This window comes from Schistocerca gregaria, chromosome 1 (genome assembly GCF_023897955.1).
Source record: "Schistocerca gregaria isolate iqSchGreg1 chromosome 1, iqSchGreg1.2, whole genome shotgun sequence".
NCBI classification, from domain to species: Eukaryota; Metazoa; Arthropoda; class Insecta; order Orthoptera; family Acrididae; genus Schistocerca; species Schistocerca gregaria.
In genome coordinates, this window is record NC_064920.1 from 342,348,123 (window position 1) to 342,492,301 (window position 144,179).

At 42.7% G+C, this 144,179-nt stretch overlaps 1 protein-coding gene across 1 annotated transcript; it reads right to left on the reverse strand.

Moving 5' to 3' along the window:
- Positions 1-9,828: 9,828 nt before the first annotated feature.
- On the reverse strand, positions 9,829-98,552 carry LOC126344538 (apolipoprotein D-like). Its single transcript, XM_050002027.1, has 6 exons — positions 98,477-98,552; positions 61,406-61,531; positions 42,100-42,230; positions 30,956-31,044; positions 30,431-30,526; positions 9,829-10,115 (listed from the first exon to the last, which is right to left on the reverse strand). Exons 2-6 carry the CDS (start codon positions 61,523-61,525, stop codon positions 9,985-9,987), a joined length of 567 nt encoding a protein of 188 aa, XP_049857984.1. The 5' UTR covers positions 61,526-61,531; positions 98,477-98,552; the 3' UTR covers positions 9,829-9,984.
- Between the last annotated feature and the right edge of the window lie 45,627 nt (positions 98,553-144,179).

Below are 144,179 nucleotides of genomic sequence, written 5' to 3' on the forward strand. Positions count from 1 at the left end.
GCCGTCGGAGCTCACATGAATGTTGGTATCATAAAGCATAGAGTTATTAAGATCTCAAACAAAAATCCTGGTGTTGCGGATATGATGTGAACCCTGTCCGTCGTAAGAGCTAAGTAAATGTTTCAAGTACGAGGGGCGTTCAGTAACTAGTGCAACACATTTTTTCCCGAAAGCAAATTGATTTTCTCCTCCATTCAATGCGACGGCCTTACGACACCTTATTGGGAGGGCTTTCATTGGTCGACGTCGGAGTCAACGTCTTGCTACATCAGTGACTTCCAAATCATCCACGAACGGCTTCCTGTGGAGTGCATCTTTCACTGAGCCATAGAGATGGAAGATAGAAGATACGAGATCCGGGTCCAATGAAGCTGCTCTCAGGTGTGCGGACTTGTGTAAGGCCTTGCGTTTTCATGCAGAAGAAAACGTTCGTTTACAGTTTTGTGGCGGCGAACAAGCTAAAGTCGTTTCTTCAGTTTCCTGATGGTATCACAATACACTTCAGAGTTGATCGTTGCACCATGACGGAGGACATCATACAGAATAACTCCTTCAGAGTCCCAGAAGATTGTAGTCATGGCTTTACCAGCTAATGGTGCGGTTTTAATGTTTTCTTCGGAGGAAAAATGGTGTGGCGCCACTCCATGGATTAACGTTTTATTTCCCGTTCGACGTAATGAACCCATGTTTTATCGCCTGTGACGATGTTTGATAAAAAAAAATTGTCACAATGAGCCTCGTAACGGGCAAGCAGGCCCGCACAGCTGATCCTTCGTTACTCTTGAGGAAGCAAGCGAGCACACACCTTTGAGTACCCCAACTGGAGTAAGAGTACGTCAGTACTACAAACAGAGAGGTCCTATTGAGTAGTGAGATGTTTGTTAGTGGTCCTTCGATCACCTTCAATGAGAGTGCACGCGCATTCCAACATTGCAGAAGATACAGCTGTGTGCGGACGGCAGGTTTGCGCGACCTTGTTGCGATGATGACAGACGCATCGTCCAACGACTCCCCATGCTTTTGTTCACTGCCAGCTCTCCTTAGAGATTTTGCAAGGGCTTATGAAAATCTGCGATGCTCTGGCTCTCCGCCAAAGGAAACTCAATAACAGCTCTCTTTGGAATACACCTCCGTTGCAGAAGCCATTTTGAAGGCTAGTTGCGCGGAGTAGCCGCATGGTTTGCGGCGTCGTGTCACGGATTGCACGGCCGTTCCCGTCGGAGGTTTGAATCCCCCCACGGGAATGGATGTGTGTGTTTTTCTTAGCATAAATTAGTTTAAGTTAGTTTAAGTAATTTATAAGTCTAGGGACCGATGAACTCAACAGTTCGGTTCCTTAGAAATTCAAACACATTTGAACACTTGAAGGCTACCTATAGTTCAGTCGGCTCTAAGCACTATGGGACTTAACATCTGAGGTCATCAGTCCCCTAGACTTAAAACTACTTAAACCTAGCTAACCTAAGGACATCACACACATCCATGCCCGAGGCAGGATTCGAACTTTGCGACCGTAGAAGCAGTGCCCTTCCAGAACGAAGCGCCTAGAACCACTCGGCCACAGAGGCCGGCGCTACCTATAGCGCCGCCACCTATCGGACTTCATGAAACTATGGGAACAGAAGCGGAAGTATTCCACTATGTTCCACAACAAATTCCGCATTTTTTTTCAACCGAATCTTTCCGAGTTAAAGTTGTGCTGCATTACTTTTCGAAGCCCATCTTATTTAGTGAGTCAGTACGTAGAGGTACAGATGTTACCAACACTGTGACACGAAAGCACCCATCTCTGTGAATCGTGAATGTGCATAAAGTCTGGGTGAAATTGGTGCTCTCCATGGAAGCTTCTTAACAGCTTCGTCTGGTAAGCCGTATCTTTTGAGTAGGTACACAGATATCCTCTCCACTCTCTTCATAGGATCAGTGGTGATTTTCCAATATGAACTGTGTTCTGGCAGGCAAAACGTCTTCTTAATGTAATCCTGGTGAGACAGGATAACAGATACGTTGCGTTTATCGTCTGGTAACACGACGATATCTAGATCTTCTCGACGTTCCCGTATCGTTGCTCTGTTCCTGGTACAGATAATCGGTTTCATAGGTGCTCTTCTTGTGAAAGCATGACAAGTTTCGGACGTGCTTCTTCAGTTGCTTCAACTGGAAATCGTTCAACTGCCTGTTCCACTAAGCGGGTGATGTCCGTAATTTGTGCGGTGTTGATGAAAAATTGGGTCCTTTCTTAAGAACTGAAACCGCCTCCTCATCCATCTGCTTGGCAGTGAATTTGTTGAAAGTCTTGCAGGGAACATTAGAAGGTTGTCTCTCTGATATATGCTCGAATTTTAATGTCTGCGATCCGGTAGCTTTCCCTGGTGAGGAGTTCGATGTCGTCCACAGACATCATCAGTTCTTTCCCACGTCCTGGAATTTAACTGCTTGGCCTGCTATAAATGTAATTTGAATGGTATTTTGTTAGTATAGTCCAAGCACCATACTGTATTATCACCTCCAGGTAGAGTTGCGGTCTACTAAAACTATGGCTCGGTAGTTTCTGTACGCTACATGAATGACGTAGTGAATGGTAACATTACCGGTAGTATTGGTAGGGAGAGAAATATAAGTGATTATGTAAGAGGGAAACTGGGAGCGACGACTTCGCTTTTGTTTTTTGTTCATTTCTTTGTTTGTTTTGCACTTGCACATAATGAGAACCCCTCATCATTCAGTGTTAGTCCACTGCGTATTTCATAGCCTCACAGAACACAAATTGCATTTTATAAGTAATAAAAATTATTTGATCGCGTGACTTCTGCTCGATTATGTAGCGACAGCAATTATTTCTGATACAAATACAGTTTACATGCACAAACATGGAAATATGTGAAATTATTGTTTTTATTTGGTACTCAGTAGAATGTTCGTCATCTTGATCAAAGACAAGAATTTCCTGATATTACTGATAAATGCGAAAGTTGTTTATATACCAGAAACATGTTTTATATAATTATATGGATATGGTGTCTTTTTCTTCCGGACATGTCCGAAAGAACAGACACCATATCCATTTAAGTATATACTTCCGGCAATAGCGGCCATGAACTTCTTCTTCTGTGCAGATGCACACATATTCCCCGAACTCTTCCGGAACATGGTAAGAATGTCTTCCACGAGTAATGAGTGCGTTGGCGTGGGACACTACGAATGTAGTGTGTAGATATGCAAGGTGAGAATGTGGGTCTCGCGGGAGGCCTGCCAGAGATAAGTCCCTGCAGTCACACTATCCACTGTGCCCTCGGTGACTCAGATGGATGCCGCCGCGGTAGCTTAGCGTGTTCGGTCAGAGAGCCATAAAAAACTGAATTAAGGGATCAACAACGAACTTCAATGAATGTCATTTGACGTCCGCTACGACCAAACACAACGAACAATAAGGAACAACAAAAAAAAATATGGATACAGCGTCTGCCATGTAAGCAGGAGATCCCAGGTTCGAGTCCCGGTCGGGGCACGCATTTTTACCTGTCCCCATTGATATATATCGACACCCTTAAGCAGTTAAGGTATTAATATAATTCTAATTTATTTTATATAAGTTCATTGTAGTATTGAAGCGATGTGTGATAGATTTCTGTTTTACAGGTTCTTTTTAATTTACCTTTTTGTTAAGGATTAGCGTTTTCTGAAGCTATGCGATAAACCTGTATTGTTTTCTTTGTTTTTACTACAACAGCCATCCGTTTCACGTTACAAATCAAAAATTTTACAAAACCTGAATTAAACATTGGTGATTTTAACTTTGCTATAAATGCTGTTTACTTTTAAGCAACAGACAGGAGGTTAAGTGTGTAGGACAATAAAGTTCCGTAGGATACCTGGGCCTTCATATATCCTCCTCACTCAGTTTTTAGACGGTTCATCGCTTCCAGTTTTTACGGTAATCTAGCAACATACTGAACGCATACGGAAAGAAAGCGATCGTTATGAGGTACCGCCCGATCGTTATGCAAACACACCTAACGTCTGGTTAACGTGAGTAAGACCTGAACTGACCGAAGCTAAACTACCATAATCCACACTTACTTACGATAGTCTACAGTAGCCCTATGGTATACTTTTACAGCTCTTCCTGTTGCCTTTCTTCCCTTCCTTCTGGCACGGCAGCCGCGAGCTGCTGCAAAAGGGGGCCTGTCGGTCCACTCTCCCGCTGGCTCGGAACGCTGACAAACGCATCCAATTGTGGCGACAGCCTCGACGATCCTCGTTCCGTGAAGGAACTACATCCATTGCTGTTATAATTATTCTGATTACGTAGCAGCCGTCACCTTATCTTGCTTCTACTGGCGCCAAAAATCTTCATCCCTGGATTTAATTCAATAGTGGATTTGCTTACACTAAGAGTCAGCTGGCAGACTGTGCACCAAGAGGCAAGCGACTTCGCGACTTACATCAAAGAAGAACTCAGAAACTCAAAAGATTGTAACGGTGGTAAAAAAAGTAACTCAAATTAAAAACTATAAAACGTTACTTGTTCTGAATAATAAAAGAAAACAGAGACAATAAAGTCTTAGAATGCCTGTTACACATCCAGGAAATTCTGAATGTACTATATTCTAACGTTGCACTGTATTATCTACACTACTAGCCATTAAAATTGCTACACCACGAAGATGACGTGCTACAGACGCGAAATTTAACCGACAAGAAGATGCTGTGATATGCAAATGATTAGCTTTTCAGACCATTCACACAAGGTTGGCGCCGGTGGCGACACCTACAACGTGCTGACTTGACGAAAGGTTCCAACCGGTTTCTCATACACAAACAGCAGTTGACCGGCACTGCCTGGTGAAACGTTGTTTTGATGCCTCGTGTAAGGAGGAGAAATGCGTACTATCACGTTTCCGACTTTGATAAAGGTCGGATTGTAGCCTATCGCGATTGCGGTTTATCGTATCGCGACATTGCTGCTCGCGTTGGCCGAGATCCAATGACTGTTAGCAGAATATTTAATCGGTGGGTTCAGGAGGGCAATACGGATCGCCGTGCTGGATCCCAACGACCTCGTATCACTAGCAGTCGAGATGACAGGCATTTTATCCGCATGGCTGTAATGGATCGTGCAGCCACGTCTCGATCCCTGAGTCAATAGATGGGGACGTTCGCAAGACAACAACCATCTGCACAAACAGTTCGACGACGTTTGCAGCAGCATGGACTATCAGCTCGGAGACCGTGGCTGCGGTTACCTTTGATGCTGCTTCACAGACAGAAGCGCCTGCGATGGTGTACTCAACGACGGACCTGGGTGAGCGAATGGCAAGACGTCATGTTTCGGCTGAATCCATGTTCTGTTTACAGCATCATGACCGTCGCATCCGTGTTTGGCGACATCGCGGTGAACGCACATTGGATGCGTGTATTCGTCATCGCCATACTGGCGTATCACCCGGCGTGATGGTATGGGGTGCCACTGGTTACACGTCTCGATCACCTCTTGTTCGCTTTGAACGCACTTCGAACAGTGGACGTTACATTTCAGATGTGTTACGACCCGTGGCTATACCCTTCGTTCGATCCCTGCGAAACCCTACTTTTCAGCAGGATAATGCACGACCGCATGTTGCAGGTCCTGCAGGGGCCTTTCTGGATACAGAAAATGTTCGACTGTTGCCCTGGGCAGCACAGCCTCCAGATCTCTCACCAACTGAAAACGTCTGGGCAATGGTCGCAGAGCAACTGGCTCGTCACAATACGCCAGTCACTACTCTTGATGAACTGTGGTATCGTGTTGAAGCTGCATGGGCAGCTGTACCTGTACACGCCATCCAAGCTCTGTTTGACTCAATGCCCAGGCTTATGAAGGCCGGTATTACGGCCAGAGGTAGTTGTTCTGGGTACTGATTTCTCTGGATCTATGCACCCAAATTGCGTGAAAATGTAATCACATGTCAGTTCTAGTGTAATATATTTGTCCAATGAATACCCGTTTATCATCTGCATTTCTTCTTGGTATAGCAATTTTAATGGCCAGTAGTGTATGACTTACTTTATTATTTTATGCAACTATGCCGTTAATCAATTTTAACTAAAATAAATTGTAGCACAGTTTCCAGTGATGGTACCTTTACATCCCCAATAATACCAGAAACTTATACACAATGAGTCCAACTAGAAATAGTAGTCAGGATCTTTGTTAAGAAATATTAAAAAGCTGATTTCCTTTATCCCACCAGTTGACTACAGCTGCCAATATGTTGTGCATATAAGGGAATACATTAGTAAGTATTTTCCTAACAGTTCTACGCATAACCATGGAACAAGACCAAGTTTGGACTTACATTTACCAATGAAAAACGCATTGCCTATCAGGGAACATTTTAAAATGATTTAGAGGATTCAGAGTAGTGACCGATAACGAAAGAGGGCAATTGTGACAACCTAATACATTACGATACACAGTCAGAATGTAATGAAAACAAGTGCCAAGTTCTTTTGTACATGATGGTAATGTCTTATCATTCTCCTGAGCTCTACATCTCATGATGAGAGGACGCTATTCAGGTTTCAGTCGCACTGTAGGGAGGACATCGAAGACTTGCACGAGGGGTACTTACATGTTTACGGACAGAGTCAGTTTTCCAGTGAGACTGGAAGGAGCTCAAGGGCCGTAGCTGCATGCTTGTGGTGCAGGAGTTATTAGTGAGTGTTTAGAGTATGTGCAGTGATAGATTTTGGTTTTTATTATGACTTATCTGGTTCGTACTGCATATGATCAAAAGAACATAGTACAAGGGATTAGCTGAACTAGTTGGTAAGACACTGACCTTACATTCGGGAGGATGGAATTTGCCCTGTTTGGCCATTCTGACTTAGGTCTTCCATGGTCTTCCTAAATTATTTCGCGCGAATCCTGGGATCGTTCCTTCAGTAAGGCCACAGCTGATCGCTATCCTCGTAACAACATTATTACATGTTTCTCTCTCTCTCTCTCTCTCTCTCTCTCTCTCTCTCTCTCTCTGTGTGTGTGTGTGTGTGTGTGTGTGTGTGTGTGTGTGTGTGTGTGTGTATGTATGTATGTATGTATTCTGAGCTGTATGTCTTCATTGTATTATGATGACACATTCTACATCATTGGGAGATGAGCTATGGATCAATGAGTAAGTAAATAAATAAACGTTGCCTGAGGGTCGCCTACTTGTCAGACTTCAAAATTAACCAGTAGCAGTTTAAAAGTGTCTTATGCAGAAGTAAAAATAAAAACAAGAAATACAAGTAGAGTGCATAACGTATGACACATAATTCAGCAGCTGGCTTTTGTGGAATCAGTACTTTCTTCCTAAGTGAAGATGAGACAGAGGAAATTATGCCACTTCATAGAATTAATTGGAAATATGCTACATACATTCATATGTTCATTTGCTTGTTTCTAGAAAAAATGATTATGAGAAGAACAAAAGTTGCTAAACTTAGCTGTTTGATATGCTCTATGTCAAATTTCTTCCAGCTGAAACTTTCATCGGTATCTACACCCAAAGTTTAGACCATTCTATCCCATTCACTGCCTCTCCTTCATAATAATTCATCACGTTCTTCTGTCTGTTATACAGAACAGATGAATTTATGACAGATGACGTTGCAGTAAATCACTAATTAATTATTTTGAATAAATTGTTAACTACATCGTCTGTTGCTCCTCTTTCTTACTATATTAATTATAACACTTGTTGCAGATAAGTACGTTAAGTAGTAAGTCGTTCATTTATGCAACGAATACGAGAGGATCAAAATTGAAACCTTTGGTTTGCCATTTCTAATATCTTCCTAGGAACTTCACTTTCGTCTCCTTCTTCCATGCTTTGATTTTTTTTAGCGTTACGTTTTGCTTTATGTTACATATGATACAAAGCAGTTTTTTGATGCATAATTGATTCCATGAAACTTGAGAATTTCTAAAAAAGTAAAATCGTGTTCTGCATATCTAAGGCTTTGATACCAGTTGGTGACTTTTATTTTTGTTATTTAAGGCACTGAAGATTTGATGAGCAAATGTGTAAATGATTTTCTCAGTTGAGGAAACCTTCTGGAACTCAAACTGTAATTTGCTGAGTAAATGTTTCCTATTGAAGCGTGCTCTGCTCTTGAGTACATTACTTTATCGCATTTTTTAGAAAGATTTCTAAGGGAGCCGGGAAAAATTTTTCCCATTTTTTTCAGTCACCTTTCCTACAAAGAAGTTTAACAACACCATATTCTAATGTCTGGGAAAATGCTCTAAGCTGGTGATGCGTTGTATTTGGCGTTAACGATACGACTTATTACGTGAGAAAAGCTTCTCAGACTTCCGCTAGAGGACCTTTACGCATACGGCACCCAAATAAGATTTTGTTTCATTCAATTTTAGTGGAGGACATAAATTACTTCAAGTTGCCTGAAGATTTGTAGAAACATATTTTCAGTGTGTTCCTTTACTTCTTCTAAAGACACTACTGTTACCACTACATTTAGAAAGTGATTGTTAAAAATTCTTCCAACTTGTGACCCATCAGGTGTAACATAGTCAATCATTTTAACTGCTATACTGTTTTGTGTGCTTGCTCTCTGACCTGTCTCTTGTATCACAATATCTTTCAGTTACTACTTTATATCACAATGTACTGTACATTCTTCTGGATCTTTTAATAAACTTACTTAATGTATTAATGTTTGCAGAAGTGAGAGAGGATCTTTACCCATCCTAGAAATTGTATAAATCTCCCTTCATGCAACAACATATTTTAATTCACTGGTTCACTTTCTGCAAAGAAATTTCTGGATATTTTTAGCATAGCTATTTCAAATATTGACAGAAATTTATCATAACATACTATAAATTTAATATTAGTACCTCTTTCCATACATACCTTATAATATCTCGTCCATTTTCATATCCTATGTTAGTATATATTCCTCATCCACTTTCATCTCATTTACCTTATTCTTAAAAACCTGAATCCTAGAACAATTAATAGGTTCCACAGTTTTCTTGCACATATCTTAGAACTGTATGATGTTCCATCATTTTCATAAGTTTTCCGTCATTGTTAGGTAGTGCACTAACAATAGGGGAATTTTTTTTCTCAATCGGAGCAACATTGTGAGTCCTGGAGTCTTGCGACAGTTGATTTGGAAGATGCACTACAGGAATCAGATTTCAACTCTCAAATGTTGGTTCTGGTTTGTTTTTTTCTCCCAGTGCCTCTTAACAAACACAGCTGGAATCTCCGCAAAGTGTTAATTATTTTGTGTTACATGACTGATAGCTGAATCGGCTTTTCATAAATAACTGAATGTTCCTAGGATGGACCTACATACCGTTAAAGAATTATAAGTATTCAGCAGCAGCAAATCATATGGACTTGCTTCTAGGTTCAGATCTACACAAAAACTATTTTTTTCTAATATTTAGGAATCTTACATTTTTCCTATTTCCACGTTTGTTTTTAAGTGAAAAAGATGTTTATCTACAACCACTACTTTTTAACTTCTCTACCCCTGTGTTTATATGGTGTTCAGAAGGATAAAGAACGCCTTCCTCTACAGCATTCTGCTGATCTTTTATACAAATAAGATGTTCCTCTCATTTATTTTTTAGTTCCTCGATTCTTCTGAAGGATCAAAGTGTATGTTTTCTTCTCTTTTTAATTGTCGGATAGTTTTGGTCTTGTTCTGATTTACCATCTGTCTGTAAGCTGTTAAAACTGTCGATAGCCCTTTTAGTGTACTGGAGTGTGTAACAATGCTGAAAGTTATTTCGGAGCGAGTGCTTGGATAAATCTACAACAATTCACGTTACAAAATACTGGAACTTAGACGTTTATTTGTGTGGATTCGTAACCATACATACATTTTCTAACATTCTTGATCCTCCGTTAAACGTATTACCCCATCGTCATAATATAAACTCCGTCTCACATGATGTGGGTGTGAAGAAGGATGTCGCCAGCATTAATTGGAGCATACCTGCAGAGTTCGCATGTACGGCTGTAATGGAATGCCGTTCTTGTCCAGTACTGCTCTCATCTTCCGTATGATATCTTTTCCTGGATTCTTGGCTCGTGTCAGCAACCAAGAAAATCCTGAAACAGTGCAGTTGTAGGTCAGCAACTCTTCAGAATACCAGTTCACTCTTCTGTAATAGCATAGGAAAAACCGAAACGATAGCTCTTATGCTGAAGTATGCGTATTATCATTTCTAAGATATTAAAGTCTGCTGTTTGAAAACCACCGGGTATTTATTAAGGAGTGTCTGTCTCAACAATTTGTTAAATCGTTCTGTTTCCATGTGATCTTTGCGACGAATTACACACACTCGTCGACAGGCATCCTAATTTTCTTCCCTGTCACTTTTTGCAACAATTTTAATTTTTTCTACTGCCTCCACAAGACACAGTGCAGTTTTGTAATCGTGAATAGAAATGATTATAGGAGCCTTATTTAGGCAGAGTACGGTCGACGCTAATTTCATCAATTGTCACAAATAATTCCAGCAACGCAGACCAGACCAGAAAGCATATCATGATACTCAATAAGGAACTAAACTGGCCATCGATTGGTCAGGGGAATACAGACATATCTATGAGAACTCGATGGGTAAGGCGAGAAATATGTGCCTCGTATGTCCTCCAGAGACAGCATGTGCTCGTGACGTTGCAGAAGAGGCAAAATACTGGGCTGGCTGATGATATGGTCGTACCTCCAGCGTCCAATGTGTACAATCGTTGTAAGTTCCCCACAACACGATACTCGAAGTTTTTCCTGTAATTTGCTCCCTGAGGAACTCCGACAGTTGCTGTTCCTGCCAACGCTATAGTAGCAAATGACCATCACTGACACTAAGGCAGAATTTGCTCACGTCCCTAAACACGTTACTATCTCTCACTCCGTCCAAACAAGCCTCGAAAGGCCCAACAGTACCGACCGATCGCCGTGTCATCATCCGCTGAAGGCGTCACTTTATGTGGATATTGAGGGGTATGTGGTCAACACACCGCTCTCCCGGCCGTTGTCAGTTGTCGTGACAGGAGCAGCTAGTTTTCAGCACTAGAGTAGATCCCCAATTGGCCCCACGAGAGCTGTATGCACCACGCTTGCCAACACCGCTCGGCGGGAATGAACGGTCATCCATCCAAATGTTAGCCAAGCCCGACAACGCTTAACTTCGGCGATCTGACGGCAACCTGTGTTACCACTTCGGGAAGGCCGTTGCCTCTCTAAATGTAGTCTTGTACATTGCATCCCACTAATTCCGACTTCCAGTGCATGATCCGAGGCAGGTTGTACGAATATAAATTGTAAAAGAAAGCCTACCTAGTTTCCAGTAGACGGCTCCAGATTGTCCTATTTGACACTATGGGTGCAACAGTAAACCTAATGCGCTCTGCTGTTGTCTGATGCATTGATTCACGAGTGAACGTGAATGTATTTGTCGACTGTATTCAGAACGATGAACTTTTAAACGTTCCTTAGATCGCTAGCACAAACAGTGATACACACTTCATGACTCGTGTCCCAAGTGCTGCATAATTTTAGAAAAGGAGCACGACAGAATCAAAACACTACTTTTCAAAAATTTACTCAAGTACAAGAATTCGGATTGTAGACGCTGTTGCTGCATGTTTGCAGCGCTTCATATCCAAGTTATTTGCCCAAAACAGCGAAGTGTCTCTTTCAGACCATTAGATATGATTACGAACTGTTGCTGAAGGCCGGCCGGGGTGGCCGAGCGGTTCTAGGCGCTACAGTGTGGAACCGCGCAACCGCTACGGTCGCAGGTTCGAATCCTGCCTCGGGCATGTATGTGTGTGAAGTCCTTAGTTTAATTAGGTTTAAGTAGTTCTAAGTTCTAGGGGATTGATGACCTCAGTAGTTAAGTGCCATACTGCTTAGAGCCATTCGAACCATTTGTTGTTGCAGGAAACAGCATGCAAGGCGTTAGTACGAATTAGTGTCAAATAATGCTCCAATATTTGGGATCTGTATCAAGTGACATGACTGAAGACACCAAAGAAGTGCAGAGAGATATGCGGCTGTCATGGCGTTAAGTTGATGTAGCCCGCTGCCGAGATATGCGACTACAGCTGCCAGTCTTATAGTGGGAGAAACCAATGAGTGAAGCCGGAATTGCGAACTAATACTAGTGAACAAACGTAGAAAAGCAAGGTTCTTTCTGTGAGTCCCACTAACTACAATTCTATGATAGGAGCTACCCATCTGACTTTCTCAGCGTGAGATGATGAAGGTGGCTGTTACCTTAACAGGGTAAATGTCAAGAATTTATCACACAAGGAGTTTCCTACTTGCGCACCATAACCTTCTCGCCTAGAGGCACACTTCAACCATTTCCAGAGCACGTTGCTGAGAGGAAGAGGGGAAACTGTGAAAGCATCACACTTAAATGGTAATGCAGTGTCACAGCGTATGACTTGATTTCTCAGCAACACAGTTCACACACATAACAATTTTCAGTGTTATTTATTTTTGGCGTGCTGAAGATGTAACATTATTAAAATTGGGTTCAAACTATCCGCATATGGACAGAAGCAGACGATTTCACTGATTTTCTCACTCAGGTTGTCACGTAACAGTGACTTTGTTAGCCTTCCACATACGTATGTTGATTAAAATATTCTATCACAGTTGCAACCTCATTACGGAGACGTGGAAACTCCTCCTGAGAAAAATAACCTAGAACTCCTGGATTATTTTGACATAAAATAATTTGTCTGTGAATCGGTAATTACACTGCAGATTGTCAGTTCTATCTGCACATGTACAAAGGCGCTTGCACCTCAAACGGGCTCGAAAACTGATGTGAGATTGGCAGTCTCCTCAAAACGTTTAGAAAACTATTCTTTATAATTCTTCCAAGGCCAATACAATTTCTTCAGACACCACGTTTTCTGTAACGCAAGTGAATTTACGGAAATGGGTTGTTTTCTTTTGCCAGCATTTGCCCTTTTACAGGGCATCCCCATCAAAGCAAAAATAAGATTCTTCTCACCTTGCAACGTCTTCCTGTGCACAGTGTGCAGTAAAGTGCATCTAAAATGAAAAGTCTGCAATCCGTTCTCGATGTTCTAGTTTTCGTTCCTGTTCTCGTTCTTCCTCCATAAATTCAACAATGGCGTCTTTTAAATCGAAAAATCGTTCCAGGCATGTCCCTTGACTCAACTGAGTACATTTTACTGGAATATATAAAGTCTTTATAATCTTCCTTGAATTTCAGCGGACACTGTTGCAACTAACAGTGAAATAATGCGTGAGAATCCAGATAATTTACTGCTCGTCTGGTCTGTTTCATCCCTGCAAATTTTGTATAACGTGTTTCGTGATGTACAAGGCAACGAATCACGTTTGTCGACCGTTGATCCTTTTTGCTGTTTCGTCGTAAACTAAAAGTTTAAATTCTTTTTGTATGATGTTATATCGCTCCCTAGCAAATTTAGGGTACCTATCGACTATGCAAATGTATGTCGCATAATAGGCATTGCACATTCTTATCGTTCTGTCACTCCCATTCGTTTTTAAAGTTTTGTGACGATAGATCGCTATACAGGCTCTTTTTGTGCAAACAGCCACTGGATCTTTGACCTTCCTTTATACCACGAACAAATACAAACAGCGAACGATAAACAGCCCCGAGAGCACGATTCTGTCGATCTGAAGGAAGACGTACCGACCGAAAAAACGCTGCACCGCAGTACTAAACGAGATGTTGCGCTATACGGGATACTTCCGAGAAATACGCAGCAAGGCTGAGACACGCCGCGAGTCAGCCCACAAGCGATACGCACATCGTGCTCAAGTGCAGTTTGGCGATCTGTGGCCAACTCTACCTTGACGCTTTCAAGATGGGCCCAAGTCGAAGTCGAGCATTGGTCCATAGCCATAGACGTCGTATCTCCTAAACTATGTGTCGAACAATGACGTAATCCAGCACATTCAGTCAGTACTATATGCTAATACTATCCGCTAAATGTGCTGTGGATAGCCTCAAATGGAGGTTCCAAGTGAAACAGTTGTACTTGCCCTGGTGTAAGCACATAACTGTTAGCTTCTACCTGTACCGGGGAAATAAAAGTGGCTCATACGAGTGAATACAATTCAGTGTGAATATATGCGTGAAACCACAAGCCTTGACGCGCCCACCATGTTTACACCCGCTACTTGATGTGCACCAGTTCAGAGCATAGTGTGGGCTGTGTCATCGTGAATGGATCGTTACAAAAGGGCTGACAATCCTCACAGTGCAGCAGCGGCTGTACGTTGTCGAAAGTTACGTGACAACGAAGTCAGTTGTTTTCTGAGAAGTTTAAAGGTGTCAGAGTGCCAGCAAAGAGTACCATGCATCGCTTATTCCGAAATTGGCGTCAGCCAAGATCTGTTTTGAACAAGTCAATAAACATTCCGAAACGTGCCTGCACATCAGAAAATGTGGCTGCAGTTCACCTTAAAATGCTTCAGAGTCCTACCAAAGCAACCCGACACTTGTCGCAAGAGAATGGCATATCACGACGATCATGCGAAGGAATACTTCACCTAGACCTGCACATGCAGTACTACCGAATGCCTGTTGTTCATGGATTTTAAACCAGCTGATGCTCCTTTGCGCGCCCAGTTTTGTGAGCGGCTGTTCACTGAGCTAACAATTAATAGCTTTATGTCTGATAAAGCCTGGTTTCAGCTGAGTAGTTTGTCAACTCACAGAATCGTAGGTTCTGGGCAGCGGAGAATCCGTATGACTTCCACGGAACCCCACTGCTTGATCGGAAGCTTGGGATTTGGGGTGCATTGTTCGCGCGCCGTATTATTGGCGTCATCATCTTTCATCAGACTCTGACTTAGGTGCGTAACATTGCCAAGATGTTGAAACCGTTTGAGGCAGCATGAACGGAGGTGGAAAAGATCCACAGCTGCTTCCAAAAGGATGGATTGGTTGGTTGATTTTGAGAGAGGGGACAAAACAGCGAGGTCATCGGTCCCACCGGATAAGGGAAATAAATATTAAAAATGAGGAAATTTCTCCAGCTCTATTTAAGGTGTCGATATTATTTTGGCAACTAGTTTCAACGTCGTGACAACGTCATCTTCAGACCTATGCACTAGTTGACCTCAACTGTGTGCGGCTGATACTAGAAGTCAGTGGTGAGATATGGACGTCCATTGACGACTTGTTGATGTCAACTGCGTACGGCTGGTACTAGAAGTCAGTGGTGAGATATGGACGTCCATTGACGACTTGTTGACGTTAACTGCGTACGGCTGGTACTAGAAGTCAGTGGTGATATATGGACGTCCATTGACGACTTGTTGATGTCAACTGTGTGCGGCTGGTACTAGAAGTCAGTGGTGACATATGGACGTCCATTGACGACTTGTTGACGTCAACTGCGTACGGCTGGTACTAGAAGTCAGTGATGAGATATGGACGTTCAATGACGACTTGTTGACGTCAACTCCGTGCGGCTGATACTAGAAGTCAGTGGTGAGATATGGACGTCCATTGACGACTTGTTGACGTCAACTGCGTGCGGCTGATACTAGAAGTCAGTGGTGAGATATGGACGTCCATTGACGACTTGTTGACGTCAACTGATTGCGGCTGGTACTAGAAGTCAGTGGTGAGATATGGACGTCCATTGACGACTTGTTGACGTCAACTGCGTGCGGCTGATACTAGAAGTCAGTGGTGAGATATGGGCGTCCATATCTCACCACTCACTTCTAGTATCAGCCGCACGCAGTTGACGTCAACAAGTGTAGGGCCCCGAAGATGACGTTGTTCCAGCGTTGAAACTAGTTGCTAAAAATAATTTTTAAAAATCGTCACCTTAAATATAGCTGGAGGAATTTCTTCATTTTTTAATATAAATTTATACCTGCTGACGTTCCACTGTCCTCCATTTCAACTATGGATGTACCCTTAGGGAAAGGTTGGGAAGGAAGTCGTCCTTGCAGTTTCAAACGAACCATCCCGGTATTTGCCTGAAGCGATTTAGGGTAATCACGGAAAAGCTAAACCAGGATGACCGGACGCGGGTTTGAATCGTCGTCCTCCCGGATGCGAGTCCATTGTGCTAACCGCTGCCCCACCTCACTCGGTCCAACAGGATGGAACAACTACCCTTACAGTCGATTAAACTTTGGAGCATATTTATACAATATTCACGCCTGACTGAGTTGTTAGCAGGGATCGATATGGTCGCGGCCCTAGTTGACCATCCAGGTCATCTGATCTGTCAGGGTGCGATTATTTTGTGTGCGGGTCCGCCACGTTTAAGGTGTATAGCAACAACCCTCATACTATTCAAGAATTGCAGCAGAACATCTCGGATGAGACTGTAGCAATTCTAGCAGTCTAGCTTCGAACCGCCTTCAGCAACTGGCAACTGTACCAAGAAATGAATAGTGGTGACTTTCATCGTCTACTGTAGTTAGGTTTAGTACTACATTTCCTTTCCTCCGTTTATTTGTACCCTGGAACTCTATTCTCCGGGCCACTTTTATTTGGGCCCTGTACGAACTCAGAAGTTAATACTCTTTTATGTCAAAAATGGCATGCCTCAGACAGTTCTTCTGCGTTGCTCTATGGTATCCATCATGCAGGAATGGCTGCCTGTTCGCACCTCAGCGGAAGGTGGCGAAGAGAGATCCTAGCCTACTAAACCCCACGGTTTTTGAACAGCTAGCTTTCTCGGCGTTAGTCGCAGGTGCTCCGGACCTGTGGCAATCGATTTCTGACAAGTGATATCATTAATACCTCTCGTAGAACTTGAAGTCTGTGTGAAATTCTTCTGCATCACCCACAAACTTCTTCCACAGTTCCGTGGAAATTGAAGTCTGTGTGAAATCCTTCTGCATCACCCACAGACTTCTTCTACAGTTTCTTACACCCAAAGACAATATTGCATTTTAGCGTTTATTCCTTGAGATTTCCCATTTTCCAAGGATTTCATCAATTAGCGGAGTCTTTTACTAGAGTCCAATGAAAGATACATAACCACACCTTAATTTTTAGCGTTAACATTTCAGGAGATAGATGTTGATCGCTCAAAACACCTAAAGGTGATGGACAGACCTTCTGGTCACGGTCACAAAAGCTTATGTACGTGTAATGGAAATGTTCAGACATCCTACGTGATACTAATTTTACTCTATTAACGTGCATACTTAGGTGTGCTATGTTCTGTAGCTCTAGTGCCAAAAATAACTGTTATCTGACGCTGTGTTACTCCCTCGTAGTACGTTTATTCCTTAATAAAATTTGTTGCATATAGTGCAACCGTTCCTTTCACTTGAGAGCACCTTTCAGACCCTCAGAACTAGGGACTCACATACTCAATAGCAGGGACGAGAACAGATCAAATACAATCTTAAAAGACACTTCCTCTGATCCAAAAAATGTCCATTATTTGGGAATACATATTTTCAATAACTCATCTTTAATGATAAAATGTTTAGCTAAAATACAGTCGCCAAAACCGAATGTCTCTAGCTAGAGAATGCTTCTTAATGCGCTGCAAACTGGAGCAGCTAGAGATCTTGGAAAGGAAAATTCTAAGAAAAATATGGATGCATTTCGGAATGATCACGGATGGAAACCACAATATAACAGAGAAGTTTACCACGAGGTGGAAAGAATTTTGGAAACCATTCAGAGGAGGAGAAGACTGACGTTTCTTGGACGCCTACACAGAATGAACGTAAATAGATTAACGAGATTTTCAACAATCTATGTCAGAGAAGCATTACAATATGGGTTAAGAAAGTTAAGAAAAATTTAGAAAAAACAAAACGTCACAGTCTCACACCTTATAAGTGCGTTTAGGAGAAGAGTTTGGAAGTGCTTTAAGCTGGAGGAAGACCGATGAGAAGCGTACGAACGAGGACAGAGGAACAATGTAAACAGTCCAGCGAACGCATAATGGAGTACTGGAGAAGGGCAGTAATCTCCAGACAATGAGACAAATTTGTAGCGTGACCATAATTGGTCAATCCGCTTCCAAAAACGCAAATAAAGTCTCTCCGAACAGGCGAAGACCGTCGCACCATTCCGACCGGGCACCGTGTCATTCTCTGCCATATGGCGCCATTCAGACGTACAGGGTGTTTCAAAAATGACCGGTATATTTGAAACGGCAATAAAAACTAAACGAGCAGCGATAGAAATACACCGTTTGTTGCAATATGCTTGGGACAACAGTACATTTTCAGGCGGACAGACTTTCGAAATTACAGTAGTTACAATTTTCAACAACAGATGGCGCTGCAAGTGATGTGAAAGATATAGAAGACAATGCAGTCTGTGGGTGCGCCATTCTGTACATCGTCTTTCTGCTGTAAGCATGTGCTGTTCACAACGTGCAAGTGTGCTGTGGACAAAATGGTTTATTCCTTAGAACAGAGGATTTTTCTGGTGTTGGAATTCCACCGCCTAGAACACAGTGTTGTTGCAACAAGACGAAGTTTTCAACGGAGGTTTAATGTAAGCAAAGGACCGAAAAGCGATACAATAAAGGATCTGCTTGAAAAATTTCAACGGACTGGGAACGTGACGGATGAACGTGCTGGAAAGGTAGGGCGACCGCGTACGGCAACCACAGAGGGCGACGCGCAGCTAGTGCAGCAGGTGATCCAACAGCGGCCTCGGGTTCGCCGTGTTGCAGCTGCGGTCCAAATGACGCCAACGTCCACGTATCGTCTCATGCGCCAGAGTTTACACCTCTATCCATACAAAATTCAAACGCGGCAACCCCTCAGCGCCGTTACCATTACTGCACGAGAGACATTCGCTAACGATATAGTGCACAGGATTGATGACGGCGATATGCATGTGGGCAGCATTTGGTTTACTGACGAAGCTTATTTTTACCTGGACGGCTTCGTCAATAAACAGAACTGGCGCATATGGGGAACCGAAAAGCCCCATGTTGCAGTCCCAACGCCCCTGCATCCTCAAAAAGTACTGGTCTGGGCCGCCATTTCTTCCAAAGGAATCATTGGCCCATTTTTCAGATCCGAAACGATTACTGCATCACGCTATCTGGACATTCTTCGTGAATTTGTGGCGGTACAAACTGCCTTAGACGACACTGCGAACACCTCGTGGTTTATGCAAGACGGTGCCCGGCCACGTCAAACGGCCGACGTCTTTAATTTCCTGAATGAATATTTCGATGATCGTGTGATTGCTTTGGGCTATCCGAAACATGCAGGAGGCGGCGTGGATTGGCCTCCCTATTCGCCAGACATCAACCCCTGTGACTTCTTACTGTGGGGACACTTGAAAGGCCAGGTGTACCGCCAGAATCCAGAAACAATTGAACAGCTGAAGCAGTACATCTCATCTGCATGTGAAGCCATTCCGCCAGACACGTTGTCAAAGGTTTCGGGTAATTTCATTCAGAGACTACGCCATATTATTGCTACGCATGGTGGATATGTGGAAAATATCGTACTATAGAGTTTCCCAGATCGCAGCGCCATCTGTTGTTGACAATTGTAACAACTGTAATTTCTAAAGTTTGTCTGCCTGAAAATGTACTGTTGTCCCAAGCATATTGCAACAAACGGTGTATTTCTATCGCTGCTCGTTTGGTTTGTATTGCCGTTTCAAACGTACCGGTCATTTTTGAAACACCCTGTATTTGGAGCGCATGAGACCAGCTCACCGCTCACCTCAGCCGTTGTCAGTTCCTCATTTGGCACCAGGACGCCCAGTCGACCCCTTTCTCGTCCTCCCAACAAGGAAAAATACCTGGATGTACCAGGAAATGAACACACCTCATCCGCGTGGCAGTCAGATGCACTAACCACTCGATTACACAGGCGAACCGTACGCTTATAACACCAAAACCAAAAACAAAAGTCAATTTACGACGAATCTGTAGCAACCATTGGTGGCCAACTGCCCATAGACTACCTTCTTATGGTTCAAATGGCTCTGAGCACTATGGGACTTAACATCTGTGGTCATCAGTCCTCTAGAACTTAGAACTACTTAAACCTAACTAACCTAAAGACATCACACACATCCATGCCCGAGGCAAGATTCGAACCTGCGACCCTAGCAGTCGCGCGGTTCCGGACTGAGCGCCTAGAACCGCTAGACCACCGCGGCCGGCCCCTACCTTCTTATTAGATGGAGTAGGCATAAGGGAAAGGTCGGTTAGGATCGGACCGGTCTGTATCGGACAAGTCCCGCTTCAAAACTGTTTGCCTGTGACACCATCTCTCGCGCGACAGCAGTACTAATAATTATTTCTTGTTGCTCAGTGACCGAGAGCACGTCTCTCAATTCGTCGTTACCTTGTGAAAGTTTGGGCGCATGAGACCTGTGCCTTTATAGAGCCGAACACCCTACGCTAAACATGTGATACATGTTTCGCTAAAGGTTAAACAAATACTGTGATGTAGGGCTATTCGGATGGAAAGCTCTCGGGTTTCCATCCGGGTAGCAGCGTTAAGATACTAAGTCGTTTCGGCAACTACATGAAATCAAAGCTGCTGTCACCCTCCCCCACCCCCCACTCTGGGTGGGAGGGAATCGAAAATCAATAAAGGAACAAAAAAAGACAACTATTGTACTTGTTGTCTTCTTGTTGAAACATCACAACATCTTGACGCTACCACCAGGCTGGAAATCTGAGTGCTTTTCATCAGCAGTATACGCCAGAAAAATCTACATTCACACATAGGTCTATTCCGTTCAAAACTTTGACTTAATGACTTCATTATAAACGGTTGCTTATTCAAGTCAGCTTTCTTCCGGCGTGGAAATTTAGCGCTAAGGTGCACTTACTTCACTTTAATGTTCATAATAATTTTGGGTAATTAAAATTTTTTATAAAAAAATGACTTATTTATGCACAACAGTTTCATGTCCGATGCACACCCAAAAATTTAAACGGTCGAATGCAAAAGATTGAAAAGAAATGTTTGTAAAATCAACGAACGTATATTCTTATAATGTTGAGTTTCGTACTCCTATTAAATGACGTCTTGTAGTATTTGTTCAAAAAACTTACCCAAATGCAGGCCTGGTGACGCTCTCGAAAACTATCGATATTTCGACAGGTGCACAGGCCGTCGTTTCCAAGGCACAAAGGCGACGAGAGAGGGCTGTGCAAAGGAATGGAATTTGCGTATGGTTAGGGCCTCCGTCAGGTAGACTGGTCACCTAGTGCAAGTCTCTTTAGCTGACACCACTTCGGCGACTTGCCTGCCGACAAGGATCAAGGATGAAATGCTGATCACGACAACACAACATGCATCCCTCTAGCAGAGCAAAATATCTGACCCTGCTGGAAATCCGACCCAGGCCCCTCACATGGCATTCTGCTGCGTTTACCAATCAGTTACAGAGGCGGACCGTTACGGGAACGTAGCAGCGTGACGTGTATGGACCACAAGCGTCACACACGCTACAACAGTCGGGGAAATCTGCTATTGCAGAACACTGCCTTCTTATCCGTCATGTCGTGGAATAAAACAGCACTGCTATTGGGGTAGAGTTATTAACGAAACAGTTGTGATTAAACTAGGAAGTTCCTTATGATTAGAGATAGAGGTTTCGCTTCAATTTTGCTTGGGAAACTCTTCTCTCGCAGTCAAAACAACACTTTGATAGACTAAATAATATTCGGTCATCTATGGACGGTTATTATTTGTTGCCACTATCTTCAGACTCTTATATATCTTCAAATGTGCGTTGGTGATAATTGATTTTTGTATTTATGTTTCACTAGCACCTGGGTCTTGTAATAATCTTCGATTGATTTGTTGCCACTAGCTTCAGACCGTTATATATCTTCGATTGTGCGGTGGTGATAGTTGATTTTTGTGGTATGTGTCACTAGCATCTGACTGTTGTATAATCTTAGATTGTGCGGTGGCGATAGTTAATTATTGTGTATGTGTTGTCTTCCTGCATGTGCTGTGTTATGGCACAGCCTATTCATCATAATCATCATCATTATTTAAGACTGATTATGCCTTTCAGCGTTCAGTCTGGAGCAAAGCCCCATTATAAAATTCCTCTATGATCCCCTATTCAGTGCTAACATTGGTGCTTCTTCTGATGTTAAACGTATTACTTCAAAATCATTCTTTACCGAATCCAGGTACCTTCTCCTTGGTCTGCCCCGACTCCTCCTACCCTCTACTGCTGAACCCATGAGTCTCTTGGGTAACCATGCTTCTCCCATGCGTGTAACATGACCCCACCATCTAAGCCTGTTCGCCCTGACTGCTACATCTATAGAGTTCATTCCCAGTTTTTCTTTGATTTCCTCATTGTGGACACCCTCCTGCCATTGTTCCCGTCTACTAGTACCTGCAATCATCCTAGCTACTTTCATATCCGTAACCTCAACCTTGTTGATAAAGTAACCTGAATCCACCCAGCTTTCGCTCCCATACAACAAAGTTGGTCGAAAGATTGAATGGTGCACAGATAACTTAGTCTTGGTACTGACTTCCTTCTTACAGAAGAGAGTAGATCGTAGCTGAGCGCTCACTGCATTAGCTTTGCTACACCTCGCTTCCAGTTCTTTCACTATGCTGCCTTCCTGTGAGAATATGCATCCTAAGTACTTGAAACCGTCCACCTGTTCTAACTTTGTTCCTCCTATTTGGCACTCAACCCGTTTATATGTCTTTCCAACTGACATTACTTTCATTTTCATACTATAGTCCTTACATTTCTGATCTAGCTCTGAAATATTACTTTGCAAACTTTATATCGAATCTGCCATCACAACTAAGTCATCCGCATATGCAAGACTGCTTATTTTGTGTTCACATATCTTAATCTCACCCCGCCAGTCTATTGTTTTCAACATATGATCCATGTATAATATGAACAACAGTGGAGACAGGTTGCAGCCTTGTCTTACCCCTGAAACTACTCTGAACCATGAACTCAATTTACCGTCAACTCTAGCTGCTGCCTGACTATCCATGTAAAGACCTTTGATTGCTTGCAAAAGTTTGCCTCCTATTCCATAATCTCGTAGAACAGACAATAACTTCCTCCTAGGAACCCGGTCATATGCCTTTTCTAGATCTATAAAGCATAGATACAATTCCCTGTTCCACTCATAACACTTCTCCATTATTTGCCGTAAGCTAAAGATCTCGTCCTGACAACCTCTAAGAGGCCTAAACCCACTCTGATTTTCATCCAATTGGTCCTCATCTAATACCCGCACTTTCCTTCCAACAATACCTGAGAAGATTTTACCCACAACGCTGATTAAAGAAATACATCTATAGTTGATACAATCTTTTCTGTTTCCATGTTTAAAGCTTGGTGTGATCACTGCTTTTGTCCAGTCTGATGGAACCTGTCCCGACTCCCAGGCCATTTCCTCAAATGTGATGCTACTTCCATCATCATTCTTATCCCATTCCACCTCGAAATCTGAAACATTACAGATCGTATTTTCACCTACATTGAGCAATTCTTCAAAATATTCCCTCCATCTGCCCAAGGCATCTAAAGGATTCACCAGCAGTTTTCCAAAATACTTGTCATTTCCTTCTTACCTCCCTTTCGAAGACTGCTAATTACGCTCCAGAATGGTTTTCCAGCAGCTTGACCCTTAGTCTCCAACCTATTTCCAAAGTTTTCCCAAGATTTCTTCTTGGATACTGCAATTATCTGTTTGGCTTTGTTTCTTTCTTCAACATAACTTTCTCTGTCTACCTGACTTCTAGTATATAGCCATTTTTGATACGCCTTCTTTTTCCTTTTACAGGCTGCTTGACTGTGCCATTCCACTAAGCTGTTTGCTTCATCCTACTTTTACACGCTACTGTTCCAAGACATTCTTTAGCCACTTCTAGTACTGTGTCCCTGTACCTTGTCCATTCCTTTTCCAATGACTGTAATTGACTACATTCAACTGACTGGTACCTTTCTGAGATCGCTGTTATGTACTTGTGCCTGATTTCCTTATCCTGAAGTTTCTCCACTCTTATTCTCCTACATATGGACCTGACCTCCTGCACTTTCGGCCTCACAATCCCAATTTCATTGCAGATTAAATAATGATCAGTGTCATCAAAGAATCCCCTGAATACACGTGTGTCCCTCACAGACTTCCTGAATTCCTGATCTGTTATTATATAGTCAGTGACCTATCTGGTTCCCCTGCCTTCCCAAATATACCGGTGAACGTTCTTATATTTAAAAAAGGAGTTTGTAATTACTAAGCCCATACCGGCACAGAAATACAAGAGTTGTTTCCCGTTCCTGTTGGCCTCCATATCCTCTCCAAATTTACCCATAACCTTTTCATACCCTTCTGTTCGATTTACAATCCTGGCGTTAAAATCCCCCATGAGCAGAACACTGTCCTTGTCCTTTACTCTAACAACTACATCACTGAGTGCCTGATAAAAACTATCCATCTTATCTTGATCTGTCCCTTCACAATGCTCAGCCTACTAAGGGATTAAATTTACCTGCATAGCACTGTCTGCATTTGCGCTTTGAAAATGATGTTGTTGTCGATGGCATGTTGTACACTGAACTTCCTTCCTTCTATCCTTTCCGTATAAGCATTGCATATTAGGTTTAATTTGATGATAATTGACTAAAATAGAGAACTAGTTATTGTATATGCCTCAGTGTTATATAGTGTGTAATGGGTATAAGAGTGGATTTTTCTACCAGTGACTAAGGCCTGTGTGTTGAACGACATTAACTAAGTATTTACATCATTTGTAGACTAATAATTATAGCTATTGCAAGTCATATATTTTTAGTTAGGGTAGTACCTCCATGCTGCCTGGAACAAACAATCCATTAATGTCTATTTCCCCTGTTTAGCATCTCAGGTACTGAAATGTGGGTGCGCGGATGCATAACAGAAAGTCTATACTGACAGGCACAGTCCACTATGCGGCTCAGATGCGACCACAAAGAATGTTACAAACATGCACAAACATCAGGTCGCAAAAATTTGTGACATGTTTGTGGGAAGATTGTTTGAAGCAGAGGAAAAAACCTACACACTGATGTGTGTACATATTAAGGTACCACATATAAAAATATTTGCACTTTACTCATTACTCCCTGTACACGTACATTGACGGAAAAAATCGCAACACTGTGGAGTTCTGCAACATAAAAAGAAGTTTCTACATCTGAAAGATGATGTCTATTGAAATTTTGCTCCTCGCCTAAGAGTTGCTCAAGTACCACTGCTATGAGGATGCAAATCAGTTTTGCATTAAATACACGCTGTAACGGCCGTGAGCGCTAGTTACCTTTGAAATTGGACGTGGTGAGTTGATCTTAGCCAAGAATGTCTTTAAGGCAACAAAGACGACATCATCGAAACCTCACTGAGTTTGGACTAGGTCGTCTAATAGGGCTATGAGAAGCAGGATATTCCTTCTTAGATACTGCAGAACGATTTGGCAGGAATGTAGCCACTGTACATGGCTGCCGACAGTGATGGTCACGAGGATTTACAGTCGCAAGAAGACTGGGCTAGAGAGGGCCACGTTGTGTTACTACTGCGGAAGAGCACCATGTTTCGCGTGTGGCTCTGGCTCATCACACTACATTGCAGTAGCAAGTTAAGCAGCAATTGGCACCCCGGAGAAACAACGAACTGTTACAAATCGGTCACTTCAGAGACAGCTCTCAGCCAAAGGCCCTGTATCGTGCATTCCACAGGACCCAAACCACCGCCAGTTGCAACTACAGCGGTGTCAAGGGAGAGCTCATTGGAGGGCAGGAGTCTAGGATGCGATTTCGTATAACTTCAGGAGAATTCTCGTGGTTATTTCACACATCTTGACTGCAAATTTGCGCGTCAGTCTGGGGTTCAATCTGTTGTGTTGCCATTCATGAACAGCATTCCATGGTGTGTTTGCGAACAGGATAAAGCTCGCACTCTGTTGTGTACATAGTTCCGCGTAGTCAGCAAGTACACAACTTTCCCACTAGAGCGCGTCCTGTCCCATTAAGCACAACAGCGCAGGCGCAGCGCTCGTCCGTCTCTGCACTACGAGATGGCGATGCCATAGAGACAGACCAAATTCTGCTTCCGCCGATACGCGTATTAATATGTAACGCAGCCAATGAGATTGGTCCTAACATAAAACCATTTCTCCTCGCGGATCACACTCACACAGTGATACATGAACGTGCGGGGTATGATAACGAGTGTACAGAACTCCTATTAGTCAGTCTGCATTTGTCTGCACCAGTCTATAGTCAAGTTTCAGTCTGCGCCTAATCAGATTACCATATTCCTGTACATACCTATGAAGATAATTGTATAGACACTTTTGTCAAGTATCAGAGATATACACTCCTGGAAATTGAAATAAGAACACCGTGAATTCATTGTCCCAGGAAGGGGAAACTTTATTGACACATTCCTGGGGTCAGATACATCACATGATCACACTGACAGAACCACAGGCACATAGACACAGGCAACAGAGCATGCACAATGTCGGCACTAGTACAGTGTATATCCACCTTTCGCAGCAATGCAGGCTGCTATTCTCCCATGGAGACGATCGTAGAGATGCTGGATGTAGTCCTGTGGAACAGCTTACCATGCCATTTCCACCTGGCGCCTCAGTTGGACCAGCGTTCGTGCTGGACGTGCAGACCGCGTGAGACGACGCTTCATCCAGTCGCAAACATGCTCGATGGGGGCAGATCCGGAGATCTTGCTGGCCAGGGTAGTTGACACACCTTCTAGAGCACATTGGGTGGCACGGGATACATGCGGACGTGCATTGTCCTGTTGGAACAGCAAGTTCCCTTGCCGGTCTAGGAATGGTAGAACGATGGGTTCGATGACGGTTTGGATGTACCATGCACTATTCAGTGTCCCCTCGACGATCACCAGAGGTGTACGGCCAGTGTAGGAGACCACTCCCCACACCATGATGCCGGGTGTTGGCCCTGTGTGCCTCGGTCGTATGCAGTCCTGATTATGGCGCTCACCTGCACGGTGCCAAACACGCATACTAACATCATTGGCACCAAGGTAGAAGCGACTCTCATCGCTGAAGACGACACGTCTCCATTCGTCCCTCCATTCACGCCTGTCGCGACACCACTGGAGGCGGGCTGCATGATGTTGGGGCGTGAGCGGAAGACGGCCTAACGGTGTGCGGGACCGTAGCCCAGCTTCATGGAGACGGTTGCGAATGGTCCTAGCCGATACCCCAGGAGCAACAGTGTCCCTAATTTGCTGGGAAGTGGCGGTGCGGTCCCCTACGGCACTGCGTAGGATCCTACGGTCTTGGCGTGCATCCGTGCGTCGCTGCGGTCCGGTCCCAGGTCGACGGGCACGTGAACCTTCCGCCGACCACTGGCGACAACATCGATGTACTGTGGAGACCTCACGCCCCACGTGTTGAGCAATTCGGCGGTACGTCCACCCGGCCTCCCGCATGCCAACTATACGCCCTCGCTCAAAGTCCGTCAAGTGCACATACGGTTCACGTCCACGCTGTCACGGCATGCTACCAGTGTTAAAAGACTGCGATGGAGCTCCGTATGCCACGGCAAACTGGCTGACACTGACGGCGGCGGTGCACAAATGCTGCGCAGCTAGCGCCATTCGACGGCCAACACCGCGGTTCCTGGTGTGTCCGCTGTGCCGGGCGTGTGATCATTGCTTGTACAGCCCTCTCACAGTGTCCGGAGCAAGTATGGTGGGTCTGACACACCGGTGTCAATGTGTTCTTTTTTCCATTTCCAGGAGTGTATGTGCGATGAAGATTAACGTACCAAATCCAAAGGAACTTCAGATTGTCAATTGTAAATAGCATCCAGAACCAAGTTAAGTAATTTTTTATGCTTTAATTATTTTAATAAATGTGTGTGGAAATTAATCAAGTTCTGTTTAAAGTTGGTCACCGTCAATCTGCTACTCTAAGCGTGCAAGTGACATTTCTATCGTCTGACTTGACGGCAGAAGATAAACACGCCACGGTAACACCACGAGACATATTGTTGACACTCCCCTACTTCGTTAGAGCGACAAGTCAAATAATCTGATGGTGTGTGTACCGAAGGTCTTACAGTACCCACACCACACACTCATATCGCTGTTGTAACCCAATGTGTCGACAAGCAGGCTTCGCCAGCTCAGTGATGAGATCTAACTTCAGTGGAGTACATATGGGAAATCACCGGACGACAACTCTAACGTTATCCACAAACAAGCACTAAGACTCCCGGCATTGACCAATCAAGTGCAACATTCACGGAACCCCACCCACAGAGTGACTCCTGTACAACACAATGCATGCACGTCTGCATTCTTTCATTTAACATTCTGGTCTGCATTCTTTCATTTAACATTCTGGTGACTACAGCAGTTGTTAATGTACCAGCATTGTACATTTGCAATGGCTAATTTCTCTCTTACAGAAGTCTGTGAACTTGCAATGTTACTCACTTAAATATGTTACACATACAAATATACCAAAACTTCATTCTTCTTCATTTACTATTTTTGGTTTTGTGATCTTTTCTTGCCATTGTACTTATACTACTCCATTAAGCACTACACAAAAACTGAAAAACAAATGTAAATTTACTACTTGTTTCAAATCTTTGAGAACCAACTCACATCTGATTTATACAATCAACACTAAAACATAGTATATTAATTCTTGTGTAAAATATTTATTCTCTATTACACTACTGGCCATTAAAAATGCTAGACCACGAAGATGACGTGCTACAAACGCGAAATTTAACCGACAGCCAGAAGATGCTGTGATATGCAAATGATTAGCTTTTCAGAGCATTCACACAAGGGTGGCGCCAGTGGCGACACCCACAAAGTGCTGGTATGAGGAAAGTTTCCAACCGATTTCTCATACACACACAGCAGTTGACCGGCGCTGCCTGGTGAAACGTTGTTGTGATGCCTCGTGTAAGCAAGAGAAATGCGTACCATCACGTTTCCGACTTTGATAAAGGTCGGATTGTAGCCTATCGCGATTGCGGTTTATCGTATCCCGACATTGGTGCTCGCGTTGGTCGAGATCCAGTGACTGTTAGCATGATATGGAAACGGTGGGTTCGGGAGGGTAATACGGAAAGCCGTGCCGGATCCCAACGGCCTCGTATCACTAGCAGTCGAGATGACAGGCATCTTATGCGCATGGCTGTAACGGATAGTGCAGCCACGTCTCGATCCCTGAGTCAACAAATGGGGACGTTTACAAGACAACAACCACCTGTACGAACAGTTGGACGACGTTTGCAGCAGCATGGACTATCAGGTCGGAGACCATGGCTGCGTTTACACTTGACGCTGCGTCACCGACAGGTGCGCCTGCGATGGTGTACTCAACGAGACAAACCTGGGTGCACGAATGGCAAAACGTCATTTTTTCGGATGAATCCAGCATCATGATGGTCGCATCCGTGTTTGGCGACATCATGGTGAACGCACATTGGAAGCGTATATTCGTCATCGCCATACTGGCGTATCTCCCAGCGTGATGGTATGGGGTGCCATTGGTTACACGTCTCGGTCACTTCTTGTTCGCATTGATGACACTTTCAACAGTGGACGCTACATTTCAGATGTGTTACGACCCGTGGCTCTACCTTCATTCGATCCCTGCGAAACTCTACGTTTCAGCAGGATAATGCACGACTGCATGTTGCAGGTCCTGTACGGGTCTTTCTGGATACAGAAAATGTTCGACTGCTGCTCTGGCCAGCACATTCTCCAAATCTGTCACCAACTGAAAACGTGTGGTCAATGGTGGCCGAGCAACTGGCTCGTCACAATACGCCAGTCACTACTCTTGATTAACTGTGGTATCGTGTTGAAGCTGCATGGGCAGCTGTACCTGTACACGCCATCCAAGCTCTGTTTGACTCAATGCCCAGGCGTATCAAGGCCGTTATTACGGCCAGAGATGGTTGTTCTGGGTACTGATTTCTCAGGATCTATGCACCCAAATTCCTTGAAAATGTAGTCACATGTCAGATCTAGTGTAATATATTTGTCCAATGAATACACGTTTATCATCTCCATTTCTTCTTGGAGTGGCAATTTTGATGGCCAGTAGTGTAATTACCGCACAATTAAGGAAACTATTCAGCGATGCTAGCAGGGGCGTAAGATACAAGGTAAGGTACACCCAGATATAAGGGAAAAGTTGAAACCTGGTGGTAGTCAAGGGAAGGCAGGATTCGGTTACGATTGTGGACGGGGCCGTTATGAGTTAGTACTGGCTGTCTTTTACAATTACACACAATTTATTTTAAACCCGTAATTCCAGTATGTTTTTAGCATGCTACCCATCCATTTCAGATCATCTTTGAACTTATTCAACAGAATAAACAATATATCTAATCTACTCTTTAAATTGTACTTACTTGCATTGACGACATCGCCGAACGATCCGCATGACCACACAACAGAATAATTATCGTAATCAGTGCCAAGGATCCAGTAAGGTGCCTCAAAAGAACCTGTAACAAGATGTAAATACCAAAAATTTAGCTCAATAGCAAACACCGGTCAAAATATGGCACTATAACCTATCTGCATGAAACATAAGTTTTACAACTGTTTCATAGCCGTCACTGCACGCCAGTACAGCTAATATATAAGCGAAATTATAATTTCTTGACAGTAATGGTTTGCACGTAGCCATATTACCATGCCATCCTCAGATATAACATGACCTGACGATGGTCTATTTCTGGCTGGAACTGGTTGTTTAATGACGTGGTGACGTGGCTGCATGCAAATCATGATTTTTCCCATAATTTCTAGATGTAGTATATTATTGCTTCCTCAATAACGATTATCTACAACAATGGGTTGTGTGACACTGTTTTCCCGTTTGTAGTGGTTTTCATACAATTGAACATAATTTGTGTTGCTCCTCAACTTACCAACGCTGGAGAAATTGACGACAAGTCGAGCGTCAGACGTGTTGTTCGCTAGCTTCGCCTGCCCTTTTATAGACTGCGTTCGGCCCGTCCTTCACAAACAAAACACATTCTGAAGTTAAGTTCTTCCCACAGCGTCAATACAACGCCATTTAGCGTTCCACAGTTTAAGGGTTGTGTGCACCCTTCAACAAGAGTGCTATGTGCCCCCTTAACTTTTTTTATGTTATACAGAGAAGATTCTGGAATGTGCAGTACAATGTAACATAAAATTTATGAAGTATTATAGTGCTAACAAGAATTGTATTACAACCTCTTGGATTAATTTTCATCCTTGTGAAGATAATCTATACGTGTTATAAAAATGTATGTATGTATGTATGTTTGTGTGTGTGTGTGTGTGTGTGTGTGTGTGTGTGTGTGTGTGTGTTTGCGTTTTCCACACCTCCTCCTAACCCTCCGGGAATTTCACCCAAACTAGGTACACATTTACGTTACCGTCAGGCGACAAGCACTGTGGGGTAAGACACACCTACCTACCGAAGGGGTGCGGGTGGGGTTGGAAAAAAGACGTAGCCCGTGACACGTGACTTCCCAGAAGTTAGCCACCCATTATTTGAAAATAATAGTACTTCGAGAGTTGCAACAAACTTACGCATAATTTCGAACTTTACGAATTTGTTTTTCCACTCTGACAACTCCTACGAAATGATGAAACGAGACAAGTTTATCGATTTCTACTTTTCCGCTGTCCATGTCCTATAAGCAACCAATGAGCGGGACGTTATAATTTATTGATTATTTGCTACTAACTGTAATCGTGACACATTTTACTAACAGTATCCACATATTGCACTGCATCTAAGTGCAAAGTTAGGAGTTTATCGTTGTGGAACACACAGATCAGTAGATACAACGTTGTAAACAATGAGACGCGTGAATACTGCCACATGGTGCATGATATTCCGTCTTATTACTCCACTGCTAATAGCTACATATGTAACACATTCTGCTGCAGTGTCTACATATGACGCTGTTGTTGTTGTTGTTGTTGTTGTCTTCAGACCTGAGACTGGTTTGATGCAGCCCTCCATGCTACCCTATCCTCTGCGAGCTTCTTCATCTCCCAGTACTTACTGCAACCTACATCCTTCTGAATCTGCTTAGCGTAGTCATCTCTTGGTCTCCCTCTACGATTTTTACCCACCACGCTGCCCTCCAATGCCAAATTTGTGATCCCTTGATGCCTCAAAACATGTCCTACTAACAGGTCCCTTCTTTTTGTCAAGTTGTGCTACATACTCCTCTTCCCCCCCCCCCCCCCTCCCATTCTATTCAATACTTCATCATTAGTTATGTGATCTACCCATCTAATCTTCAGTATTCTTCTGTAGCACCATATTTAGAAAGCTTTGATTCTCTTCTTGTCCAAACTATTTATCGTCCATGTTTCACTTCCATACATGGCTACACTCTATTCAAATACTTTCAGAAACGACTTCCTGACACTTAAATCTATACTCGATGTTAACAAATTTCTCTACTTCAGAAACGCTTTCCTTGCCATTGCCTGCCTACATTTTATATCTTCTCTACTTCGACCATCATCAGTTATTTTGCTCCCCAAATAGCAAAACTCCTTTATTACTTTAAGTGTCTCATTGCCTAATCTAATTCCCTCTGCATCACCCGACTTAATTCGACTAGATTCCATTATCCTCGTTTTGCTTTTGTTGATGTTCATCTTATATCCTCCTTTCGAGACACTGTCCATTCCGTTCAACTGCTCTTCCAAGTCCTTTGCTGTCTCTGAAAGAATTACAATGTCATCGGCGAACCTCAAAGTTTTTATTTCTTCTCCATGGATATTAATAACTACTAAGAATTTTTCTTTTGTTTCCCTCACTGCTTGCTCAATATACAGATTGAATAACATTGGGGAGAGGCTACAACCCTGTCTCACTCCCTTCCCAACCACTGCTTCCCTATCATGTTCCTCGAATCTTATAACTGCCATCTGGTTTCTATACAAATTGTAACTAGCCTTTCGCTCCCTGTATTTACCCCTGCCACCTTTAGAATTTGAAAGAGAGTATTCCAATCAACATTGTGAAAACCTTTCTCTAAGTCTACAAATGCTAGGAACGTAGGTTTGCCTTTCCTTAATCTTTCTTCTAAGATAAGTCGTAACGTCAGTATTGCCTCACGTATTACGATATTTCTACGGAATCCAAACTGATCTTCCCCGAGGTCGGCTTCTACTAGTTTTTCAATTCGTCTGTAAAGAATTCTGGTTAGTATTTTGCAGCCGTGACTTATTAAACTGATAGTTCGATAATTTTCACATCTGTCAACACCTGCTGTATTTGGGATTGGAATTATTATATTCTTCTTGAAGTCTGAGGGTATTTCGCATGTCTTATCATCTTGCTCAGCAGATGGTAGAGTTTTGCCAGGACTGGCTCTCCCAAGGCCATCAGTAGTTCTAATGGAATGTTTTCTACTCCCGGGGCCTTGTTTCGACTCAGGTCTTTCAGTACTCTGTCAAACTCTTCACGCAGTATCGTATCTCCCATGTCATCTTCATCTAAATCTTCTTCCATTTACATAATATTGTCCTCAAGTACATCGCCCTTGTATAGACCCTCTATATACTCCTTCCACCTTTCTGCTTTCCCTTCTTTGCTTAGAACTGGGTTTCCATCTGAGCTCTTGATATTCATACAAGTGGTTCTCTTTTCTGGAAAGGTCTCTTTAATTTTCCTGTAGGCAGCACCTATCTGACGCTGAATAACCTATAAAATTACATTACTATACGAGCCATTGGTCAAAATGTATGACGTCATAAACATTAAGCACAACGCCAGACTCTGAGTGGTGCCAGGGTGGACGCACAGCTATAAATAAATACGAGCAACGCTTGGTTGCTCCGATAGTATTCAATAAAGCAGGATGACTTTTCCAGAGGAAAGACCTGTATTTCAGCCTTAAACTCCACCACATCATCCACAAGGTATTTAATGTATTCAGGAAAATTGTTGAAAACGTGCCTACCGAATTTCCTTGTGGGTCAATGTTAAATCATTGACACTTATGTAGAGGCTGTTTTTAGTTGTGTTACAGTAAACAAGATTTCGCGCTATTTCTTAAAACAAGAAGTATAGACAACGAAAAAGGACAATAATGAAGGCTCTTATTGTGAAACAGTTGTCAAAATATTATCATTCTGGAAGAGGTAGGAGGCTGTAAACCTTCACTTATCTGAGAATTGTATAGAGTGTAACGCGAATGGCAGTTACCAACTGTAATGAGTGACTGAGGACTGCATGCGGAAGAGATCACAAGCATTAATATTTTAATTAATTGTTTAACAGGTAATTCATGTAAACTGAGAGACTGGTTTAAAAAGTATTGTGTTATCAATAGAGAAGCAGCGACAGCATAATGGGTCACTCAGAACAGTTATTCACAAAACTGTTTTCAGTATATAGGACAATGATTTATGTAGGTGTCACTTTTGCATTTGTTTGCAACGAAGGCTATTTCAAAATTATATTTGAAGCCTTATTCGGTCATTTATTGAGATAGTGTGAACATCATCTCAGAATATCACGTACCAGTTCTTACCTTGGTATCTAGGCTACATGTCTGCGAGATTTTTGTCAATTGTGTTTTAGCCGTTGCGTGTTCAAGTAAACGTCATCATATTCCAAATTCAATAATTTCCTACCATAAACCTTCTGCTCTTTGCACTCTGCGTAAGGTCCAAAATTTGACTATCTCACAATCTTTTCTGAAGTATGTTGTGGGGTGTAATAGAATAACAGTTCGAAAAGCCGAAATACTTATTCCTATGAGACACTCGTACGGTTCTTCTCTTCAATTATTTTGAGCGAAATATTCTCCTGTACTTAAAAGGAGGCACTTCAGACACTTTCTGCATACGTAATTTCTTCACCTTAACATTATGAGAGAACGTGATGATAGAGCAGAGGTTAACGCACTTCTCCATAAGGCAGCTTCGACTCGGCCAAAATAGCTTTTCTTAGATGCCTGCAAGAGCAAGTGTATGAATGTTGGGTGGATTCACATTTCGCCTTGGGTGTCAATTTCTTTATTTACTGCCCAGTGATTAAAGAAGGCGGGGAACTGTTTAGATAATGTTGCTTTACAAACTGTTTCGATTTCTAGACAAGCACGTGTGTCACTATCAGTCAAGAGATATGGGAAGAATTTAGGAGACCGTGTAAATGTGGGAAGGCGTCGTTTCGTTATGATAACGAAACAGCCAAGTACAAATCGCAATATGACAGGAACGCACGTTGTCCCATTTCTTCCAGCTGTCAGATCACGAGAGCAAGCTTCACAGATCTCACTGTAAGGAGTCACCTGTTAGACCTCCTCAGAGTGAAAACAAACACAGTATGTCGTATGAATATTGATATACCGCCTATCTGCCTACCTTCGTCACTAAGGTTCATATTGTGGGAATATTCACTATTGATTTGACTTCTAGTGGAGAAGAAACAAGTATAATTGCTATTACGAGACGATGTGGGAGTACCAGCTGCAACGCAGATCATCTGATCCAGTGGTAGGCAGCCTGGTCACTGCCTCCCACTAGTGGCCGTTCCGACTTTAACGGTTGGCGGTAAGCGGTAGGGGACTTAAAAACATTTTCAGTAGGTCTTCATAAAAAAGTGACATAAGTATTTGGTAAATGACATATAAGTTTTCTACGTGGGCAACGGCAGCTTAATCTATGCATTGTTGAAAAAAAAATTTAAAAGTAGTTGCGATAAAAATCAAGCCAAATTTAACCTGAAGATGCGATTCATTATCGCGAAACCAGTTGTATCTTGATCCCACAATAAACGAGGATTAGCAGCTTCAAGCAGACTATATTTTTTTGAAATTTCAGTACAAAACTATTGTAAAAATTTTTAACTGTGCCTATTATATGCTCTAACTTGCTGGAAGTCTGATTTCTAGTTTTTATAAAATGAAGTTAATCTCCTACCTCATAAATCACCATTGCTATGGAGCTGGTGGGCTGTAAGAAAAATTTACTGCAGACAGAGATAGAAAGGTAGGCAATAAGTAAAAAGGTTTGATTAGCCCTGTTCTAATCCCTAGGTACAACAAATAGTTTTTAGGTAGTTCTTGTTCAGAGGAAGCACTCGCTTTAATACGTATCGTGGATAAACCTACTCATTTTTTTCATTTTCAAATTTGTGGAAAAGCGCAAAGCAAAGTAGGCAGTGCTACATCTGTAAGTAGGCTGTTTAGGTTTTTAAGTTGGTAACGTCACGTAGCGCGTACTGTGTGCTACTTACTGAAATGCTTATGAATTGATGGGAAATATTCTTACATCTGCACACCTGATTATGACAAGTGTCTTCCTACGAGAGTTGAGAGAATTTCTACTGGCTTATGAAATGCCACATGGCTATTGAATGATGTTTTTATGCTTTGCTTCGTACATAGTTGCTTATTTCATTTGATATCTGGTTTCCAGCTGTGTTGTAGCATTGGTTTTATAAAATGCATTTGTTAATGTGAACACTTTCTGTCAATAGATCTGTTAAATAATAATTTTATGATCCACATTCCTCAAAAAAGGTGCGCTTGGAAAGGAAAGAACAATAAGAAGGGACTAATAACAATAACTGCATACGTAATTTTCTTTTCAAGTACTTGGTAATTTTTTTTTGTAGAATAAGTTGTTGTGGTGCACCACTTCAGTTACATAGACATTAAGATGCGAATAGACATATCGCGTATCTGCATTGTTGTCTTTAGTGTACTATTTTTTCTACTTGTTGGTTTGTAATGTTTCGATACAAATTATTGCATTTGCTGCTGCTGTTTGCCAGGCATAGTTCTGTTGAAATTACATTGCATTAAGCCAGTTTTAGTACTGATTTATTTTTCTTGTTGCTGCACATTGGCTCATATTAATTGCAATGTTGCATTTGTTTTGCTAATTTAGATATACTGCTGGTTGCTTTCCCAATTTGCATTTTTTTGTCATTGCTGTTTGTGTCAATTGTTGTGTGCTGCTGCATTGCCTTGCCCCTTAGTTTATGCATCTGAGCTCAGTATATTTAAGTTAGCTTAAGACGGGGTAGGCTATATAAGAGAATGAGTTGCGATGGATAGGAAGAAATGCATTGAGAAGTTATACGAAAAGAGTTTGTAAAAAAGAGGTACTGTACAATGAAGAATAATTATTTTGAAAGAGGATATGAATAGAATACAAAAAGCAGGTATAGATAGGACTTTTTTGGAATAATGATGAACGAAGGGAGATCTCCAAGAAGTAAAGAAAATTTTGCTTGCAAAATACTGCAGTAAAACAAACCGTGTCCTTTCCTTTTGTGTTATTCCGCTATGTGTTTGTGTACCCTTGAGTATTTGTGTTCTTTCTGTCTTTATATGTTTGTCTGATAAGAGTTATGTTGTAGAATTCTTCTGATAATATATTATTTACTTTGTAAAGATGTTTAGAAATTATTTATTCTGTTTTGTTTTAATGCTCGTGTGAATTTCTCTACTTCAGAAACGCTTTCCTTGCCATTGCCTGCCTACATTTTATATCTTCTCTACTTCGACCATCATCAGTTATTTTGCTCCCCAAATAGCAAAACTCCTTTATTACTTTAAGTGTCTCATTGCCTAATCTAATTCCCTCTGATCTTTTATGTATTTACTTCTGTAATAATTCCTGTAACACTGGTGTAGATGTTATTTCGATTCTTTTGTCAAGCCCGTATTACTACAAATGTTATCTGTACTGTTATGCTGTTTAATGATCTATTCTGTACCTTCGTAATTGTATTCTCATGTTATAAAATTGTAATTGACACCAGTTCATCAAATTAAGTAACTTGCAAGCATTCATTTAGGTGCACACATTTCTATTGGTCATAGTATATGCACAATATGTTAAAAAAGGGACAGTTAGTGCTCGCATGTGTGTTAATAATTCTGCAAGTGACTGATCAACAACACTGCTGGTTCTAAGGACAATTCCAAAAACTTTGTGAGTGCACGAGTGGTGGTTTATGGACTTGCTATATTGTCCGCAAGACTCTTCGATGGTGATTGTGCGCCTCCATAGTCGCAACAGATGGCTGCTGGCCGTCTCTACAAGGACTGCAGTGAGTCTGCATCTATGATGGTCCATCAATACCATGTTCTCTACCATGACTATAGTGGGTCTGCTCTGTGATGACCTACCTACCAATATTCTTCAAAACTTCGACTGACTCTGCTGTGGGTTTGCTCTGTTGTGGCCCATTACCAGTCTGCATGCCAAGAGACAGCACCGTCTTTCCGCTGGAAGGACAACACTGCTTCTTCAAGACTGCATGGAAATCCACTACTTCCGTGTGCGTTTTCTTTTACTGCTCAGACTTTGAGAAAAAAAAGAAAACTGTAATTACTATTGTGATGAATGATTAGGGCTGACTTTATGGGAACAATTTTTGCTTTTGACCAACATTGCATCAATAAATATGTGCATTTGATATCTTTGTTATTGTAATTATGAAAAATTTTATCAAATCATTAATGGTCACTGCCCAAAACAATTTGCAAAATTTTTGTGGGGAGCATGGGGGCTATGTAAGTAGGTTGTTTAGGTTTTTATGTTGATAACGTCACATAGTGCTCTGTATGAAAATCACTGACTGTGCTGTGTGCAGTCTGCGGCTGGTTTGCATTGTTGGAATATTTGCTATTGTAGTGTTGGGCAGTTGGATGTGAACAGCGCGTAGCGTTGTGCAGTTGGAGGTGAGCCGCCAGCAGTGGTGGATGTGGGGAGAGAGATGACAGAATTTTGAGAGCGGACGATCTGGCCGTGTCTCCATCAGAAAGAGTAAATTTGTAATACTGTATATCAAGAACTGATATATATGTATGATGACTTTTGAATATTATTATCGTAAATACATTGTTCTCTATCAAAATCTTTCATTTGCTAACTACGCCTATCAGTAGTTAGTGCCTTCAGTAGTTAGAATCTTTTATTCAGCTGGCAGTATTGGCGCACACTGTTTTGCAGCAGTTCGAGTAACGAAGATTTTTGTGAGGCAAGTGATTCATGAAAGGTATAGGTTATTGTTGGTCAGGGCCATTCTTTTGTAGGGATTATTGAAAGTCAGATTGTGTTGCGCTAAACATATCGCGTGTCAGTTTAGTGTTGATCAGAATAAGTAAAGAGAGGAATGTCTGAGTACGTTCAGTTTTGCTCAGCTGTTTGAAAATCAAATAACGTAAGGGGTTAACCAGTACAGTAATTGATAAATTTTTCTAAGAGGAGGTTTCACATTCTGCAACTACGTCTACCTGCACTACAGACAAGACTGTCGGGTTGCCTTATCGTAGGTCCTCCTCCAGACTCTACAACATAGGCTGGATTGTAGCCCAATTTAGCCCTCTGCCAGTCTCGTGTCTGTCTGAACACTGAGCAAGTGTCTGTTCACCAAGCCTGTGCTTAACGGGCCGTCTGGCCACAACAGATCAGATCCAACCGCAGCGCCATGAACTCAACGAGCAGCCAGCAGTCGCTACTGAAGCCACAAAATCCACAGAAGATTATGTATGATTATGTATTTGTGTTTTCTTCTGGCTTTCTTCTAATTGGACCCTGCAGACATTTAACCGTGGAATACTTCGATTTTCTGTCTTGAATTAAATGTCATTTATTTGTACTGCCTGGGAATCATTAACCGCATGTCTAGGCTCATTCCAGTCATCACAAGCCCTATTAAATTACCATAATAATATAACCCAGATTGACACAAACCCAGATGCTGAAGACATGTAAATGAAGAAGAAGTTTTTAGACTTGTAACGAGTTGTTCAAAATTAGAACGTTCTTATTTATTTGTAATTGCTGCTACCAGTCACTTTAATTTTTTTATGTTTAACCTAACTTTGTTATTGTTTATGATGTATAACTTATTAACTTTATACAGAGACGTGACGAAAGTCATGGGGTGCCTCGTAATATCATGACATGGACTCAACACGTCGTTGGGAATCCCCTGCAGAATTATTGAGCCATGCTTCCTCTACAGCTGTCCACAATTGCGAATGTGTGGTGGGTGCAGGATTTTGTGTACGAACTCTCCTCTCGATTCATGTCGGGCGATCTAGATTGCCCAATCATTCGCTCCTGTTATCCTGAGTGCTCTTCAAATCAATCACGAACAATTGCGGCCCACTGACATGACACTTTGTCATTCATAAAAATCGAACTCCATCGTTGGCTGCAGATGATCTTCAAGTAGCCAGACATAACCACTTCCAGTCTGTTGGACCAGAGGATCCAGTCCGTTCTATGTAAACACAGCCCACACCATTATGGAGCCACCACTAGCTTGCACAGTATCCCCTTGACGACTTGGGTCCATAGGTCCGTGGGGTCTGCGACACACTCAAACCCCACCATCAGCTCTTACCAAATGAAATCGAGACTTATCTGACCAGGACAGGGTTTTCCCAATTGTCTAGGATCCAATCAATATGGTCATGAGCCAGTAGAGATGCCGTGCCGTTAATAATGGTACTGGCATCAATCATCTGCTGCCACGCTCATTAACGCCAAATTTCGGAGCACTGTCCTCACGGATACGTTCGTCGTACGTTTCACATTGATTTCTGCGGTTATTCCACGCCGAGTTGCTTGTCTGTTAGCACTGACAACTCTGCACAAACGCCGCTGCTGTCGGTCGTTAAGTAAAGGCCGCCGACCACTGCGTTGTTCGTGGTGAAGTTAATGTCTGAAAATTGGTATTTTCGGTACATTCTTGATACAGTGTATCTCAGAATATCGAATTCCCTAACGATTTCCGAAATGGATTGTCCCATGCGTCTAGCTCCAACTACGATCCCGCATTCAAAGCTGTTAATTCCCGTCGTGCGGCCATAATCACGGAAGGAAACCTTTTCACATGAATCACCTAAAAACAAATAGCAGCTCCAGGGCACTGCCCTCTAACACCTTGCGTGCGCAATATAACCGCCATCTCTATATTTGTATATTGCTATCCCACGAATTGTATCCTCTCAGGGCATTGTATTTAAAACAGTCAATGAACAGCTAACCAGAAAACTACTGGTTCCGAAGTTAAAAACCACCGTTAACTTGCATTAGTGACATCCATATGCCTTGAACATTCACACGTGATGGCAGATAACATTTTCCTGAGTCTAGCATTTCCAGTACTAACAGCTCCCCGTTACTGAGTTGACGTTAGATTCACCTGTAATTGTCCAGGGAAAGTACCGGCGCGGAATTCGAAGCTCGTACTGGGAGAGGCGGTGCAATATTATATGCACAGGATTCGTATTCCACAAGTCCCCTTCTGGTCAACAAGATTTCTATTTTATATGGTTTTCGAAACCCATTACAGCAAAAGCTACGATAGTTCCTTTACAAATAGAGATAGAAATTATTATTGCAAATCGTGTCCCATCTTGCTTGTGTTCCGTTAATAAGGTCGTCGAGGGAACGTCAAACCAAAATTCTTTTCTCCTTTCTACCTCGCTGTTCCCAAATACGAATCCAGTCGCGGCCCATCCAAGTCGGTACGGCGCGAAATGGTACTGCGCTTGTATGACGTCGTGCAGTTGAGCACGCCAACTTGCTTTCACATAATTGATAACAGTGATAACCACGACCTATGGGACTTTGTCAAATGCCAGACCTGTGGTCACAAACTACTGGCTCGTAGTTGGTGGGAGCAAGTCGTGGTATTATTAATGTCATTAGAGATCGAAGGATGAGTGAAGACAGATGTGTTTCAACTAATCGTCTTGCCAAGCAGTTTACGAAAATTAAACAAAACGCAAATGAAGAGCACCAAATTGGGCACGAACCCACAGACAGAACGAGACACAGCGTGAAGGTGGTTCATTGAACCTTCTGCTTGTCAATTTATTGTGAATGGCAGAGTAATCACGTATATGTAGCTGAATAACCCTGTTTTTCCAGATTAGATGTCTGCACTTCGAATACAAACGAAAATAGTTGTATTAGTTGTGGCTATATTTTGTTTGGTTAAGTGTCAAACAGAAAACAAAAAGTGAAATCTTCATAATTTTTTGTGAAGCTGGCGATGCGCTCACTCACTCACACGAGGTTAGTCATGGTGTTGTTCACCCCGACGACGCCGTTGCCCTCGTCCGTGTATTCGGCAGTGACGCAGTTGCCGCCCAGCTCGAACACTGCGAAGTAGCGCTCCTGCTCGTACCACTTGCCCAGGTACTGTGAACAGAAGAGTATCAATCACCGCCTGCTTCTATATACACTCATGCTCATGAATTGAGGATAATTGCAGAATGTGGCGCCACACGACGTGGCACTACACAAAACTGGCGCTAATAGCATAGGCACATGGGGAACACACACGACCCAGATCTGTAAGTCCACGGTATTGCTGGTAAATTGAGAAAACCGTCCCGAAACACATTTGATACAAAACTCCACTGTTTCCTGCACATGTACCACGACATCAATCACAATACATACGTACAGAGGCCGCACAACGGGTTGGCACACTCTGGATCAGGTGGTCAAGCAGCTGCTGGGGTATAGCCTCCCACTCTTGCACCAGCTCCTGTCGGAGCTCATGAAGTGTCCTAGGGGTTTGAAGACGTACAGCGATTCGTCGACCGAGAGCATCCCAGACGTGCTCGATGGCGTTTAGGTCTGGAGAAAAGGCAGGCCACTCCATTCACCTGATATCTTCTGTTTCAAGGTACTCCTCCACGATGGCAGCTCGGTGGGGCCTTGGGTTATTATCCATCAGGAGGAAGGTGGGACCCACTGTACCCCTGAAAAGGCGGACATACTGGTGCAAAATGACGTCCCGATACACCTGACCTGTTCCAGTTCCTCTGCCAAAGACATGCAGGGATGTACGTGCACCAGTCATAATCCCACCCCACACCATCAAACCACGACCTCTATACAGATCCCTTTCGAGGGCATTAAGGGGTTGGTATCTGATTCCTGGTTCACGCCAGATGAAAACCCGTCGAGAATCACTGTTCAGACTATACCTGGACTCGTCCGTGAACATAACCTGGGACCACTGTTCCAATGACCATGTACTGCGTTCTTGACACCAGACTTTACTGGCTCTTCTGTGACCACGGGTCAGTGAAATGCACCTTGCAGGTCTCCGGGTGAATAAACCATGCACAGTCATCTGTAGACTGTGCGTGTGGGGACAACTGTTCTAGTGGCTGCGGTAAGATTCCGAGCAAGGCTACCTGCAGTACTCCGTGGCCGTCTGCGGGCACTGATGGTAAGATATCGGTCTTCTTATGGTGTTGTACACTGTGGAAGTCCCGTACTGTAGCGCCTGGAGACGTTTCCTATCTGCTGGAATCGCAATAATCTTGACATCACACTTTGTGGTACATAGAGGGCCCGTGCTATGACCTGCTGTGTTTGGCCAGCCTCCAGTCATCCTAGTATTCTACCCCTCATAACGTCATCAAAATGTGTTCTTTAAGGCATTTTCAACACACAGATACCATTAGCACGTCTGAAGTGCAGATACGTATTCGCTGCACCGTACTCTGACATGCACCATCACACCTCTGCGTATGTGGACTGCTGCCAGCGACACAGTGCGACGACCGCACGTCAAATGCATCTCATGGTAACACCCCGAGGTGACCACAACCGCCCACCAGAGCGTTGTTTCACCCTGTATCAGCATTATCCTTAATTTATGAGCATGAGTGTACTATATTGCCAGCCAGCGCAGGACAGTGACTGACTAAAATGTGTATGTATCATCAACTAACAACGCTGCGGTACTACATTGCACTTCCTGTATATCAAATGGGTGAGCGAAAATTGTATTACGGTGAAGATGTCGCAAAGTATTTAAGTCTAAGGCCGATATCGAGTTGGCTCGTCTCAAACAGCCCATCATTACAAAATATGGAACGCCCCTTCAATTCGCTGCTGACACGGTTATCCTTGGCTCTTCGCAGAGTCACTGGCCATGTTTGAAACATACCTCTTCACCTGCCATTCATCACTGCTTTCGCCACTGCAAACATATGCTTGTCGTTTTCACCGTCAGCTGAGTTACAACAGCAGTTATCGACTGTCATCTATTTCGCGGCTCCCTCATAACCTGCATCGCTGTCTACGTCATCGTCGCCATCACCATACGCCTTCAGACGTTACCGTTCCCCCTTGTTTGCAGCCACAAGCGCGGGAGTAGTCCTCAGAAAACTTCATCGCCTTATCTCCCCGTCTGCCACAGCTTATAACCATGACCGCCATCACATCAAGATTAATCTGTACCCGCCAGTACTCGACTCCCACGATTACATGATACCTCGCCACAGAGGACCCGAGACTTCTCACAATACAATACCTTACTCTGTGACAAGACTCATCAAAATCGATCAACGCAGACAGAAAGATCAGCAGCACACTCCTGACGCGTGCTTGTGTAACTGTTTTGTGCATCAGATTTGACACAAAGGAATGGAGGTAGATGCTGAAAATCAGTGTATTTGTGTAGTATGTGCAGTCAATGGTGATGGCCTAAGTGAAGAACCATTTCAGGGAAGCGTGAATGCGTACGTGTATACTCTCGACACAATACATCTCTTCGTGCTGTTTCCCGTCGTTTTTGCTATTCGCGTCTATTCGACGGCTGTCTCACTATAACTACGCTGATCGATTTCTACGGAACTTCTCACAATTTAAGAGCGCAGTTGAAGATGGAAATAAATAAACCGTTGAGCCAAAATTTATGGCTGTCCGCTTCACAGCGTCTAACATGAAAGTGAATTCACAGTCAAACTCCTCAAACCACGATTGGGCGAGTCTGGCCTTGTGACATGGACATTTTTCTAGCTGGAAGATGTCGTCGCCATCACCTAAGACAGAAGCACGAAGAGATGCTTGTAGCTGGCAATAATATACTCTCCAAGAGCCAAAGTCGCATCAATATCGTCAGGACCATCTCAGCTGCACCAGGGCCATCTCATCAGATTGAATGCTCACTTTCAACTAGAAACAGTGGAGATTGAACATATGTCAACAATTTGTTTTGCATTTTGAGCGTCAGGGTGATAGGTTCCTTAACAACATTGTGGCAGGTGGTAAAAATGGTTCAACATTTTTACCGCCTACACCAGAGAGTAGGAATGGAGTTCTGCTACAAAGGACCACATGTGACAAGAGTCCTAGACCATGCGATTAAAAGGCAAAGCTATGCTCACAGTGTTCTAGGATGTTCAAGGTGCGGTACAGTTGGAAATCATCCCTGAAGGCATCACCCTAAACTCTGCAAGATAATGCGAAAACTTCGGGAAACTGAAAGCATGAATTCGAAGAGTTCATCCACACATGGAGCACCCTCTCCTTCTGCATGGCAAAGCCAGACCGCTCACGAGCGCTGCAACATCTGCAACAACCCGACTCCTTCGGTTTACTGTCAGCGATCATCCTTCATATAGTCCCTAATTGTCACCAACAGATGTGCCCGATTGTGAGCAAGTCCGAAAATCGTGCTAGCCAGGAAAGTTGCTGCACATCTTGCAGAGTATGTTAAGTTTCACAGGCAATGTGTGGGCGAACATTATCCTGTTGGAACAGTACACCACCTTCCTGATGCAACAACGGCAAAAGAACTGGTCTAACAACAATATGCATGTACGGACGCTGATTAGCGTCCCACCCAGAAGCACCAAAGGTGAACGAGTAGATTGTCACTCCCCAGACCATGAGCCTCGGGTGGGGCCAATGTGTCTTGGACGAATGCACTATATGATAAAATTCTCACTGGGTCTACGCCGTGCACTCAAGCTACCTTCACTTGCTTGCAGGAAGAATCTGCTTTCGACACCGAAGACCACGGCGCGCCACCCCATCTTCCAGGTGATCCACCATTCAAGCCATGTACGTGGATGCTGTGGCGTGAGTGGAAGACAAGCTAGAGGTGTGCTTACCCATAGTCCCAGGGCTAATAACCAATGTGCTAAAGTTCGTGTTGATAGCTGTACTATCTGCCACTGCTCCCCTTATAATACGATGATCATGACGGGCATGTGTGCTGCGTGGACATCCTGAAACACGTCTATGGGTGTGATAGTGTTCACGTGACCACTGATACCAGGATCGTTGCACGGATGACGCAGCACGTCCAACTTCCGTGACAAGTCTCCGAAAGGTCCATCCCGCCAAGCGGAAGTCAGCAGTTTGGCCCCATTCAAACTCTCTCGGTTGGCTATCACGAGTTCATCTCCGTTTCATGGCAGATTCACACGTTTGCACCAGACTGAGCCTTCTGGCTGTGGGCATTCAGTCAAGGTTTAAACACAGCTGGCTATCTGGTAGCTATGCCACTACGGTATCTGTTGGTGGACGACGCTCAAACTGTTATAATTAAAGAAACTGTTATCATTACGTCTACTATCCCCCAAGTGGCACATGGGATCATCAGATCGAAATCGCCGTCGCACTTTTTCTGGCAGTGTATTTATTTAATAACGTGCGTTTAAGCCAATAATAAAAATAAGTTCTAGTCAAATAATTTAACTTAAGATTCAATGTTCACAAACTGATGTATACCTATACACTCTCAAACATGGACACTATATGTTCTTGTGGTTCTTGTGAGTTTCGTTTCTTTTTGTAATTTGTTCAGAGTGTTAATAACTCACAAACTAAATTGAGAATGAGGGAGTGCCTCCAAACTTTTTATGTGAAAAGTTTTAAGGCTTCTTAAATAAAAGAAACTGTATTAACTTTCTACGTCTTTACTCTTCAATAATTACGAGGTGCATTCAAGTTCTAAGGCTACTCACCCGAAATCGATGAAACTGGCGTTACTTCTCGACGTAATCGCCCTGCAGATGTATACATTTTTCACAACGCTGACGCCATAATTCCATGGCAGCGGCCAGGGCTTCTTTAGGAGTCTGTTTTGACCACTGGAAAATCGCTGAGGCAATAGCAGCACGGCTGGTGAATGTGCGGCAACAGAGAGTGTCTTTCATTGTTGGAAAAAGCCAAAAGTCACTAGGAGCCACGTCAGGTGAGTAGGGAGCATGAGGAATCACTTCAAAGTTGTTATCACGAAGAAACTGTTGCGTAACGTTAGCTCGATGTGCGGGTGCGTTGTCTTGGTGAAACAGCACACGCGCAGCCCTTCCCAGATGTTTTTGTTGCTGTGCAGGAAGGAATTTGTTCTTCAAAACATTTTCGTAGGATGCACCTGTTACCGTAGTGCACTTTGGAACGCAATGGGTAAGGCTTACGCCCTCGCTGTCCCAGAACATAGACACCATCATGTTTTCAGCACTGGCGGTTACCCGAAATTTTTTTGGTGGCGGTGAATCTGTGTGCTTCCATTGAGCTGACTCGCGCTTTGTTTCTGGATTGAAAAATGGCATCCACGTCTCATCCATTGTCACAACCGACGAAAAGAAAGTCCCATTCATGCTGTCGTTGCGCGTCAACATTGCTTGGCAACATGCCACACGGGGAGCCATGTGGTCGTCCGTCAGCATTCGTGGCACCCACCTGGATGACACTTTTCGCATTTTCAGGTCGTCATGCAGGATTGTGTGCACAGAGCCCACAGAAATACCAACTGTGGAGGCGATCTGTTCAACAGTCATTCGGCGATCCCCCAAAACAATTCTCTCCACATTCTCTATCATGTCGTCAGACCGGCTTGTGAGAGCCCGAGGTTGTTTCGGTTTGTTATCACACGATGTTCTGCCTTCATTAAACTGTCGCGCCCACGAACGCACTTTCGACACATCCATAACTCTATCACCACATGTCTCCTTCACCTGTCGATGAATTTCAGTTGGTTTCACACCACGAAAATTCAGAAAACGAATGATTGCACGCTGTTCAAGTAAGGAAAACGTCGCCGCTTTAAGTATTTAAAACAGTTCTCATTCTCGCCGCTGGCGGTAAAATTCCATCTGCCGTACGGTGCTGCCATCTCTGGGACGTATTGACAATGAACGCGGCCTCATTTTAAAACAATGCGCATGTTTCTATCTCTTTCCAGTCCGGAGAAAAAAAATCGTAGGCGTTAGAACCTGAATGCACCTCGTATTTCTCAACACAGTCACCCTGGCGACGAATGCAATTTACCTACCGAGAGACCAGTTTGTTAACACCATGCATGCAGAATGTTTGACTTTGTTGAAGGAGCCACAACCTCACTTCTGCTAACAAGGCTCCATCACAACCACTAACTCTTACTGAACTACGTGGACTGGTCGAGCAGGCCGAATTCGTCGACTATACTATCGACTGTATACCAGAGTCAGTCCCTGCACTGCCGCTCATGGTAACTACACCACCTACTAATACGGGTGTTTTAAAGTGGGCCCATACTTGGTACCTCAGAACCGCTTGTGCTATCGATCAGAAACTGCAGTATTTCATTTACTTCATATGCACTATTGCGACAATAAATCGTGAGTGAATTGGAGACCTTTAAAAGTGTCTACTAATTTTTCCCCGGCAGTATATAATGGATAAACGTTAGGCAGAGAAACACGAATTGGGCCACGTCCTAATACTCATAAAAAAATTTCACCAGAAATAAAATAGATGTTGTAACAGGAATTCATATAACATTAGAACACTCACTACACTGAGATGTCTTCCACTAACATCAACGTTGGATCTGGAAAGTGTACGGAAACTTAAACCGTTTTAAAGCACGAGTGCACATAATGGTTTATCGCTTTCTGCGAGTAAAATACTTCCCACTATGTGTAAAGAACATCGGCCAACCTCCAAGATAAGTAGTTCCTCTGGGAAAGTGGTATCCAACAGCGAGTCTCAAAGCGCTCCAGAGGTTTACTACTACGAGACTGTTGCTTCCTATTGGAGTTGGGTTGTTATTTTCAGGGACTGATAATAAAATAGTGGTAACGTTGTCTTGCGTTAGGGTACTGTTGTCGCACCCACTAATTACTGAAGCAGTAAAGTACTTGGTGGCCTTATTGCGTTGCACATATTACAAAGCTATAAGAAAACTGTTTGCTGTATCTCGCTAGACAAATGGTGACTGAACAACCGAGTAATCTTTACCGTATGTAAAGAAGATGCAAATACACACACACCTAGATATGGTAACAAACAGAGTCTATTTATTAGAGAGAGAACTTTAACACCCGGAAAGGTGAGCAGTAAATCGCAGAGAAATTAACAACCAAACTTAATATGACAAAGGAAGACGTATTTATCAGTTGTAGTAAATGTATTTGCTTTGACTTTCCATATTTCACTTTTAGATGCAGTCGTCAGTCTACAGCGACATACAAGATTCCATTAGATTGTATTTACACGTTCAATTGATGTACTATAATCATTATAAAAATGTTTATTTGCAATTCATGAGGATTCAAAAATAGGGTAATGTAAATATTGAACATAGGTATGGCGAAACTAAGTTGGCTGTGTTCGTCCCTCAGGCACAAAGTGACGCAGACAGAGGCGGTCAGGTTGATGCCGTGTTTCTTGACTTCTGGAAGGCATTTGAGACAGTTCCACTCTCATATTTAGTCAACAATCATTATTTAGGTAAAAGCGAATTTTTTATAGAATTCGTTTTTAAACTGGATTAAAAAGTATAAAATAATTTCTCGTAACCCCTACAGACAGTCCTGAAAATGTCTGATTGTGAATTATTAATAATCATGAAAATACTTGGAAGATTTAAAACAAAAAATGCGACAGGCAATACTCAGGAGGTGAAATATTCATACATCAATTAGTAAGTAGTGCAACAGCAACGAGGTGAACTATCCATACATCAAAATTCAAATGGCTCTGAGCACTATGGGACTTAACATCTGAGGTCATCAGTTCCCTAGACTTAGAACTACTTAAACCTAACTAACCCAAGGACATCAAACACATCCATGTGCGAGGCAGTATTCTAACCTGCGACCGTAGCAGCAGCGCGGTTCCGGACTGAAGCTCCTAGAACCAATCGGCCACAGCGGCCGGCTCCATGCATCAATTAAGTATTGCATGCACCCCATGTTTTTCGTTTAAAGTCTTACAGTATCTTCGTAGTTATTAAAAATTCTCAATCACAAGTTCTCAGGATTATTTTCATTGTGTTAGGAATCAGTGTGGGGCCCGGACGAATTATTTCATACTTTTTTGCCCTGTTCAGATACATAGTACATTGTAAGTTCGTCATTACTTAGAGAATTATTTTCTGCTTCTTAATCTTTTGAGGGTGTGTATGTGAAGCAAATCATTCGTTTTCAAATATTTTGATAAGATTACAACACGAGCAATTGTTAAATTTCAGGTTTATTTCAGTTTCTCAGCACCTGACTCATCCAGTATATAACGTCCTCCTACGCATATCTCTCGAAGTGGCCGCCGAGGTAAAAATCAGAGAGATTCGAAGTAGCCGTTCTTCCCTCAAACCGTTCGTGGCTGTAACAGGAAAATGGCAGTGATACTCGAAGTACCTTCCGCGACACGGTAGACAAGAAAGCGACTTAATATTGCACTGTGGTCGTATTTTAAGCTGTATTGAAATTTTCTAGCCTTTTCGAGAAATAATACTGGTAACTAAAGCACCCTCCGCCATGCAAGTTAATGTTGCATTGCTGTCAAAGTCTGAGCTATGTTTAAACTTTCAAATCTCTAGCTCATCGGGAAGTTATTTTAAAATCAACTGCAAAATTTGCACCGAACAGACAGACAGACAAGATAGCGTCCTAACAAAAATGTGGTAAAGTACAAGATTACAGGGCATGGGATCAAATTTCGTGTATTTGGGGCTTTCTTGCAGACAGAACTAAACTCATCGTTCTCAACACAACAAAATTGAGAGATGTAAGGTAATTCCGGGAGTACTCCAAGACAGCGTTATACGGCCGTTAGCGCTAACAATTGGTGGAGAATGTTGGAGGCTCAGTGACTCTCTTTATGGACGACTTTGTTTTCTTTAGGAAGGTAGAGTGTAGCCAAAAAAAGACTTCCAGGGAATCAACAAGTCGCTAGAGACTGTCATTATCATAAAATACAAAGCATTATCCGGAACGACAGGAAGTCAAATGATCACGTAAAACAGTTTGTAGGATTGCTCACACAAGGTTGACATTTGTTGGAAGAATCTTAATAATTCATGAATGAAAGAAGTAGATTACGAAACGTTGTTGAGTATCGTCCAACAGTACGTCGCTCTTACCAAGCTGCACCAGGAGGATCCAACGATGAGCAGTGCTTTTCGTCTCGAGACCATTTGGTCGATACGACAATGTCACGGACACGCTCAACAAATTGCACCGACACAGGCTACAAGAGAAGTGTTGTGCATCACGGAGAGGTTTACTGTTGAAATTACGAAAGCGGATGTTCCACGCAGAGTCTGGCGACCTGTTTCTTCCTCTCACTAACATCTCGCGAAATGGCCACACCGAGAAAGTCAGAGAAGACAGAGCTGAGATAGAGGTTTGTCGAAAGTGGTTCTTCCCACGTACTGTTCTTTAGGGAGGAAAAGTAATGTTACCAGAAGTACCCTCTGCCACACACCGTAAGGTGCTTTGCGGAGTATAGATCTACTTATAGATGCATAAATACGAATACATCATTAGAAAAGTATGTGAATCGCATCAGGACACCAGTGAAACATTGCTCAACTGAAAACAGACAAAATAGCAATGCCTCGTAGCTGTACATAGGGGAAACTAACAACTCGTGCACAACATAATGTAACAGGATCTGCATTTTCATCCTCAGAAATTTTCTATTGTGCTCCAGATAACTCTCCTGTAGTAACCTGCGAGGTTCATCTCTACCGGTGGTTTCTGAACAAGGTGATACCAGGAGTTTCGAATCCTCAGGTTCTAATTGATTTAAGTGAGGCCAGTGTGGGCCTCTCCGAGTTGTATAAACTCAGAGAAAACGAGTCTTTTATCATCAGAAAATCTAGTGCACGGCCGCTATCAGTACGGAGATTATCAAGCTCCAGTTTTCTAAATGTGTTATTTAATTAACATGCTTCAGGATGACATGGCCCCATTGTCAAGTGCTACAAAAAAGGAAAGCACAAATCACTATTTCCAATGTGACAGAAATAGTCTGTATTAGCCATGCCTTAAAAGCATTGCGTCATTTGGCACAGCGCAGAATTAGCAAGCACCAAATATGCACGGCCAAACATGCAAAACTCTCCATTGTATATCATGGTTGATTGATGACGCTTAGCACTATCACAGAGGTCCCTTTATTGCCCAACGAAAGCCAGTTGTCAATCACCTACCACAGACTGTAATACCTTGTTACGAATGACGCAGCTGTCGACTCAAAGATGTTCAGACGTTGGTATATCTATGTCAGGGTAAGTCCTCAAAATAACCTTACACCTGTTACAATGTTTTAATGAATTGAGATATGACAGAAATAAAGCAAAAGATATTTCAGATAAATTTGACAGCAGTGTAATATAACATATTCAAGCCGTCTCCGATTATTCCTGACGAATGGAATTTGCTACCGTCAATAAACTTTTCTCTTTCTTGTTATGTTCTGTGAACCTTCTTCAACAATTTCTTCCTGTCTGACCCCCTCATCTCTTTCATATACTCCCTTTTTCTCATCCGTTTTTCACTCTTTATGGTCTTTCGTTTTATTTGTCCCAGTTCATTATCCATCTGGAATCCAATTTTAACTTCTTTGTTGTTAAATAACATTTCACATGAAACGATTTCCCAGTATGGCCTGACTCTATATTTCTGCTGATTTATCTCGTTTTTTATGTTACCCATTGAAAACCCATGTAGTCAAGATCGCACGTGAAATCTTCTTTATTTAGATGGATTACTATCTTCGCAAACAATCTACCTATCTTAGGATCAAGAAGCATTATTGATTACTGCTAGTGAAATTATGGCTTCAAACATCGTTAAAATGTATGTGATAAGTCAACATCCGTACTAGATATAATTAAAAACACTGATTCTTCGTTAGTGGCCAATGTAATAATGGTATTAAACAGAGGCGTTACGCTGTTAAAAATAGGTAATTGGCACAACCAGTGTTTACATCAGAGTCATATAATAATTTTAACAGCATAAAGCCTTTACTTTATGAGCATCGTTCAGTTGCACTGGCCTCTAACGATGAAAAGCTGTTTTTAACACTATTTATGGATATTGTAATTTTAAGAAACATTTTCACAATGTGGTAATAATGACCTCAACGCTTAGAGAGATTATTTTGTGGCCTGAAGATGGCTATATTGTTAGCAGAAACTAGTAATCCATCCGAATAAAGAAGATTTTATGTGCGATCTTGACTTCATGGGTTTTCAGTCCGTAACTAAATAAAAAAATTGCGACAGGTCTCATCTCTCCTGGTTGACAATGTCAACAAACTTGGCATCTCGTGTTTTTGTTTCCTTGTGTTTGGTGCACAATCACAGAGTCAATTTAATTTTGGCCATTCTGTAATAATGATTAAGAAAGTAAGGAACCGACAAAGCAGATTGATAATGAGGCTGGAATATGCGTGTAGCGGTACTGAAAATTTGAACTACACTCCTGGAAATGGAAAAAAGAACACATTGACACCGGTGTGTCAGACCCACCATACTTGCTCCGGACACTGCGAGAGGGCTGTACAAGCAATGATCACACGCACGGCACAGCGGACACACCAGGAACCGCGGTCTTGGCCGTCGAATGGCGCTAGCTGCGCAGCATTTGTGCACCGCCGCCGTCAGTGTCAGCCAGTTTGCCGTGGCATACGGAGCTCCATCGCAGTCTTTAACACTGGTAGCATGCCGCGACATCGTGGACGTGAACTGTATGTGCAGTTGACGGACTTTGAGCGAGGGCGTATAGTGGGCATGCGGGAGGCCGGGTGGATGTACCGCCGAATTGCTCAACACGTGGGGCGTGAGGTCTCCAAAGTACATCGATGTTGACGCCAGTGGTCGGCGGAAGGTGCACGTGCCCGTCGACCTGGGACCGGACCGCAGCGACGCACGGATGCACGCCAAGACCGTAGGATCCTACGCAGTGCCGTAGGGGACCGCACCGCCACTTCCCAGCAAATTAGGGACACTGTTGCTCCTGGGGTATCGGCAAGGACCATTCGCAACCGTCTCCATGAAGCTGGGCTACGGTCTCGCACACCGTTAGGCCGCCTTCCGCTCACGCCCCAACATCGTGCAGCCCGCCTTCAGTGGTGTCGCGTCAGGCATGAATGGAGGGACGAATGGAGACGTGTTGTCTTCAGCGATTAGAGTCGCTTCTGCCTTGGTGCCAATGATGGTCGTATGCGTGTTTGGCGCCGTGCAGGTGAGCGCCACAATCAGGACTGCATACGACCGAGGCACACAGGGCCAACACCCGGCATCATGGTGTGGGGAGCGATCTCCTACACTGACCGTACACCTCTGGTGATCGTCGAGGGGACACTGAATAGTGCACAGTACATCCAAACCGTCATCGAACCCATCGTTCTACCATTCCTAGACCGGCAAGGGAACTTGCTGTTCCAACAGGACAATGCACGTCCGCATGTATCGCGTGCCACCCAACGTGCTCTAGAAGGTGTAAGTCAACTACCCTGGCCAGCAAGATCTCCGGATCTGTCCCCCATTGAGCATGTTTGGGACTGGATGAAGCGTCGTCTCACGCGGTCTGCACGTCCAGCACGAACGCTGGTCCAACTGAGGCGGCAGGTGGAAATGGCATGGCAAGCCGTTCCACAGGACTACATCCAGCATCTCTACGATCGTCTCCATGGGAGAACAGCAGCCTGCATTGCTGCGAAAGGTGGATATACACTGTACTAGTGCCGACATTGTGCATGCTCTGTTGCCTGTGTCTATGTGCCTATGGTTCTGTCAGTGTGATCATGTGATGTATCTGACCCCAGGAATGAGTCAATAAAGTTTCCCCTTCCTGGGACAATGAATTCACGGTGTTCTTATTTCAATTTCCAGGAATGTATTTGGCGAATACAGAGTGAGTTACCGGGTAGTGTGAATGAATTTTTCGGTTTAATGGCGTACGATCCGAATGCTCCAAAATAATGAAGGAAGATTGTATTTGTAATGTTCTGTCGAGAACAAAATCATTAGTGGCGGAGCGCAAGCTGGGACAGGATGAGGGTGGAAAAGATAACCATTTATATCCTTCTTCAAATAAACCGTCAAGGGACGCACACTAATCGGTTAAAGTTAATAACGGAAAAAAGTAAACTGGGATGACCCGGTGGAGGTTTGAACCACACCATTCCGAAAGCGACTGTAAATCTTTACCACTGCGCCACCTTGCTGAATAATACCAGGAGAGGAATAGATGTGGGAAGTGAGTGAGTTGGCACATATTACACCTTGCAGAGGCATCAAATGTAGGAGGCAGAGAGGAATATTCCTCTGTCGTTGTTTCGTAATTTAAGAGTAGCCAATATTTCTTTGAAGCATGAGTCTTCGCAAGCATAAAAATCTGAAATCACACATTGTGATGACTACCTCTAATGCTCCTATCACTAACAGCGATGTTGGATTTAGGTAGATGTAAGTAACATTAAAACAAAATTCATCATCCGTTCTCACAGCTTAACTTTTACCACTGCCTCTCCCCTTCCTCCCAAAAAAATTCCACAGCAGCTTTCCTGCGTACCTTGCGGGCCTGGTACTCCTGGAAGAAAGGTTTCAAATCAGCGCACACAGCTGCAGAGCAGGGCTGTTCCGGGGACATGGTGAGGCAGGTCGCCATCAACGTCTCAGGCACAGAGCACGCGCAAAAACGAACCACAAAAATAACAAGAAAGAAAGAAGGTTTAAGAATCTGACAGGAGTGATACGTATGGCCTCCTGCCCTTCGTATTCCTGCCTTCTGCTACAATGATAGGCTTACCCCGGCGACTGCAAATGCATGTCGTTGCCGCATATCATTACATTCCAATCAGCGTAGTATAGATATGGCTGCTATGGAAAAATATCTAGCGCTAACATTGCTGCCAACAGTGCTCGATATTCGACAAGGAAGTCCTTGTAGATATTTCGCTTGGATACGGTCGGCTAGCAGTTGTTGAAAGTAATACACTATTTGAGCTGAGGCTTCCAATTTTAGCTGGCTTCTGCCAACTGGGGACTGGATCGAGGTTGTTAGAGATACAGTGTTTCGATGTATTTTATAAAGAAAAAAGTGAAACGAAATACGCAAGGCTTCCCGTTTGCCGTTCACTTTTTTCAAAGTGTGGGTTTTATTTAGTTATTTTATTTATTTATTTTGCGTATGGCAATACAGCGACAATATTTTACATAAGCACAACAACATGTAAACGAAATGTATAAAACAAAACAATGTGTAAATAATACACGTGCAAAAAACAAGCAATAGAACAAAAAGATGAAGTACAAACACTCAAGACAGAATAACTACACGTTAAAAGCTTGGCAAGCCTGACTAGAAACTCATTCATTTATTTAAAGCTGAATATCTAGATTGCACAGCCAATCCAAAGCAGAGGGATTTACGTATATAACCTCAGAGACAGGTCGGGCGTATCTTCTTAAGGGGCATTCCTCAATAATATGGCGGACGTTCTGTTCTGGTGCTCCACAGTCACAGGCTGGTGAGTCGCATAGGCCCCACTTGTACTTATATGCATTGCATCTTGCATGGCCCGTTCTGATACGGTTTAATTTAGTCCAGGTGCATCTCTTCAGGTCAAAGCCCGGTAATTCCAGGGTAAGATCTTGGATATCCTGTTTATTAATTACAGAATCGTTCCAAAAGTGCCGCCATTGCTCCTTGGTGTCAGGTTGACGTTCTTGTGTATTAACCCATATAGGCTTCCCTGAGACTTCAAGCGGGTCGATGGTATTTCGTTCAAAACATCATGGATTGGTAGATTCTGTGGGTAATCTGAGTCATGAGTTTTTGACCACTCTCTTGCAGCTGCTTCTTGCCTTCTCAATTGTGGAAAAAAATGGTTCAAATGGCTCTGAGTACTATGGGACTTAACTGCTAAGGTCATCAGTCCCCTCAATTGTGGAGGTGGGATATTGCTTAGAGTATGCAGCCAAGGGACTGGGGTGGATTTAATAGTACCCGTTATTATCTTCAGACACTCGTTCAACTGGACGTCGATTTTCTTAGTAAGAGTGCTCGAATGCCAGACAGCACAGCAATATTCGGCAACAGGATATACCAGGGCTATTGCAGCAGTACGTAAGGTGGATGTTTGAGCTCCCCAAGTCGAGCCAGCCAATTTTCTCAGGATGTTGTTGCGACTCTTTAACTTTTGGCTTACATTTTTTAGATCTTTTTTGTAAGTCGGGGAGCGGTCTAGTGTTATGCCAAGGTATTTCGGGTTGAAGATGTGTTTGACTCTTTGTTCACAGAAGTTCACATTCAGTTCCTGGTGGGCCATTTTATTGTTCAAGTGGCAAGCACACACCTCAGTGTTGGTTGGATTAGGGCACAGTCGCCATTTTTTATAACAGGAATTCAAGGACTCCAGATCTTTTGTGAGTACGTTCGCTCCTTCCCCAAGTGTTTTAGATTGTACAACTAGTGACAAATCATCGGCGTAGCAAAATTTCCTGCTGAATGTATTTGGAAAGTCGCTAATATACAAATTAAAAAGTGTTGGAGCCTACACTGATCCTTGAGGAAGGCCATTTTTTATTTTATACCATCTGCTGGTGTTGTGGCCGATGCTCACTTTGAAAGACCTGTTCATCAGCATGTTGTTCATTAAGGTTGCCAGTTTTAAACTAGGTAAAAGGGGTGCGACGTATAGACAACCTCCAAGATGGTGCACCCCGGGCAACAGACTGCGCTAGCAGGACGGCAGAAAGTCTACACAAATGGCCGACGAACTAGATCATTGATCTCTCACGGCCACACACAGCGACAAAACAAGAAAAAAAAGTGTGGATTAACAGATGGTTATGGCCGAGCGGCTCTAGGCGCTTCGGTCTGGAACCGCGCGACTGCTAAGCTCGCTGGTTCGAATCCTGCCTCGGGCATGGATGTGTGTGATGTCCTTATGTGAGTTAGGTTTAAGTAGTTCTAAGATCTAAGTGACAGATGACCTCAGATGTTAAGTCCCATAGCGCTCAGTGCCATTTGAACCATTTTTAACAGATGGTTACCTAAACATCGAAATACATTGCCGGAAAACAATTGGACATCCAGAAAGACGAGTTTGAGCCGATAACGCCATGTGGCAGCTGGGGAATAGTAGAAGAAACTGATAATAGTTTCTATGCTACCTGCGGGATAACAGACGAATTGATGATTGATGATTTAAAGTCGACCGGCAACAGAAAGCGTAGTGAAATATCTAACGGAGCGCCTTCTCCGCCCGACCTTTAACAGGCAAAGCTCACATCTAGAAGGCACACTGTGATGCAAACGTGTGAAGCAAGCAGGGAACCACGCCACGGAGACGCACTCGTGCTTCCTACAGCCAACTGAGCAAGTCTGAAAGGAGTCAAATAGTGGCCTTCCGAGTGGCGGGATGGCCCTTTCGCAGAGCTGCCACACGTTGAGCGTGTTGGGTCAGTTGTGCAACGATGCTGGTATCAGTGGACAAGATTCTTGACTTCTACGCTGCACAGATTCGCGCCAGGATTGTTGTGTTTAAGGGCAGTACTGGCAAATCTTACAACTGCCGCAGCTCAGGCAAGAAGGTTTGTGAGCCTAGACGTGTCAAAACTAACTTTTGCCAACCGGTTATTAGCACTAGGACTGTAGGCATGCACTCCTCTAGCCCGCCTTCCACTCACGCCAGAGCATTGACGTACACGGCGCGAGTGGTACTGTCAGAGGATCACATGGGCGGGTGTTTCAGTATGGGTCGATACCTGGCACCTCAGAACCTCTTGTGTTATTGGTCCACAAACGTGATCATTTATGCACCATTGCACTGTCGCAACAATAAATGTTGAGGAAATTGGAAACTTCCAAAAGGCTGTATTAATTATTTTCCGGCAGACTGGCTTTGACTATACTTATGTCAATGTCAGTGACTGCAACATCTTTTGAAAGCTGTTTTACGAAATTAAAGTTGACTATGGGCGCGAGCAGACAATCAGGTTTAGCTAACTTGTCGTTAGATTACAATACAACTGCTAAACTGGAATGAATGGCGTAATCAATTTGTTTCGTTCAAATCAGGCGAATGGTAAGTAAAATTATAAAAACACGAGAACAATTTTGTTTTTCAAGATTCGATCGGGCGTGTAGCTAAAACCACTATAAAAACACGATGAAGATTTGCGCTTATCCGTCCGCAGTGTCTCAAATATATTCGTCGATCGTGTCACCTTGCAAAATGGTCCAAATGGCACTGGGCACTATGGGACTTAACATCTGTGGTCATCAGTCCCCTAGAACTTAGAACTACTTAAACCCAACTAACCTAAGGACATCATACACATCCATGCCCGAGGCAGAATTCGAACCTGCGACCGTAGCGGTCGCGTGATTCCAGACTGAAGCGCCTAGAACCGCTCGGCCACACCGGCCGGCTGTTACCTTGCACTTTTCATTTCTCGGTGTACAGTGAGTACGTAAATATGCCTAAGACAATAGTGCCTACCATCAAGTGTGAAACATCTGCTGTCATTTGGATTTCTTCACGCTAAGAGGTTTCTCCTGTTTCCCTACACGCCACATGATGTAACTGTCATACGTTACAGCAAACGAACTTTGAAGCGGAACGTATAGACGTTCTTGATGCTGGGAAGCAAGCGAGTGTCGTTCGATGATCTTGTTCAGTGAGTGTGTGAGGCTATTCGAGAAAATCGTCTACGAAGGACAATTCAGAACAAGCGAAGAGGAATGTTGCCACCAGGCACTGTCCTTCGTGACAACGTGCGGTCGCACAGTGCATCTGCAACAGACAGAAACGCTCCTGCAGCCTTTTTGTTGGGAACTGTTTGATCACCCGCCTTACAGCCTGGGTTTGGCTCCCTCCGATTTTCATCTCCCTGCTGACTTGAACCGCTGACTACGAGGACGGCGTTTTGGCGATGACAACGAGGTGCAGACCATTGTAGAGAATTGGCTGAAAACGCAAGCGGCTGCCTCGTAAGATGAGGATATTGGAAAGTTGGTACCACGCTTTGAGAAACGTTTAACTCGTGGAGGCGGCTATGTAGACAAGTAGACGGAACATTTAGTTAAATATTGCTAATAATACATTTTTGATTTGCACTGTGGTTTCCGTTTGAAGACCGTTCGACCCTTAAAAAAACAGCCATCGTAATAAAATTTTCTCAATGTCCTCTTTCTTTTATTGCTGTCTTTTATTTCAAAAATGGTTCAAATGGCTCTGAGCACTATGGGACTTAACATCTGTGGTCATCAGTCCCCTAGAACTTAGAACTACTTAAACCTAACTAACCTAAGGACATCACACACATCCATGCCCGAGGCAGGATTCGAACCTGCGACCGTAGCAGTCACGCGGTTCCGGACTGAGCGCCTCAACCGCGAGACCACCGCGGCCGGCTGTCTTTTATTTCTAATCAGTAATTTCCACACTATTAATAATTTAAGAGCAATAAACTAAATCTGTTTTTTATCATACATCGCACTAAATCCAACGCACATTAGTTGCCACATCCTATCTGGGAAAGTCGGGCCAAGCGGCTAAACGTCTGCTTTAAGCTGACTTTCCCGGATGTCATTTGTTGTACGATAAAGTGCTGCATTCCTACAGGAGGTTAATTTTGTACTGTTTATATCATGTTAAGCCTCGTGATGGCAACAAAGGAGCTACTCGGCCTAATAATAGCGGCTCCGGTCAAAGAAAAACCATCATAACGACCGGGAGAGCGGTGTGCTGACCACACGCCCCTCCCATCCGCATCCTCAGCTGAGGATGACACGGCGGTCAGATGGTCCCGATGGGCCACTTGTGGCCTGAAGACGGAGTGGTTTTATATCACGTTAATCAAACGTCTTGAACTGCGTATTTATCATTCTGCACAGTACACAGGAAAATGATGTTAATGATCTAGGAAACTGTACTCGATAATGGTGTGAAAAACAAGATCTAGATTCTAATTTATTTACAGCAATGATATATTTAATTTGTTGCAGTCAATATTTTATATCAAGTGTTAATTGTTCAATAGTGCTTCACATTAACTATACCTGCAGCTGGTACAAAATTATAGAATTCGGTAAACGTGTGTAGAAAAAATGCAGAAGGATATTTTTATAGGGAACGGGAGGTTTGGTATTTCTGACAGGAGCACAGGACGATCTCAGTATGGCTCTGAAGTGGAGGGTGAAAATTCTTCCTTTCATTACAGTAACCTGTTTCAGAGCTGTTAATTATCACGTCGTCTAGAGCTAACGTATGAGACTCCTGTAGTTTCCAGGCTACGTGTACAGTCAGTGACGTGCAGTGAGACTCACCCTCTCGACGCTGAAGTTGTGCTCCACCTCGACGTTTGGACAGGGCCCCACCCCCGGCACCTGCCCCACTGCAGGAGACGCCGCCAGCCACGCCGCCAACGCTAGTGCCGGCAGGAACATCGCTAACTGTAACACGTCAACATTGCGTGTGTTGTTACCAAAGCAACGGACGCATCTGAACTTTAGCCGGTGCTGCAGGTGCGATTCGTCATGGCTCGGATGTATAAAACTTACAGACAGTCACCGAAAGATGTATAAAACTTATAGACAGTCACCGAAAGAATTTGTCTTTCTGTGTGGCATTTAATTACATAAATAATTATGGGATAGGTTCTATGAATTCTGCCGAACAGTTTTCGTCTGTCCTATCCATCTTTCTTTCTTTTGCTACTGCCTTTACTCGGCAATGTGCGCAGGGTCGGCAGGGTTAAGTACGGATTTGGCATGATTAAGTTTAAGAGGTGGCCGGATGCCCATCCTGCCGCCACCCCATACTCCCCAGGATGGAATTAGTCTACCCCAGCGGTCTGGAGCTAGTGTAAATCGTGAAAAAGTGGGAATGTGTTTCAAATGTCTGCGAGTCGTCTAACTGAGGCGGGCATGGGGACCATCCCGGTATTCACCTAGTAGGATGTGGAAAACCGCCTAAAAACCACATGCAGGCTGGATGGCACACCGGTCTTGGACGATAATCCGCCGGGCGCTTTCGATCCAGGGCCGGCGCGGCTACCCGAGTCCAGGAAATAGCGCATTAGCGCTCTCGGCTAACCTGGCGGGTATCGTCTGCCCTATCCATATAAATGCTCAAATGCTTGCCGGTTAGGTAGCATGAATTTTACCTAACAATTTTCATCCATTGTACCCAACTAACAGCATAAGATATAGGTCGCGCTGGATACGGTGACCTATGTACAGTGACCAGTGTTCATCCAAAGTGCCGGACGAGTTCATTAGTTTGTTCAGAATGGGAGGCCGACAACCGTTTGTCAACTTAGGGCGGTCGGCGATGACGGAATCGACGCGCACGCCTGGCAGTTTTTCTCAAACGACTTAACAGGAATTATTTGGCAACCAAAAGTCATGTTTGCTTTACTTACAGCTTAACATGTCAGGTTCACCATGCTGCACCCATCATTTTGTTAATGGTCATAATTACTGTGATATTTACGTGGAAGTAAGACACTGCACGAAATTCTAAAAAGATTGCAATGAAAAACAGGGCTCCCTATGATTTTGCGTCTGATGCATATTACACAACATATGCTGCGTCTTGAATTTATCTAAGGTATTGAATGTTTCTTTAGACTTGGTTGGAGGTCTCTGTCTGTTATCAATCTCGAAAAATTGATCTGATATAACGTACTCATACGCGTTCGAGCCGCGCCAGTTGTAAAGCCAGAGTGAAATATCTACAACATGCCTCGTATTTCATAAACGGTTTGAGATATCGAATGAGACTTTGGCAAATGATAGCATACAAAGAGGAGAGTATTTGCCATATGGTTACTATGGAAAACTTTGTTGTCTATCGTGTTATTCCACTAGCTACACAGTTTTCCAATGAAAGAATGTAATGTTTAAAGGCCATCGAACCTGGTGAAACGAGAAATGCTGCTGGTTCTGGAACAACATAAGTGAGGTCCTTACACGAGGAGGTGCTTTTTCATAAGATGCTGACCTCACTTTCCTCAGTTTCTCACTTATTAAACTTAATAAACAAACGTTTCAGTATTGTCTCGCAATTTTGCGTCTACGCACATGTTATTCAGGTGAGACTGTGAAAATTCAGCTGAGTTTTGGCAAAAAAGCAAAGTTTAACACTGCAACAAGAGTAATGTGTAGGTTTTACTCAAAATTCCATACTTATGACACTTCTCTGACAGTTACAAGTGGTTCACAAACCAAGGAAAAAATAAATCGCTGGTTTTTCGGCGGATTTATTTTTAGATACTAACCAAAGAAAAGCTGACAGATCTCTTTGAATGGCCACCATGCAAGTGTGTGCATGAAGGGGCTCCACTTAATATTTACAAAAAAAAATGCGAGTGTAGGCATCAGTTTAGAGCGCACTTCCCCTCCAGCACTCTGCATTTCCCCTACAGTGCCTACCTGCGGCCCCCACCAGTACCGCTCTCCCCACGCGTGCCCTACCATCTACACTTCTACTAGCCAAGGCATTCTGCGTGCACTATAGTTCGAACTAACTGTCAAACTCTAACATGCAAGCAACAAGTATCCCATAATAAATACGGGGATTGCATACGTCCATCAACAACAAAATCTTTACATACCCATCTGACCCTGCGCAAATGGCATCTGTATTTTTCCTCCACGGAAGTTGTATCACTATCCCCTCATTCTTTAATGCTATTCACTACACCTCACATTCTTCATCTTCTTACCTTTGGGCACACGAATTTTTTACCACCTCATTATATTCCCCTCCCTTCTTGTCCACAATTAGTAAATTCATTTATTGGATCTACAACTTAAATTCTGCAGTTTTTTTCCTCAAAGATCGAGACTTTATTGTGAAAAATTTACAAAAAAAAAAAAACGATTCAAAGTATTGAGCAATGCTGGCCACTACTTTCTCCCATCTTTCGGGGAGCATACGATCCTGTGCGTCTTTTGAGGAGATCCAATCTTGCATTCGTTAATATGAACAGAAGCACAGTTCAGCCAGGCCATGTGTCATTGATCGAAGAGAAAGTCAAAGGGTGCAATGTCTGGAGAACATTGTGGGCGTGGTATGACTTCCGATATCTTTTGCGTGCGACATCATACCCAATAGTAAGGAGAGCTGGGTCATGGAGTCATTGTAGAAAAGGTGAACAGGAGCAGAAGTGATTAGCAAATAAGTTAACACAGCAAACAAAAGATTCAAGTTAAACTGATCAGTCGAGATCGCAATAATATTTCTTTATTGACCGGTTTAGGCTTATATAAAAGCCATTTTCAGAATTTTTTGGCCCCCTATGGCTGGTCTGACGGCTACTGTCATTTCCCGTGGTAACACGAGTGTACGATAGTGGTACCACAAGAAATCCGAGGAGCTATCAGCACCAGCCACAGGGGGCCATAAAATTCTGAGTATGGCTTCTATGTAAGCCGAAACCAGTCAATAAAGAAATATTAGTGCGATCTCGACTGTTCGTTTAACTTAAAAATAATTTCAAGTCGCTGCTCACCGTAGACTACGTTGTCAACATTTATAAAGAAATGATTTAGTTATTTATATTTCTCCAAGCGTATGAAGACTCATTACGAACAATGCTGCAAGAAATGGAGCCCAGCAATCAATGTCAATAAGGATGACGCTCTCTGTACTAAACCACGATCGACTGTGTGGGAGCCGTAACTATGAGGAGTCTATGTAGCGTCATACAGTGAACAAGTTACAAGTTAAAGTGGCTGTCCAGGTGCCGCCAGCCGTCCTATTCTGTGGTGGCAGAGCGCGTTCATGGTTCCGAGCCATTCAAGGTGTGGCTCAGCGAGGGCGTCCCATTGGGTCTACCAGATCTTGCACGATTGCTATCAGCTCTGACCGATTTCTGTTGCCAACTTTGACGTCTATGACGTGGTATCCATACGTGATACCTGAAAGTCGATTCATGTTAATGAAGTAAAGATCCACGCAGTGGACACCAAGTGAAAAAGCTACTCCTTATGTTTAAGATCCATACTGCCATAAAAATGCAAAAGAACTGTTAATAAGAAGACAGGGAGAAGTTTTAGTCTAATTCTCAATCGATTTATTGGTCTTTAACATGACAAGATGTAAGGTGTCAGGCAAATCCAACACCTTCCATGAAAACCCTCACATAATAAGCAAATCTAGTAGTATGTCACATAGATGCGAATAAATCATGACATTAAATTAACCAAAGTAATACGAGTAACGAGTGAGCAAATGGAATACCACAGACTAACACAAGAATATCTAAATGCATGTCGTACCTTCCCACCGTGAGACCGACGCAGTTCCTAGGGGAGAAACGAGGACAGAAGCCGAGAGCAGTACCGTGTTAAGCTAGAAGGCCCTACGATAAGGGAAGGTCTGGACACCTACGGCGCCAGCTAACCAGTAGGGCCACACAACCCACACGTTTTAGTGTGAGACTTTTTCGCGTCAGGTACGTCAAGGACCACCCCCCAGTCCATGTTAAAAGCTAGAGCCCTCCAGAAAAACAGTATAGATCTTACGATAACACAAAAGGGCCACTACCACCCGCAAGTTTTAGCGTGAGACTTTTTCGCGTCTCAGGTACGTTAAGGACCACCCCCCAGCCCATGTTAAAAGATAGAGACCTCCAGAAGAACAGTATAGATCTTAGGATAACGCTAAAAGGACCACACCAGCTGCAGGTTTTAGCGTGAGACTTTTTAGCGTCTCTGTTACGTTGCAAACTTTAAAAACATTGCCCCACCACGAAAAATATAACGTTTCTCATTGGATAGACAGAATTTTTGTAGGCGGAGCTTAAGGTTAACATTAAGACCCTGATTGGTCAGATGAAAACACAGCCAGATAGTTTTTTTTAAACCAACTTCGGTAAATTGTAGTAAGGAGAAGTTAGAAGAGAGTTGCTTCGGAGACAGCGAGCTGGATGGCTGGTGCGCCGGCCGCTGTCGCCCTGACGCTGCCTAAACACCGACAAGGTAATGAACGCACGCGATGCCGCATTTTTGAGAGCATAAGGCTTCACTGAGAACTGCAGAAGACTCATCTGTTACACCCCTTTTTTGCGTAATACTAGTGTCGATCGTTAATTAAAACTGATGGTGTTCATATTTGCCACTTGAAGAACAGATCTGAAACGCGATGATTTTTCTGCTATATAGTAATTGAAAAGCCACATCAGCCACTGTAATTTACGACAAGTTAGATAAGTAATTAAAGATAATTGAGGGTCACTGTAGACCATTTTGATAGTTTTCTCTTTTGTGAAACTTAAATTTAACCTAGATTATAGATGTGATATGGCATAGGTCATCCATCGATCCATTGTAGAACTTGGAAAGCCATTCAGGGAATATTCGTTCACATTTTTGTTGGACGCTGTTGGTTTTTACCCTCCTGTATTAAAACACTTCCTTTTATCAATAGTGCAATTTATAAACAATGTTTTGTGAGTAGGAGAAAATTTCCAATGGTAAACTTAACTGCTTTTTGACGTTATTTTACCAGCTAACTAAAAATAGGAAAGCCTTGAACCCTTTCCACTATATTTAGTTAGTATTAAGATTCTTTTACAGGGAGTGCAGTGGAGCTGACGCTGAGATCATCATTGCTAGTCTCACTGAACTCTTCTGAATTCTACATGTCATGTGTGGTCTGGCGTCTCCTTACCAGCAACAGGTCCCAGGTTCAAACTAGTCAACTCTCTAAAAAAAAAAAAAAAAAAAAAAAAAAAAAAAAAAAAAAATAAAAATAAAAAAATAAAAAAAAAAAAACGCTCACAGCGTCGTTGCGCGAAAGTGGTAGGGAGACACGATATAGAACAAACGGACACCACCATGAATGTTTAGAAAGACAACAAAATTATTAAAGAAACATCATACCAAAAAAATATTTGTTTGACAAAAGCGTTACTAAATTGGTATCTATGGTGGACAAATTGATCTGCTGAGGATCGACACACGACACTGACCAGAACACTACTCGCTCTCTCTCTCACTTTATGGACGAGAATCCAGGTTATGGCATCAAGCTACGCCACCACCAAGCATCTATATTTTACCATACAAAAAAAATATCGTTCGAAAGAACAGGGTGCAGAGAAATATATATTATAGTGCTACGTCGCAGCAGCGAATACTTCACCACCCTGCTGATGAAGGCGGCGCACCACGATGCATTCGGCGACCGAAGTCATGGATGGCGGCAACCTGTTAGTAAATGCGCATTCCCGAAAAATGCAAGTACGCGGTCTTGCGTTCGGTTAATTCAGAATGCTGGTACTTCCCCAAGAGCCTCTGAAACCCGGATGGATTCCAGTGTGCAGGTGGACCCGTTTGCTGGTCTGCCAAACCAATTTGACTCCGTGCCACGACTGTGCGTGTCGGAATACGTCAAATGTTTAGACGGCCGACTCAAGACAAATAAGTACACCAACGCATCACTTGTTGTGACCGTGATGATATCAGCAGTACCTCTGACGGTTCAGGAGGTGACTAGCACAGGCTCTAAGTCGCACCCTAGTAAAGGACGCAAGTCTCACCATTTAGGTAGAGACCTGCAGTTCTTTAATAGCGAAGCACCGGTACAAGAAACTTGTACAAGACTGCCAACCTTCCTTCCTCTCCATTTGCTCCTCAGCTCAGTTCGAAAAGCACATTTCTCTTTTTTGACTTCCCTCAATTACACACAAGCCAATCACGTGCTGGAGCCCTGCACTGAAAACCGATTTGACCAATCAGAGACTTTAAAGTTAATTTGCAGAAAACGGAAAAAAATTCAGCTTTGCGGCCTCTTTCCCACACGTTTGCTGTGTCTTTTGCTTACACAATACAGGGTGGAAGCACAGCCCTCCATAAACAGTTTGTTATCTCCTATATTGCCCCCATTTCAAAGTTTGCAAAGAATGACTATAAACATTTAAACAGCTTCGAGCATTGACAAAAACGTATTTGAAGCAGAGTCTGGACGTCTGGGTGCCAGTTTCCCTGTCCCACAGACATTTGCAGAACGTTTACATTTCTTTTGGCGGGTTGCTCACTAATAAGGCCTACAATGCGCTGTTGGCGACTTTTCAGCGCTAGGCTGTATACCTGGACGTCTGCCCCCTGTCTGGCGCCAAAGCTAATGTGTTTTGCACAATGCATTCGGTGGCCGTGTGGAAATGTCTCTTCATCAGAAAAAAACGCGCTTTGTCGGTCCACCAATGCCGTGCTTTTACTGTAGTCGTTTGAGTCGGCACCCTGTTCCTTTGAACGCAGGTAAAGCTTACCGTATTTCTTTCCCTAGAGCACGCAAACAAGACAATAAACTGATGCCCACCATTTCATCACAATGTATGAAGTCAAATCGCCATAGATCGTATTCCCTAAACTGAAACAGAAGTGATAGTGCCCGGCAATCTCTTATAACACAAATTCAATGATTCCAAGTGTATTTGGACAGGTTTTGTGACATAGGGACTAGCTTTGTCGTGCTACAAAATCGTCTTTTTTCATATTTTTTGCTTTTCTGTGGCCATTTGTCTTTCAGTTCTCATCTCAAACACATCAATTGCTTTCAACAACGATTTCCCATGATTGTTTTCATCGGTTTCAGTACCTTAGAAAACCTTATCTCTTCCACTGCCATGGCAGTCTTCCACGAAAAAACTCAATTCTTGAAGCATTAAGACCAATCTCTGTGAGTTTTTTCACCAACAGGTGCCTTACCACAGGTTTTACCCAATATACACACATCAAAGATAGTTTTGCATCACCCCAGCTCCCAGAATTCCTGAAGATAGAAGTCGACTGTGGGTATTCTATCACACACACAGTCCCATTGACAGTTCAGAGGTGTCACTAACACCACCCAAAGATGTAAACAACCATGCATGAGGAGCGTCTATTAGACAGAAGAGGTCCGACAGCCGATCGGTTCCAGTTATTCCACCAAGAAGGAGGTACATGGCTAACCATGACTAGACGGTCAATACCGCGATTTGATCGCGTCTGCATTGTTACTTTGTGCCAGAAAGTGCTCTCAACAATGGAGTGTCCAAGCATCTCGGAGTGAACCAAAGTGATCTTGTTCAGACATGGCAGAAATACAGAGAGACAGGAACTGTAGATGACATGCCTCAGGCTGACGAAGGTCTACTACTGCAGTGGATGACTGCTACCTAGGAATTATGGATCGGAGGAACTCTGACAGTAAAACCAACACGTTGAATAATGCTTTTTGTGCAGCCACACAACTGTGTGCAATAGGCTGCATGATGCGCAACTCCAGTCCTGACGTCCATGGCGAGGTCCATTTTTGCAATCACGACATCATGCAGCTCAGTACAGAAGGGCCCAACAAAATGCCTAATGGACCGCTCAGGACTGGTACCACGTTCTCTTCACCGATAAGTGTCGCATATGCCTTCAACCAGACAATCATTGGAGAAGATGTGTTTGGAGGCAACCCGGTCAGGCTGAACGCCTTAGACACACTGTCCAGCGAGTGCAGCATGGTGGAGGGTCCCTGCTGTTTTAGGCTGGCATTATGTGGGGGCGGACGTAAGCCACGGGTGGTCATGAAAGGCGCCGTAACGGCTAAACGATGCGTGAATGCCATCTTCCAACCGACAGTACAACCATATCGGCAGCATATTGGCGAGGCATTCGTCTTCATGGACGATAATTCGAGCGCCAACGAGCACTTCTTGTGAATAACTTCCTTCACAATAACGACATCGCTCGACTTGAGTGGCCAGAATGTTCTCCAGACAAGAAGGCTATCGAACATGCCTGGGATATATTGAAAAGGTCTATTAATGGACGACATGACCCACCAACCACTCTGAGCGATTTATGCCGAATCGCCGTTGAGAAGTGGGACAATCTGGACCAACAGTGCCTTGATGAACTTGTGGATAGTATGCCACGACGAATATAGGCATGCATCGATGCAAGAGGACGTGCTACTGGGTATTGGAGGTAGCAGTGTGTACAGCAATCTGGACCACCACATCTGAAGGTCTCGCTGTATGGTGGTACAACATGCAATGTGTGGTTTCCGTGAGCAATAAAAAGTGCGGAAATGATGTTCATGTTGATCACTATTCCAATTATCTGTACAGGTTCCGGAACTCTCGGAACCGAGGTGATGCAAAACTTTTCCTGACTTGTGTATCATGAGCCTTAGCCACAGATTTCTTCATGTTAAAGGAGAAAACTAAAATTTCACACAAATGACGAAACTTCTGCTCATAAAGTGATGTATTAAATCAAAAATAACTTTATAATGCAATCACAAGTCTACTAATATATTTTGATGGCGTTATTTTTATGTGATGCCTAAGCTTATTGTGTGATAATTACGACCTACCAGGTGGCACACCTCTTGCTGCTGTTGCCATCTATTGCAAAACGACGAAAGCAAAGTTGTGGATCTGATGCCTTGTTCATCGAATAAACTCGACCCAAACAATTCCACCCATTACTCCTTAGCGCTCAATCTATGTACTTTGCCTCATGAATACAAATACATCCTTCCAATCCTTTACTTATATAGACGTGACAAGGCGCCTCAGATTGCGCGGCTACGTGGCTAAAGTACTTAGGATGGCTCCTGTGAAAAGGATATGGCTAACTTCCTTTCACACGCTTGTCATGTCAGAACATTTGCTCAGTGTCTAATGATCATCAAGGGATGCAAACCCGTGTCTTTCAATAACTCTTCCCCACATCACCATTGACATAGTTCTGCCACTTTACATTACTTTCGTGCCCTTCACCGTAGTCTAGGCTTCTTCATACTTACATTTACCTCAACTTCTGTGTTTTCCTACCACAAGACTTCCATATTAAATTAAGCGCTACATCATCATCCAAAATCTTATATCCTCACAGTATCAGCGATTTCTCCAATTCCAAAACTAGTCTCTTGAGGTATGGGTTCTTCCAGACAGTCCAATGTTCTATCAGAATTTGCACCCTCTCAGTAGTGTGCCACGAGTTAGTGATTCATCGTAAAGTTGAGGTCTTATCCCACTTTGCATTGACACCAATGCTGGTGATGCGTTCCCACTGTGGCAGAGCACACACAAAACTGCGAAATACCCGATCGCAGCGCTAACCGGGAGGAGGAGTGGCTGTGAGCGTCATCAGAGAGCAGTCTGTTGTGTGGGCGTGGAGATAAGGAAGCAGCAACAACTCGGAGACAGCATTGGGGACCACGGGCAGCAGCAGAGGATAAGACTTCGCATGCACTGCAGGGCCTTAGATGACGTGCCGTCTTGTTTAAGTTCCTGGAAAACCGGATGGCAGTTAGTGTCGACAGCAGCTATGAGTGTATGGAGGGATTGGAAACTGAAGGAAAGAGAAAGTCTACATAGACCCATCAAGAGAACACAAGACATGAGCAAACATGTTGGGGTTAGCGGTTTAGATGAAGCTGCAAGTTCACATAGGGGCAATCCAGTCTGCTCTTGAACAGTAGTGCACAAATGGATTGGCGTATCAGTTGTGTCCAGCAGAAACATTGGTGTGCAGACGAATGTGTCTGGCGGTGTTTTAGCTTTGCCAGTTGTCATAAAGCTGGGCCCATGGCATGTTTCAGAAGGAGAGGTTTTGGCTGGACTAGTCCCTGAGGGGTACCATATTTCGCTGTCAATTGTTATTAACTGATTTACCTTCCTGACACATAAATTACAGGCCTTCTTTTGATTCTGATCCGATTTACTTGTTTCTTTTTCCAGTAATGGATAGGCTGGTTTCGTGTACTCTCATTTATTGTTATCTCTCGTTGATTAATGGAATTCATGTTACTTTGAGATTTTTTCATGTCGGCTCTGGTTGTATTACATATTATGTCGTAAGCTACAGCCCGTCTATTTTAATTTCCTTTTATTCCTTTTAGAAAGTGCGTGCGTGGGTGCTATGTGCGTTAAAGCTCCACTTCCAGCATGGGTATGTGTGCCAGCCCTGGATCGAATATGCACAGTGGATTACAGACAGGGGTTGGTGTGAAAGCCATTCAGGATATAACTCTTAGGCCGTTTCCAACTTTTCACTAGGTGAACAACTGGCGGATGCCAAGCCCTGTCTCAGTTAAGCGATTCGCCAAAGTTTAGAGAATTTTTGCACAGACATACAGTTGGGGTACAGTCGTTTCTGTACCATGGGGTAGCTCGCTGGCGACAGGAAGGACATCCGGCCACCCATTAAACTAACCATTCGAAATCCGTTAATAGCCCTGTTTACCCTGCACAGATACGGGACAAAGGCACAAGAAAAATGAGAAGAAGATTCCTTCTATCTTATGTAGTCATTAGCGGCAGAGTTGTACATTGTTTTATGCACACATTGTGATGGTAAACCTACATTTATATGAGGGGCTGGAATTTTACTGTATTGGTATTCTGTTTTAGATAATAAGTCAATCTGTATGTGTTGGGACGAGTGGTCGTAATTTGCCTTGCTTATAAATATTGCCTATCTGATATCTTGAATTATGTTGTTAATAATCATGTTTAAAGCGTATTAAGTATTTTCGCCCACACAGCTCCCGCCCACTTTCCATTCGCTCCGTGACTTGTGCAGCCTTTGTAAAAAAACTGCAATGAATTTCTCCAATTTTAATAATTAGTATACATTATTGGGTCTGTTACGTACTCATAAGTATATCACATTTTACATACATTTTAAATCTTCTGGGTTTATAAACTAATTTTGACTGAAGAACGTATTGCTTAGGTGAAAGATATTCGCTCACTGGTGCCAATGTGAAATTATACTAAAGAAAACGACAGAGGCAGTAAGTCTTCACGCCGTTCTTAGTCTACAATTGCCGACACATGTTCGATAATGTCAAAGAAGCAAAAAATAATAGGGTTAAGGTTCAGTGTCTCATTCAGTATCAGAAATTGATCACATGAACACGACGTAATACACTCTAAGACAAAAAAAGTATACACCAGAAAAGAATTACCCCGATGGGATGAAAATCGGTAGACATGATGTACATGTGTAGACCAGCAAACGATTACAATTTCATAAAATTTTGGCGTATTTATTCAAGAGAAAGAGCTTCACAAACTGAGCAAGTCAATAACGCGTTGGTTCATTTCTGGTCCTTATGCAAGTAGTTATAAGGCTTGACACTGATTGATAGAGTTGTTGGATGACATCCTGAGGGATACTGGCGCCGCGAACCTAGAGCTCATTGGCACCACAGCGTCACCTAAACCTGTGAAATTCCGTCACCTCTTTGACAGTCAACAGCTTTCTTATCGTAGACAACTGTGAGTACTGGCGAAGGCTCGGAAGCCAAAATAGATTTAATGCTAGTCTGCCACGATTATTTTATGTTAGGGATATTCATCTTTTTAATTTGCAGCTCTTGCCCTTTTCTTCCGCATTTGCAGTTAAATTATAGGACATGGGTTCCGCCATTGTGCAAACACACTGTCTTTTTCTTTGTGCAAAAAACATGTTTCAGCATCTCTGTGGTGTCGTCAGTGAGTTTTTGTTTATTGAAAGCTGTAAAAAGTGAAAGTATTTTAGGTTATAACTGATTTAGCAAAGAGAGGTCTAAAGAAAGTTTTAGTTCGTTTTGCTTCTTACAGTGATTTTACATTAAAGGCGGAAAACGTATCCTGTAATTATGTTAGGGATTGACACACTGGCATTCAAAGTGTAAGATACCTCGGACGTGGTGCACGTAATGATTACAGATACAGTGTATTATTGGAAAGTTGAATTAAGATATCAGTTCCTTTATGCTACAAAAATGAGGGGACAATGCACCTGCAAATAAATCTGAATTTACCGGTATATAAAAGAAACAGAGTGTCATATTAGTGAAATGTCGCTGTATCTATTTAGTATGGAGTTAGAATTACAAAGAGGCCGAAATCCCTTGCACAGGGTCATGAACAATCAATTAAGTTACAATCTTTTGACTCTTAAAAGGAGTCGTAAGGTAAAACGAACAAAAGAAGCCATAGCAACTCCTTCCCCCACCCCCGCCAACCCCTCCCGGAGACAAATATATTCGCTACTGTGACATATTGTACGGCAGTTCTAAGTCCGTCGTATAACGACATGTAAAACTTGCTATTTACACCGGATAGGGAAAATGAAAGTGGCCCGGACGAGTAGCTATCATTCGTGGTAGCGTTAACGGAGGGAGAAACGACCTACAGTCACTTCCAACGGATGGAACAAGTGCCCTTATAACTGGCTGAACCTCAGAGCTCATCTACACGATCTTCATACTTGATAGAGTTAATAGGAGAGGTCAGTCTTGTCGCGGTTCTAGCCGGCCACCCACGTCACCTGACCTGTCAGAGTGCGATTAATTTGTGTGGGAAGCCCTCAAGTTTGAGGTGTATGGCAAGAACCCTCATAGTCTTCAGGAACCGCAGCAGAACATTTCGGGTGAGATTGCAGCAATTGCGTCAGTCCAGCTTCGGATTCGTCCCGATCAACTTGCTGAGGAGGGCTCAAAATTGCCAAGAGATGAATGATGGTCACTTTAAACATCTGCTATAGTCAGATCATCACCTTTTCTCTGCTGTGTTTCTTTGTAACCTGGAACTCTGTTCTCTGGGCTACTTTCTCTTGCCCCACCATGTAACATGAGATAGAATCCGCTGTTGCCAACATTCGCTGCATATTTAATAAACTTTTGTTTGTAAACAACTAAACCTGCAAGTTGAACTTATAAACGACGTACTAAATTAATAGAATGCTCCGATGAGTGTTTTGATGAGTATTATGTATATATACCGTACTTGAACTCTAAAAAATGCTAGGAGCGGCCACAACTTAAGTCTTACCAGAAAGGAAGCTGAAAGTAACGGTACCTTTCTGTAGAACACTAATGCAAGTTCTGTTAAAATTGTTTTAACACAACCATTTAGTGCGAGGATATCGAAGAGAAGTTAATCCCTAGCCTTCAGTCCTTATTATTATGTTAGATGGCTCTGAGCACTGTGGGACTTAACATCTGAGGTTATGAGTCCCCTAACTTAAACTTAACTAACCTAAGAATATCACACACATTCATGCCCGAGGAAGGAGTCGAACCTGTGACCGTAGCGGTGGCTTGGTTCCAGACTGAAGCGCCTAGAACTGCTCGGCCACACTAGGCGGCTATTATGTTTAAAAAGTGCATTACATTATATATATGTAAAAAATTAAGGGAAAAGGTAAAGTACGAAAAAGAAGAGTTGAGAAAGAAATGTATGGGGTATCATCACCATAAGAACAGACAGGTGCTACGTCGTCTTGGAATAACGGTCCCGGGTTCGATTTCCTGCGGGGTCAGGAATTTTCACCTGCCTCGGGATGACTGAGTGTTTGCGTTGTCCTCATCATTTCATCCTCATTCTTAAAAGTGACGAGATTGGACTGAGCAAAGGTCCGGAATTAGTACGGGCTCTGATAACCGCGCAGTTGAGCGCTCCACACACCAAACATCATCACCATCATCTTGGAACAACAACTATCAGGCACCAAAGAGGAGAAACTATAGGAACAGCCAGACATGTGGAACAGATTATAGTTCCAAATATAGGAAGATATGCGGAGGGCTGTATCAGACTAGTCAAACGACTATTAACAACTAAAACATTAGAAAGATCTATTCACAATAAGTATGTTCAGTAACTAAATATTTGACACGTCTTACGGAAAGAGTAATTTTACGGCTCACCCACGGCGGCGTCCGTTACCAAAATTTTCCTGACCCCACACCGTTCTTTCTAGAACTGAGCGAGAATTGTTCTGCTCGAAACCGAAAACATAGAGAGTAGAGATTTAGTTTCTCTGCAGTGACAACTGTAAAACAAAATTATGCCAAGAGAACAGCACCGAGTATGCAGCGAATGATATCTAAATAATGTACTTTTTGGGAGTAGCGTGTCCGCAGCGCGTGTCGCTTTACCTTGTATAGATCGCCTCCCGCAGCGGCAGCCATGGCTGTCGGCCTACGCTAGTGGACACCGCACGCGCGCTGCTTTGATGTGGGTTTTAGCGCGCCGTGACGTAATGAGTGACCTGGCGCCGGCTTTCCCACCCGTGCACCGCAGAATCGCACCGTCACCGCTGGGCTGCCATAACCGGAAACCACTCACGTGCCAAAAGGCTACGCTTCCGCGTGCTACTCGCCACTGCCCGCCAGCCCCGCTACCACACGGGGCAACAGCCGACACGCTCAAGAGAGCTTACATAAACAAGGCTCTCTCGAAATGGAACAGTAAGAGTCGATGACAATTGAGAGGGAATTTTATCATTTAAGAGTTAATTTTTTGTGTGTGGAAGTTGCAAATAGTAGAAGCCTAAAATACGATCTAAACTGTTTCATTCGCGTCTCATATTGCCGTCCTTCACGTTCGACGTTTTAAATCCATTGTTGAAATTCGTGGAAGTAATAGCAGTATTTAATGTTTCCTATTTTTCTCGCCTCATTTATCGCCATGTTGTTGACGAGATAAAAAGCAAGGCCTAAATGGTTCAAATGGCTCTGAGGACTATTGGACTTAACATCGGAGGTCATCAGTCCCCTAGAACTCAGAACTACTTAAACCTAACTAACCTAAGGACATCACACACTTCCATGCCCGAGGCAGGATTCGAACCTGCAACCGCAGCGGTCGCGAGCAACGCCTATTTAATAGGTGTTAACGAAAAGGATGTGTTTACTTAATCTTGTGGTTGAAGCTAACTATTTGTCCGTGTTTGCTCTCTAACACATAACTGTAGAGCAATGGTTGTGCATTGACCAAACAGAATTACTTCTTCAACAACATTACGTTTTGAGGCGTTATTTCCCCGTCGTCAGTGGATTCATCCTATTTTCTGTTGCGTAACACCTGAAAATTTACTTAGTAATATGTAGTCTTTGGTAATACGTTATTTATGTTCGCCAAATTACGAACAGAATATACACCGTAATATTATAGTTTATGTAGTTGCCAGCCATTTGCAGTGTAGCCGAAATTTTACTCCAGGTTGCCATCTACAGGTAATCACGATTTCTCAACAATGCACTGCGCTGGCAAAAGTCATGGGTTCCCTCGTAATAACGTGTCGAACCTCTTTCTGCCCAGCACAGTGCAGCATCTCCACTCTGCATGGACTCAGCAAGTCGTTGGAAGTCACCTGCAGAGATACTGCATCCATAACCGTCCGCAATTGCGAAACCGTTGCCGGTGCAAGATTTTGTGCACGAACTGACCTCTCGATTATGTCACATAACTGTTTGACGGCATTCATGTTGAGCAAGCTGGGTGGCCAAATCATTCTCTCGAATTGTCCAGAAAGTTCTTCACCCAGTCGCAAATGTTGTGGCCCAGTGACATAGCGCATCCCCATTCATAAAAACTCCATCGTTGTTTGGAAACATGAAGTCCATGCAAGAATGGCTGCAGATGGTCTGCAAGTAACCGAACATAACCATTTACAGTCAGTATTCGGTTCAGTAGGACCAGAGGACCCAGTCCATTCCATCTAAACCCAGTACACACCATTATGGAGACACCACCAGCTTGTACAGTGCCTTCTTGACAACTTGGGCCCAAGGCGTCGTGTGGTCTGCACCACACTCGAACCCTACCATCAGCTCTTACCAAGTGAAATCGGGACTCGTCTGACGAGGCCTCCGTTTCCCAGTCGCCAAGGATCCAACCGAACTGGTCCCGAACCCAGGAGAAGAGCCGTAAGTGATGGCGTGCTGCGAGCAAAGGCACTTGCGTCACTCGTTTGATGCCACAGCCCAATGATGCCAATTTCGTCACACTGTACCAACGGATACGTTCGTCATACGTCCCATATTGATCTGTGGCCGTATTTCGCGCAATGTTGCTTGTCTGTTAGCAGCGACAACTCTACATAAAACTGCTGCTCTAGGTCGTTAAGCGAGGGCCATCGACGGCTGCGTTGTACGTGGCGAGAGGTAATGCCTGAAATGGGGTATTCTTGGCACACTCTTGACACTATGGTTCTCAGAATATTGAATTCCCTAACAACTGGCTAAATGGATAGCTCCAACTACAATTCCGCGTTGTAAGTCTATTAACTCCTGTCGTGCAGCCATAATCACGGTGGGCATTTTTTCACATGAATCACCTGCGTACAGATAACAGCTTCTTGTGTACGTGATGTACGTGATACTGCGGTTCCAACCCTCGTATTTGCATATCGCTATCCCATAACTTGTCAAAAAAAAAAAAAAAAAAACCGAAGGAACTATGCAAATCGGTTACAAACTGATATTCATACAGCTATCGATGGAAAAGGCAAAATTACAAAATTATAAACTTTGGTGGTCGACGGATGAATGTGTGACCCTGCAACGCGATTACACCACGCAGCTAGTGAAAATGGAAAACAGAGGACATTTCAATGCCAGGGCGTAAAGTCTTTGACAATTTGATTCCCTGTACTCAGCTGGACAGTAACTACGTCTCGCCGACAGGCGCGTGGACAATATATGCAGATATTAGTATTTGAGAATGAACGTGTAGTTGCAGAAATCAGCGAGTCGCTCGACATTTGAATAGGTGTGATACCACTATTCTCCGATGTTGTGTTGGCAGAAGAGCCAACACCGTGTTACTAGTGGAGGCCGAAATGCACGCGTTTTAGCTCACGCAGGCTGGCGTGAGGAGGGAAGGATTATATTGACGTGAGTTCTGGAACATGACAAGGAATTACAATTCAGAAAGTGGACGTAATTAGTTTGATACTTAACTTTAATCCATTAATGATGAACGTCGCCTTTGACGGGACATGGGTCACAATATTATCTGTTCAGAAGACATTCTTGAAGATATGACTTATAGTGACTGAATACGGCGCCTTGCTAGGTCGTAGCAAATGACGTAGCTTAAGGCTATGCTAAACTGTCGTCTCTCCAAATGAAAGCGTATGTATACAGTGAACCATCGCTAGCAAAGTCGGCTGTACAACTGGGGTGAGTGCTAGGGAGTCTCTCTGGACTAGACCTGCCATGTGGCGGCGCTCGGTCTGCAATCACTGATAGTGGCGACACGCGGGTCCGACGTATACTAACGGACCGCGGCCGGTTTAAAGGCTACCACCTAGCAAGTGTGGTGTCTGGCGGTGACACCACAGACGATGTGGCAGAAATGTGAGAAACTTGGCCGAACACAGCGTCAAGAAGGAAGCGGTCGAGATAGCCGATAGAATGTGAGGACTGAGCAGTGTCAAAGAGGCACTCAGAGCTCCACATTCATCGTTATCATCGATCCGACGTACAACTGGTGCTTCAGTGGCCTCAAGGACCATTAAAAGCAGGTTCACAGAAAGGGGGCTGACATCATGGTGCCCACTACCGTTGATCTCTGTACACCAACAAGCCCTTTTGAAGTAGTGTAAAGTACATTCGCCCTGGAACCTCACTGGCTGGAGTAGAATTATCATCAGTGATGAGTTTCGTTTCGAAATGAACCCCGACGACCAGCAAACACGTGTCTGAAGACGTCCCGATCATCAGTGGGATATTAACCTCACTGTCATCCATTGTACGCTACTACAACCAGGAGTAGTTGTTTGAGTGCCATTTTACTTCACAGCAGGACCCCCCTTTGTAGTCACCCACAGCACCCTCACAGCAAAGTGGTATGTTGACGATATTCTACGCTCCGTTTGGTTCCTATCGTGTCAAGTCATTCTGTGCTCACATTTCAGCAAGATTTTGGTCGCCTCGTCACAGCGAGAGTTTCTACCACTTGTCTCAGTGCTTCCCAAACTCTGTCTTAGCCATCAAGTTCGTTGGATCTCTCCCCAACTGGAGCATCTGGAGAATCATGGACTGGGTCCCCCAAGCAGCTATGGATTTTGACGATCTACCGCGCCAATTGGACAGAATTTGCACGGTATCTCTTGGGATGACAGTTCTACCAATCAACGCGAGGTCGAAAAACTGCTTGTATAAGGGCCAACGGTAGACCAACGTGTTATTTACTTCCCCAATTTGTAAAACTTTTTTCTCTAATAAATCATCCATTTCTTTCTGAAATTGTAATCATTTGTTTGTCTGTAGGTGTACAACGCGTCTACTGATTTCCATCCCACCCGGATATCTTAGTTTACCGAGAGGTTAGACCTAAAATGAAATTACTGCTTTTTTCTTCGCTTTGTTACATTATAGTACAATCATTAGCTTACATACTAGTGTCAACATTGATTTGTTAATTATCTTTTAACTATAGGTTGCTAGATGGAAGTGACAGCTTTCAAAAATACAGTGACGAATATCATTTGTAATAGGCTTTGTTGACAGGTGAGTGGGGGACAGTTTTCGCATATAATTTGAATGTAAGTAATGTTTGTTGTTTCCATGCTTTCATGCTGCAATATAAACTATACTCTATAACACGCCCTGTGTCACTGGTTAAGAGATATTCACCTGTTTCGCTATGTGTCCTGACAACTCGCCAAGTAAACGCAGAAGTTCTAGTGAATTAATGGTCTCGACAGCTGCAACCTGTTATAAGTTTTCGAGAGCAAAGCGACGGAGCGATAATCGTGAATCATTGATGGAGGCTGAATTCCGCAATTTTTGACGACCGTCATTTGGAAAGCGACTGCAGTGGGCAGTTGGTGAACGTGTCGGCTCTGGACTTGCGGAATCGACTTCAAATTTCTAAGAAACTTTCTTCTAGGGTAAAATAAACATTTTTGACAATACTCTCAACGATACGATATCAAGGAGATGGAGAAACTGCCAATCCGGGTGATTCAACTGCAGTAATGTATTGTGTCTCTGTTGATATTATAGAATAATTCAAATGGTTCAGCTGGCTCTGAGCACTATGGGACTTAACTTCTGAGATCATCAGTCCCCTAGAACTTAGAACTACGAAGGCTTTCCCGGCGTAATAATTGATAATATTCTTCTCGGGTGTGCAGCCGGATCATAACGTCTTCTTGAACAATATTTCCGCGGTCCAAGTGGCCGCCATCTTCAGGAGAGAGTGCTGGTGCACGACCTCGCGCGATCGTGTACCAGCACTCTCTCCTGAAGATGGCGGCCAGTTGGACCGCGGAAATATTGTTCAAGAAGACGTTATGATCCGGCTGCACACCCGAGAAGAATATTATCAACTTAGAACTACTTAACCTTAAGGACATCGCATACACCCATGTCCGAGGCAGGATTCGAACCTGCGACCGTACTGATCGCGCGGTTCCAGACTGTAGCGCCTAGAACCGCTCAGCCACACCGGCCGGCAGAATAATTCAGTTTAGGTTTATGCAGATATGTTACAGTGATGAAATAAACACAAACAGCTAATAAAATAAAAATTCCAAATTATTGAATGAACGATTGTTTCCCACTGAAGTTAATACACTTGAATCTTTGAAACCCATATTTCTGTGCAAAAAAACTTAACAGTACAAAACAAAAGAAGGTCAAATTCTAATTTCCAAATCAAGAGCATTATCCAATCAACAGAGGCCATGGGACCAAGGTAATGCAGAAAATTATACGACGATTTTTTTCAAATCAGCTGAATGTTGTGCCAGATTCAGAAATAGGTGCCTTTCTTTTTAACATTTGTACAACTGCACGCAAATCAGTGACCCATAATTGGTGAATTCCCCTTGTTAAACACTTCAATATTCAACAAAATATAATCATGAAAGTTTTCTATTCGCTCTTGTTTCGCCACAATTCAAGAAACCAGCGGTGTACCCAGTTAAGTAGAGCCCACGTGGGCATATGTCTCGAAACATCTCTCTCGCTGCGCTCCCTGTGCCGTGACTCTGTAAGTACAGATGGAAAAACAGTACAGGCTTCAGCAAAATAGTCATCGAACGGCTATACCACAAGCGCGACGTGCACCGTGTGGAGACTGTGCCTCTGCTCATTGGAGAGCACTTGGTTTCGTGAAAGAAGCACATTACAGCCCATACGTTTCTAACACGTCGAAAAAGCGGGGGCAGCCAGTGAGCTTCAGAGATATGACTACTTCGGAGTAAACACATAAACGTCGGTTGTAACGAAGGCGAATAGTTTACCTGGGTTTATTGGGAAAAATCTAGGAAAGTGCAGCTCATCTAGGAAGGTGACCGCATACACAGCACTTGTTTGACCCACTCTTGATTACGGTTCCGCTGCTTCGGAAACCCACAAATCGGATTAAGAGAAGGCATCGAAACAACTGAGAAGCCTGCTGGTAGATATGTTCCTGGTAGGTTCAGTATTACGGAAATGCTCCGTGAGCACAGATGGGAATCTCTCGAGGGAAGAAGAGGCAGGAGATGAGGTACTGGCGGAAGCAAAGCTGTGACGACGGATCGTTTGTCGCATTTGGCTAGCTCTGTCCGTAGAACACTTGCACGCGAAAGGAAAAGGTTCCGAGTTCGAGGTTCGGTCCGGTACACAATGTTAACCTGTTAGGAGGGCTCATAACAGCGCACATGCCGCTGCAGAATGCAAATTTCATTCTAGAAACACCCCCTCATTTCTCAGCAGTATCTTTTCTACCAGAAGTGCTAGTCCTCCAAGTTTTGCAGGAAAACGTCTGTGAAGTTTGTAATGTTATGTCAGCCTCACTGCCCCTTTTTATAACTAATTTGCGCCTGATTTCATTCTGAGAAGCTCAGTAAAGTATGTAAATACCGTAAATGTAAATGTGATTGAAAAAGTGCTTTTAGTGAAGTAAAGCACAGCTGGACAGCAAGAAACTCTTTAGCGCGCGACCCCAGCAACGGTAGTAGTTGTGAATCTTTGAGTATGGACTCTAAAAAAAGGACAATTGATTTATAAAAAAAGAGGACTGTTAATCTGTATCTTGTGGAAAGAGGACGTGTTGCTAGGCCGTCGCTCAAAACGTATTGTTACATTTAATGAAAATGTGATAAAACCGAGTAAAGTATGTGTAAGAGTTGCCAAACAATTATGTATACAAATTTTCTGGAAGTAAAGAATAGGAATATCTTGTTTTTGGAAAAGGAGGTGAACTTCATTGTCGTCGCCGTCTATCATTCGACAGAATTGTAAGTGTACAAAGTTCACTAAGATACAGGAAATGCATTCTCTATAGTTTTCATTGAATACGTAACAACCTCTAACAATTTCTTAATCACAGTATTTCATTATGTTCTTGCACAGTAGTATGGTGCTGAGCTCCACTGATCAATTTGATGTAGCAGGAAGTGTAGTTTGAAGAAAGTTTGTGTGCCAAGTAATCTCCTTTTCTCACGAAAAGCAGATTGCTTTTCGATCTTATTTACTTACAACAGTGGTCCCTTAGGTATGATAAGCTACGAAAACTTGGGCTCAAAACTATCTGCAATACGGTCAAGTAACCAACAGAGTCGTACTTTAAATCTTAAAGAACAATAACTTCCTTCAAATTATAATACTTCACCTACAGGTGCAGAAGCTGATCATTTAAGGAGGCAGCAACCAAAATTGAGGTATGAGTTACCGACTTAAAGTAAATTGTCAATGAAAATCAATATCTCTCTCTCCAAACACTTATATAAATATTTATATTATTAAGATAAGTCATTTTATACGTTAGGAAGGTAGGATATGAAGAAGACGTGTTTGCATGAAATACTACTGAGAAAGTTTAAAGAATTGACATTTACGACAGACTGAGGTAGGCTACTATTTACTACCGCAACATACATCTCGCGCGAATACCGTAATTATGCTACGGAGAAGATTAATAAGGTTCTAACGGACTCTGGCTGCAGCGACCCTACGGTTCTAGAGTTCATTCACATAGATTTCACAGTAACTGCGATGTCAACAATATTATTAAGAACTCGAAACGTCATAGATATTCTAAACCGCAAAATTTTCCTCGTGGGAGCAAGAAATTAACTGGTAGCGATCGCCGAGCAAAGAAGCCTAATGTATCAAAAAACTGTCGAACATTTTTGACAGTTAATACACAGGACTTTCGTTGCAGTTTATTTACTGCGGTTGTCCAACACGTGTCAACGGGCGATAGGAGTCGCTTTCAACTTTCACGTGAGTTTCAATAAACCAACAGTCGCGGGACTTAAAGAGTGACCAGCATTTGACTTGTACAAATGATACCACGTGAATTAACATATCTTAGAATTCTCTTTTTTGTTTTAATGTAATTCATATTACAATTTTATAGCTATGGCGCTGTAGTTTCGCCTATGGCGCAGATGGTTGAAATGGCTCTGAGCACTATGCGACTTAACTTCTGAGGTCATCAGTCGCCTAGAACTTAGAACTAATTAAACCTAACTAACCTAAGGACATCACACACGTCCATGCCCGAGGCAGGATTCGAACCAGAGACCTTAGCGGTCGCTCGGCTCCAGACTGTAGCGCCAGAACCGCACGGCCACTCCGGCCGGCTCTGGCGCAGATAAAGTCAAATAACAAATTAAAGGATTTAGCACAGCAAGTTCAAATGGTTCAAATGGCTCTGAGCGCTATGGGACTTAACTTCTGAGGTGATCAGTCCCCTAGAACATAGAACTATTTAAACCTAACTAACTTAAGGACATCACACACATCCATACCCGAGGCAGGATTCGAACCTGCGACCGTAGCGGTCGCGCGGTTCCAGACTGTAGCGCCTAGAACCGATCGGTCACTCCGCTCGGGAGCACAACAAGTCTGGAAGTTGGAAGGAAGAGAGACAGTTTGGTTCTGGAAGGTATCACCAGGGGTATGGAGCCATGCCCACTCCAGTGCCGTGGCAAACTGCTCCAGGTTTCTTGTTTGAGGGTTCATGGCCATGGCACGTACAGTCCTATAGAGGTGAGCCTACAGATTCTCCGTTTCTTTTAAATTCGCATAGTTTGATGGCCAGTGGAGCTCGATGGACTCATCCTGGTGCTCCTAGAACCACGGAAGTACACTGCGTGCTGTTTGTAACACGTTGCATTGTGTTGCTAGTAGATACCATATTGTCGAGGAAAAACCAGCTGCATATAGAGGTGGACATTGTCCTGAGCGATAGATCAATTGTGCTTTCCAGAACGTCTTTCATTTTGTTGTTACTACGAAAAATCGACTTAATACCTGCCATAAGGAGAATTTTGCCAGACGTTCACTAACCCCTTGTATGTATGGTAGTAGGACAATGTTCCGTGTTTCGTTCTGCATTTCCCTATTGCCCTCCTCCTTTGGCGCCATATTTTTATGTATCGTCCTCATGTCGTAGCCATTAGCTCCAAAAATGGATCTGAGGTTCTGTAGTATAGCTTTGAGATTGTGTTCATCGCTGATCCTGTAGGCTCTCTTAATTAAAGTTTTCAGGGCCGTTTTTTTTTTTTTCTTTTGTAGTAGGGTGGTGGTGGGAGAATCCATGCAGGTACCTGTCCGTGTTGGTGGGCTTTCTGTAAACTCTGTGTCCAAGCTTCCCGCCAGGCTTACGGTAAACTTCCACGTCGACAAAAGACATTACCCTGTTCTTTTTTATCTCCATGGTAAAGTGGATTTTACTGTGCTACTGATTAAGATGTTGGTAGAAGTTCTGAAATTCTTCTTCTGCGTGTGACCAGATGACGAAATTGTCGTCAAAGTACCGGAGCGAGCATTCTGGGCGTAATGGTGTGAACTGGAGTGCTGTTTCTTCCAAAGGTTGCACAAAAATGTCTGCTGCGACAGGCGATAGAAGGGCATTGCTACACCGTCCGTCTGCTCATAGAAACCCCATTTCCAGCTGAAATGGGTGATCGTCAGTGGCGCACTAGCTCTCAGATGTCAGGTGCCATGCGTTCCTCCAAGATGTGCATGGTGTCCGTCACTGGTACATTCGTGAATAAAGACTTCACGTCGAAGCTGACCATCAGATCTGTACCTGAGACACGCTTTTCTTTCAAAAGTGCTACAAAGTGGAGGGAGTCCTATGTTACCACTAGACGCCTAAGCTTCGGAGCCAATTATTTCGCTACTTTGTAAGTCGGTAAGTTAATACTACGCACTATAGGCCGTAAATGGAAGCCTTCTTTGTGGACCTTTGATACACCATATAGTTTTGGTGCCTGTGGCGCTTGTGGAATGAGTCTTCGGGCCGTATCAAGGTTCATCTTAGTTTGCTTCAGCAGCGCTTGCGTTGATTTCATTATCTTGGCCGTCGGATTTCCCTTAAGTTTATGGTAAATTGGTTCATTCAGAAGATTGTCCATCCGTTTGGCGTAATCTACTGTGTCCAACAGTACGGTGGCATTTTCCTTGTCCGCCTGTATTACCACTACCTCAGAGTTGTTCTTCAGCTCCTTGATGGAATGACATTCCTCCTTACTCATGTTTTGCTTCGGAGGCTTTGCGTGAGCCAAGGCTAGTACTGTATTCTTGCCGGATCTTCTCTGCCTCTGGTTGTGGTAGATGACGAACCGAAGCCTCCGCTGATTCGATAATGTCTTCTTTCGGTATATAAGTAAACAAACTAGTGCTCATTCAGCAGTTAGCAGTACACCCTGAGGAAGGCGTCTTGCAAAAGTCTCCGAAACGTCGGAATTTTATAGTTGGCAATGCGACCTCAAACACAGAAGTATTTTATTGACTGTGACAACCGCCGCGCAAGCCTACATTTACATATATGAAATAAAATCGTCGTAACTTCAGAAGGTTTGCGTTAGGGCGTCCATACTGCACTGTTGGCCATGGGGCATGATGCACACGCATGGTTTGGTTTAGCGACGAAGCCCACTTTCATTTGGATGGACTGGTCAATAACCAAAATTGGTGCATTTGGGGGACTGAGAATCCGCGTTTCGCGATCGAGAAGTCTGTTCACTTTACGGGGTGAATGTGTGGTGTACAATGAATGTCCAGGCACGGAATAATCTTTCCTGTATTCCTTTATGCCACGCTGTCTGCCAAAAGATACCTGAAGGTTTTGGAAGATGATTTCACTATTATCCAAAGTGACACTGATTTCTAAAAGGTGTGGTTAATGCAAGGCGGAGGTCGACCCCATCGAAGCAGGAGAGTGTTTGGTGTCCTGCGGGATCACTTTGGGGAGTGGACCGCATTCTGGCTCTGGGCTACTCAGAGGCCACTGGCATGGGCCTCGATTGGTCTCCATATTCTCCGGATCCGAAGACATACGTCTCCTTTTATTGGAGCTTTACTAAAGACAAGGTGTACAGCAAACACCCCGAAACCATTTCTGAGCTGACAACGGCCATTCAGGAGATCATCGACAGCATCGATGTTCCGACGCTTCAGCGGAACATGCAGAATGTCGCTATTCGTCTGCGCCACATCATCGCCAATGGTGGTAGGCATAACAAACATGTCACAACCAAAATTCGTATATCTGTAGTGAGGTTTATCTATTGCATAAAGTGTGTGCATGCCTTAATTTGTAACGTTTTGTTTTTCATTTAGTTCAATACTTGTCATCCTATAACAGCACAGCAGACTTCTGCCGTCAGGAGGAGAGGTTCCACAAACGTCTACCCTCCTGTACCATATGTGAGCAAACGCGTAACTCAGATACGGTTCGTGTGTATATTATCAAGGCTGTAACAACACACCCAGCGCTCAAACTGTCGTTCTTGAGAGTTGCTACACGCTGTGAAGTGATTCTGGAGAAACAATAGTGCACGTCGAATTTTATCTGTGGTTAACAGCAGCACAGCTCATTATTATAAGAAATTTCATACCTTTGGGAGTCGTCGGTGTTTCCTAAGAGATCTGATGGTGAGTGTGCAGACCCTTTCGCGTTTCCTGAACTACCGTTCGAATGCTCTCCAAATGTTGTCTTAAGAGGATCTGTCATTGCATTCCGATTGCATTTTCAGAATGGGAGGGATTCGGTCATGGTGGTACAACACTGATTGCCTCATGTCCACTGCGATGTTTTCCAATATCTACGGCAGCACCATATCTTAAGAACCGGAGATACTTGAGTGTATGTCGATTTCCGCCAGGAAAACAGGAATCAGTTGTATGGGTTTTGAAAAACACACACCAATCGTTAGTAGAACAAGAGCGTTATTGTCATCCACTTCTTTGAGTCAGCGTAGATTTTCAGCTGACCATTAGTGCATTTTGTGAAGACTGACTTACCCGTGGTTTGTAAACGATTGTTCTTCTGTACATAAAATTTATCATAGATATGTCGCATCATTTTGCACATTTCGTAGATAAGATTCGGAGAACTGTAACCAATTTGGACGTCATTGCCAAGAAGCTGTAGATACAGCGAATGTGAAGTGGCTGAAATGTGACAGAGCGTAGTGTTCGCAGAACCTGTTTTGACTGACCCCTTTAGTACGTTCGAAATGCTTCTTAGTCTATTACTGCTGCTAAAATGATTGTGTGATTTCTGTCGTTAGTTGCTCTTCTGATGCCTTGGTGTATTTTATTCGCCGCTCTTCCAGTTCCTAGAAATTCTTTCATAATGTTTGCAAAGACAGCTCCTGTGTGCTTGGAAAGATATGAATAACCTTCAGCATATAACGGCACCGATGCTCGTATACACTCATGCTCATAAATTAAGGACAATTGCAGAAAATGGCGCCACGCAACGTGGCACCACACAAAACTGGCGCTAATAGCATAGGCACATAAGGAACATACACGACACAGATCTGTAAGTGCACGTATTAGTCATAAGTTGAGAAAACCGTCCCGAAACACATGTGCTACAAAACGCCACTGTTTCCTGCGCATATATCCCGACATGCACACGTACTCACGCCGCACAACGGGTTGGCATACTCTGGATCAGGTGGTCCGAGCAGCTGCTGGGGTATAGCCTCAAATTCTTGCACGAGTGCCTGTCGGAGCTTCTGAAGTGTCGTAGGGGTTTGAAAACGTGCAGCGATACGTCGACCAAGAGTATCCCAGACGTGCTCGATGGGGTTTAGGTCTGGAGAATAGGCAGGCCACTCCATTCGCCTGATATCTTCTATTTCAAGGTACTCCTCCACGATGGCAGCTCGGTAGCGTCGTGCGCTATCATCCATCAGGAGGAAGTTGGGACCCACTGCACCCCTGAAAAGGCGGACATACTACTGAAAAATGACGTCTCTATACACCTGAGTTGTTACATTTCCTCTGTCAAAGATGGCAGGGGTGTACGTGCACCAATCATAAGCCCACCCCACACCATAAAACCACGACGACCTCTATACAGATCCGTTTCAAGGACATTAAGGGGTTGGTACCTGGTTCCTGGTTCACGCCATATGAAAACATGGGTGAGAATCACTGTTCAGACTATACCTGGACTAGTCCGTGAACATAACCTGGGACCACTGTTCCAATGACCATGTACTGTGTCCTTGACACCACGCTTTACGGGCTCTCCTGTGACCAGGGGTCAGTGGAATGCACCTTGTAGGTCTCGAGGCAAAATAAACATATCTGTTCAGTCGTCTGTAGACTGTGTGTCTGGAGAGAACAGCTCCAGTGGCTGCAGTACTCCGTGGCCGTCTGCGGGCACTGATAGTGATATATCGGTCTTTTTGTGGTGTTGCACACTGTGGACGTCCCGTACTGTAACGCCTGGACACGTTTCCCGTCTGCTGGAAATGTTGCCATAATCTTGTGATCACATTTTGTGACACACGGAGGGCCCGTGCTACGACCTGCTGTGTTTGACCAACCTCCAGTCGACCTAGTATTCTAGCCCTAATAACATCAACAGCATGTGTTCTTTGAGCCATGTACCAGCATTATCCTTAATTTATCAGTATGAATGTAGTTTGACGACATTCACCCTACACGATATTTACTTTTTCGAATGTTATATACATTTCACATGTTTCAGTAGCTGCACGAGCAAGTTTTCTGATTACTACAACAGCAGAACACAGACTGACGGCCTTCAAGAGCACAGGTAAACACAAGATTCATACCTTAGTTTCGGGTTTGCTTACATTTGGTATGAGAGGGCAGATTTTTGTGGAAACTGCTTTACTGAGGGCAGGACAGTGATTTGCGGCGCAAGTATCTTGAAACTGGTTAAGTCCCCATTCGAAGCTTGTTTCAACTGTCACACCGAGCGAGGTGGCGCAGTGGCTAGCACACTGGACTCGCATTCGGGAGGACGACGGTTCAATCCCGTCTCCGGCCATCCTGATTTAGGTTTTCCGTGATTTCCCTAAATCGTTTCAGGCAAATGCCGGGATGGTTCCTTTGAAAGGGCACGGCCGATTTCCTTCCCAATCCTTCCCTAACCCGAGCTTGCGCTCCGTCTCTAATGACCTCGTTGTCGACGGGACGTTAAACACTAACCACCACCACCAACTGTCAAAGAAAAACGTATTTAGTTCCGTCAGAGAAAAAGCAAAGTCGTTGTCATAATTTGACGAATATAAACGATGAGGATTACTTGTTAACCTCAGTAAATTCGCTCTTTTGTCCCCTATAACTTGGCCAGAAAAGCATCTCAATGTATTTATTCATTCTGGATCTATTTGGGGTGGCTTGTGAGGCTGCCTCACCCTGCTTAATATACATTTACATTATATGTAGATGCAGATGCTCTACATTTCAAGAATTTTCGACTCCATGTGGCATGAGTGCCTGCTTCACAAACTCTTTATGCAGGACGTCCCAGGGTCGCAACTGCATCTCTTGAATTCCTACATGGAGTGTGGAGCCTTACATGTATGGGTACTACTTTATTATCCAGTTTCCTTTCGCCGACTTCTCAGATGAAGTAAAAATGGCAATCACATCCAGGCAGGAAGAGGAATGGGAAAAATCAAACTTATGTAAAAGAAAATGTCGTGGTTATCTTCAGCCTCACATTCCTCCCTTATCTTGCTTTCGCAACATGCCTGTACTTCCCAGTACAGTCACTCGGATGAGATTCAATCACGGTCTCATTTGTATCGCCTACAACTAAGAAATTCAGACACCCGTGACTGCAATAAATCCAGCGTTGGCACATTAATAATTTAATCTCATGCTATTCCGAATTATAGTGAGATAGAGAACAATTCCGCGCATAAATGGGAAAGCTCAGGACACCAATCCTTACAAGCATTACTGGTCTCTAATGACAGAATGAAATGATAGTTCTGAGGTGTGTGATAAAATTTATTTTGCTTTTCTAAAAGTTTCCCCCGGCGGTTAGCATATTCTATCACGTTTCGGCCGTACCTCCGGTATAGTATTAGTTCTTTTTCCGAAATTTCGGGTAATAATCTTACAGGTATATTCAACGATAGTCGCTTACATAATTTAAACCACTTTACGCAATATTGTGAATATGATGCTGTCGGTGCTTCAGAGTGCTAAACGGCAGTCATCATCGCCCACAGCAGTGTAGGGTAAACGAGTGTGCTTGAGAGATAACACTCTGACGCACGGGCGTTTACTTCAAGGTACTGCGGAAACTAGTTTAAAATCTCCCACCTCGAGCAACGCTGTAATGTTAACAGCAGAAATATGGAAAAAAAGAAATATAACTAACTGGCATGCACGCCGGAAAAATGGTGAAATATATGATTTTTTTTACTTAGCAATTTAAAAGTCTGACCACAGACCTATAGAGAAGGTACAGTCACCCACCACGTTTGGTGCATAATTAAAAAACCGTTTGTAACTCAAAAAGTAGTGACTGCAAAACCCGTTTGTAAAAATTTTTTGAAAGGAAAAATTTAATTATTACTTCTATATTTTTAGAAAGAGCTTTTCCTTTTCCTGCTAAATGTGAAGAACTATTGTTATTTTTAATTAATATCATATCCCGTCAATAATAGTGAAACAACTCATACATGAAAAACTAGAGAAAAATCAACATAAAGAAATCTATAAAACATAAACTGAAATGGAATAAAATTCCTTTAAATTGCAAGTAAGTATCCTTTGCAGTAAATTGCTTTATGTTCTATAAAACATGGACATGTAGTTCTGTTCTCGTCCAATGCGAGGTACCATCAGGCAATTATTAGTTAGCTCTTTGCGTTGTGGCGCTTTTCTTGCTTTTCTAAAAACTTGTTTGTCTTTGTTACGACCCCTCATGTGACACTTCCCCACTTTTCCACCCGAAATAACAACTACTTGTTTACTTACCGTAAGACAATACGATATTCGATCCTCCATCGGGGAAAATTAGTACTTAAGTTAGAATAAGAAAAAGGAAAGAAAAAGTTTGAAACTGTTTTATCAGAAAGATACAAAATACTATATTATAATCTATGAAAATTAATACATTTTAATAAGGAGTATCAGTTAGGTACAATTTAAGGAACACAGTTTACGAAAACATAAAATAACAAATGGGGTGGGCATTGTATTAGTACTTTTCGCCCAGAAAAGGGATTGAATACGAAATTTAGTTACAGCAGCGATTTCCATTTTTTCTTGTACTTTGTAAGCACGAAATTTCGTAATATTTAAGACAGCTGTAATCGTAGGAACAGTGTTTAATCTGGTGGCGCCATAGAATGTCGAACCACCGCTAAGAAACCGTGTATGCCTAGCACCAACAACTACCGGTCAAGCAGCAGTGGGCGTGCTGGAGCAGTTCCACCCACTGTTAAACCGGAGGTCAACACTCTCACACGATCTTGGAATTATCGTTTATGAGACTGTTGGCAACCGTTCTAAAGGCTATAGCAGTAACATGAGATAACAGTGTTGATACATCGGCCGTCTACAGCATTTGCTAAACTGAGCTCGCAAGTTCGCTTTGCAACCGCCTCGAGATTTCCCGACTGTGAAAATCCACCGTCACGGATGGCGATCGACCAGTGACTTCGACGAGAAATCTACATTGTCACAGAAATGACAGTTGAGCAATCTGGGTGGTAGTGTGCAGCGCCTTTAGGTCACTGTGGTGGCTACACCTGTTAGTGGGCTAAGCTTGTCCTTTCCAGCATAGCGATATGTTTCTCCGTGTGTTTCAGACGATGCCGGAAAGGACACTTATATGGACCAGCCAAAAGATCTAAGGCAAACCATAAGGCTAACTAAGTCTTCAAAAGAAAATGGGAGCTAAACTTTACCGATAAATCTGCCTTGCACGTAAATACCATAGAATAATTTTCTGGCGGATTTATACTACGGAGAAGTTTAATAGGGTTCTACCGGACTCTGGCTGCAGCGGCCCTACTGTTCTAGCGTTCATTCACATAGCTTTCACAGCAACTGCGATGACAGCAATATTATTATTAACTCGAAAATCACAGATTTCCTAAACCATAACATTTGAAGCTTCTCTATTAAAATTCTTTTCTGCTTCTATTGCTGAGTGAAATGGGAAGTTGAAACTGCTACGTTATTTGATTCTGCAGCTGCTGAGTGAAACTGAACGTACTGAGAGTACTTTCTCTTTACTTATTCTTATCCTGTCAACTCTGACCTACAATATCCTAGCGCAACGCAATCTGACTGCTCAAAAAAAGATAACCTGCCTTCAAATAATTAATTCAAAAGAATGATCCTAACCAAAAAGAAATCCTAACAATAAGCCACACACTTCATTAATCACTGTTACTCACTGACTTCACAAAAATCTTCATTACGCAAAGTACTGCAATACAGCGAGCGCCAATACTGCCAGCTAAATGAAGGACTCTATCTACTAAAGTCACTAACTACTAACAGGCATATGGTTAGCAAAGGAAAGATTTTCTTTCAAACCAAATAATGTAATTTTTTACCTTAATAATGTCACATCTAGTTCAAATACGAATATAGATCGTCATTAACATCCAGTACAAAGGTAAGTAATCATGAATAATATACAATCTCCAAGTCAGCTACTTCCAGATCGTTTACTTATGGTAATACTTCAGACCTCTACCCTTCGTCAATGTAACTTCTCACATCTGACTTCAATCACTGTTGGCTGTTCACTTCCAACTGCCCAACAGTACTTCCATCACTGCTGGTGACTAACTTCCAACTTCTCAGCACTATTGATGATTAACTTCCAACAACGAATCCGACCAGCCACAGAGTCTCTTACAAATAAAGCGCAGTCAGAGACCCAATGCAAAGCGGTACACAGCGCTGCCAACACAGAAGCAACCCACCTACACATTGTTCTCGTGTGAGTAAGAAATTAACTGGTAGGGATCACCGAGCGATGAAAACTAAACTATCACAAAAATGTCTGTCATCTTTGTCAATTAATACACTTCCGTTGCAGCTCATTTACTGTAGTTGGCAAACACATGTCAATGGACGATAGGAGTTGCTTTTAAGTCTCACGTGAGTTTCCATAAACCAACGGTCGCGGGACTTAAAGAGGGACCAACATTTGACTTGTACAAATGACACAACATTAATTAACGTACCTTACAATTCTCTTTTTTTGCTTTGATATAATTCATGTTACAGTTCTATAACTGATGGTGCTGTAGTTTTGACTCTGGCGCAGATAAAGTTAAATAACAAATTAAAGGATTTAGCACAGAAAGTCTGAAAGTTGGAAGGAAGAAGGTCAGTTTGGTTCTGGAAGGTATCACCAGGGATATGCAGCCATGACGACTCCAGTGCCGTGGCAAACTGCGCTAGGTTTCTTGTTTGAGGGTCCATGGCCATGCCACATACAGTACGGTCGAGTTTAGCCCTCAGATTCTCGGTTTGTTTTAAATCCGGCGAGTTTGATGCCCAGTGGAGCACGATGGACTCATCCTGGTGCTCTTAGAACCACGGACGTACACTGCGTGCTGTTTGTAACACTATGCATTGTGCTGCTTGTAGATACCATCTTACCGAGGAAAACCCAGCTGCATACAGAGGTGGACATTGTCCGAAAGGATAGATGCATACTCGTGTTAATCCATTGTGGATTCCAGACTGACGACATCAGCCAGGGGATGCCATGAAAACATTCCCGAGACCATAACGCTTCCTCGTGCGGCAAGGGCCTTTCCGCTGATCCTCGCAGGGTGTTTGCTTTCATACGCCAGCGGCCATCTGTCGGAAAACGTGATTCATCCGGAAAGGCAATAAGTCGCCACTCAGTGGACGTCCTGTCACGCGACTGCATTGCAAATTCTACTCTTCGTCGCCGGTGGACATCAGTCAGCCTGAGTGTCTATTGCACAGGCCCATCGCAGCACTGCTTGCTGAACGGTCGCTGAGGAGACATTTTTGGGCGCCACGTGGTTCACTTGGGCTGTTGGTTGCTCAGTAGTTGGACATCTACTCGCCCGTACACATGTCCATAACTATCGTTTTCACCTCTCACCGGTTGTCTGCGGTGCACCACAGTTACTTCGGCGTTTTAGACAGCGCCTTTTTGCCTTGCGCAGTGTACTTTAACCATGGCGGCACGCGAACAGCTTATAAACTCAGCTGTTTCGGAAGTGCTTCCACCCTTTGCTCGGAAGGCAATGGCCCCCGTAGCATAAAGCTGTCCACGTCAGTTCCTGCACGTGGCACGGTGCAATCATTCGCCTGGATGATGTCGACTGTCGCCTAACATGAGACGCGTTTCATCCGATCACAAGACATGTTTCAATTGATCCACAGTCCATTACCGATGATGTCGTTCCCAGTGCATTCGTGATTGCCGATGTCGTTGGGTCAATATTGGAGTACAAGGGGGTAGTATGCTGCGGAGTCCCGTTTTCAATATGTGCTGTGAGCGGTGTATTTCCAAACACGGCCCTCTGGCATTACAGCTGCCACAGATCGCCGCCTTGCCTACTTTACAGAGCGGGCAGGCCTCCGGCCTCCCTGTTCTGGGTCGTAGACGTCCACCATCTTGTCGCCTACTCGTAGTTTCACCATCCTTGAACCAATTTCCATAAATGGTCACGAGTGCAGGGCATGAACGGCCAACCAGCTTCGTCCTTTCCAACATGCTCCTGACAATGGGCTGGGCTAGAGCAGTCCGCCGTTTGTCAAAGTCGTCATAGCCCGCAGCCCGTAGCGTCGTTAGAATGATTCCCCATACGTCTCTGCTCCGTTTATACACTTTCCCTGCCGCGTCACGTGCCCGAAAAGCCAAAGGCTGCATTCACTCTCGCGATGGCCGGTGATCACAAAGTTGCGTAATCTTGATTAAGAATCGCGGGCCCGCTACGGTCGCAGGTTCGAATCCTGCCTCGGGCATGGATGTGTGTGATGTCCTTAGGTTAGTTAGGTTTAACTAGTTCTAAGATCTAGGGGACTGATGACCACAGCAGTTAAGTCCCATACTGCTCAGAGCCATTTGAACCATTTGAATCTTGATTAATAGCAATCACAGTTTCTCTTGTTACATTACAAACAAATATAAAGTTTGATCTAAAAAATTTATAAGAGGTTAATTATAAATCTAGTGTAGCAACAAGCACATGTGGCGCAAGTTCTGACAGATTTGTTCGATAGAGGGGGGAGGAGGGAAGTGCTGTACCACCCACCACACTCCGCCGTCTTAAGCCCTTGCGACATCAACTTGATCCCTAAACTGAATGAAACACTTCACGAGATTCGCTTCAGACCTGTTGCAGTGGTATATAGACCGCTCCACTCGAACTGTCAACACAAATGCCGCTGCTAAGGGTATCCAACGACTTCCTCATCGCTGGCAAGGATTACACACAAATTTGCTGACTAGTTAGAAGGACAGTAAAACCCTTAAAGATATATATCTTTAACTTGCAAAAAAAAAATAGTTTCCACTATCAAAATTCCGGCCTCGTATTAGAGTGTATCTGCACCCACCGAGATGAAAACAAGCTGTAATGTAGGAAAGAGGTCGTCGGAGACATAAATAAATATATGTTGTGATATTATTTATGATTTTGCCGTCAACTCAATGTGTCGCTTAAGGTACCGTTATTTTCAGGTGTATGATTTCATATGGTATCATTGGCTGAATATCTCTGCAGGTTGCTTTTGCCTGACACAGGTTTTTCTCACACCGCATACGTTGGCAGGCCCTTCTTTCCGAAGCGGGCTGTCATACATTAGTAGAGACAATCTGAGTAGCCGTCTTAGATTGTTTGCAGATGATGCTGTCAATTACCGTCTTGCAAAGTCATCAGATGATCAAGATGACTTGCAAAATGATCTAGATAAAATATCTATATGGTGCGAAAAATAGCAATGGATCCTGAATAAGGAAAAGTGTGAAGTTATTCAAAAAGAAATCAGCTAAATTTCGATTACACGATAAGTCACACAATTCCGAAGGCTGTAAATTCAACTAAATACTTAGGGATTACAATTACAAATTACCTAAATTGGAACGATCACATAGATAATATTGTGGATAGAGCAAACCAAAGACTGCGATTCATTGGCAGAACACTTAGAAGGTGCTATAGGTCTACTAAAGAGACTGCTTACACCACGCTTGTCCGCCCTATTCTGGAATACTGCTGTGCGATGTGGGATCCGCATCGAGTGGTATTGATGGATGACATCGGAAAAGCACAAAGAAAGGCAGCTCGTTTTGTATTATCGCGAAATATGGGGGATAGTGTCATAGACATGATACATAAATTGGAGTGGCAATCATTAAAACAAAGGCGTTTTTCGTTGCGACGGGATCTTCTCATGAAATTTCAATCACCAGTTTTCTACTCCTATTGCGAAAACATTCTGTTGCCACCCACTTACATAGGGAGAAATGCTCATGACGATAAAATAAGAGAAATCAGGGCTCGCAGAGAAAATTTTAAGTGCTCGTTTTCCCCACGTGCTGTTCGAGAGTTTAACGGTAGAGAGACAAGTTGAAGGTGGTTCATCGAACCATCTGCCACGCACTTTATAGTGAATATCAGAGTATTCACGTATATGTAGATGTAGAGAAGAAAGATAAGGTTAGAACCCGTTGGCGATGAACACAAGATCGAATTCAAAGGAACCATTCTTTTCGAAGGAACAGTCCCAGAATTTTCCTTAAGCGGTTTACGGAAAACATGGCACATCGAAAGCTGAACGAGCGAAACGAGATTTGAACCGCCGTCCCCCAGAATGCGAGTCCAGCGGCTCACTGCTGCCCCACCTCGTTCGGTGCCATTCTTTAATAACTGTACCAGAGGTAAATTTCTCTAGAGTGTGAATCACTTTCGTTGGCGGGGACGAAAGCAGAGAAAAGAGAGACGGGACATCCGGTGCCAGCTGTTAGAGCGAACCTAACCCTACCGTCCGACGGACCGATCAGTTTCAGATGTGTCGCCATGCGCACGAACTGTAAACTAAACTCCTGTAGGGCTTAGAAATTAACTCAACTCATCGACGCGTAACCTGGTGCTTTGAACAGCAGGCTAGCACTTCGCCTCCTCTTTCCTGTGAAACACTGCAGGTGGAAATTCCTTCTGCCAGCTGGATGCAAACCGGCTACGTCTGGGGAGATCGCCATTGCACAAGCTTCAATTAGCGACGACGGTGCTTGAGAGTTATGAAGGTGAAACTCTTATATGTTACATATTGAAGTGTTCTCTGACAAAGGAAAACGTTACCAACAACTGTGATGCACCAACCGAAGAGTTTCAGAGCACGCTGTGATGAGCGCCACCTACCTGCTGGAGAATTTCAGCTGCTGGAACGGCGTCCTCGTGAGTCCAGTCGCAAGTGCCGACGGCGTCTCCAGCTGGCGGCTTTATGTAACTTTCGCCTCTGACGTTAGCGCCTACCTATCGCTGTCTGCGACCGTCTCTCTCTTTCTGCCTTTCTTTCTTTCTCTCTCTCTCTCTCTCTCTCTCTCTCTCTCTCTCTCTCTTGCGGCTACAAACAGTGGGCGAGGTCGCGAGCATGGACTCTGACGGCTCCGCGTGGCGCTGAAACGCCAACTGTGACTCGTCCTTGAAAGCTGCTTCCGCGGCGTGTCATACACATTACCCGTCTTTTTGAACTGTGACGGGGTAATATCACTCTCGAGTTGGTAGACGATGGAATTAACTCTGCTTGCGAAACCCCAACGAACTCGAGGAGTAAAACTGAACTTAGTTAGGATACCGGAGGTTAGATTTTGTCGTTCTGTCGATACTGAGGTCATTACAGACGGGCGAAAGCTCAGACAAATATGAGACATAAAATTGCGCTTCGAATTATCAAAAGAACAATTCCGGCTTTCACCATACATCTACATATACTGGAAAATTGCTCAAGTCTCACCAATACCCAAAAGGGAAGTAGGAGTATTCCGCTGAATTACAGGCCTATATCACCAACGTCGATTTGCAGTAGGGTTTTGGAACATATACTGAATTCGAACAGCCGGCCTGAGTGGCCGAGCGGTTCTAGGCGCTACAGTCTGGAACCGCGTGACCGCTACGGTCGCAGGTTCGAATCCTGCCTCGGGCATGGATATGTGTGATGTCCTTAGGTTAGTTAGGTTTAAGTAGTTCTAAGTTCTAGGGGACTGATGAATTCAGAAGTTAAGTCCCATAGTGCTCAGAGCCCTTTTTGTATTCGAACATTATGAAGTACCTCGAAGAAAACGATTTATTGACACATAATCAGCACCTATTCAGAAAATATCGTTCTTGTGAAACACAACTATCTCTTTATACTCATGAAGTAGTAATTACTACCGACATGGGATCTCAAATTGATTCCCTATATCGACATCGTTCCTTCGTCTTCTAACCAAACTGCGTGCCTACGGATTATCGCCTCAGTTGTGCTACTGGATTAGTGATTTCCTGTCAGAAAGGTCACAGTTCGTAGTAATAGACGGAAAGTCATCGAGTAAAACAGAAGTAATATCCGGCGTGCCCCAAGGAAGTGTTACAGGCCCTCTATTGTTCCTGATCCATATTAACAACATAGGAGACAATCTGAGGAACCGTCTTAGATTACTTGCAGATGATGCTGTCATTTACCATCTTGTAAAGTCATCAGATGATCAAAACGACTTGCAAAATGATTTAGATAAGATATCTGTATGGTGCGAAAAGTGGCAATTGACCCTGGATAAAGAGAAGTCTGAAGTTATTCGCATAAGTACTAAAAGAAATCAACTAAATTTCGATTACGCGATAAGTCACACAAATCTGAAGGCTTTAAATTCAGCTAAATACTTACGGATTACAATTATTAATAACCTAAATTGGAACGATCACATAGATAATATTGTGAGTAGAGCAAAACCAAAAACTACGATTCATCGGTAGAACACTTCGAAGGTGCAGCAAGTCTACTAAAGAGACTGCTTACACAACGCTTGTCCGCCCTATTCTGGAGTATTGCTGTGTGGTGTGGGATCTGCATCAGACGGGACTGACGGTTGACATCGAAAAAGTACAAAGAAGGGCAGCTCGTTTTGTATTATCGTGAAATAGGGGAGGTAGCGTCAGAGATATGACACGTGAATTGGAGTGGCAGTCATTAAAACAAAGGCGTTTTCGTTGCGACGGGATCATCTCATGAAATTTCAATCACCAGTTTTCTCCTCCGATTGCGAAAACATTCTGTTGCCACCTACCAACATAGGGAGAAATGATCACCTCGATAAAATAAGAGAAATCAGGGCTCGCACAGAAAAAGTTAAGTGCTCATTTTTCCTGCGTGCCGTTCGAGAGTGGAACGATAGAGACAGCTTGAAAGTGGTTCATTGATCCCTCTGCCAAGCACTTTATTATGAATAGCAAAGTAATGTTTTACGGAAACCAAAAACCTAAAACAGGATGCTTAGTTGGGGATTTGAATAACATACGAGTCCTCTGTCCTGACCACTACTTTATCGACTCTTAAATTCCTTTGTCTTAGATTTATTTATTAGGTATCACAGGTGAGGTCCTTCAGCACATTAATGAGCGGTAGCACAACATCGTCAGTGTCTAAATACGTTAACAACGTGTGCAATCGTCAGCAACAAACATTATCTTCAGAGTTTATCGAATCCTTTACTTTTTTAAATAGTTCCTCGGATATAATTACAACGCAGAACACATTTCTCATCCCCAAAAACCACTCGAAAAGTGCAGAAACAGGAAGGAGTTTCGTGAGTGATATCCATTACCTTCGAATGCTTCTGGTGATAAGAAAGAGTCCGGCACTCACAAAGTGAAAGTCTGATTGGCTTCGATGTCTTAGGTACTGGTAGGTTTTAAGAAAATAAATTATTTCTGAATTCATACTACAGACAAACAGCCGAACTATTTTAAACGATCTTCCCGGTGGTGGAATAAAGCACAGAATGCGATTATTTTCAAATAAATCTGATTCCACTGACTTTTTCCTTCTGCCATCATAAATGAATGAAAATGTGCTCTATCATATTTCACCACTGTCGTGATTCGCTACAAATACCTAGAGTTATTTGTCTGTAATAAGTATTCAGAAATTATTCATTTTTCTACCAGTTAGAAAAATTAAATATTAAAGCAGTAGTTGATAAATATTTATCAGATGCTGACATTCATGAAATTGTCCTTTGAGTACTGCATAGGATTTCGGGGGTCGCACCTGCATGTCATCCACATCTTACCACGATATTTTGATAGACAACCATTCAACCACCTTCACGTGAATTTTACAGTGAAGAGTGCTGGAGCACGAAGATGACGTTATATCGATAATTAACGTTGTGGTGCATTGGTTTTCGCTGCATGAAAGCCCTCTTACCAGTCTAAGCCGCGCAAGCGCAACTGTGATACTCCATTCAAGCCTTCTGTCGAATTACGGACCCGCAGAGATAACATCCAGCGGTAAAAATAATAAAAGAAACTGTCGCTGGACGCTTTATTAGACACAAAATTTTGTCTTTCTGAAGATCTTCAAAATTTCACCTTGTGCCAAGCCTTATCAAGTTGAAAGAAACCATCACAATTAATAAGATCTTCCACCAAACATATTTGTACAGATACCTCAATAAATAAATTCTAGAAGGATCTCGTTGTGGCCAAAAGTTTCGTGGCAAAGTAATCCATGGAATGTCCTATGGAGATGTAATGCTGGCAATGGTTGGCTTACTGGCCCGCCAAAGGTGAGTGTGGCAGGCGTATTCCACTGACGTTTCGGCAATTGTGGGCGAGATATCACTAGCGTAGGTTTTGCCACATCGGCATAAAATTATGTAGATTCCATCTTTCCGCAAAGTCATATCACCCTTTACCGAGCCGAAAAGAACACAGGGCTTTGCAGGTTCAAATGGTACAAGTGGCTCAAAGCACTATGGGACTTAACTTCTGAGGTCATCAGTCCCCTAGAAGTTAGAACTATTTAAAGCTAACTAATCTAAGTACATCACACAAATCCATGCCCGAGGCAGGATTCGAACCTGCGACCGTAGCGGTCTCGTGGTTCCAGACTGTAGCACCTAGAACCGCTCGGCCACTCCGGCCGGCGCTTTGCAGGTGGTCGAGAGGTTACTTTAACGTAATGTTTCTTTAAGACTCCGCCCTCATATTCGAAGAACATCTGGCACGATTCCTTCTTTATCTTGTGAATAGTCTAATTAACTCCTGGTTAAAGCTGTGCTAATCGATACAGAGAGTATCTGTTACTTTTAAACACACATTCCAGCTCCCCTGCAAAGCTATCAGACACAATGTGTGCGGGTGCAGCTCCGTTTGAAGGACGCCCATAGTTTGAGAAGTGTGATGACTGTTAAACGCCTTTATAGGCTTGCGAAAGGAGAGGGCGAAAACAGGTGGCTAAATTAACCTAAACCTCTCTAAAAGCACCAAGGGTTGACAAAAAGCTTAGTGTTCACGTGCGATAAACAGACAACCGTCACAAGAGCCACGAGGAAGTATGAAAATTGTGGAGTCGTCTGAAAGGCCAATATGTGACCGCTCACATACAAAACATGGTGGTGACACTATCTGCGTGCCTGTGTAATTGACCAGCTTTCCAGCACAACCAAAGCTTTAAGCTATATTACATAAGAAGCAAGTACTTTAATAGCTCTTCTTATAGCTAAATAGTATATACAGGTTGGTCCATTGTTCGTGACCGGGCCAAATGTCTCACAAAATAAGAGTCAAACGAAAAAACTACAAAGAATGAAACTTGTCTAGCTTGAAGGGGGAAACCAGATGGCGCTATAGTTGGCCCGCTAGATCGCGCTGCCATAGGTCAAACTGATATCAACTGCCTTTTTTTTTTTTTTTAAATACGAACCCGCATTTTTTATTACACATTCGTGTAGTACGTAAAAAAATACGAATGTTTTAGGTGGACCACTTTTTCGCTTTGTGATAGATGGCGATGAAATAGTCACAAACGTATAAGTACGTAGTATCACGTAACATTCCGCCAGTCGGGACGGTATTTGCTGCATGATACATTACCCGAGTTAAACTGGACCGTTTACCAGTTGCGGAAAAGGTCGATATCGTGTTGATGTATGGCTATTGTGATCAAAATGCCCAACGGACGTCTGCATGTATGCTGCTCGGTATCCTGGACGACATCATCCAAGTGGCGAGACCGTTTGCCGGATAGTTACGTTAGTTAAGGGAACAGGAAGTTTCAGCTACGTTTGAAACGTCAATCACTACCTGCAACAAATGATGATGCCCAAGTAGGTGTTTTAGCTGCTCTCGCTGCTGATCCGCACATCAGTAGCAGACAAACTGCGCGAGAGTCGGGAATCTCAAAAACGTCGGTGTTGAGAATGCTACATCAACATCGATCGCATCCGTACCATATTTCTGTGCTCTAGGAATTGCATGGTGACGACTTTGAACGTCGTGTACAGTTCTGCCACTGGGCACAACAGAAATTACCGGACGATGACAGACATTTTGCACGCGTTCTGTTTAGCGACGAAGCGTGATTCACCAACAGCGGTAACGTAAACCGGCATAATATGCACTAATGGGCAACGGAAAATCCACGATAGCTGCGACAAGTGGAACATCAGTGACCTAGGCGGGTTAATGTATGGTGCGGCATTATGAGAGGAACGATAATTGGCCCCCATTTTATCGATGGCAATCTAAATGGTGCAATGTATGCTGATTTCCTACATAATGTTCTACCGATCTTACTACAAGACGTTTCACTGCATGACGGAATGGGGATGTACTTCCAACATGATCGATGTCCGGCACATAGCTCGCGTGGAATTGGTGTTGAACAGCATATTTTATGACATGTTCACCGAATCTGACGTCCCAGGATTTCTTTCTGTGGGGACAGTTGAAGGATATTTGCTATCGTGATCCACCGACAACGCCTGACAACATGCGTCAGCGCATTGTCAATGCATGTGCGAACATACGGAAGGCCAACTACTCGCTGTTGAGAGGAATGTCGTTACACGTATTCCCAAATGCATTGAGGTTGACGTACATCATTTTGAGCATTTATTATATTAATGTGGTATTTACAGGTAGTCACGCTGTAACAGCATGCGTTCTCAGAAATGATAAGTTCACAAACGTACAGGTATCACATTGGAACAACCGAAATCAAATGTTCAAACGTATCTACATTCTGTATTTTAATTAAAAAAAAAAACTACCTGTTACCAACTGTTGGTCTAAAATTGTGAGCAATATGTTTGTGACTATTACAGCGCCATCTATCACAAAAATGGTCCAACTAAAACATTCATATTTCTATACGTACTACACGAATATGTAATAAAAAATAGGGGTTCCTATTAAAAAAAACGGAGTTGATATCCGTTTGATCTATAGCAGCGCCATCTACCGGGCCAACTATAGCGCCATCTGGTTTCCCCCTTCAAGCTAGACAAGTTTCGTTCTTTTTAATTTTTTCGTTTGACGCTTATTTCGTCAGATATTTGGCCCGGTCACGATCAATGGACCACCCTGTATAGACAAAACGGAAAGTAAGTACACTCAATAACAAACTTCGATAAATATTATATTCTGTGGCTTGTAATCGTCTTTTCGTTGTAAAAATGCAGTGCTCGTCGTTTTACTAGGGGACGATTTTAGTCCACGGGTATTGATTACCAAGTGAAAACCGTATTTCAGACATTTTATTCTCATTTTACTTCACATTTTTGTCTAGGAACGGTAGTTCAGTATTCCATACGTGTTTTGACACACAAAAGATCAATTTGCGCAACTCTTTTTCCAAACAAAAGACGTTCTATTTGCGCAGAAGAGGTTCTTACTTATCACAAGCAGCCATCAGAATGTAGTCTGATCGCAGACTAACTGTATAACTGAAACGGCGAGCATTGCAAATGTATGTAAAATAGGGAAACTTCCAGGTTGTTGCAGTAATTTCAGTGCCTCACTAGCTCTGTATGAACAAGCCTCGGATGCACAACGGTACCGAACAACCACCGTGTCATCTTCATCCAGTAGGCACCACCGAATGCGGATTTGGATGGGCATGATGTCAGCAAACCGCTCTACCGGTCGTTGTCAGTTTTGGTGACCGGGGCCGCTTCGTCTCAATCAGGGAGCTCCTCAATTGCTCGTAAAAGTGGTGAGTGCACTCCGCTAGGTCGAGCGGGGTAGCCGAGCGGCCTAGGGCGTCTTGTCACGGTCCGCGCGGCTTCTCCCGTCGGAGGTTCGAGTCCTCCCTCGGATATGGCAGAGTGTGTCGACCTTTGCGTAATTTAGTTTAAGTTAGATTAAGTAGTGCGTAAGCTTAGTGACCGATGACCTCAGCAGTTTGGTCCCATAGGACCTTACCACAGAGTTCCAAAAAATTGCAGTCCGCTTGCCAGGAGCGCTCGGAACATCCGGACGGTCACTCGCTCAAGTGCTAGCCAAATGCGACAGCACCTAGCTTCGGTGACCTGACGGGAACCGTTGTTACCACTGCGGCAAGGCCGTAATTTCAGTGCATAAATTTGTACAATTTTTAGAATGCTGATAAACTTCGGAAAAATTATACTATTTATAACTACAAAATTCGCAGGAATATAATAAAAACGAAAGATATTTACACTGTGCAACAAAATTAAAGAACCACTTTTTCGAAACCCCGTAATTGCCTCTAATTGCGACTCATAATTTTCGAATTTGGTTCAAAGGTGCCTACAACCTTCCTCTGTAATGGTGCAAAAGCGTGGCGCCCTATGACGTCACTCTCGGGCTCGGCGACGCTTCAAACAGCAATGTGTCGACACAGGCAAAACAAAAACAAAAGCCATGCACAGCACAAAGATGAGAAGGTCGATACAGCCCCTTTTACCCACATTTCAACCCTTGTTTTGACGCCTAAAGGGCGTCAAAGCAACCCTTTTTTCTTGGAACATTGATGCCCACACATTTCGTTCTGGAAAACGATAGTTCCCAGTGCGTTAAGCAGCAGGAAGGTGCTCTTCACATCCGTTGGCATTGCTGACACCCTTGGACTTTGTCTAAGGACATTCTGGGTCTGCATCTTCATTGAACTTCATCGCACTCCTTTGGAGTGCAGCGTGACCTCAGTTTTTGCTTTCGTGTTATTTTGGAACAACGAGGGGCTGTTCAAAGTCATTCGAGGAAATTTGAACGTGAACCGAATTGGTTAAGAGTACTTATGCTTCTTCAATCATCCTGTTTTCCATCCTCCTGTCGTATGATCCCACAGGAATGCAACATAAACATGTTCATGAATAAAAGGGCAAAGGACCCCTCTAAGACACAATTAGGCAACACCTTTGGTGTCACCAACGCAACTCCGTCGAGTGTCTTATAACTGTACCTGTCAGAAATTTCAGCACTAAAACAGGCTGAGCCTGCTCTAGCACCTGAAGGTTAGACGATCCCTTCGACATTCTTGAGGGTGGTTCGTCCACCTTCAAGCGCTAGAACAGCTGGCAGGCTGAACTGGTGAGGAAGTTGCTGGCAGGTGCATTTGTAAAGTGCTCAAAAAAGTTACATGGATGGCACAGAGTGTGTTGCTGAATCAGGAGGGGGGAGGGGCAGGAGTCGGGGGTACTTAGAGGCACCCATTCAACACTGGGATCGCCGGCCGCGGTGGTCTCGCGGTTAAGGCGCTCAGTCCATAACCGCGTGACTGCTACGGTCGCAGGTTCGAATCCTGCCTCGGTCATGGATGTGTGTGATGTCCTTAGGATAGTTAGGTTTAAGTAGTTCTAAGTTCTAGGGGACTGATGACCACAGATGTTAAGTCCCATAGTGCTCGGAGCCATTTGAACCATTTTCAACACTGGGTGTCGCGGTCGGACCTCCATCGCAAAGACGTCAAAACAAGGTGTGAAATGTGGGTAAGAGGGGCTGTGAAGGCCTTCTTATCATGTGACACATCCACGGTGGTAGTGTGCATAATTTTGGTGAGATTTGGTGCCAATGTGACGTCATTAACCCATCTAACAGTTCACGTGAGCTTCTAGCCTCTGGTCTTTTTTCGCACGTTAGAAGCGCCGCTGAGCCCGCGAATGAAGTCACAGAGCGCCACGCTTTTGCACGTTACAGATAAAGGTTGTAGGCATCTTTGAACCAAATTTCAAGCTTATAAGTCGCAACGGGGGCCAATTATGGGGTTTCCAAACGTGATCCTTTAATTCTGTTGCCTATTGTAGTTACGAAAATAAATTTAAATATGCCACGTTTACAGGTTTGCTTACATATTGTAATATTAATGTTTTACGGAAAACAAATTGTTTCTAAAGAAGTTAACTGTGTTTTTGAACTATAATGATTATTTATTCTGATAAATAACGTTTTGTTTATAATTACGTAAATAAATTTTGGAAAATAATCAAGTCCAAGTAGCATTAATTATAAATGATATAACAAAAATAGGAACAAACTACATTCTTGATAGTCACAAAATCTCTCCGGAAAGTAAAATTTATGGACTGCCCATGTTTTTGTATTGTACTTCATTTACACAATAATTTGCAAAAATGCCTAATAATATTACAGACAGATTTAGAAAAGAGGGTAACTTCATAAGTACTTCAAAATATAATGTACTTACACGAAGAGCATGATTTTCGTACTGTACCATCAAAATCAGAATAGAGATTGGCGAAAAACGAGATGAAACCACAACTGAGGGCGGTACCGTAATCTTCGGTTGATGTACAGACCCCACACTCTTGGTTTGTTACACGTGTCAACGGAAGTCGGAACAACGGCTGTCGCGCTGCCAGCGCGTGCGGTGCTCCAGACGCCGCGCAATGTCCACACGTGACTCGCTGTGAACGGCAGTTTTCTAACTCAGGGTAGGTAGCCTTATTATGCGATCCTGCACAGCTGAGACATCACTACGTCTGTCCTGTCTGTCGCTAGTCGCGTAGGGCCGTCGAGATTTTGCATGGCGTTGAGTAACGTCCTCCTGAATTAATGTTTCGATATTCGCATGGATGTCGTGGGGTCCCGACCATAGTGAGAAGCATTATCGGGCAACAAAAAGCCGCCATCTCGATGAACCCGCGATGCTGTCGCTACACATTGTGTCAGAGTCCCAAAAATGTGGCCACAAATTAAAATAAAAGTTCAGAGGTAAGAAGTTTCCTTTAATAGCTTGGCTACAATAATGTTGGGAGTACTGAATTCCGGTTTCAGAAGCGGTCAGTTGTTTCTTCCGAAGGCTGAATTTGAGTCGGTTGAAACACTGTTGTCCAGCAAAATCAGACCGTTTTTCTCCTTTTTTTGTTAACGGAGGCTGTTCGAGAACTGTGTACTTAATTACGAACATTTATTACATTATTTAATCATTAATTGACATCTGGTTTTTGTTAATTAACTTCTTACGGAAATGCAAGCAGAAAATAAAACGCAAGCGAAAAAAGAGAGATGAGCTTTAGATACCTTGACATTCAACCTTCTTTTTCATGAGCCATTTTTTAGTTGACATTTGCTAAATGCCATTATTTACACCGACAAACAAAATTGAAAACGGTACTAAAATACGAATAGAACGCATTTGCTCACATAATCATACAGTAATTATTGCCGTACGGTGTAGCCGTGCGGTCTAATACGCCTGGCCAGGGTTGGCGCGGCTCGCCCCCCCCCCCCCCCCCCCACCACCCGGAGGTTCGAGACTTCCTTTCGGCATGGATCTGTATGTGTTGTCCTTATCGTAAGTTAGTTTAAGTGTAGTGTGTAAGCCTAGGGACCCATGACCTCAGCAGTTTGATCCCATAGCACTTAACACAAATTTCCACTTAACATTCATTATTTAAATGACATTGCTAATAACCTATTACAAAATAAAAATACAATTACTAAATATAGAAATAAATTTTAAACATATTAAAAATATAAAAGTCCTGTTTATCAAATAGTTATTTTATTTCATATCCATAAGGTTTTCCTTGAGAAATTTAACTTTATTAAATTATATGTTACTGTTAGATATTTCCTCTTTGCGGAAACCGTCTCCATGGAAAGTGAAAACTTTGTCGTCGAGAGCTGTTTCCCTCTTGATACCTGATGCTGAGCATTACGAGGAATCGTATGCTGAGGACGACGAAGGGGTACAGATGCTGGTGCCGAAGAAGATGAAGAAGAAAATAAAGATGAATAACAAGAAGCACAAGAGGAAGAACATTAAAACGACTTATAAAACGTTAAATTTTTATTACTAATATATATTTTCTGTAATACAGACTGTAATAAAGGCAGTTTTGTAATAATGTTCAGTCACAGCTATAAATGACCACTGGAAACATTTTTTGTCAAGATTCTTTCCACCGTAATTGATCCGCCATTTTGAATTATTCAGTTTTGATATAATGTCGTAATCAGAAGGGTTAAAAACCCCATTGAAGCGTTAGAAACGCCATTGTACCCATTTCTGGTCATATTCAACAGCATCCGTACCTATGGGCAAGGTTGCCCCCCACCCCCTCCTCCCCCATTTGTAGCACTCAGGGGAAGGAAAAAATATAGCGTACTCAGGTGTCCTTCTTTCAAGGAAACGACTAAAAAGTCAGTATTACAAAGGTTATTAACATGGCCCGTACTGAAAATTTTTATGTCTACTTCAAAGTCGCCATTCGTCTTCCAAAATATTAAAAATACACCATATCCCCAGGTATAGCCAACCACACTCCGCCCCGTCTTTACAATCTCTCTTGGCCACAATGAAGAAGATTTTGCAATTTTGTCCAGATTTCCAGGATTCTGGCAGTGCGTTGTAGTATTCCAGTATTCGCTGGTGGACGTGTCTCATCATTACATGGGGCATAACTCGATCTTCTCACAAACCAACAACACTGGAAAGCTGTTATGGAATTAGAAGCCTACCGTGTAATCTCTCCCTTTACACGGAATGCAGATGCCGTTACTGCTACCTGTTTTTTTGCGCCTGTGTTAAAATGTTGATCACTTGCTTGTAAAAGCACGCAGTACACTTCACGCCAGTTTCCCATCGTTACACGCCGCCTTCATCGTCTTCCAGTTTTAGTGGCCACCAATGTAGCAGGAGGTTGACTCCCCGCATGTTCTGACCACCCCATCGCCCACTAAGCATTTATGAGCTGCAATGAACGACTCGTCATTCGCCACCTGTCTAGCCATTCAGGAATTTACGTGAGCGCCCGACTAGAATATTAAAAGGTGGCTGATATTTTAGCTCAGATTTTCTTGCTGTACGGCCCAATTTCTAAATACGGAAAAGTTAAGATTTCAGTGCTAAATTTTTTCGTAAATTTTACATATTTCATTTAAATAAACTAAGTAAAAGACAATATGAAGAGAAGAAAATGTCGTTACGCAACGGGTAGTTCTACCGTGAGACTAGTCACTAGAAGAACGCTTTTTAAGCGACATTTTGGCAGATATCTTCAGCGAGTCGGATAAATGAAATTATTTGTACGTAATGTAGCACGGTATTTATATACCGATTAGCAGGTCTGTTCTTGTATCACTGAGGAGAAATGCTACAGTTATACACTGACTTTTCTTGTTATCCAGTCATAGACTCTAGATCAATTCGTCATGAGAGATATATTTTCTATCGAAATAAGTACTTCGAAAGATCGAAGAGCGCCTTACGTGCACAGTTTAAGTGCGACGTCGTACCAGTTCGCTTTCTTATACTCGTAACTGAGCCACACATCCGCTTCATTAGCACTTGCGCCTTCTGCAAGTCATAAACCTTTATTGAGAAATTACTTCGCACAGTTTGCTTACATAATGTCAGCCAGGTAAAAACTCTTCGAGCAGTCGTCGTAAGCTGTTGGGATTTTTCCTGACTACTAATCAATAAACAACACTCATCTACTTTTTTCACCTGTTGCGCCATGTGTATAATGCAGAATCTGCAACTGTGACTTCACATACATAAAAACAAATAGGTCAGATCAAATCTGATACAGACTTTTAATAAACTCTGTTGTTGTGCCTAACGTTGACTTCACCGACCAATTATTCTGATACGGTGTTAAATAAAGAGTAAGGAAAATTCTGAAATGTTCTTTTCTGCGTATCAAGTGGTCCATTAGGGCTCATGCGTGTCTAATATTGGCGAACAAGACATTGATTCTACTCATGCCAGTAGACTGCGTAATACGGTTACTACCTCACTACCTCAGCTTCCATTGCACTTCAGCAGAGTAGTAGAGAACTGATGATTGAATAGAAGTTCATAAAATACATTCCGTATTGCCATAACTACTCTCAGCAATCCCGAGGATTGTCCTTTTCTGGACTCGTCGGTGTTTTGACTGGTTTGATGTGGTCTGCCGCGACTTCCACTCCGGTGCCAATCTCTTCATCTCGGAATTGCATTTCCACCCACCTTCTTCGATTGTTGGTTGAACATATTCCAATAACTGTCTTTCCCTACAATCACTGCCCACTGCAGCTTCCTCTAGTACCGCAGAAGTTTGTCCTAGTAGCGATAAACTTAAAAAGTGAATGACATAAATTCATAAGAAAAGTTTGGAACTAGGTCAAAAAAACTGTTATAATAAGAATAAATAACAATGAAGTTACCGAAGCGGTTTTTGAGATGTTGGTGGCAAACCACACTGGTTTTTAGAAATTGATGGCACATCTTTTCCAGCGCCTGTGAAAAATAATTGCTTAGGAGTACTGGCAGGAAGCAGCACTTCACAGAGGAGTGCTATCAGCGGCAGCAGGAAGTAGCGAATGGAAATATCCGCATTCTGCTCCTGAGACCGGAGCTGATGTTGCAAGAGAGTCGTGTATGTCAATCCGGGAATGAGTTACCCTTCGTGATTCATGAAGGATTTTTTTTGCCTCTGGTCATGCGACTGATGTGGCTCGCCACAACTTCCTTTCTTAGACCACCCTCTTCATCTGAAAGTGACAGTTACACCCAACGTCTTCAGTCATTTTCATTAAAGGATATTTAAAAAGATCGTACGCGGATTCTCGTCGGTGAGTGTGGATTGGACCTTGGGATACACCCATAGTTACCGCTGATACGTAATTTAACAGCGCTCCCCTTCCTCCATATTAAATGAGCAACAATTGTATTGTTTGAGTCTAGCATTATAGGCCTCTTTCAAGAGCATTCTACTGTTCGAGAACAGGGGTGTACTGTGGTTTAACATACGTCAATGTTCACAGCAAAACATTTTGTGGGAAAGATAAAAAGAAAGTTGCTAAAGACGAAGCCAGTGACTGCAACACAGTGCTGTTTGAGCTCCATTCGCTTGCAAACAACTTAAAATGAGTGAAACTGAACTGTACCGACAGTTTTCATCCTCTCATTTGTCAAATTTTCTCATCTTTACCTAAAAGTTATTATATAACCGAGAAGCTATAGAGTATCGTTCACCATACCGAATGAAAATTTTTTAATTTTTAGAAAAGGTTCTTATATTTTCGTACTAATCGCACAATCCCATTATAGTTTTACCAGATCCTAAGCTAATTTGAACATAAAACGTTTACTCAATCTGCTGTTCCGCACGTTCTACTAATGTTCTTAGTGGGTGATAAACGGTGACCTTCGCGGCCAGAAACCAAATAAAGAAAATGGTCAAACAGATAATTTCAGCGTTGCGATAATATACAGGAAACAGTAAAGTTTGCATACAGGGCGGAAAATATAAAAAGGGTGTCATACCTTGATAACATGCTCTAAGTGCTCCTTCCTTCTCCTTTGCGGTGACGAGAATATATTTGTCGTTATTCTTATCTCGAAAAGAACAGAAAATATACCTCTATCAACCGAGCGAAGATAAGACGCCATCAATAAACATTGCACGACCATAAAATATAATCTACATTACTAAGCGACTATTTCGAACCTATCTAACGGCTTGCAAAGGGGCACAGCGTAATTATTCGCCCAATTTAACGGTGTGACAGTCAACTCAGTAAGAGGTTTAATCTCATGTTAGAAGTTAACGCAGTAAGTGAAGTAACACAGTTAGGAACTATGTGTATGTTTGTCTTGAGGCCGTGTGACTGACAGTCCGTAATTACCCCGACCTTATTCATCCATTGTTTGAGAACGAGAGAATTTTCAACAGGCCTTGGATGCAATTTCAGACCATCACGAGACATTTTCTTGCTGATACCCTCTAGAAAATGATGAAAGGAAATTTTTTTATCGTTTACTACATTTTGACTGTTGATGCAGTAAAACATCGGCTTCAGACATGACGTTTTCATGTATTACTTCTTTACTGCCGGCTCTGTTCGCCACGCAGTTTGGAGACAGTATCCACATACAGCAGTGAATGTGCCTAAAAAATTAAGTTATTGCATTTTTACTTACGTGCACCATCTAACTGTAAGTTTAAAAATACTGAAAGCGTGAAGACAGCGATAGGAAAGTGTGATTTGTTGTGTTAGGCCTTTTTGTTTCTTTTTTGTCAGAATTAACTTTAAAAGTATAATGTAACATTACCTAGTTTACCTTTTCATGATTGCGTAGCAAATAAATGAACTATGTTTTACTCGCCATACATCTAAAGTTTTTTTTTACTTTTTTTATTTTGTATTTTTATTTCATTTTGTGAAAGGCTTGTAAATTTCTTGGACTGCGTTCAGGGTCACACATCTGGATATTTTCGGTGAATATTTGATCTCGCTCGGTTCTTTTCCTAGTTAGTAAAAAATAGTACTGCCACAATTTACTACTACAAACAGCTTTATTTGAAGCTACACGTTTCGCTTTTCCGTTGGGACGACGCGCAAATCCATTTTTTTCATGAGCCACCCGTCTGCTGTGACACCGAACTGACGACACATTAGCCAGCACGCAGAGAATTGCAGGCCGTACGTAGCACCAAGGAAGAGTACGCCTCGCGCTTGCCTCTTTGCGAAGCATGGGGCTTTTCCCAAAAATCCACACGGCAGTGGGTATTCTTCTCAGCGGTACTTGCTGAGGAGATGCTTAAAACGAGCATGACGGGACTGCTCTCCCGAATTTTGTTAGTGTTTCTAAAGTAAGTTCATCCTTGTGGTATCACACATTTAACGATTTGTCGAGTGATTAATTTAGGTTCAGGTCAGAAGACGACGAGTGGGTAAGTCGGTTTGGTAACTCCCAGCAACATAGCGGCGCACTGTGTTTTCCAATGGAGGGCTAGCGGTAGATAAACAAAGTGATCTAGACGATTTTATGGTTCAAATGGCTCTGAGCGCTGTGGAACTTAACATCTTAGGTCATCAGTCCCCTATAACTTAGAACTACTTAAACCTAACTAACCAAAGGACATCACACACATCCATGCCTGAGGCAGGATTCGAACCTGGGACCGTAGCAGTCCTGCGGTTCCGGACTGCAGCGCCTAGAACCGCAAGGCCACCGCGGCTGGCAGACGATTTTATGCATGCAGAAAAACTCTCGCCAGGGGCTAAAGATTACGTGCACGGAGCATCTAATTATCCGAATCCGTTGAACAGAACCGATGGCGCACATTGCGCCCTAAACTTCATATCCTTTGGCAAAGAGACGATACGGTAACACACTTATGCATCCCCCAATACGCCGTTCGCAGTGGTCTAGGTGGTTCAGGCGCTCAGTCCGGAACCGCGCGACTGCTACGGTCGCAGGTTCGAATCCTGCCTCGGGCATGGATGTGTGTGATGTCCTTAGGTTAGTTAGGTTTAAGTAGTTCTAAGTTCTCGGGGACTGATGACCTCAGAAGTTAAGTCCCATAGTGCTCAGAGCCATTTGAACCCCTTGTACTGTGTAAGATCCCCTATGAACGCACAAGGCAATGACAATATTAGAAATTTACGCACTATGAATAATTAATAACCGAGTGATTTGATAGATACTAGTCTCTGAACAGTATTATTATGTGGACAATTTTTAGTAAGTTGTGTGTTAAGTTACTACAGACATTGCAGTAAACCGCTGTCTGACGTGTGTAGTCGGCAGCATTATTAATATTTTACGTTTTACCACGAGACTCAGCTGTTTCACAGTGGTGTTTATTTCAGAACTTTTGATATTTTCAAGTTATGTACCGCTCCCAATAATGCGCCAAACAAACATTCTCTTATTCAAAATTAGACACGAGTTATTATTAGCATCGAAGTGACCACTGTAACTTGTCAATGAGACTCTTTCCTTCAACTGAACATATGTTTTTTTTCTGTGAAATGTAGAAGTTATTACATGTAATGTGTACCCTGGGACATTCTGCCCCGTCCCTTCCTATGTAACATTTCTTTGGAGTAATTTAGTTCGTGGAATATACTACTGTTCCACACTGGTGGTCCCGTCCGAGCCATACAACAGACATATTATGAACTTAGCACCATGGCCCAAACTGAGAATGAGTCCAAAGCTCGTCAACTCCTCCCTTCGATCTCGTTCTCGGCCGGCGACCAGAGCCACCCCCCCCCCTCTCCTCCCCCTCCCTCTCTTAGCCAGTGTGTGAAACCCACACAAAAGGACACCGCCGATGTGCAAACCTCACCTTCCCCCATCCGGCCAGATGTGTTGCAGTTCACCTGATACCTCTCAGTTCTCGAGTTCCCCTGTTGTGGTTTTGCTCGGGAGAAGCAATTTTCACAGTCTCTTCGGTGATTAGTGACACTACACAGTTTATTCTGACTGTTGCACAGCTGGTGCCTTTCGGTCACTGCAGAAGCATGCAACATCGTCACTGCCCCACCCGAATTGGACAAATTCAGTGCGTTCAAAGACCAATTTATAGACTGGTTGACCTCGTAAAAGATACAGAGCAGACTCACGTTATTTTCCATTTGTGGCTCTCACAGCTCCTGCAACATCTGTGCACTCTGGTCGAACCCACAATATTACTAAATAAGCTGCTGCGCGCAAATTGACTCACACGCTTGCTTGCCGTCGTCTGGTTGGCACTGGCTGTGCATGATTATGTGAATGTTGATGCAGCAGCTGTCATTGTCAACAGGGTGTGTGAATCATTCGACATGCACTCCATGGTCACAACTAAATGACACCATACACTCGCTCCACAAAGCTGTCCCCACCCGCACCCAGTGTTGGTTTCCTCATCCTCTAGACCAACCATCACCCTCACAGATATGGCTCATCTCATATACCATGTAATTGCGAAGATAAACAAACTCACCACTGCCCTGGCATGCATGCACCAATCCAACCAGACATGGCAACTTCTGCAACTGGCATGTGTCTGCCTGGCATGATGTGGACACACGCACTCACCTGGCCCACAGCCACCAGCAGGCCCATTCATTCAGTCGTCCCCCCACCCTCCACCTAGTTGTGACTGGGGTGACCCCTGCACAAGTGGCTTGTACTGGTATTATGACTGCTTTGTAGACAAAGTTGCCAACTTCCAGGTACTATGCACGTGACACCCAGTCTCTGACAGCAGCTGTCAGCACACATGCCCAGCTGCAGTGTCAAAGTTCCTGTTTGTACCCATTCACAGTAGTCCACTCTGCCTTCCTGACACCAACTTATACACCTCCATCTACCCACCTCCTGTTGCTGCCCACTGCTGGCCACATCCACCCTGTCCCCAATCCTCACTTGAGCAAATGGCTCGTCAATCACCAATTACTATTCCCAAACCTGTTCCAGAAATTTCGCATGAACCTTTACCAAGGTCGACGTTACAATATCTATCCTCATTGCCAATTTCATTGCCCACTATGGTCTTCTCATTGACCTGGTGAGCCGCCATGTCGTTGACAACACTTTCCACCACTCTGTTCCCTGTGACTCCCACACCATTGCCCATTTTGCCATTATACAGTTATCTTGTTTTGGCCCTCTGCTGACCTTCTCTCTGAATTCCCACTCCTCAATCGACCTTCGAGCTCACCTGATGAAATATGCCATGATGTGCTGCATTACACTGCTAAGACCCTGGGACACTGCACTACAATGCAACGTCCCTGGCTCCCCCAGCTTTCTGCCTCCCCTGTTACCTCCCACCAGTCAAACGGTGGGCTGTGTAGACCAAAATCGAGGCAGCCACCGCTGCTGAGGTGTTATGCTCCCTAAGAGCCCCTAGACCTGTGCCAGGCCCTCATCCCAAAAATTCAACAAAGATATCGGTCCAGACCATTATCCATCCGGTCCTGCTGTTTCACAGCTACATCAACAACCTATCAGGCACTGCCGTGTTCAGCAAATTAGACAGAGCGAGAGCTTGTACACACATTCCAGTTGCTCTGGAAGAAGTGGAAGAGATGGTAATAGTCATGCATCTTGGTATATTCGAAAGTTCCTTTACCCCATATGGTCTTCACATCACTGCCCAGACCTAGCAACGTTTCCCCAATTACATCGGGCATAGCTCCTCAGGTTGGTTTGCATACTTGCATGATGTCCTTCTGTACATCACTGTCGCCACCTCTGGGAGGTCTCCTCCTGCCTCCAAACAATGAGGATGTTAAACAATCCAGAAAATGCGTTTTCGGTGTCTCAGAGAATGACTTCTCGGGTCCTAGAATATCACTACTGGCTCCCTCCAATTGTGCAAATAGACACGCTGTATCGTCGATTTCCCACGCTCCAGCATGTTTAAGGAATGCAGATTCCTGACGATGATGAATTTTTACTGATCTCACCTAAAGAATGAGGCTAGTGTCCAGGCAATGCTCGCTAGCACCCTTCAGGGCGACTTCACCAGAGGCCACATGCCCATTCCCTGAACAGCCCAAATGATAGATAGCTTTGAGATCACAAAATAATGACGCCCTATTAGCACACCCACACCTATTTGGGCCCTTACAGTCTCCACAGACACCAACCACTCCACCATTCATGCTGCCCTCATGCGATGCATCGAAGGTGCTTGCCACAGACATTTTTGTCCATGAAGCTATCTGAGCCAAAACAGAGGAGGGCATCATAAGACTGCAAACTTCTTGCAGTGTGTGAGACAATAAACTATTTCTGCCCCTCTGTTGAAGGGTGCCCCTTTACAGTGATCACCGACCACCATCCCTTCACCACAGATTTCTGCCAAACAGACAGCAGTCAAATTTCCCTTCAGCAGCTCCACAAACAAAAATACATGGCACAAGTCACAACAGACATAAAACATGTGGCAGGCATTGACAACAGTGTCATCAGCTGTCTTATTCATTCTTGCGTCTTTACAGCCCCCCTCAGTTACATGACCCTGGCAGCTGCCCAGGCAGCTGACCACAAATTACAAAGATTTCACAGCGATTGCAACATCGGACTCAACTCTAGGTGATCTAAGGCACAGCGTTGTAGATTTGCTGCAATGAACACATACGCTCCTATCTACCCCCCCCCCTCCCCCCCAATTTCTGACAGCTGGATTTTGAACACCTCCTCAGTTTGTGTCATCGCAGTGTGATTCTCTGTACACTGGTTGATGTGTCGCCTGGTTGGTGCTAGCCCATTTGTAACATCAGATGGGTGGCAGATGCAAAAATGGATTTGCATTTTGCCACCAGTTCCCTCCTTGCAAAAAGTGATGGTTGACTATGAACATGATGACTTCAGCTGGCTGTAAAGAGCACTCTGAGTGGCAGGCGACTGTGGATGTCGTTGGTGTCATATGTGACAGCCTCCAGTAGATCATCTTGTGCTGGGTGAGGTGTTTGCATGTCTCACTGCCAGTCGGGAATGGGAGCATTGAAGTGTCACAGCTGGTTGGTGGGATCAGATGGGCTGTGGAGTGTGTGTTGGCCTGCCAGCACCAGGGAAATCCTCCAAGGCAACTGATACAGCATGCATCCCATGTATGTGATATACCACACACCATCATGTGCTGGTGCCATAGGCTATTGTAACCTCCTGGCTGAAGTGCGGGTCATGCACTGTTGTGTAAGCATGTGTTGGTGTCACAGGGTTAGTGATCCATCACTCTGTGATGGATGCATAGAGCAGGTGTCCCACAAATCCGGTAGGATTGTAACATGCAGGTTCAACATCTTGGACATGGCAGCAGCAGGCATATTGGGCAACTCTGCCAGTGTAGATGGTAATGGGGATGGCAGCACAGCACCCAGGTCAGAGTTACATGTGACGACTGCTGGATTGGCAGTTGCATTCAGGTAATCACTTATAGTACCCAATGGCAGCTCAATCTCAATGTTTGATGGTGTGCATGGGCTGGAAAGGTCCTGTGCATATGCTCACTTTAGATGACCCATGGTAACTGTTGTATGGTTACCATGGAGGTGGATGCAAAAAAAATATTCTCTCCTCTATTGAGCATCTGGTGTAGATCAGAATATTGAGAGCAGAGAGTGGGTGGTTGGCATCAACACTTGTTGACTCTTATGCAAAAACACTTCATATGAGCCAGCGTACAATACAATGGCACCACCTGGGGAAGCTTTTGCCTGCCGTGTCAGTATGCCAAATATGGCCAGCATGTCTACGCTTCAATCGCCGATTTCTCTCTGCATGAGCACCGTTTCCCCCATGTCAGTTTTGACATCACTGTACCTCCCCCATCATCAAATGACCACAGATAAGTACTCACCAATATCATTAGATTCACCTGGTCGCACAGGCTATACCACTGTCTGACATCAGGGTGGATACAGTGGCTATGGCTTTCATGCAAATTTGGGTCTCACACTTTGCATGCCCCATGACATAGCAGCAGATGGCAGATGACAGCTCAAATCAGGCCTATTTAAAACATTAACCATGACATGAGGCACAGTCATTCATTTCACAACCAATTACCACATCAGCACAAATGGCCAGGTACGGAGACACCATAGAACATTGAAGGATGTCCTCACATGCCATATCACAACTTGGTCTACCACCCCACTGCTAGTTCTCCTATGTTTGTGAGTGACCCACAAAGGCGATTTGGATCCATCCACTGACAAAATCATGCATCTACTCCTCATTCCAGGGGACTTCATCAAGCACCAGATAATTCCAACAATCAGCAGAGTTCCGGCCTTTGGTCCCACAAGTGCATAGCATGCTGCCAAAGCAAGCATTACCACAGCAAGCATTACTCCTTTGTGCACAGAGACCTCTGCACATGCCCACATGTTATACTATGAGTTGATGCCAACCAGCCACCCTCTGCTGACAATATTCTGATCTACACCGGATGCTCAAGAGAATATATATATATATATATATATATATATATATATATATATATATATATATATATATATATATATATATATTGCAGCCACCTCCATGGTAACCATACAACAGTTACCATGGGTCATCTAAAGTGAGCATATGCACAGGACCTTTCCAGCCCATGCACACCATCCAACATTGAGACTGAGCTGCCATTGGGTACTACAAGTGATAACCTGAATGCAACTGCCAATCCAGCAGTCATCACATGTAACTCTGACCTGGGTGCTGTGCTGCCATCCCCATTACCATCTACACTGGCAGAGTTGCCCAATATGCCTGCTGCTGCCATGTCCAAGATGTTGAACCTGCATGTTACAATCCTCCCTTATTTGTGGGACACCTGCTCTATGCATCCATCACAGAGTGATGGATCACTAACCCTGTGACACCAACACATGCCCACACGACAGTGCATGACTCGCACTTCAGCCAGGAGGTTACAATAGCCTATGACACCAGCACATGATGGTGTATGGTATATCACATACATGGGATGCATGCTGTATCAGTTGCCTTGGAGGATTTCCCTGGTGCTGGCAGGCCAACACACACTCCACAGCCCATCTGATCCCACCAACCAGCTGTGACACTTCAATGCTCCCATTCCCGACTGGCAGTGAGACATGCAAACACCTCACCCAGCACAAGATGATCTACTGGAGGCTGTCACATATGACACCAGCCACATCCACAGTCGCCTGCCACTCAGAGTGCTCATCAATGCCAGCTGCAGTCACCATGTTCATAGTCGACCATTACTTTTTGCAAGGGGGGAACTGGTATCAAAATGCAAATCCATTTTTGCTTGTGCCACCCATCTGCTATTACAAATGGGCTAGCACCAACCAGGTGACACATCAACCAGTCTACAGAGGATCACAGGCTGCACACAGCATCAAGCAGTAGTATATTTCATGTCCACCCCTTTGCCAAGCATGGAATTTTTGCAAAAAGCCATGCTGCAGCAGACATTCTTCTGATGGCACTTCCTGTAGAGTTGTCTAGCAACAAGTGAGATGGGACATGCTCTCCTGAGTTTTGTTAGTGGTTGTAAAATAAATTCATTCATGCGACATCAGACATTTCACGGCTTGCCAAGTGAGTAGGTTCAAGCCAGAAGATTACAGATGTGTTAGTTGGTTTGATAACATATAGCAATATAGCAGTGCACAGCAATATAGCAATGGAGAGCTGGCAGTAGATAAAAAAAGGGGGTCTAGGTGCTTTCAAGCATGCATGCAGAACAATGCTTGCTGGGAATAAAAACTATGTGCACAGCGAATCCAATTATTGGTGTCCAGTGAACTGAAATGATTGCGCTAACTGCATTCTAAACCTAGTATCAGTTGACATAGAGGCGACATGATAACACATGTGTGCACCCACTGTACTAAGTAGGAATCTCTATGAACACACTGGACAATGATGATATTGGAGATCAGTTACTGTAGACATTGCAATAAACCACTATCTAACATGTCTTTTCTGGAGCATTACTAGTATCTTTCGTTTTAGTGTGAGACTCAGCTATTCTGAGTTAATGTTGATTTTAGAGCTTATGGGATTTTCAAGTTATATACAGCTATCTATTTGGTGACAGACATTCACTTATTCAAAATTAGGCACGAATTATTATTGACAGCACCTAAGTAACCACTGTATCTCGTCAATGAGATTCGTTCTTTTAACTTAATACATAGTTTATCTTACATGATACATGGTAAGATGTCACATATATGGATACCCATGCCCTCTCTGTGTCGTGTAATCCTGTGCAATTTTATTTTGAGCAGATTAGTTGGTGGAACGTATTACTGTTCCCACACCATCATCATCAGGCTTCTTTCAGTCAGTAAATTTGTTTCTCTATGCACCTTGACAATTCGCCAAAGTTCTCTTGATGGCAAGTAGTACCTGGTATCCTGTTTGGCGTTTTTGTCAGGAACCAGCGTATTTTAATCGTGATAAAGCACTTCACTTTTTGTTGAAAGGCACAATGTGTGACCCATAATGTATCAATGTTATAAACGTGAAAGTACCTCTGTTGTCCGTCACCTTTTCATGGCGGAACCACTGAATCTGATTTAATGAAGTTTAGTACAGAGATAGCTTGAAAAAATTTTTGTTGGAAATGCACTCGTTTATAATACATTGCACAGGCGATGAGAGCTTTGTCAAATTGGAAAGTACGAAACTGTGGATCACAATAAAGGTGTGCACCAAAAAAAAATGGCTCTGAGCACTATGGGACACAACATCAGAGGTCATCAGTCCCCTAGGACGTAGAACTACTTAAACCTAACTAACCTAAGGACATCACACACATCCATGCCTGAGGCTGGATTTGAACCTGCGACCATAGTAGTCATGCGGTTCCGGACTGAAGTGCCTAGAAACGCACAAAATTCCACGAAAGTATATGCTTAGTTTTTATGGTTCACCCACAATATTTTTGTCATTTGATTGCACCTGGTGCAGCAAATGGGAAAGACATCAGAAAAATGGTGATTGTGTGTGAACCATCAAAGAGAAACAATGTTTCCCCTGAATGTTTTGTAGAGATTGAGATCTGTGTTGTATGTGACATCAAATTATTTATCATGTATAGATCAGGCAGCGTATTGCTGTCAGCAAACTCTTTACTTTATATAGCAGATTATCTTTAAGCACCTGAATAAACTTTCATAAAACATATGACATGAAAATACTGATCAAAAAGAACTTTGAGATAAATAAAAAGTCTGCAATGGTACTGATATACTCGTGTTGGCGTTCAGGAGCTATGACGCCACAGGCATACAAAGACGTGTAACAACTGACTTCATGCGATGAGGCAATGGAGGGGACAACACACATTCAAATGGCTCTGAGCACGTAGAACTACTTAAACCTAACTAACCTAAGGACACCAAACACATCCATGCCCGAGGCAGGATTCGAACCTGCGACCGTAGCAGTCACGCGGTTCTGGACTGAAGCACCTAGAACCGCTCAGCCACCGTCGCCGGCGCTCGTCAAGTGCTGTGCTTCTCCGATACTTAGTCATCATAATGATACTACTGATATGCGAAGATACCCAGGGTTTAAAGCTAACTGAATATATAAATAAATAGACACTATTAATAATCGATGAAGACCTTTCAGAAATGCTTTCAGGTGGCACTGTGTTTACATAGCAGTGTACAGCTATGCTTTGAATGGGCCAACAGATCCAATTTTCAGACACAGTCAGTAAAAGATTATTACCACCTGTCAGTGTCTCTAACTTTCCTCAGTCATTTATTAAATGAAATGTCATACAGGTTCCCTACAGCTCAGCTACAAAGAATCAGACAGAGTGCTGAACCATACAAAGACGGTCTCCCTTGTTTTGTAGCCTTGAAAGAAGAGCTAGAAAGCTGGTAACAAATGATGAAAATGTGGAAAAATCTCCAGTAGAGGCTTGTGAAAGAGTAATGGCTCTGCCAAATGTTAGAGCCTAGTGTCCGTTGCACACATTTCCTGTAACAACCACCACTATGGAGAGATATTTTCCATCTTTACACTGCCTGGAGAATTATCTTCACAGCAGGCTGACAGAAGATCGTTTAGATGGACTAGGACTGATGCATATCTACAAAAGTACTGCATCAATGATGAATTTTGAGGAAGTGTTGGATATCTTTTGTTAGTGGTAGGTGTGATATGACAGCCTGAAAAACATTAAAAGCATTCTCTGAAACCTACCTAGCACAGACACTTTGAACCCCTCCCCCCCCCCCCCCCCCCCCCATTATGATGGACATCTGTTGGATCTAATAGACCTGATCAATCTGAGGATGTCTACATCGAAACTGGTATCAATGGATATGATGCAGCTGTAGTAACAAAGTACGAGTGACAACTAAAACAAACATAAAGATATATATTTTCAGCAAACTTGATGAAACATCAGTAGTCTTATATCTCAATGTAGGACTTGAAACTTTCAGCACATGGCAGGAACATCTAGCAGAAGTATGGCTCAAGTTTAAAAGAATAATTGGCCAAGTCCTGGATAGTAACTTCTAAATAAACAGAGGGCACTTCTTAATAGGTATTAAAAAGTACACGTTAATAGACTGAGAGGTGCTGAATGAAACTCACTGGGCTGTCAAAAGAGCAATGTGTGAACCCTGCAGTGACTATCGTACCTGAACATTCTCAAATGATCTTTCATGAAACTCAAAGAAATTCGGGTCATATGTAAAGGCTATTAGATGCACCAAAGTTAGTGTCCAGTCTCTAAAGAATGAGACAGGATCTGAAACTAAGTGTAGCAAAGGAAAAGGTGAAGTCATTATCTGCCTTTTTAAATGTTACTCTACAAAGGCAGACCCAGGAGGATTGCCCCAATTTAATCCTGAAGCCAGTGAAAACACGAGTGAAATGAGTATTAGTATTAACAGTGTTGAGAAACAGTTTCAATCATTAAAACTGAGCAAAGCTCCAGGCCTGATGGAATCCCTATCAGATTCTATAGTGGATTTGTGGCTATGTTAGCGTTTCCTCTAATCTATTGTAGACCGCTTGAACAAAAACTGTGTCCAGTTCTTGGAAAAAGCAGAGATCACACCTGTTTACAAGAAGAGTAGTAGAGGTGATCCACAAAACTACCATCCAGTATCGTTGACATCAATTCGTTGTATCTAGAAAACATTCTGTAACCTAACATAATGAGAAATCTGGAACAGAATGACTTCCTCCATGCCAACCTGCATGGAGTCCGAAAACATCGATATGTGAAACCAAACTTGCTTTTTTTCTCAAATGATAGGCTTATATTAAAAGCTTTGGATCAAGACTGGAAGGTAGATGCAGTTTTTCTTGAGTTCTGAAAAGTATTTGACTCAGTACCACACCTTTGCTTATTGTCAAAAGTATGATCATATGAGATATCAACTGAGATTTGTGACTGCATTGAGGACTTTTTGATAGGGAGGACATAGCATGTTATTTTGGATAGAGAGACAGTGTCAGATGTAGAGATAATTTTGGGATGCCCCAGGGACCCTTGCTGTTGATAATGTGTATTAATGACCTTGCAGACAATGTTAATAGTAACCTCAGATTTTTTTGCATGTGATGCAGTTATCAATAATGAAGTACTGTCTGAAGGAAGCAGCATAAATATTCACTCAGGTCTTGATAAGATTTCAAAGTGATACAAAAGGGCAACTTGCTTTAAATGTTCAAAAATGCAAAAGTATGCTCTTGAGAATATGGCTGTTAGAATTGACCATCTCATACAAATACAAGGGTGTAGCAGTTTGTAGTGATATGGAACAGAATGACCACATAAGCTCATTCATGTGTAAGCAGATGGTAGACTTTTGTTCATTGGTAGAATACTGGAGAAGACAATTGGTCTACAAAAGAGATTGCTTACAAATCACTCCAGTGACCAGTTCTAGAATATTGCGCAAGTGTGTGGAACCCATACCAAATAGGACTAACAGGGGATACTGAACATATACACAGAATGGCAGTGCAAAAGGTCGCAGGTTTGCTTGATCCATGGGAGAGTGTCACAGAGATACTGAAGAAACTAAACTGGCTGTCTCCAGAAGATAGGCCTAGTTGTAAGTCCAGTAACAAAGTTTCAAGAACTGGTTTTAAATGATGACTCTAGGAATATACTACAACTCCCTATGTATCACTCACATAGGGATGCTGAGGCTAAGGTCAGAATAATTACAGCACATACAGAGGCAGTCAAACAATCATTCTTTCTGGGCTCCATACATCAATGGAATGGAAAGAAACCCTAATAACTGGCACAACATTAGACACATTAGTCTCACAAAGACTATAAGGATTTGTTCACATTTCTAATCCTTGTGCCCCCTCCCCCTCACCCCAAAAATGTTTTGTATGCGCCCCTGAATCTATCCATCTCATAATATTTTGTCCTAGACAAAAAATCCTGATAAATTTTGCTTTTAGCAACATCAGTAAACAGACCAGTCATTTATCCAGTTCCTCAATAATTACAAGAACTGAAATGTCTGCTAAAGGGAATCCTATCTACCTACCTGATATTCTTATGATGCTATGACATGTCCAAGGGAAAAGAAAAAAATAATTGTATTTAAAATGGAACAGGAAGATTTTTTTCCAACAGGACCACTGAACAGAACTGTTGTCATAAGACCCAAAAACATCAATAATGAAGCTGCTCAGTGGAATTTGATTCATTAGCTTTGGTATGAAAACAATAAGACATTTGAAACCACATGCAAGACTAATAATAATAATACTACTACTAATAATAATAATAGAATTATTCAACATCGAATGGTACAATTCACATGTACAAAGAACAGTAATGATTGCAGTTCTTTGTACAATACACAAGACATGTTCTTCTGAATATGTCAGTTATTTACAACAAAATTACAATAAGATGTTTACTGATTTCTATTTACATATTTTCACAAAGCATTTGTTGTTCTTCATATAAGTATGGTACTCTTCTAACGTGTAAAAAGGGTGGTTTACTAAAAATTTCTTAAGCTGATGTTTCAGATTATTGTAGGAAAAGCCATGACTGCATTAGCTAATTGTATACCTACATACTGAGGCCCTTGTCATAAAGTGCTGTTTTGTGGCTGCTGATGTAAGATTTTTCTTTATTTCTAGTATTGTAGTGGTGGAAATCTGAATAAGTGTTTGGGTGCAGTCTTTTCACAATGTATGTTTTTTTGGAAACAAGTTGCAACAAGATTCCCTATATTTTGCTCACAGATTATTCTCGCTGTTCTCACACCACTTTTTTTTTTGAAGAATGAGTTGCTTATCTAGATTAGCTCTGGTTGTTGTCCACCAAATTTCAATACTGTAGTTCAAGTGTTCAAATAGTAGGTGAATATGGATTGGGGGTAAGAAATGAAAGAGGAAGCTGCCTGTTGGAATTTTGCATAGAGCACAATCTAATCATAGCTAACACTTGGTTCAAGAATCATAAAAGGAGATTGTATATGTGGTAGAATCCTGGAGATACTAGAAGGTATCAGATAGATTATATAATGATAAGAGAGAGATTTAGTAACCAGGTTTTAAATTGTAAGACATTTCCAGGGCAGATATGGACTCTAACAACAATCTATTGGTTATGAACCCTAGATTAAAACTGAAGAAACTGCAAAAAGGTGGGAATTTGAGGAGATGAGACCTGGATAAACTGAAAGAACCAGAGGTTGTAGAGAGTTTCAGGAAGAGCATAAAAGAACAATTGACAAGAATGGGAGAAAGAAATACAGTAGAAGAAGAACGGATAGCTCTGAGGAATGAAGTGGTGAAGGCAGCAGAGGATAAAGTAGGTAAAAAGACGATGGCTAGTCGAAATCCTTGGGTGGCAGAAGAAATACTGAATGTAATTGATGAAAGGAGAAAATATAAAATTGCAGTTAATGAAGCACGCAAAAAGGAATACAAACGTCTCAAAAATGAAATTGACAGGAAGTGCAAAATGGCTAAGCAGGGATGGCTAGAGGACAAATGTAAGGATGTAGAGGCTTACCTAACTAGGGGTAAGATAGATACTGCCTACAGGAAAATTAAAGAGACCTTTGGAGAAAAGAAAACAATTTGTATGAATATCAAGAACTCAGATGGAAACCCAATTCTAAGGAAAGAAGGGAAAGCAGAAAGGTGGAAGGAGTATATAGAGGGTCTATACAAGAGTGATGTACTAGAGGACAATATTATGGAAATGGAAGAGGATGTAGAAGAAGATGAAATGGGATATATGATACTGCGTGAAGAGTTTTATAGAGCACTGAAAGACCTGAGTGACAACAAAGCTCCGGGAGTAGACGACATTCCATTAGAACTACTGACAGCCTTGGGAGAGCCAGTCCTGACAAAACTCTACCATCTGGTGAGCAAGATGTATGAGACAGGCGAAATACCCTCAGACTTCAACAAGAATATAATAATTCCAATCCCAAAGAAAGCAGGTGTTGACAGATGTGAAAATTACCGAACTATCAGTTTAATAAGTCACGGCTGCAAAATACTAACACGAATTCTTTACAGACAAATGGAAAAACTGGTAGAAGCTGACCTCGAGGAAGATCAGTTTGGATTCCGTAGAAGTATCGGAACACGTGAGGCAATACTGCCTCTATGACTTATCTTAGAAGCCAGATTAAGAAAAGGCAAACCTACATTTCTAACTAATTAATGGAAAATCTCATATAAAGATGTGAAACAATTACTAACAAAGAGATAGAGGGGCTGGCCAGTACTTACCTCAGCTCAGTACAGCCGATAGAAACACAAAAAAACAACCGAAAATTTAAGTTCCTAGCTTTCGGAATAAATGTTCCTTCATCAGGGAGGAGAGAGGGGAAAGAAAGGGAAGAAGGGAAAGTGGATTTAGTTACTCACAACCCAGGTTATGAAGCAACAGGGAAAGGAAAACAGGGAAGGTAGCAAGGATGGAGCCATGGTTGTCTGAGGGAAGCCAAAGATATTCTACTGCAGGTACTGTGCCAGCTTCAAACCAAAGAGGATGCATACAGAAGTAAAGAGGTGTATAGTATAAAGATGTAGGATGGAAAGATGCATGAATGGCTAAAGAGGAAAGCGAAAGAGGAGAAGACTGAAAAGTAAATGGGAGTGAGGTTGTTTAACGTAGGTTCAGTCCAGGGGGATGGCGGGATGAAAGGATGTGCTGGAGTGCAAGTTCCCATCTCCGCAGTTCAGAGGGACTGGTGTTGGGTGGGAGAAGCCAAATGGCACATACAGTGTAGCAGGTTCCTAGGTCCCTAGAATTATGCTGGAGGGCATGCTCCACTACTGGGTATTGGACATCTCCTAGGCGGACAGTTCGTCTGTGTCCGTTCATACGCTCAGCCAGTTTAGCCTACATTTCTAGCATTTGTAGACTTAGAGAAAGCTTTTGAGTGTTGACTGGAATACTCTCGTTCAAATTCTGAAAGTGGCAGGGGTAAAATACAGGGAGCGCAAGTCTAATTACAATTTGTACAGAAACCAGATGGCAGTTATAAGAGTCAAAGGACACGAAAGGGAAGCAGTGGTTGGGAAGGGAGTGAGACAGGGTTGTAGCCTCTCCCCGATGTTATTCAATCTTTATATTGGGAAAGCAGTGAAGGAAACAAAAGAAAATTAGGAGTAGGTATTAAAATCCATGGAGAAGAAATAAAAACTTTGAGGTTTGCCGATGACATTGTAATTCTGTCAGAGACAGCAAAGGACTTGGAAGAGCAGTTGAACGGAATGGATAGTGTCTTCAAAAGAGGATGTAAGATGAACATCAACAAAAGCAAAAAAAGGATAAGGGAATGTAGTCGAATTAATTCGGGTGATGCTGAGGGAATTAGATTAGGAAACGAGACACTTAAAGCAGTAAAGGAGTTTTGCTATTTGGGGAGCAAAATAACTGATGATGGTCGAAGTTGAGAGGATATAAAATGTAGACTGGCAATGGCAAGGAAAGCGTTTCTGAAGAAGAGAAATTTGTTAACATCAAGTATAGGTTTAAGTATTTGTGGAGTAGCCATGTATGGAAGTGAAACATGGACGATAAATAGTTTGGACAAGAAGAGAATAGAAAATGGTTCAAATGGCTCTGAGCACTATGGGACTTAACATCTATGGTCATCAGCCCCCTAGAACTTAGAACTACTTAAACCTAACTAACCTAAGGACAACCTACAACACCCAGCCATCACAAGGCAGAGAAAATCCCTGACCCCACCGTGACTCGAACCCGGGAACCCGGGCGCGGGAAGCGAGAACGCTACCGCACGACTACCAGATGCGGGCAAGAGAATAGAAGCTTTCGAAATGTGGTGCTACAGAAGAATGCTAAAGATTAGATGGGTAGATCACATAACTAATGAGGAAGTATTGAAGAGGATTGGGGAGAAGAGAAGTTTGTGGCACAACTTGACTAGAAGAAGGGATCGGTTGGTAGGACATGTCCTGAGGCATCAAGGGATCACAAATTTAGCATTGGAGGGCAGCGTGGAGGGTAAAAATCGTAGAGGGAGACCAAGAGATGAATACACTAACCATATTCAGACGGATATAGGTTGCAGTAGGTACAGGGAGATGAAGAAGCTTGCACAGGATAGAGCAGCATGGAGAGCTGCATCAAACCAGTCTCAGGACTGAAGACCACAACAACAGTTCAAGTAAGAGGAGAAAAGAGCATAGTATGCAGTCTTTAGGACTACAGTGTCCTTACAGAACTTGCTAATAGTACTGGTTTTGGAAGAATCTGTCAACCATTGATGCAATCGACACGGTAGTCAGTTTTGAGAACAATGGCTTTGCTCAGGACTCATTCTGTGACCTAAGCAAGGCCTTCGACTGTGTTGAGCACACACCACTACTAGAGAAACTAGAATTCTACGGCATCAAAGGAAACAGTCTCAGACTATTAAAAGCTTAACTCAACAACCGTAAACAGGTAGTTTTTGTTGGTAAGGAAATGTCGAACATAGAAAAATTAAAGTAGGTGTGCCTCATGGATCTGTACTGGCGCCCTTCCTGTTTCTGATAATGATCAATGACCTCCCCTTGTTTATTAGATCCACCACTGTATTGTATGCAGATGATACGACTTTTCTTCATAGCAGTAACAATCTTAATTATCTTAAAACCTGTGCTGAAAATACACTCACTCATGCAGCATATTGGTTCAGAGCAAATGGTTTCCTGCTAAATGAAAATAAAACTCAGCAGATAATCTTCATTCTAAGAGACAAGCCACTATCTGATGACCCTAGTTCTGTTAAATTTCTGGGAGTTTATTTAGACGAAAAGTTATCCTGGGGCCAACATGTAAACTGTATTAGTAGTAAGCTATCTAGAGTAATTTATTTATTAGGACAACTCAGAAATTGTGTACCTGAAACATACATCAGATCATCTTATTTTGCATTTTTCCAAAGTATAATATCTTATGGCATTATCTTGTGGGGTAACTGTAGTCATATACAGGACATCCTATTATTGCAGAAGAAAGCCATTAGGATAATTACAAATTCTTCACATAAGGCTCACTGCAAACCCTTATTTACTAAACAAAAAATTATGACTGTAATAAACCTCTATATATACAATGTCTTAATCTTTATGAAGAAGAACCTACAAGATGTGAAATGTAGAGAAAATGTACATTGTTACAACACAAGAAGCATCAAACACATATACACGCCTTACCACAGACTATCAAAATCAATAAATAGCTATGAAGTCACAGGGCACAAACTATTTAATAAGCTGCCACATGCCATACAGGATCTTCCTGAACATACATTCAAAGAAAGACTGCATGAATGGTTTATTGCCCACCCATTCTATTATATCAATGAACTCTTCAACAGTAAAATGCAGTAATCCAACAGATGACCCACTGTATATTTATTGTAATATATGCTAAAATATTTTGGTAGTCACTACCTTATCACACAGTATTATCAATTGTAACTTCATTTGACGTTGTCAATTGCTGTAATAGCCTAAAGACAATAAAATCTTTATTATTATGACTGCAAATATGTTTTTTGGCAACATTGTTGCTAGGGAGTCAATATGTGTGTCCCACTTCAGGTTGCTTTGGATTGCTAAGCCAAGGAATTTTACACTAGAGCCTTTCTTTACCAATTCGTTGCTAATATATAATTTAATTTCATTATTCAAACTAATTTTGTTAAACTTGATCAAAAATGGTGCTTACATTTAAGTGGCTTTCGTTACAGAAGTGAACAATTTATTTTGTCACATTATTACCCTCAGCCTCTAGTTCATTATATGATTCCTTTTCACACACAATGGATGTGTCATAGGCATGCAGAACAATCTTGGAATTTATATTACAGTATTTAATATCATTTACATAGATCCAGAACAAAAGGGGGCCCAACACTGAGTTCTGGGGCATGCTATACTTTATGTAAGTTATCTCTCATTTGTAGACACTACTTTCTGTTTTAAGCTGAATAAACTGTTTTCTGTTGCTCATATGAAACTTTATTTGGTCATAAGCAGCACCTCTAATGCCCATGTTCCATAGCTTACTTAATAGGATGTCAACATTCAGACAATCAAAGGCTTTTTCCAGGTCTAGGTATACACCCACCACATGTTCCTTCTCTCGATACCCCCTAACACCTCTTCAATTAGTTGAGCTACTGCAGTACTAGTTGATTTACCTTTTACAGATCTATTTTGATTTTCAAAGATCAGTTTGTGTTTGTTAAGAAAGTTTATAATCCTGTTGTATATAACTTTCTCAACTATTTTGTAAAAGACAGAAAGGATCAAGAATGGTCTATAGTTTTCTATTTTGCTATTGTCACATTTTCTTAAAAATGGATGTTACCTGTCCTATTTTTAGTCTGTCTGGAAAGGTGCCTGATTCTATTATATTGTTGACTGCTACAGACAGAGGTACAGAGATATTTTGGCTACAGGCTTTTAAAACATTAATATTTAGGCCATCATGTCCAGCTGAGTTATAGGATTTTAGAGAGCCAATGATGTCCATTATTTCTGCACAGTTTGTGGGGGCTAGATAGATATATACTATGGTCACATGCATTACCTTTAAAACGGTAGTGCATGTTTTTATTTTTGTCATTTATGGAAGCCCTATGGAAGAAAAACATTCATTAAAAATACTTACCATTTCCAGTTGGTCTTTTATGAGCATGCCATTGTGGTTAATAGTAAAGTCCATAGAGGATTTGTCATTGCAGGTTCTAAAACTGTTTATGACTACCCAGTCTTGAAGCTTATTAGCAACATAGTTGCTCCTGGCCCGTGTGAGTAAGTCTTTATAGTGTGCTTGATATATTTTGAAGGCTTCCTTTAGTTCAGGAATCTCTCTATTATTCAGCATTGCACTGTGGAGTAGTTTTAATGTTTCCCTAGTTCCAATGACATTACTATTTACCCAAATATTTTTGTTTATATTTTTGTTTGTTTCATTTTTGTGATTACAACTGGGCATGTGGTATCAAAGCAAGAATAGAAGTCAGCAGCAGAGCTATCATATGAAAAGCTATTATTTTCAAACCATTTTATGTGTGCTAGCAAGCAGTCTAGTCTGTTTATGTTATCATTATACATTACTCTTTTCGTTACAAATTGTTGCTTTGTGGTGAAAGCGGGGACCTCATGAAGCTCCAGTCTAAGCTGCACTGCATGGTGATCAGAAATGGCTAGTTATAAAACAGATGCACTATGGGATATGTGGGTCACATTTACTATTATGTTCAAAACATATTTTACTATTGCCAATTTCTCTAGTGGGTTCCCGAATGAGTGGGGTCAGGTTAAATTCATCACAGAGGAGGTGTAACTTTTTGGTGCTGACATCATCTTTTCATTAATTTATATTTATATCCCCTTTAACTATAATATTTACGTGACCATTTGGTCCAGAAAATGTAGTGTCTATATATAAAAGCAAGTCATAAAGATTTACAAAAAAGGCATCAGTATTTGCTGCAGGTGGCCTGTAAACATCGATAACTGTTATGTTACCTCTACCTCATTTTAGGTTTATTGCAGCAAATTCTGAGACTCCTTCCAAGCAGAAGGCACTCACATCAATAACATTAAAATTAATTTCATTTACAGTTAAAATTGCTACACCTCCCCAGTATTGTCTTTTCTACTGAAGGCCGTGCAACATTTCATACACAGTGGTTGACTATTGCTAATTAGAGTTTCATTGCACCAATGTTCAGTTACAACAAATATACTGGGTTTGTCAATCTGTGACATTATATCTAGATCATTATGGTTTTTCTAAGACAACCAAGATTTTGGTTTATTATTTTAAGGCTGAGTTTTACCTGATGGACCGTTTAGGTTAGAAGGCCTCGGGAAAGTACGGGGTGGGCTGCAATGTCAAAGGGTGCATGGCAATTACAGGACGTGCTTGGATCAAGGAACAGTCGGAATTATAGTTGTAAATTGTTGTAGTTGCGCTGGAAAAGTCCCTGAGCTTCAAGCGCTAATAGAAAGCACAGAAGCTGATATCGTTATAGGTACAGAAAGCTGGATAAAGCCTGAAATAAGTTCTGCAGAAATTTTCATGAAGTCTCAGACGGTGTTCAGGAAAGATAGATTATGCAGAATTGGTGGTAGAGTGTTTGTGTCTGTCAGTAGTCGTTTATCTTGTAGTGAAGTCAAAGTAGATACTCCGTGCGAATTGGTATGGGTGGAGGTTATACTTAACAGCCGAATTAAGTTAATAATTGGGTCCTTCTACCGACCCCCAGACTCTGATGATACAGTTGCAGAACAGTTCAGAGAAAGTTTGAGTCTCATAACAAATAAATACCCCACTCATACGGATATAGTTGGTGGGGACTTCAACCTACCCTCGGTATGTTGGCAAAAATACTTGTTCAAAACTGGTGGTAGGCAGAAAACGTCTTCCGAGATTGTCCTAAATGCTTTCTCCAAAAATTATTTCGAGCAGTTAGTCCACGAACCCACGCGAATTGTAAATAGTTGCGAAAACACACTTGACCTCTTAGCCACAAACAATCCAGAGCTGATAAAGAGCATCATGACTGACACAGGGATTCGTGATCACAAGGTCATTGTAGCTAGGTTCAATACAGTTTCTTCCAAATCCATCAGAAACAAATGCAAAATAATTTTATTTAAAAAAGCGGATAAAGTGTCACTAGAAGCCTTCCTAAAAGACAATTTCCATTCCTTCCGAACTGACTATGCGAATGTAGACGAGATGTGGCTCAAATTCAAAGATATAGTAGCAACAGCAATTGAGATATTCATACCTCATAAATTGGTAAGAGATGGAACGGATCCCCCGTGGTACACAAAAAAGGTCTGAACGCTGTTGCAGAGGCAACGGAAAAAGCATGCGAAGCTCAGAAGAACACGAAATCCCGAAGATGGGCTAAAACTTACAGACGCGCGAAATTTGGCACGTACTTTGATGCGAGATGCCTTTAATAGGTTTCACAATGAAACATTGTCTCGAAATTTGGTAGAAAATCCGAAGAAATTCTAGTCGTATGTAAAGTAAACAAGCGGCAAGACGCAGTCAATACCTTCACTGCGCAGTGCCGATGGTACTGTTACCGACGACTGTGCCGCTAAAGTGGAGTTATTGACCGCAGTTTTCCGAAATTCCTTCACCAGGGAAGACGAATGGAATATTCCAGAATTTGAAACACGAACATCTGCAAGCATGAGTTTCTTAGAAGTAGATACCTTAGGGGTTGCGAAGCAACTCAAATCGCTTGATACGGACAAGTCTTCAGGTCCAGATTGTATACCGATTAGGTTCCTTTCAGATTACGCTGATACTATAGCTCCCTACTTAGCACTCATATACAACGGCTCGCTCACTGATAGATCTGTACCTACAGATTGGAAAATTGCGCAGGTCGCACCAGTGTTCAAGAAGGGTAATAGGAGTAATCCATTTAACTACAGACCTATATCATTGACATCAGATTGCAGTAGGGTTTTGGAGCATATACTGTATTCAAACATTGTGGTGGTAGTGGTGGTTAGTGTTTAACGTCCCGTCGACAACGAGGTCATTAGAGACGAAGCGCAAGCTCGGAAATCAGCCATGCCCTTTCAAAGGAGCCATCCGGGCATTTGCCTGAAACGATTTAGGGAAATCACGGAAAACCTAAATCAGTATGGCCGGAGACCGGATTGAACCGTTGTCTATTCAAACATTATGAATCACCTCAAAGGGAATGATCTATTGACACGTAATCAGCATGGCTCCAGAAAACATTGCTCTTGTGCAACGCAGCTTGTTCTTTATTCGCATGAAGTAATGGCCGCTATAGACAGGGGATCTCAAGTTGATTCCGTATTTCTAGATTTCCGGAAAGATTTTGACACCGCTTCTCACAAGCGACTTCCAATCAAGCTGCTGAGCTATGGGGTATCGTCTCAGTTGTGCGACTGGATTCGTTATTTCCTGTCAGGAAGGTCACAGTTCATAGTAATAGACGGCAAATCATCGAGTAAAACTGACGTGATATCAGGTGTTCCCCAGGGAAGCGTCCTGGGACCTCTACTGTTCCTGATCTATATAAATGACCTGGGTGACAATCTGAGCAGTTCTCTTAGACTGTTCGCAGATGATGCTGTAATTTACCGTCTAGTAATGTCATCCGAAGACCAGTATCAGTTGCAAAGCGATTTAGAAAAGATTTCTGTATGGTGTGTCAGGTGGCAGTTGACGCTAAATAATGAAAAGTGTGAGATGATCCACATGAGTTCCAAAAGAAATCCATTGGAATTTGATTACTCGATAAATAGTACAATTCTCAAGGCTGTCAATTCAACTAAGTACCTGGGTGTTAAAATTACAAACAACTTCAGTTGAAAGGACCACATAGATAATATTGTCGGGAAGGCGAGCCAAAGGTTGTGTTTCATTGGCAGGACACTTAGAAGATGCAACAAGTCCACTAAAGATACAGCTTACACTACACTCGTTCGTCCTCTGTTAGAATATTGCTGCACGGTGTGGGATCCTTACCGGGTGGGATTGACGGAGGACATCGAAAGGGTGCAAAAAAGGGCAGCTCATTTTGTATTATCACCTTATAGGGGAGAGAGTGTGGCAAATATGAAACACAAGTTGGGATGGAAGTCATTACAGCATAGACGTTTTTCGTCATGGCGAGACCTTTTTACGAAATTTCAGTCATCAACTTTCTCTTCCAAATGCGAAAATATTTTGTTGAGCCCAACCTACATAGGTAGGAATGATCATCAAAATAAAATAAGAGAAATCAGAGCTCGAACAGAAACGTTTAGGTGTTCGTTTTTCCCGCTCGCTGTCCGGGAGTGGAATAGTAGAGAGATAGTATGATTGTGGTACGATGAACCCTCTGCCAAGCACTTAAATGTGAATTGCGGAGTTGTCATGTAGATGTAGATGTAGAGGGTGATTTTGGACTAGCAATGAGGCCAGCAGGCTTTACAAGTTTCCCTGGCTTGCCAGTGGTGGCTGGTGTTATGGCAGATTTTGCTGAGATGGGTTGTACCGCCCCATAGCAATGCACTTCTTTTCATCACTTTGTGGACAATGTCACCTGTCTTTCTCAATAATTTTACTACTAACAATCTTTTTGACTCTTTTGTTCATGTGCAGACGATGAAATGCGTGCATATCTCTTTCTACGTTGCTGATATTTACTACACACACACTCTGAAATTTACCACATAGAGCTTTGATACTATCATTTGTTTTATGAACTTCCTGGTTCACAATAAACTGTTTCATAAGATTGTGCCTCTGTGGAACATTGACAACAATTGTTTTAGTGCCATTTAACCTACCCAGTGCCATTTTCATATGTGTAATTGCATCATTTACTTGATTTCTTGCAACGTCATTTGAACGTCCCATAATAATGACAGTCATAGGATGAGAAAGATGAGAGGCTTGGATGGGGATGAATCTTTCCAAACCTTGGATGTTCAACCAAAATTAACCAAAGGTCACTCCAAAAGAAGACTTTTGGTTCAAGAACAACTCTACAAAGAACCACACACCATAAATGCACTGAAAAAATGAGATATGCTTTTTCTTGCTGAAGTCATATGTGTTTTAAGAGCACTGAAATTCTTATGCTGGCTTGGATGTTCAGTTCCTTCCAGAAGAAAAAGAGGGATTTACTGCAAATGAATTAAATAACTGATAGTTTTTAAATTTTCTATATAATTGTGGTAATATGTTCTGTATCAATTTAATGAAGAATTTCGTTTTGTAATATTATTTTCAATATTTTGGATATACATGCTTGTGTTTAACTCAACAATATATTCCTTTTGATTAATTTCAAAGTGGCTTATGTCTTTATAACTTAAAATGTACAACTATTACCACAGATACAACCACTATAAAAGTGCACTAATACATATTGGTCCATCCTCTGCCATGTATTAGAAGCAAACGAGAGTTTCAAGGAAAACTATGTTTTTGGTAGCTTTTGGGAAAGAACTCTTTATGCAGAAAAGTTGCACATTAGTGATTTAGACTGCCTTGATTCTCAACCCATCATGTGTAGTCCTACTTGACTTCACATCACATTACCTCAAATGACCAAAATTGAAATCCTCTGTTACACAAGCTGCTAAAATAATTGTCACAGCAGTGTTCTGTTTCACTCATAGTAAGTACTGTGATATATCATGAGTTGTTAGTGTGACAGGTCTTATTTTAAACATTTTCTCCAATAGCAGTTGTCTCTTACAAGCAGAAAGCACTAGATACATTCAATGAGCCTCAACCACACACTTGATGCAATAGCACCAGTATGTATTGTATACGTGATGGTGATGGGGCATGCTCCAATTACATACTAAAGTATTATTCCTCGAATCATTAGTTATCCCTCTGGTCTGATAAGATAATCACTGCTGTAATGTAATAAAGCCAGTTGTATTCGAATAAACATGTGATACCAATGGATATCCATCCCTTCAATGAACATTCATAAAAATGAGTTATTCCATATTAAATATTTCTATCCTGCTTATTTAAATTAATGTTGAAGCATTTCACTTAAATTTCTGTACATCTGCTTTATTAATTGTTTGAAAGTTGCACCAGCAATTATTAGCAAATTGTTATGAACACTTCAAGCATGATATTCATTGAGAGGGAGGTACAGAGACTTGGTAGGAATGTGTTGAGAACTGAATGCTCTTGGCAGAAGAGTCATAGCAAAGGGACTAGATATTGTTTTGTTATAATGTTGAAAGCGGAATCATGATTACCTTATTACTGCAAAGGATGGAAATACTAAAGAATGTATTTACTTCAAAGATCAAGAAATGTGTTTATTGGAATAACCATAGGAAGTTACCTGAATAACAGTCCTTTGACCCTCTAATATTTCCTGGTACAAGGACAATGACTTGGGACCAGCAATATACCCCAAGGGAGGCAATGAGAAAAAAAAATACATTTAAATGTGGACACATTCTCATTTGCATGAACCATTTTGACACATTGTGCTTTGAATTATATTAAAAATCAGTTATCGTGTTCTTTGCAAATAACTTACATCTTACTGTGCAATACTTGCAAAACTGTATTTCTAACAACTTACTATGTGATAACATGGAAAAAATTAATAAATTGGCTACTGTAACTTGATATTCAGTGTTTTACCAGAAGTTTTGACTTTATTGTTGTATGATAATTATTTTAAATATTTCACATCACCATAACAGAATACAATAATATAACAGTAGCATTATATGTTATTAGAATGGTTCTTCCAGGCAACTGTTATTCTTAAACATCTGAAACAGAAGCATCCTCTAAGACATCTACAAGCTACTTCCTCCACCACTGTGTTGAACAACATGAGTGTGTCATCAATGTTGAATGTATACCAACTTATATCCTCTCTGTTTTGTCAAATCTTCTCTAAAAATAGTTTACAGAAAATTGTCAATATCTTTCTTCTTGACTGAACAGTCCACTGGTATGCTGCTGATCCATCGTGTCCCTCGGGCACAATAATTTGGCTATCAGACATGCCGTTATCTACATCTACATCTACATGACTACTCTGCAATTCACATTTAAGTGCTTGGCAGAGGGTTCATCGAACCACAATCATACTATCTCTCTACTATTCCACTCCCGGACAGCGAGCGGGAAAAACGAACACCTAAACGTTTCTGTTCGAGCTCTGATTTCTCTTATTTTATTTTGATGATCATTCCTACCTATGTAGGTTGGGCTCAACAAAATATTTTCGCATTCGGAAGAGAAAGTTGGTGACTGAAATTTCGTAAAAAGGTCTCACCACGACGAAAAACGTCTATGCTGTAATGACTTCCATCCCAACTCGTGTATCATAACTGCCACACTCTCTCCCCTATAACGCGATAATACAAAACGAGCTGCCCTTTTTTGCACCCTTTCGATGTCCTCCGTCAATCCCACCTGGTAAGGATCCCACACCGTGCAGCAATATTCTAACAGAGGACGAACGAGTGTAGTGTAAGCTGTCTCTTTAGTGGACTTGTTGCATCTTCTAAGTGTCCTGCCAATGAAACGCAACCTTTGGCTCGCCTTCCCGACAATATTATCTATGTGGTCCTTCCAACTGAAGTTGTTCGTAATTTTAACACCCAGGTACTTAGTTGAATTGACAGCCTTGAGAATTGTACTATTTATCAAGTAATCGAATTCCAACGGATTTCTTTTGGAACTCATGTGGATCATCTCACACTTTTCATTATTTAGCGTCAACTGCCACCTGACACACCATACAGCAATCTTTTCTAAATCGCTTTGCAGCTGATACTGGTCTTCGGATGACCTTACTAGACGGTAAATTACAGCATCATCTGCGAACAGTCTAAGAGAACTGCTCAGATTGTCACCCAGGTCATTTATATAGATCAGGAACAGTAGAGGTCCCAGGACGCTTCCCTGGGGAACACCTGATATCACCTCAGTTTTACTCGATGATTTGCCATCTATTACTACGAACTGCGACCTTCCTGACAGGAAATCACGAATCCAGTCGCACAACTGAGACGATACCCCATAGCTCCGCAGCTTGATTAGAAGTCGCTTGTGAGGAACGGTGTCAAAAGCTTTCCGGAAATCTAGAAATACGGAATCAACTGGAGATCATGTGCTTGACAGCTGATTTACATCTCCTCCTACCACAAGCTGTTCACTCCACAGTTGTGCCCAACTGTGTGTGTCAGCAGTTGTAGGAACACTTACATCAGTTTCTAGAATGAAATATTCATTCTACAGCAGAGAGCACACTGATATGAAACTTCCTGGCTGATTAAAACCATGTGCCGAACCGGGACTCAAACTCTGGACCTTTCCCGACTTCGAGTCTCAGTCCGGCACACAGTTTTAATCTGCCAGGAAGTTTCACTTCCATCAGTGTCTGTGGTAGCTTTGATGCAGTTGCTCTGTGTTTGCTGAGTGTTTTCTTAACTAAACCCAGAGCTGGTTCCTAAACCTTGCTGAGATTCCAGCTGTAGTTCTGATTGATGCAAATATCCCTGGTGAAAATTTCAATGGCTTCTCTAATGACATTTCCCATTATTTGGAAGTCTGTGCTAAAATCCTGGTACATTTGTACTCCATCACATTATTCACATAAATAGTGTGCTCTAGCCACAAACTTGTAGAGGCACAGTAGTCAAGTGTGCCACTGGTGTTTTTGGCATCAATCTTCAATAGTGCAGACTGCTTGATCAACATACCTAATGAAACTTTATGGCAGATTAAACCTGTGTGCCGACTCAAACTCGGGACCTTTGGCTTTCGCGGCCAAGTGCTCTACCAACTGAGCTACCCAAGCACGACTCACACCCCATCCTCACAGCTTTAGTTCCGCCAGTACCCCATCTCCTACCTTCCAAACTTAACAGAAGCTCTCCTGCGAACCCTGCAGAACTAGCACACCTGAAAGAAAGGATATTGTGGAGACATGTCTTAGCCACAGCCTGGGGATGTTTCCAGAATGAGATTTTCACTCTGCTGTGGAGTGTGCACTGATATGAAACTTCCTGGCAGATTAAAACTGTCTGCCAGACCGAGATTCTAACACGGTACCTTTGCCTTTCTCAGGCAAGTGCTCTACCAGCTGAGCTATCCAAGCATGACTAATGCCCCATCCTCACAGCTTTACTTCCTGAATTCAAAAATCACATAATTAAATGACAGTCACAAACACAGAATCCAGTTTTCAAATGGTTAATCAGAAAGTGTCTGATTTGGAAGTAAATTTGCAAGATGACATTTCAGAAGTAGAGCATAATTTTAATAATGAAATTGTATCAATTAACAATGCTTGTTAAACTAAATTTTGTAGTTCTGAAATGACCAATTCAGAAAAAGTCAATGTATGCAAAAATAATGTGTCATGTTTAGAAAATTTTATTTGCTTGATGTTCAGAAACAATTAATTAGGTTAGAGGTAGGAGTAGCAACAAAGACATTTTTAATACAGGTTATATTGGATTTTTGAGTGTTGCAGTGAAATGTTTTCCTGGAAATGTTAATTAGAATCCATTTGATTTCTTACAATTTCATTTCGAACTTAAATGGTAATCTGAAAATTAAATTTCTGAAAAGATGTTTATATGGTGGAGAACTGTCTTGTGCACATCATAGTTGTAAATAATATTTATGTTATCAGGTGACTAAAAAGAAATTACTTAGGAAAGTTTTGTTCAGAGTCAGAACACGCTAAAATTAAAATCAAATTTCTCAATGGTCCAAGAAACAGAGAACACAAAGGATGGATGAAACAATGTTGTTAGAATCAATTTAAAAAAAACTTGTTCATTTATGTTGAAAGTGCAATGTCAATGATTATATCTGTGAACTGTGTAAAATATCTTCAAATATAAAAAAAGCCCTGCTGCCATCAGTATTCTGTGCTCAGTTGTCTTCTGTTGTTTTTAAATTTAACAAATGACATGGAGAAAGCTCAGCAGTCACTCCAGATCCAGGAAACTTGGTAGTCCATTTATCAAAAATTTTATGTCGATCAGCTAGTCATGAAATACACTGGTTCAGTAAATCTGCGGATAAAATTCCAGCAAAGGAGCAACTTGCTGTGACTCCAGACTGCTCTCTGTTGGCGCCTCTATTGGAATGCATTGGTAAAGGATGTATTTTTGATGTCAAATGGGATTAGACAATGTTGGATTCAACAAAAAGTTCCCTAATTTTTGAAATTATTGAATGTGAACAGTGTGTGGGAGATATAGTTGCATAGTCTCTACTGTCATATTTTAAAAGTGTTGATCAGTATTACAATAGGCATCTAGTGCAGCTCGTATTACAAGTCACCATTGAAGACTTGACACAAATTGGTCCTAAATATGTAGCTCAACTCTTTGATCCAGAAAAATGTAAATCAACTCCTCTGTATCATTCTACAAAATCAGAGGAAATTTCATTGGGATATAAAATAGTGAACAAAAATCACCAGATTTACAACAGCTTAGAGGAAAGCTATCTAAGTCAGTGTTTATTATTTTTACACATGACAGTGGACCACTGCAAGTCAAAATTGAAGGATTTATTTAGACTAAAGATAATGATGCATCTTTTATAATTAATGAACATCAAGCAGTAATGGTGTGGTTGCTGATCAGACATTCATGCCTCAGCATGTCTGAATCTGTATTGCCAGTCCCAATGTTGCTTATGCATTGTGGATAATTTATTAAAGTTGCTGAGGGTCCACTTCTATTAACATTACTGTCATGGTAATGATGTTTGTCAAATGAATTTTATTTCATTTGAGTTGCTGTCATGTCAGTATTCAGCAAAATCAGACAGTTGTCTAAGATAATGGTGGTGAACTCACTGTGTGACAAAGCAAGCTGGGCTAATTTTAATTCCTCTCTTGTTTTGCCATCAGCCTCCTTAAATTTGTTTTGTTACTTTTAACTCTTTACCACTAGCATACATGAATATAAACTGCATTTTGATAATACAGAAATGGTGGCCCTCAGTTTTAAAATGATCTTACCCCAGCTCTAACTTTGTACTTAGTTTAAAAACAAAGATTCCAAGACTTACCAAGCGGGAAAGCGCCGGCAGACAGGCACATGAACAAAACACACAAACACACACACAGAATTACGAGCTTTCGCAACTGGCAGTTGCTTCGTCAGGAAAGAGGGAAGGAGAGGGAAAAATGAAAGGATGTGGGTTTTAAGGGAGAGGGTAAGGAGTCATTCCAATCCCGGGAGCGGAAAGACTTCCCTTAGGGGAAGACATGACTGCTTGTGTCTGTGTATGTGCGGATGGATATGTGTGTGTGTGTGCGAGTGTACACCTGTCCT

Coding starts and splice junctions, on each gene's coding strand:
- LOC126344538 (XM_050002027.1), bottom strand. CDS start 61,525: ATGTTCCTGCCGGCACTAGCGTTGGCGGCGTGGCTGGCGGCGTCTCCT. Junction 42,231..61,405: donor ACAACTTCAGCGTCGAGAGG/GTGAGTCTCACT, acceptor TTCTGTTCACAG/TACCTGGGCAAGTGGTACGA. Junction 30,527..30,955: donor CGTCAATTTCTCCAGCGTTG/GTAAGTTGAGGA, acceptor ATCTTGTTACAG/GTTCTTTTGAGGCACCTTAC.